The 139,375-nt window shown below is 52.5% G+C and overlaps 6 protein-coding genes across 19 annotated transcripts; 3 read left to right on the top strand and 3 right to left on the bottom strand.

Moving 5' to 3' along the window:
• The first annotated feature begins 29,375 nt into the window (after positions 1–29,375).
• On the top strand, positions 29,376–31,468 carry NPPB (natriuretic peptide B). The gene is made up of 4 exons (XM_007169961.3): positions 29,376–29,537; positions 29,755–30,222; positions 30,485–30,740; positions 31,284–31,468. The coding sequence occupies exons 2-4, from the start codon at positions 30,097–30,099 to the stop codon at positions 31,298–31,300; spliced, it is 399 nt and encodes a 132-aa protein (XP_007170023.2). The 5' UTR covers positions 29,376–29,537; positions 29,755–30,096; the 3' UTR covers positions 31,301–31,468.
• A 7,857-nt stretch (positions 31,469–39,325) lies between these two features.
• Positions 39,326–41,098, top strand: NPPA (natriuretic peptide A). Its single transcript, XM_007169962.2, has 3 exons — positions 39,326–39,865; positions 39,964–40,290; positions 40,814–41,098. The coding sequence occupies exons 1-3, from the start codon at positions 39,746–39,748 to the stop codon at positions 40,823–40,825; spliced, it is 459 nt and encodes a 152-aa protein (XP_007170024.1). The 5' UTR covers positions 39,326–39,745; the 3' UTR covers positions 40,826–41,098.
• Positions 41,099–43,970: 2,872 nt separating this feature from the next.
• On the bottom strand, positions 43,971–73,351 carry CLCN6 (chloride voltage-gated channel 6). Of its 9 annotated transcripts, XR_009006268.1 has the most exons (24): positions 73,181–73,351; positions 72,331–72,390; positions 66,454–66,519; positions 66,033–66,098; positions 65,093–65,159; positions 63,185–63,291; positions 62,431–62,557; positions 61,716–61,783; positions 60,621–60,679; positions 59,625–59,757; positions 58,694–58,807; positions 58,255–58,421; positions 57,585–57,711; positions 54,746–54,872; positions 54,331–54,484; positions 54,024–54,183; positions 53,827–53,933; positions 52,626–52,812; positions 51,678–51,835; positions 51,377–51,533; positions 49,677–49,784; positions 49,407–49,532; positions 44,582–46,976; positions 43,971–44,328 (listed from the first exon to the last, which is right to left on the bottom strand). XR_009006268.1 is itself a non-coding variant. In XM_007169963.2 (23 exons), exons 1-23 carry the CDS (start codon positions 73,265–73,267, stop codon positions 46,896–46,898), a joined length of 2,613 nt encoding a protein of 870 aa, XP_007170025.2. In that variant the 5' UTR covers positions 73,268–73,351; the 3' UTR covers positions 43,971–46,895. The 9 variants fall into 9 exon arrangements, 5 of the variants coding, with proteins under 5 accessions (XP_007170025.2, XP_057391668.1, XP_057391659.1 ...); XM_007169963.2 differs by having other exon boundaries at positions 43,971–46,976; XM_057535685.1 differs by lacking the exon at positions 73,181–73,351 and adding an exon at positions 72,658–72,935 and having other exon boundaries at positions 43,971–46,976.
• Positions 73,352–73,463: 112 nt separating this feature from the next.
• MTHFR (methylenetetrahydrofolate reductase) lies at positions 73,464–89,287 on the top strand. Of its 6 annotated transcripts, XM_057535705.1 has the most exons (14): positions 73,745–74,110; positions 74,546–74,659; positions 75,246–75,754; positions 76,033–76,278; positions 77,440–77,678; positions 78,535–78,645; positions 81,403–81,596; positions 82,317–82,567; positions 82,856–82,990; positions 83,165–83,345; positions 83,589–83,771; positions 84,604–84,705; positions 85,543–85,662; positions 86,040–89,287. In XM_057535705.1, exons 3-14 carry the CDS (start codon positions 75,645–75,647, stop codon positions 86,256–86,258), a joined length of 2,091 nt encoding a protein of 696 aa, XP_057391688.1. In that variant the 5' UTR covers positions 73,745–74,110; positions 74,546–74,659; positions 75,246–75,644; the 3' UTR covers positions 86,259–89,287. The 6 variants fall into 6 exon arrangements, with proteins under 6 accessions (XP_007170036.2, XP_057391688.1, XP_057391700.1 ...); XM_057535717.1 differs by lacking the exon at positions 74,546–74,659; XM_007169969.3 differs by lacking the exon at positions 75,246–75,754 and having other exon boundaries at positions 73,746–74,110.
• C1H1orf167 (chromosome 1 C1orf167 homolog) lies at positions 87,454–108,205 on the bottom strand. The gene is given in 23 exon segments (XM_057530188.1): positions 87,454–87,571; positions 87,861–87,973; positions 88,074–88,175; positions 88,465–88,581; positions 88,583–88,676; positions 88,872–89,014; positions 91,057–91,330; positions 91,952–92,341; positions 93,372–93,516; positions 94,432–94,482; positions 94,485–94,636; positions 95,300–95,430; positions 95,735–95,909; positions 97,541–97,721; positions 98,227–98,402; positions 100,857–100,954; positions 100,957–101,042; positions 101,491–101,606; positions 103,974–104,110; positions 104,944–105,151; positions 105,375–105,494; positions 105,827–107,054; positions 108,136–108,205. Coding segments are annotated over 23 exon segments (4,425 nt in total).
• A 10,338-nt stretch (positions 108,206–118,543) lies between these two features.
• AGTRAP (angiotensin II receptor associated protein) lies at positions 118,544–133,046 on the bottom strand. The gene is made up of 4 exons (XM_057534021.1): positions 132,910–133,046; positions 122,820–122,925; positions 121,715–121,961; positions 118,544–120,276 (listed from the first exon to the last, which is right to left on the bottom strand). The coding sequence occupies exons 1-3, from the start codon at positions 132,934–132,936 to the stop codon at positions 121,783–121,785; spliced, it is 312 nt and encodes a 103-aa protein (XP_057390004.1). The 5' UTR covers positions 132,937–133,046; the 3' UTR covers positions 118,544–120,276; positions 121,715–121,782.
• Between the last annotated feature and the right edge of the window lie 6,329 nt (positions 133,047–139,375).

Raw genomic sequence — 139,375 nt, 5'->3', positions numbered from 1 at the left:
ACTAATCTCCTGAGAGGCAGCCTGGCCCTGCTCCCTGCCTTCCTTCATATCTCACCCTCAATTCCTTCAAGTGGCCAGGGATGATGACATGCTCTGGGGATGCAGGGTCCGCTGGAGATGCTGCTACAGTATCTCCAGCAGGTGGCGCTGAAAGGCCTCGCTTCACCTGGGTGACAGAGGTGCCCGTTTCGCCCTTGCTTCGGGAAGCAGCAGGCCAGCCAGATGTGGGAACACAGGGCAGTGGCTCAGCCCCAGGCCAGCAGACCAGGCAAGGAAACTCTCATATGAAATTTTAGTCCTTGCGTGGGCATTCCTGGAAAGTGCAGGAGGGCTTGTCTCCCTTCTGGTCTGGGATCGGCTGCATAGCACTCAGAGCCAAACTCCCCCTGTCTCCCCTGAGAGTCATGCCTGGTACCTTGAAAAGGCATAGACCTTGCAGTTACACAGACCTCAGTTCAAATCCCAGCTCTGATGTTAAGGGCTGTGTGACTGTGGGCAACTTGCTTCAACTCTCTGAGCCTCAGTTTAGTCACCAGTAAAATGGGGTAATAATGCTCAGGTTAGCATCAGGATTAAATGGGTCAGCATGTAAAAGCACCAAATCGTTATAGGTCGTCGGCGAGTGCTGGTTCTCTCTCCGTCTGCAGGCCTCGTGTGGGTGACCCTGTCAGCAGTCAGAGCCCAGCATGGGCCTGTATTTCTTACTACTCTATGCTGTCCCCTGAGCCAGTATAGAACTGGGCTCCTGCTAAGATAGAATTGAGGGGCCAGGCAAGGAAAGTCCCAGAAACTGCTTCCTCAAGCCCACTAATGGCCACACTAGCGTCTGTCCCCACTTTGGGAGACCAGGGTGCATCACCTTGATTTTCCAGTAACTCTTGTTTCTTTCACAACAGGCTGGAGGGAAAATGCTACTTCAAAAATCATTGCTTTCTAGAAAAAGCCTGGCAAAGCAAACATCATAATGTTAACATGTGAAGTTAAAATATATAAAAGATCAGGGATTTCTTTAAAAAACAACAAAACCCAGTCCTAGAGGTGGGGATTCAGTTTAGTTCCCTTGGAAAGGCTGGGTCGGCCCCAATGGTAAACCCGTGGCTCTTGGGGCATGTTTCTTAGCAGGGACAGCAGAATGTCAGGGGCCGGCCAGAGCCCCCAGCGAGGAGAGCAGGAGAGTGACAGGACTCGTGACAGACCCTCGCCCGGGGAGCGGCAGTGAGTGATTACCCTGGGGAGGAGTGGGCAGAGAGCCACGAGTCCAGAGGCAGGGAAACAGGTGTTTCCGAAGTGTCTGTGTCTTGGGCGTTCAGAGGCTGGAGCCTCTCGTCTTGGTGGGTCGAGCTGGTGGGATCCCAAGTAGCTTCTCTGGGGGTCTCCTTTAGGGCACCAGAAATGCCATCTGGTCTCAAAGACAGGATTCACAGCAAACGTGTTTGCTCCTGTCTTATGGAACGGATGAGTCCAATTGAAGGCACCTGGGATCTCAGGGCTGTGGGATCCCAAGAGGCAGGCAATACCCAGTGATGTAGGACCCTTTGGAGGGCGAGGAGCCAGGGCTGGTCAGACCCAGGAAACCCATGGATGGGGAGGTGGCCTTGGAAGTGAGGCAGGTCTCAGCATGGAGCCCCTGGGATTGACACTGGAATCTGCCCATCACGGACACCCTATCACCTGACCTTCTCTTCTGCATTCCTCCAGCCAGACGGGGAGGGTGGGAGCCATCTTTGAAGCTGCAAAAATCTTCGTGTCACATGCCCCATCAGCACCTCGGCAACCTTATCTCCGCCTTTAGCTCTTCTCAGGGTGCTGAGAGCAGGGAACTGGGGGTTCAGGTAACAAGGTGGGGTCAGCTGTGCAAAAGTGCAGACAGTCGCCCCCATTCCCACAGGCAGCTGCACCCCTTCCCTCCCCGCACAGCCTGCACCCCTTGGGAATCAGAGAGACCTGAGTTTGAGTCTTTCTGCCACTGCTGTGTGACACTTGCCAAGTGCTTCAATCGTGTGGGCCTCAGTTTCCCTAATCTGTCAGATAGACACAGCAGACCTGCCCAGTCTGCTCACAGGGTCGGGGTGACAATTACACAAGACAATGCACTTTGTAAACAAGAAAAGCGTAATCTCACAACAAATGCTGCCTCCCCAGCCCGCTCCATAGCTGGATATGGCCTGCAGACATGTTTTGTTAGAAGCTCTCAGCAGTAAAAAAAAAAAATAATAATAATAATAATTTTTGGCCAAGATTTAAAAATCAGGTTTTTACAGCAGATTTTGAATTTACTTCCACATCTGACAGTAGAGGTGCCCCTCTCAAGACAGCGCTCAGGCAGACAAGTTTCTCTGGGTCCCCACAGCCCTGTGACATCCTCAACACCTAGGTCAAAGGTCAGGTCCTGTTTGTCACCTGGCTTGCTTCCCTCCTTACGCTACCCAGCTGGCTCCTATAGGTGTTTGATCATTAGTCCCTCTGATCATTTCAAAGCTTGGCCCCTGAGTGTGGGACCCCTGGCCTAGTGGGCGCTGAGCTGCCCTGCTTGAGAAGAGCCCTCTGGGTCAGGTCACCGGGAACAGGCCACCGGGACATGAGTCCCTCCACCGAGACCCATACAAGGCTGTGGGCCTGCACTCACCAGCCCCGATCACGGGGACGCAGGGGGTTCACCTTCTCCAAGGAAGGCGCAGGGACAAGAGGGAAAACAGGGAGCTATTTCGGGAAGGTGTCGAAGGCTGGGACACTAAAATTAGACCCTTGGTTCCTAAAAAGACATTGGCGCCAACCAAGACCTTGGAGAGGGGCTCTTCAGCGCGGAATGTGACCCCAGGAAGGGCTCCGCGGGCCTGGGCAGTGAGGTCAGCCTGCAGGACCAATGGCTCCGCCCGATGGCCAGTGGTCAGGGCACCTCTCCCCCAGCGGCACTGCCTGCAGAATTCTGGAGCTGGTTCCAACCGCTTCCTGTCTGCGCCCGGTGCGCGGGAAGGGAGGGGGCAGAGCTCCCCAGTCCCGGCGCTGTCTGGCCCTCCAGGCTGCATTTTTCCTTTTGTGACGGTCCCTTTGCCTTCTGTACTTCTTTCTGCTCCATTCCAGGGGTGTGTGTGTGTGGGAGGGGGATTGGGGGTTGCTCAGAAGAAGCGACCGTCTTGGAGCTGGAGCTCCCAGGCCTGGGCTGAGAGTGTGAGCCAGTGCGGGGCCTGGGCCTCCAGGTCAGAGAAGCCCACTGCACTGGGCTTTCTTCCCTTGTCTCCTTCTTTGGTCCCTGGGCTTCACCTCAATCTTCAGGGATGTGTCTGCCGAGGAAGCAGGGGGTGAGGCTTCGTGGGCCTCAGGCTCTGAGATGCCTCCTCTCGCTCCCTCCCCAGCGCCCAGGCCTGGGGTCCAGGACTTCGTCATTTGCCTTTGCTCTTGTCCCAAGTTGTTTTCTAGGGCAGGGAAGGTGGCAAATTAGATCCTGTCACCGCACCTGTCTGGATTCCTTTAACAATTGCTCGCGGCCCTTGGGTCTAAAAGGCCCACGAGGTCCAGCCCTGCCTACCTCTCACCCCACACCTGGCCGCATGGCGTCTCTCCCGTTCCCTAGCTCGCCAGATTCCTTTGATGAGGCCTGCCCACCTCTCCTTGCCCCGCTGAGCCTCGTACACTCAATTGCAATGTCACTTCCTCAGAAAGGCCTGCCCAGACCTGACACTAGGTCAGAGCTCCTTTCTCTCTGTGACCCTCTCCCCTTTGCTAGCACTCATCAGGCCCGTTGCTTGTGGTCCCCACTGGGGTGGGAGCCCCGTGTAAACTGAGCCACAGTGCTGCTTACTGTTGTGACTCCGGTGCCTGGCACAGAGTAAGTGCTCGAAAACGCCTGTGGTCGAGCTGACGTGGAACCCGAGAGGGCAGTGCCCTGGTCACTCTTGGACAACAGGGGTCTAGGAGTCAGGGAAGTGGCTGTGTCCTTCTGCAGGCCGGCTGCTTGGGTGAAGGAGGATGGGTGCCCCGAGGGAGGCCCAAAGGGGACGTGGGGGGAGGGCGCAGCTGGAACGGGGCCTGCGACAGTGTCCACAGGGCCCACCCACGGCGGAGACTTGTCACTTACCGGCCAGCCCAGGTCCCCTCTGAACCCGCACCGTCTCCCCCAGGAGCCTCTCAGATGTGAGGGCTGGTGGCTCAGAGACTGGGGGGACCCAGAGCCTGGCCTGAGGTGTGTCCCACCCCCAGGCCTCCTGTCGCCTGCTTGGAAATACGTGAAACACTCAGAAACGATGTGTTCATTCACTGATCTACGTTCAACTTGATTTTAGCTGGATCCTGCTCACGACTCCTTCTACAACATGGTTGTCCAGGCTGTCCGGTTGACGTCCATCACCTGGCTTAATTCCACCTGTTTCATGCTCAAAAGCATCCTGGTTTGGACCTTATGTTACATGACTATGCCATTAGGTCTATATATGATCATATAGAATCATCTCTAAGATAATTTGATAATTAGTAATTGTGTAGCTTAATAATTTAAGTAAAAAAGCAGAAAAATGCAAAATGCTAGAGCACAATTAGACACAGACATGTGCGCTTGTGTGTGGATGAGATATCCATGGCAGGAGATGGAAGAAATTGATGAGGGCATGTCTGGGAGGGGAGTAGAAATGAGGCATGAAATCGGGAGAGATGCATCCTTTTCAAAAGTTTGATTTCCTTTTTAAAAAAATATTTATTTGTTTATTTATTTATTTTAGCTACACTGGGTCTTAGCGGTGGCACTTGCGATCTTTAGTTGCGGCATGTGGGCTTCTTAGTTGCGGCATACGTGTGGGATCTAGTTCCCCAACCAGGGATCGAACCCAGCCCCCCTGCATTGGGAGCATGGAGTCGTTCGTACCCACTGGACCACCAGGGAAGTCCCTGATTTCCTTTTTATTACTGTGAACATGTGTTACTTTCACTCAAACAGTAAAATTAAAGAAAACAAAAGGCTGGTCATCTGCTATGACCTCCTCATCCCCACTCTGTCCCCTACCCCAGCCTGTGTTCCCAGTTTTTATTCTGTGGTGTGGGGACTTCTCCTTGTTTTTCTTTCTATCACTTATTTCTGGGTTTTGGCCAGAAACTTTGTGAGATCTGGCCTTTGCATTTAATACTGTAGCAAAGTAAAATACAACAAAAAATGTATTGGTCTTTCCCTCTTTCTTGACTACAAATTCCTTGAAATTGGGGACATTTTGGGGGTCCCTTTTGCTCAGCAGAGTGTCAGGATCATGGTCAGTGTTAATAGATGTTTGCTGAGTCCCGGGGTTGGGAGAGGACCCAGCCTGTCTCCCGGAAGCAGGAGGCCCAGGAGGATCTCTTAAGGGCACCAATCATTGACTGTCCTCCCTACCAGGACGGCAAATACGGTCCCTCTGGTAACAGGTTCTGGTGGGAGCAGCCCTGGGCCTGGCTGGGACTCCTGCTGGGACGCGGGATGGGAGAACGATGTACCACATGGCGGCAGGTTATTCTGTGTGAGGGGCAAAGCCATCCTGTGTGATGGCAGCCCAGGCTCGCATCAGACTGCACACTCCCCTGGGTCCCACACGGGCTAAAGAATTCCTGGAACGTGGCAGAGCTGCTGACAGCACTTCATGCTCTGTGTGTGATCACCATGTGACTTCCTCTGGGAACCGTGTGAAGAAAAGTGTGCTGGGCGGGCCCCAGCACCTCGATCCTGAATCTCCAAGGTCTTCTTAGGCCCAGCTCTGAGAAACATGGCAGAGCACTGGAAAACAGGGCAGGGGGACCCAGAGATGAAATTCAGTCATCGTCCATAGCCACATCTCTCGGTCTTCCTGGGACCATACGATAGAGTCATACTAATAGTAATAATCACAATAACAGCTAGTTACTGAGGGAGTACAATGTGTCAAGAATTGTGCTGAGCAGTTCACAAGCATGATGTCACTTAATCATCATGAAAACCCCATAGGGCAGACACTATTTTTACACCCATTTTACAGACTGGGAAAACCGAGGCTGGAAGATCCTGAGAGATTTGCCTAAGAGCACACTATTGGTGGGTGGTAAAACTGGGATTTGGACCTGCGTGTGTCATTCAGACCTCCAGAGTCCAAGTTCTACTCCCAATGACTCACCTACTAGTGTTCCTACTAATCACATGGTCCTGATGAATTATTCATTACAGTAGAAACCATCCTGCCGCAAGCAGCCTGGGGTGATGCTTACTTACAGTGATTGTATGTTATTTAGCAGCATTATGTTAAAAATGTTAATGAGGGACTTCGCTGGAGGCGCAGTGGTTAAGAATTCGCCTGCCAATGCAGGGACACGGGTTCAATTCCTGGTCCGGGAAGATCCCACATGCCACGGAGCAACTAGGCCCGTGCGCCACAACTACTGAACCTGCGCTCTAGAGCCCGCGAGCCACAACTACTGAAGCCCGCGTGCCTAGAGCCCATGCTCCGCAGCAAGAGAAGCCACTGTGATGAAAAGCCCGCGCACCTCAACGAAGAGTAGTCCCCGCTCGCCGCAACTAGAGAAAGCCTGTGCGCAGCAACAAAGACCCAATAAAGCCAAAAAATAAAAATAAAAATAAATAAATTAATTTTAAAAAACACAAGAACTTATTATTAAAAAAAAGTTAATGAGCAGCAGCCCAATGAAACTTCTGGAAACGGAAGCCTTGCTTCAAGGGACCTGCTGAATGCTAGGGCACCTGCCCCAGAAGAAATAATGGAAACATGGTCAGAGGCTGCCTGCAGTTGGACAGGTCTGAGCTCCACGGTGGGCCCACCCCTAGGAGCTGTGTGACTGTTAGTCTGCTAAGGGCTGTTGTACAAAGCACCACAAACTGGGTGGCTGAAACAACAGTAGTTTCTTGTCTCACAGTTCTGGAGGCTAGAAGTTCAAGATCACGGTGTCAGCAGGGTTAATGCCTTCTGAGGGCTGCGAGGGAGGGTCTGTCCTGTCTCCCCTGGTTTTTGGTGGTTTCCTGGCAATCTCTGGCATTCCTAGGCTTGTAGACGCATCACCCTGATCTCTGCCTTTAGGTTTGAATGTGTGCATGTCTCTGCACAAATTTTCCCTTTTTATGAGGACGGCAATCCTATTGGACTAGGACCCACCCTAAAGACCTCATTTACATTTGATTACCTCTGTAAAGACTCTACCTCCAAATAAGGTGATTCTGAGGTACTGGGGTTTGGGACTTCAACATGACCATAACAGTGACCTTGGGTAAATCAGATAACAGCTCTGAACCTCAGTTTCCTTATGTGTAATATGGGGTTGGTAATAATCCCTCCATCCCATAGTTGCTGTTTAGAAACACAGCGCCCAGATCATAGTTGGTGCTCAGGAAAACAGCCACTATTATTTCCTACGTCCTTCCTAGGATGAGATCAGCCAAGGGGCTGCTAGTCAGGATGTACCTGAATTTGATGCCTGAGGGAAGGGCAGGGCCTGGCAGGGCCCATGGGGAGCCAGCCCTGGGGAGATGTTGCAGTAGTTTGTTGGCCTTTTCCCCGAGCCATTTGGTACCTGAGGGTAGGATCCCTGCCCTGCTCTGGTCCAGGCTCCCAGGCAGTGCATGGACTTGGCTTTAGCATCTCGGGGTGAGGCATTTGGAGGTCCAACTCCCAGGCTTGCCCCTGTGTTGTCCAGCTCAGGGTTTCTCAATCTCGACACTGTTGGTATTTGTGGCCAGATAATTCTTTCTTGTGGGGCTGCCCTATACACTGTAGGGTGCCCAGCAGTATCCCTGGCCTTTACCCACTAGAAGCAGGTAGTACCCCCTCCCTAGTTATGACAACCAGTAATGTCTTGGACATTGCCAAGTCTTTCCGGGGCCAAGACCACAGCCCTGGTCTAGCCGGCTGCCTTAGGAAGGGCCAGGATGCTTCTGTACCTCCCTGTACAATCAGAATCCCACACAGACCAGTCTGCAAGTAGGGGCCTGAACAGCCCTGGGGACAGAATATCTCCAGCACTGAGGACCCAGTCCATGTCCTGAGCAGACTGTCCTTCCTAATCCTGCAGCTGCAAGCCTGGCTCCCTGGGGTCATCTCAAGGTGACTGGGGCCTGGCCTAGGCACGGTGGCCAGGGCTTGGCTGTAAACAGGCAGCAGGAAGCCCAGAGCAGGGGTGGGCTCGCAGAGGCCGGGCCAGGAGTAGGTGTGGACGCAGTGCTGACAGGCCCAACTTATCAGGACTATAAGCCCAGGCTGCAGACGAGCGGGTCGTGGGGCTTTATCAGCCGTTAGAGTGACGGAGTTTGCAACAATCCTGCTGGCCGCAGGTGCTGACAGCCAGGAGCCCGGCCCAGCAGGGCGCAGCTTCTGCTCAGAGCCTCGGGTTCCCACTACAGGGCGGAAGGTGCACATTGCAGGGACAGGAGAGGAGAGGAGAGGATGGCAAGGATAAAGAGAGATGAGTAGAGGGACTTGCTATGTTTCCCGCTTTTCTTGCCTTCAAAGACTTAAACTTGTGTGTACAGTTTCAAAGCTGATGCCTGCTTACTAAAACAAGTTAAATTATTTTAAAAGGGGTGGGACGTGTTGGGGCGCATTAGAGAGAGGCGGGAGGAGATGAGTGAGAGAAGGGTGGGGAAGGTGCCCCAGGACAAAATCCGAACCTCTTCCCCCTCCCCGGCCGCCTCCCTGATCTGTCCCACAAAGCCGGGCTCTGCTCACTTCCTCCTCCGGCAAGTGAGATGCTTCCCTTTGGCGTGTAGAACTGGTCAGAGCCTGTGGGACGTGCTCAGTAAATGTTAACTAGTTCTTGGTGATTTCGGACGCATGCAGCAGTAAGCGTCAGCGAGCAGTAGCTGGAAGTAAGACCGTAGTTCCCTGACCAGGAGTCCTAACCGCTGGACCACAGAGGCCAGCAGCTAGGGCCTAAATCCCCAGTTCTTGCCTGCCTTGTCAAGGAAGAATTCAGGCAAGGAGGCAGAAGGTAAAGAGAAAGGTAAGAAGTTTATTGGGAAAAGCAAAGTACATGCAGAAAGATGCACGGGTGAACTCAGAGAGAGAGTTTGCGCCTTTGGGAAGTTTAAATCCGTTATAAGGGGGTTGTTTTCTGGGCTAAGCCAGGGCATTTCTCTCTCCTCATGTGGCCTCAGGGCTTTTCCAGGTGGGCTTGAGACAGGCTGGGACCTGGGACCGTTCCTTGCAGTGCTTGCACCTGGACAAACATCTCCTTGAGCAACAAAATACAAAGAAGCTATAAGGGACTAAAAATAACTGTGTGCATGTGCAGTTGGGGCAAATTATGGACAACAAGATACAAAAAGACCAAAAACCCAACTGCCACTTCTGAAGAGCCCAAAAACAGAGCATGGGGAGCAAAAGCAGGGTACTGCGCATGCCCCCTGCACACACCACCACCAAAGGGGTGGGCAGACTACCTAAGCCACCCTTCCTGCCTGGCCCCTGGACACACCCCTACCCTCGCGCCATATAAGGAAGCAGCTGGCCCCCACCTCAGGGAGTGAGCAAGGGAAACTGTTACTCGTTTTTTCTCCCCACTGCTGCAGCAGGGGCCTCAATAAAGCCTTGCCTGAGTTTCTTGTCTGGCCTCTGATCAATTTCTATTGATTGGGAAAGGCCAAGAACTCTGATTGGTATCAGGCTAGTTTGGGCTTCCTCACAGCATGGCAGGCAGTCTCGGGGCTGTTGGACTCCTTACACGGCCGCTCAGGACTCCAGTGCAAGCGTTCTGCTGGGCAAGAAAAGCAGAAACTCCTTCACCTTTTATGATCCAGCCTGAGAAGTCACAGAGCTTTACTTCTGCCATAGTCACAAGCCTGTCCAGGTTCAAGAGGAGGGAACATGGACCCACTTTTCAATGGGAGGAGAGTCAAAGCCCCATTGTAGGAAGAGCATGGAGGGTGGAGGATCACGTGGCCCTCTTTTGAGATTCAATCTAGTAAGAGGGGGCACTGAAATCTGAATGCTGGCAGGCTGACTCCTGGACCCCAAACTCTGCCTTGCTGTACTGTGTTGTCCCATTAAAGGCTAAGCCCCCCAGAGACCTAAGGCATAAACCTAAGGACGCAGGAGCCCAGACCAAAGACGCTTTGCAAATACAAGATGCCCGTGTCCTTTCTTGGGGCTGCTGCAACAAAGCGTCACAAACTGGGTGGCTTAAAACCACAGAAATTCATGCTATCACAGTTCTAGAAACTGGAAGTCAGAGATCAAGGTGTTGGCAGGGCCATGCTCTCTCCAAAGGCTCGAGGCTCTTCCAGCTTCTGGTGTTCGCAGGAAATCGTTGGTGTTCCTTGGCTTGTAGACACATGGCTCCAATCTCTGCCTCTGATTTTACATGACTTTCTCCCTGCATGTCTGTCTGTATCTGTGTCTCTCCTCTTCTTATGTGGACATCAGTCACGTTGGATTTAGGGCCCATTCTAGTCCAGTATGATCTCATCTTAACTAATTACATCTGCAAAGATCCTATTTCCAAATAAGGTTACATTCTGAGGTTCTGGGTGGACATGAATTTTAGGGGTCACTGTTCAGCCCAGTACAATGGCCCTTTCTGATTTTCCTGTCATACCCTGGCTACTTTCCTGGTCTCTCTCATTGCTCTACGCAGCCTTTTAAATGGGGGAGCATGGCTCCAGGTCCCGGCCACGTCCAGGAGGATGCAGCTAGCCCGCATGGGGATGGCCACCTTCCCTGCGGAGTAGCATTGGGAGAAGAGCCAGCCAGGGCGACATCAGTGCCCTGCCAGCGCCTCCCCTACTTCCCACAGTGGGGCTGTCACAGGGCCTGCTTCCCGCACACCCAGCCCTGCTCCTGCGTCTGACCCTGCCCAGCACAGGGTGTCCTCTCCCGGAACAGCTCTATTAATATCCCTCATGTGGACGTTCCGGGACGGCCATTCATGAGCTCGTCCTCACGTGTGCCCCGCCACGACGCCATTCATGAGTGTGACCCTCCAGGCTGGGCTGGTTCCCTCCCCCTCTCCTGTGCCCTCTCTCCGTTCTCTGCTCCTTCCCTCCCTCCCCTGATCTGTTTCCAGAGCGTCTGCAGGATCTAAGCCACCGTGTGCTTATTCTTGACAGTGAGGCCACCGAGTTAGAGGCGCTGTGTTTACATCTTACGCTGAATGAACAGTGTCTGCCTGGATACGTGCCCTGCGCAGCCCTTCCCAGGGGCTTCAGTGTGAAAGGCGCCCCCTGCAGGTGTGCGAGCAGCAGTGGGAAGCCACTCTTGGCCCCGTGTGTAAGGTCTGCTCTTTCACAGGTGTCCGTGAGGATCCCTGATCCCATTCTCCTGACCCTCGTGAAGAAGCTGCGAACTGCTGGAGGGCCGGCCACTGGCTGGCATCGAGATCCATGAACAGGCTCTTAGCCTCTAATTCAGTGAATCTCATTCTTGGGCGTTTATCTTGAGTAAAATATCTAAGACCGTGGCTCTCAGTAAGGTGCAGTTTTGCCCCCAGAGGACATCTGGCAACGTCTGGAGACATTTTTGGTTGTCACAGTTTGGGTAAGGGCGTAGAGACCGGGTATGCTTCTAAGTACCCTACAACACATGGACAGCCCCCCGACCCCAACAAAGGATTATCTGGCTCCAAATGTCTATAGAACTGAGGTTGAGGAACCCTAATCTAAAAGGACAAAAAACCTACATAGTTAAAGACTTTCATAGCAGCATTATTAAAACTAACAAAAAAAAATCTACACGCTATCAAATTAGAAAATAGTTAATTTTATTCAGAATATTAAACTCAGAGAACTATAAAACAGGCATTTAAAAAGATAAATATGACAGCTCTTTGGCAACATAGAGAAGTATATTAAAATTATACATGAATATTATATATAATTATATATATGAATTCCTCAAACAATTGAATGAACATTACTGTATGACTCACCAATTCCACTCCTAGGTATATAACTGAGAGAGGCGAAAACGTATGTTCACATAAAAACGTGTACATGGAGGTTCATGGCAGTATTATTCATAATAACCTAAGGGGGAGGCAACTCAAATGTTCATCTGTGGACGAATGAATAAACAAAATAAACAAAACGTGATATTTCCACACGATGGAATATTATTTGACTATAAAAAGGAGTGAAGTACTGATATATAATGCTACAACATGGATGAACTTTGAAAACATTACGCTAAGTGAAAGAAACCTACCACAAGGGGTCACATAGGTTATGATTCCATTTGTATGAAATATCTAGAATAGGCAAATCTATGGAGACAGAAAGAAGATTAGTGGTTGCTTAGAGCTAGAGGTGGTGACGGGGTGTAGAGGATAATAGCTAAAGGGCATGGGGTTTCTCTGAGGTGATGAAAAAGTTCTAAAATGGTCTATAATGGTGGTTGCATATATCTGCGAATATACTTAAAGCTATTGAATGATACACTTTAAATGGATGAATTGTATGACATGTGAATTATATTCAAATAAAGTTGTTTAAAAAATACAGACACACATGGATTAAAAGATGTAAATGCAAAAAGAAAAGTAAACATATATATGCATCATTCAGTCATCACATGTCTGGCGAGGCCCCTTCCATGTGTCCAGCCCTGCACCAGCCATCCCTTGTGCATCTGACTCATATCCTGTGCAGCTCCCACCCCAGCGGGGGAATCAGACAAGCCATGGGTAATTAATTATGCTACAGTGTGAGGAGCCTGGCGATAGAGGTCCATACTGGTCTCCGGGTGGAACAGGGAGGGAGGAAGCAGAGCTAAAGAAAGGTGAGGGGTGGGGTGTGAATGGTAGGGTCAAAGCCAGGGTCATGGTGAACATGACACCAAGCTGAGCAGAGCTCTCCAAGTTGTTGTGAAGGGCCTGGGGACTCAGGGCCTGTCTGTCAGTCAGTTCAAGGGAGCAGCTTGTGCTGCAGAGAAGAAAAATGGAAAGTGAGGTGGGCCAAACTGTGGAGGGACTCAGGAGACTGGGCAGGAAGTCCGAGTGAATCTGAGCAGAGAGCTGGGGGCAATAAGACCAATAGTGGGCAGTGGGTCATGGAGGGCTGTAAAGGGTTGAATGGTGGCCTCCAGAAAGATATGTCCATGTCCCAACCCCTGGAACCTGCAAATGTGACCTTACTTGGGAAAAGGGTCTTGAGATGAGATCATTCTGGATATGGGGTAGGCTCTCAAGCCAATGACAGTTGTCCTTATAAAAGAAAAAGAGAAGGTGATTTGAGACTCAGAGACCCAGAGGGGAGAAGGTGACGTGAAGGCAGAGGCAGAGATTGCAGGGATGCTGCCATGAGCCAAGGGATGAACACCTGGAGCCACCAGAAGCTGGAAGAGACCAGGAAGGATCCTCCCCTAGAAACTTCAGAGGGAGCGAGACCCAGCCAACACCTTGATTTTGGACTTCTGGTTTCTAAGAATGGTGAGGGAATCAATTTCTGTTGTTTCAAGCTGAGGAATTTGTGGTAATTTATTCTGGCAGCCCTGGGAAACTCATGCTGCAGTGAATATGAGGGAAGGCGTTTTCTCTCTCATCACCTTCAAGTCATCCTCAAAGCTAGAGACTGGGTCTTGTTCACAGTGGAAGGTCCACCATCGAGGGTACAGCTAGGGGCCAGCTGAAACAGTTGCCACTCCAGTTATTTTAACAGAGGGAATTTAACATATAAAAATGTTAATTAGGCATGAAAACCTGAAAAATTAAGAGAACACTGGGTGTCAAGGAGGGAGACAGTGCAAGAAGAAGCTGTGCCCCCGGACCGGAGTAACGAAGGGTTGAAATGATTAAAACTAGAAGTTTGGAGGAGGGGGCCCCATGGGGCTGGGACCCAGACCTCTGAGGAGGATGGAAAAGAAGCAGAAGAGGTACTTGGGGCTGGCTCTTTGGAACAGGCGGGGTCACACTGAGTGTGAAGTCATGAGTCAGAGCGCATCCCTCTTTGGCCTTAAACACCCCATTGGCCCCATCTTACTCGGAATAAATTTAGCCGAAGTCCTAACCAGAAGGCTCTGCTCTGTCCAGCCCTCACCACCTCTCTGAGCTCATTTCCCCTCTCTCTTTTCTCACCCACTCCACTCCCTAATGCAGGCCTCTTTGTCATTCGTGGACATTCCAACACACTGTAAGGCTGCCTGGCCCACTCTTCCTGTAAATATCACTGAGACACCCTCCTCACCTCCTTCAAGTCTTTGCTCCAATATCACCTCCCTGATGAGTTCTTCCTGAGCTTCCTGCTAACAACTCAACAACCCCTAACACAGCCGTCCCTCTTCTCTGCTTTATTTTCCTCCTTAGAATTATCACCTTCTAATACACTAAATATTTCAGTTATTTGGGGTTTTTAAAATTTATTTATTTTAATTTTGGCTGCACGCAGGCTTTCTCTAGTTGCGGCCAGCGGGAGCTACTCTTCATTGCGGTGCGCGGGCTTCTTATTGCAGTGGCTTCTCTTGTTGCGGAGCACGGGCTCTAGGCACGCAAGCTTCAGTAGTTGTGGCATGTGGGCTTAATAGTTGTGGCTCGCGGGCTCTAGAACACAGGCTCAGTAGCTGTGGCGCACGGGCTTAGTTGCTCTGTGGCATGCGGGATCTTCCCGGACCAGGGCTCGAACCTGTGTCCCCTGCATTGGCAGTCGGATTCTTAACCACTGCGCCACCAGGGAAGCCCATAGTTATTTGGTTGTTTTGGTCTATCTCCCTCTATTAGAACATAAGCTTCCAGGACTTCTCTGGTGGTCCAGTTGTTAAGACTCCGTGCTTCCAGCGCAGGGGGCATGGGTTCAATCCCTGGTGGGGAATTAAGATCCTACATGCTGCGTGGAGCAGCCAAAACAAAACAAACAAATAAAAATTCCCCCAAACCCCATCATCTTCCCAAAGACAAGGCTTTTTTGCCTCTTTTGTCCACTGCTGTATCCTCAGCACCCAGAAGAAAGCAGGCATTCCATGAATGTTTGTTGAGTGAATGAATGAGTAAGAACGGTGCCCAGTTTAAACGCAGCTGCTATAAAAAGAGAGCGAGTGGTCCCTCACCTCTGAATGGCCCGGCCGCCCGGCCTGCCCTTCCCGCCCCTGTCAGGAAGCCGTCTGCTGGGGTTGCTCTGTCCTGGACAGAACTTGAGACTGGCCCGTCACTCCTGACCTGCGACCATCTAGTACCTCCAAGGCCCCACCACCCCCGTCCAGCAGGAAGAGAGTGTGGTTTCCTGGGGGGTGTTGGCCAGAGCCTGCCAGGCCAGGGAGGAGAGCTTGGTACAGAGTGTGTGTGTCACCCGTCACCCTCCGAGCCTTCAGGTCCTAGAAACCTTGCGGGAGATGGTGACTGAGGTCGGGTGACAGGCCAAAGGGCTGCCTTAAAATAAGTTCCTCACAGGGCCTTGTGACTGTCCTGGCTTCTTCTGCCCCATTTTCGGGCCTGGGGTGCCTTCCTCCCCCTCACACCGAGGGCTCAGCTGAGCCAGCCCTGACCTGGACAGGCTGTGAGACTTGTCTGAAGAGCAGGTACAGCAGCCGTAACCAGGAGGAATAAGCACCTAAGGTCAAAAACATTATGTGATGATGATGGCGATGAAGATAAAGGGTATCCGTGAGGGTGGTAGCAGAAAGCAGCAGACTTAGAATAATTCAAGGAGGTTTAATAAAGGGGGCTCTTGGGACTTCCCTGGCAGTCCAGTGGTTAAGACTCCACACTTCCAATGCAGGGGGCGTGGGTTCCATCCCTGGTCGGGAAACTAAGATCCCACATGCCATGTGCCGCGGCCAAAAAAAAAAAAAAGGAGGGGGCAGTTTATGAAGGTGTGGACACAGAGTATAAAGGCCTGCACACAAGCACTATTTACAGTAGCCAAGACATGGAAGCAAACTAAGTGTCCATCCACAGAGGAATGGATAAAGAAGATGTGATACATGTGTACAATGGAATATTAGCCATACAAAAGAACGAAATAGTGCCATGTGCAGCAACATGGATGGACCTAGAGATGATCATGCTAAGTGAAGTAAGTCAGAAACAAAAGACAAATACCATTTGCTATCCCTTATATGTGGAATCTAAAATATCATACAAATGAATTTATTTACAAAACAGAAATAGACTCACAGACATAGAAAACAAACTCATGGTTAGCAAAGGGGAGGGGGAGAGGGATAAATTAGGAGTTTGGGATTAAAATATACACACTACTATATATAAAATATATAACCAACAAGGACCTACTGTATAGCACAGGGAACTCTACTCAATATCTTGTAATAAACTATAATGGCAAAGAATCTATATATATAAAACTGAATCACTTTGCTATACACCTGAAACTAACACAACATTGTAAATCAACTATATTTCAAAAAAAAATTTTTTTTTTAAATAGTAAATTAAAAAAAAAAAAGGCCTGCACACAGAGAAACCACAGAGACTAGTGTCCAGGGGAAGTAGCAGTGTCTGGATGACCCCACCTAAGCTGGAAGCAGCCCAAGACAGAGAGGGGGGAGGGGGGGGTGCCTCCCCCAAGAGACGGGGCAGTTGCAGCTGGCAGAAAACATACCATGGCCTCCCTCTCTAATCTTACTCCCTCGGATATTTTGCTGCCTCCACCACCCGGTGGATCCAACACGAAGCCAGAGGGCACGTAAGCCAGTCCATATAAGCCATAAAAGTCGGCCTCCTGGGACACTGAGCAGAGTTAAGGATGTAGGGAAGCTCCACAGGGGCACAGTGAAGATTTCCCGCACAAAAGGCAGCTATTGTTTATCAAGAAAACGTAGCCATCAAATGGATTAACTCAATTAATACCTCTAAAGTATACTGGCAAGCTTAACAGTGACCACCTGCATTCAAATCCCTACACACATCCTCTCCTACGTACATAAGGTCTACAAAGAACGCAAATACAACCACACATGACCCACTTCTTCAACATTATTAGGAGACAGAGAACTCAACAAACTGAAAATTACCTGTAAGCCCCAAACACCAAATTCCAGCAGAGCTACTCTGCCCTTGTAAATCTGTGGTTGGGGACAGCAGAGGAGGGAGGCTTAAAAGATTCAGTAAAAAGAGGAGGAGGAGGAGGAGGGAGAGGGAGAGGACAGCAGAGCTCATAGACAAAGCGTAGACAGAATTGTTCCTAGAAAGAGTAAGTCCAGCTGTGTGTCCAAATACTGATCCTGGGTCTGGGACTTGGTGGCTCAAGGCACCAACTACAGGGAAGGGGCTTGAAAGTGAGTAGGTCAAAGGTGGCAGCTTCGATAAGGCAGTGCTTTTGGGAGAGAATCCCATTAACAGATGCGGTGGCTTATCTCCAAGATGCTCACCATCAATTTCTGCCCTTCCTATAGATGCATGCCTCTCTCCCGTTGTATTAGTTTGCTGGGGCTGCTGTAACAAAGTGTCACGGATCAGGGGGCTTAACCAACAGAAGTTCATTGTTTCACAGTTCTGGAGGCTTGAAGTCCAAAATCAAAGTGTTGGCAGGGTTGGTTCCCTCTGAGGTCTGTGAGGAAAGGGTCTGCTCCAGGACTCTTCTTGGCTTGTATGTAGATGGCTGTGACTCTTCTTCCTGCGACTCTTCACATCTTCTTCCCTCTACACATATCTCTGTGTCCAAATTTCCCCTTTTTATAAGGACACCGGTCATATTGGATTAGGGCACCCTTGAATGACTTCATTTTAACTTGATTTTCTCTGTAAAGACCCTATTCCCAAATAAGATCACATTCTGAAGTACTGGGGATTAAATTTTGAGGCGACACAGTTCAATTCATAACCCTCACTGGGAGGTGGAAACCATTTCTCCTTATATCTGAGGAGGTCTGTGACTGTTTTAACCAATAGAAAATGATGGAGGACACACCATCCAGGCCTAGCTTCTCAGAGGACTGGCAACTTCCACTTTGGGACCACTTGCTGTAGGGGAAACCACTACTGCTGGGGAAGCTCAAGCTGGCCACATGGGGAGGGAGATGGACTTGGCTGGCCTCCTTATTCCAGCCGCTCCAGCTCAGGTAATGGCAGTGAATGAAGTCTTCAGACCACTCATCTCAGCCATCATCTTTTTTTTTTTTTTTTCTGGCTCCGCTGCACAGCAGGAGGAATTTTAGTTCCCTGACTAGGGACTGGGGATCGAACCTGCGCCCCCTGCAGTGGAAGCACAGAGTCTTAACCACTGGACCGCCAGGGGATTCCTGTCGCCTCAGCCATCATCTGAGGATAACCCTTTGAGGCACCTCAAGTGAGAGCAAGGAAGCTGAGCCTCATCAACCCCTAGGACCAGGAGACACAATAAAATGATGGTTATTTTAAGCCCCTATATTCTGGGGTGGTTTGTTATGCAGCAAAAGGTAACAAAACAATAGAGAAATGGTCCTTGGAGACGCGGCAGTGACTAGAGGGAAGTAAGGGGGTGTTAGGGTTGAACTGTGTCCCCTCAAAATTCGTATTTTGAAGTCCTAACCCCAAGTACCTCAGAATGTGACTGTGTTTGGAGACAGGGTCTTTAAAGGGGTGATTAATCTAAAATGAGGTCATTCAGGTGGGACTAATCCAATAGGACTGGTATCCCTATAAGAAGAGGAAATTAGGACACAGACATGCACAGGCAAAGACCAAGTGAAGATGGAGGGAGAAGATGGCTACCTACAAGCCAAAGAGAGAGGACTTCAAAAGTAACCCACCCTGAATGTAAATTGATACAGCCACTATGGAGAACAGTATGGGGGTTCCTTAAAAAACTAAAAATAGAATTACCATATGACCCAGCAATCCCACTACTGGGCATATACCCTGAGAAAACCATAATTCAAAAAGAGTCATGTACCACAATGTTCATTGCAGCTCTATTTACAATAGCCAGGACATGGAAGCAACCTAAGTGTCCATCGACAGATGAATGGATAAAGAAGATGTGGCACATATATGCAGTGGAATATTAGCCATAAAAAGAAACGAAATTGAGTTATTTGTAGTGAGGTGGATGGACCTAGAGTCTGTCATACAGAGCGAAGTAAGTCAGAAAGAGAAAAACAAATATCGTATGCTAATACATGTATATGGAATCTTAAAAAAACCCGAAATGGTTCTGAAGAACCTAGGGGCAGGACAGGAATAAAGACGCAGACGTAGAGAATGGACTTGAGGACACAGGGAAGGGGAAGGGTAAGCTGAGACGAAGCGGGAGAGTGGCACTGACATATATACATCACCAAATGTAAAATAGATAGCTAGTGGGAAGCAGCCACATAGCACAGGGAGATCAGCTTGGTGCTTTGTGACCACCTAGAGGGGTGGGATAGGGAGGGTGGGAGGGAGACGCAAGAGGGAGGAGATACAGGAATATATGTGTATGTATAGCTGATTCACTTTGTTATAAAGCAGAAACTAACACACCATTGTAAAGCAACTATACTCCAATAAAGATGTTAAAAAAATTTTTTTTCGGGCTTCCCTGGTGGGGCAGTGGTTGAGAGTCTGCCTGCCAATGCAGGGGACAGGGGTTCGAGCCCTGGTCTGGGAAGATCCCACATGCCGCGGAGCAACTGGGCCCGTGAGCCACAACTACTGAGCCTGTGCGTCTGGAGCCTGTGCTCTGCAGCAAGAGAGGCCGCGATAGTGAGAGGCCCGTGCACTGCGATGAAGAGTGGCCCCCGCTTGCCGCAACTGGAGAAAGCCCTCACACAGAAACGAAGACCCAACATAGCCAAAAATAAAAAAAAATAAAATAAATAAAGAATTATTCTGCCTAAAAAAAAAGAACCCATTCACTAAGTTATAATTATTCACAGGGTCAGAGGAGATACACAAAAAGGGCCTCTCTCATCCTTGCCCTTTGATTGTACTAGGTGTCCAGTTATGTTTCTCATTATCATCCTGACTCCAGCTGATACGCTAGGGTGGGCTTAAGGGAGGGATGAACTTAGACTGCATCCTATTCTTTTTTTTTTTTTTTTCAAATTCAGATTTTTTATTCTGGAAAGCACATATGCACATATTTCAAACACAGAAAATTAATCTGGGGGTGAATGCCGTAACAGATCAGCTACTGACCATCATGCAGCAAGGTAAGTGAAATGGATCCGCTGGCCCTCGAAACCCCACAGTGCCTGCAGGAGGGTTGAAAAACTAGGACGCTGAATCCCTACGTACTGCCAAAGAAAACACCACCGAAGTGGCAGGTTCCTAATGACGAGAAAAACTTACAGACAGAATCAAAACTGATTCAAGTCATACAGTGAAAGGACAAAAGGAAAAAGGAAAGAGATCAATATGATCTGAAACAACCATTTTAATAGTAAGTTGCTGACCTTTCATTGGACTCTGGTCCAAGATGCCTGAGGATGAGCCAGTGTCCCTGCACGGGGTCACCCTGAACGGCAGGCAGGCCCTGTCTGTGACACTGAGGCCCCCCAGCAAGAGACAGCAGAGGACGAGGCCTTGTCTGCTAGTGCCCAGATAGCAACAGGTCCTCTGGACTTGCTGAGGGTCAGTGGACCCAGGCCCCACGGGCTCCCTTCCTCCCTTTGTACACCTGGCTGACGCTGGGTTTCCGGAAGATCTCTGAGAATCACCTGCGAGGGAGAATGCTGGATTTTTAAAGTGAGTGACCTGGCCTCATGACAAGTCATACCATCCAGGCATTTTTGGCACTTCCTTTCCTCATGCCTAACAGTGTCCCTGCTCCCCTGGCTACAGATGCCAGCCGGTCCCTGTGACTAAAACAAGGGCCATTAATGTTAGCAACAAGCTGGACTGAACAAACCAGTGAAACTGACTTTTTTCACCTGTCTTCCTTTTATATTACTCTGCCAGTTCTAAATCTCTTCCTGTAACTCTACTTTATTGGGATTTTATTAATTCAGTAGCAGCTTCCTCTAAAATCTGTTGGTCTTAGTGATACTGATGTTTCTAAAGGCCAAGCCAAATGGCTCTTTCTCAATCTTGTCTCAAAGTTTCTAAAGAGAAAACTAAATTAACCGGTTAGCCATGCATCATGTATGCATCCTATTCTTTATTCCGCTCCTACCCAAGACATTTCCTTTGCCCAGTGGGAGTGGAACCCTGTCCCAGGCAAGAAGGTGCTGGTGAACTAAGTGTGTGGGAAAAGCAAACTCCACCCTGATCTGATGCTGAGCAGAAAGTTCTGAGAAGACATGAAGCTGTTTGACTACAGAAGTTTTAGAGAATGCTCGCCTGCAAAAGGAGCCCCTCAGGACCAAGGGCCAAACGTATGCCACATGAGTTTGTTTAATAAATGTTTGATGGTGAAGATGTCAAGTCCTAATGTGAAAGATCTCTAGGGAAAGATTCCACAGGCTTTCTGGCAAGGACACGATGGAGGCTCCAAGTGCCCTTATCTAAGATCGAGCTGCGGGAAGCGCAAGGTGCAGAGATTAGAAAACAACCAGCGGGACTTCCCTGGTGGCACAGTGGTTAAGAATCCACCTACCAATGCAGGGATCACAGGTTTGATCCCTGATCTGGGAAGATCCCACATGCTGCGGAGCAACTAAGCCCGTGCACCACAACTACTGAGCCTGCGCTCTAGAGCCCGTGAGCCACGACTACCGAAACCCGCGTGCCTAGAGCCCGTGCTCTGCGACAAGAGAAGCCACCACAATGAGAAGCCTGCGTACGCAACGAAGAATAGCCCCCGCCCTCCACAACTAGAGAAAGGCCACGTGCAGTAACGAAGACCCAATGCAGCCAAAAATAAATAAATAAATAAATTTATGTTAAAAAAAAAAGAAAGGAAACAACCAGCAGAGCAGACAAAGTTTCTTAGAGCTGGTACCTGCTGGGTGCTCTCCCAAGCGCTGTATGCGGGTTAATCCCTTTGATCCTCACACAGGACCATACTGTTCCCATTTTACAGAAGGGGAAACAGAGGCACAGAGAGGTTCGTGACTTGCTCGAGGTGGCACAGAGGTATCTCTTAGAGCCGAGGGTGGGTTGGTGCTAAAGTCTCACCCATTCCTCAGCCCCACCTCCGCAGGCTGGATGAGGACAATGGGGCCCCCGTGGGATGTGGCTTCCACAGAGCCGGAAGCTCAGTGACCAGGCAGGGCTCGCATCAGGGGTTGGGGTCATGAGCCTGTGCTCTTTCCTCTGATACAGGTCGCCACTGGGCACGACCCTCTCGACCCTCTGAGCCAAGGGTCGCGCTGTCCCCGCCCCGGGGGGCCGCGAGGTGGTCAAACGTGGGATGTCAGAGCCTTTGAGGGCGAGGTGCGGGGGACCCTCGCAGTGAAGGCAGGCGCCGGGTACCCAAGGGCCGCGAGGTGGAACGGGGTGCGGGTGCTAATGAAATTTGGGGAATGCCCCCCTCACTCTGATTCCCACCTCCAGTACCTGCGGACAGAAGAACCCCGTGCAAGGGAGAAGCGTGGCAAGCCCCACCCTCCTCTTCCCATCTAGTGCTGCCAGGCTGAGCACGTAAAAATACAGGACGCCCAGTTAAACCTGAGTTTCAGACAACTAGGGACAAACCTCTCAGTGTAAGTAAGCCCCAGTCTACTGGGCTGAGCTGTGGCAGCAGGGACTCCCCTTGCAGGAGAGCCCCGGACTTAGCACCTGGCCTCAGGTGGATACTCATTAACGCTCTCTCTCCTGGCCAGTCTAGATAGGAGACGTTTAACTAGGGAGTCCCAGGCGTGGGAACAAACTCTCCCAGCTGGGGGCAGGGCACAAGCCTGTCCATGGTCAGCTCCTCCCCGTGAGGTCGGCTGCTTTCCCCCAGCCAGCCAGTGTGGGCATCCCTCCAGGGGCTCCCCGACATGGCCGTTTCCACTGGAGCCCAAACCAGTCCTTTAGCTGGTGACCCTGAGCCACTCAAACCAGACAGGCTGAGTGAAGCCAATGCCCCCACCCCCGCCCTTTGAGGTTAAGAGCGGCATCCCTGGAGGACACTGAATGCAGACCCCGTGTCTCTACTGGATTAGCAGGGTCAGAGAGCAATCTCACACCCATTTCCAGGCTCCTGGCTCTGAGCTGAGATAGTCCTTTGTCTCTTCTGCAGCAAGGAGGCGAGATTCCTGGATCGGGAGGACCTTGGGAGGGAACCGCCTCGGGAGGCAGAGGGACCACTTTCCCATGGTGTCTCTGGCTCAGCATCACAGGCTGCACAGATGTCTGCTGGTGGGTGGGAGGTCAACATATGTGTCCTTAGCCTTGCTTCCTAAGGAGCCCTCTTCAGCCTGCTGAAGGGGGAGGTCTGTCTGCCCATTTAGACTGTAAGCCACTTGAAGGCAGGCTTTGGACCTTCTAATTCCTCCATCTATCCCCACTGTGCCAGGACAGAGCTCCTGTGGGATGTGGATTCTGAGGTGTACCTCTCATCCTTCCTCCTGCATCTCTCCCACCAGCTGATGCAGCTCCGACTTTCCAGCCTTTTGGAAAGTTATTGAACATGTTTTCTGTTTTCTGTCTGACTATGGGGATAAACTCACATTACAAGAGGAGAGAGTTAAATTAGACAATGCTCAGCAGTTTTGTCTGCAAGGCTCTAGACCTTGGGCTGTTACCAAGGGCTGAGATATTTTGTTCTCAAGATACATTTCTAAGAGAAAGGCATGCCGTTTCTTTTGGGGACTGTATCGGTTAGGAATCTTTGAGACAGAAGTGATAGAAATCTAACTTAAATTGGTCTAGGTAAAAAAGGGGGGCATATTTATAGGTTCACATAACCAAAGAGGCCGAAGTAGATTGACTTCAAGCATTGCTGAGTCCAGGGGCCCCAATGATGTCACTAGGACGTCAGCTATGGGGACAAATAATGAGTACAATCCTTTTTGGAGGTGGTGGGAGGGATAAGGTGACCCTTTCAGAATTCTTTTTTCCTTATGAGGTTGTAGCAATGAGAAGGAGAGAGGAAAGAAAGGAAAGAGAGAGAGGGAGAGACTATTACCCAGCAACACATAGGCAACCCCTCCACTCTAGTCATATGCTTTGAATATTGCTGGCGAGGCTGGACATGGGATGGGAAGAGTTAATAGCTCTTTTCTTCCAGGCTGCCAAACTCAGACCTTCCTCTGTTAACCATCAGTCTAGAGATTCACTTCAAGAGCAGAGAAGATCTACACACTCAGACTGGTTTCTAAAGAACCCCGAGCACACACACACCACACACACTACACACACACACACCCACACACACCTATCACAGCTGTGAAGGATCTGATGTCCCTCTGCAGGTGGTTTCTGGCTTTTGGAGAAGGTCTAAGGGTCACAGAAGACGGAGGTATTACTGGGGGCTGGGAGCTGGCAAGCAGACCTAACCATGAACTAGGGGCAGTTGACTATAACAACACTTTTGTGGCTGGGAGAATTCCTTGTCTAATTCCTTCTTTCTACACAGGGGAAACAGTGCCAGGGCAGAGAAAGGACTTGCATAAAGCCACTCAGTGAGACAGCAGTGGACAGAGGTTCGCCACCAGCTGACTCCCGGGGTAGTGCTCCTTGCTCCCTCTTTCCCCTTTTCCTAGGTGCCCAGTGCTCTTATGTTGCCCCATAGCTGCCCAGGGCTGGGCTAGAGACAGGGTGAGAAGGGGAGCTGCAGAGAAGTAGCTCAGTACAATTGCAGCTGAGCCATGCTACCTGACGGGTCCAATTTCCCCAGGGTTAGGGTTAGGGTTAGGTTAAAGACATTTCCTTACCTGCATCTTTCTTCTGCCAAGAGCCTAGGTACTATAGACTGAATGTTTGTGTCCCCCACATGTTGAAACCTAACCCCCAGTGTAATGGTGGAGCCCTCATGAATAGGATTAGTGCCCTTATAAATGAGACCCCAGGGAGCTCTCTCACCCCCTTCTACCATGTGAGGTTTCAGTGAAAAGAAAGCTTATGAACGAGGAAGGGGGCTCTCACCAGACACTGAATCTGCCAGCACCTTGATCTTATATTTCCCAGTTTCCAGAACTAAAAGAAATAAAATTTTGCTGTTTCATCCATCCAATCTATGGTATTTATTCTATTACAGCAACCTGAATGGACTAAGACACTGGGGGTGGTAGTTGAGCAGTTAACCAGTCCCCCAGCTCTGCCCAGAACACTCCTCATCTTCCCTCTCATGGCTGATTCATTCTTATCCCTCAAAGCATTAGCCCAGAACCACCTTCTCCAGGAAGCTTTCTCCTCAACTGAGTGTTCCTGCCATGTTCCTAGAGCACCCAGGTCTCCGTGCTGGATCAGTCACCACGTCACCCTAGGGGCCTGTGACTGTGTCTGTTTCTCTCCCTACACTGTATGCTCCTCAAAGGTGGGATTTGTCTTGTCCACTCCGCATCCCCACCTCCCAGCAGAAAGCTTAGTTTTACCTGCACAGTCCCATTTCATCTTCACAGCAACCCTATGAGGTGGACATGAAAAAAACATGAGAGATGAAGCAACTTGCCTGAGTAGCAAAAGACTGAGGTGGGACTGAATCCAGGCAATCTGATTCCAGGGACTGGACTCCAGACCATTGTGAGCCCAGACCTTCAATGAAGACTTGTTGAGTGAAGTAAGGGTCTTCCTTCTTCCTTTGTAGCCAGCACAGCCAGCACCTAGCACCCCCTACCTAGGGTCTGATACTGGAGAGAGCCAACACTGCCACCACAACCACCTTTACGGGGGGGGGGGGTCACTAAGTGCCAGGCACAGTGCTCAGTTAGTTTCCTATTGCTACTGAAACAAACTACCCTGAACATAGTGGCTTCAAATAACACAAATTTATTTTCTTACAGTTCTGGAGATCTAAAGTCTGATATGTATTTCACTGGGTTAAAATCAAGGTGCTGGCAGGCAGCCCTGTGCTCCTTCTGGAGGCTGTAAGAAGAATCCATTTCTTTGCCTTTTCCAGGTGCTAGAGGCCACCTGCATTCCTTGGCTCATGGCCTCTTCCTCCATCCTCAAAGCCATCCATACAGATGCCGGCCGTGTAACACCTCTCCCTTCTGACCCCTGTTTCCACCCTTCCATGTCCTCTCTCTAGCCCTGATCCTCTTACCTCCCTCTAGTAAGGACCCTTGTGATTATACTTGGTCCTCCTGGATAATCCAAAATAAGCTACCCACCTCCACATCCTTAACTTAATCACATCCACAAAGCCCTTTATACCACATGAAATAACATATGCACAGGTTCTGGGGATTTGGACATGGACATATTTGGGGGGTATTATTCAGCCTACCACATATACCATCTCATTTAATCCTTGAGTGGTAATACTGTGACATGGATGGTGTGATTATCTCCATTAAATAGAAGTAGAAAGTGTATGGCATGTCATAGGCACTCAATAAATATTTGTGGAGATGATCTGGTGTAAGAGGGGTCCTTCCCTGGACAGAAGTCTCTGGAGTATGTATTCAGTCTTGTGTCTGCCCTAAAGTCTTCTTCCACAATCCCCTCCACTGGGGGAAGATAGAGGCGCTGTTAAGAGTGCTGAGCACTTAATCGTTTTCCCCCAGAGTGGCTCTGTCTCCCCAGCGAGACACAATCTCCGCTGATGCAAGGATGAACTCTCACATGTATTCCAAATTCTTTGGCTCTTTTCACACTGCTATGGACTTTCAAAGACACCATTTTCTCCCTTTTAGTCCTTGCAAGGAGGGAGCATATGTCCATTTTGTGGAAGAGTAAAGAGAGGCTCAGGCTAGATGCAGAGTCAGTTCTTGATAGAACTGTTGGTTGATGTACTATGCCTTGCTCCCAACCCTTCATATCATGACACCCAGCTCTAGGGATTCTCTATACCCTCAGCAGCCCCAGACTTCTGACTCAGCTCTGCTCTTGGCAGGCTTTCGTTGTCTCTCTCTCTGCTGTTTAATCTTTGGATATTCTTCCTGTAGTGTGCATGCACACACACACACACACACACACACACACACACACACTGCTCCAGCCCCCAGAATCTTCCCAGGATAGCCCTTACCTCTCCCCCATCTTCACCTGCAAAATTCTCATCTTTCCCACACTTTACATCCTTCCCCTTTTGTCAGCCACCAGACTCACATCCCTTATTGCACAGATCTCTGTAGCTTTAGAGATGGCAATAGATTATCCTAATTTTTTTTTGAGTAGAAGAACTTTGCAATCACCCTGGCAGTGATTAAGAGCTTCAGGTCTGGAATCAGACTGCCTGGGTTGGAATCCAGGTTTACCACTTGTTAATTGTGTGACCTTAAGAAAATAGATTAAGGCAACCTATTGAATGGGAGAAAATATTTACAAATGATGTGTCTGATAAGGGGTTCATATCCAAAATCTCTAAACAGCTCATACAAGTCAATATTTTAAAAACCCAATTAAAAATGGGCAGAAGAGGGGCTTCCCTGGTGGCACAGTGGTTAAGAATCTGCCTGCCAATGCAAGGGACACGGGTTCGAGCCCTGGCCCAGGAAGATCCCACATGTCGCCGAGCAACTAAGCCCGTGCACCACAACTACTGAGCCTGAGCTCTAGAGCCCGCAAGCCACAACTACTGAGCCCACGTGCCACATGCCACTGAAGCCTGCGTGCCTAGAGCCCGTGCTCGCAACAAGAGAAGCCACGACAATGAGAAGCCCGCGCACCTCAACGAAGAGTAGCCCCCGCTCACCGCAACTAGAGAAGGCCCACACGCAGCAACGAAGACCCAACACAGCCCCCCACCAAAAATAAATAAATAAATAATTTTTAAAAAGGGCAGAAGATCTGAAAAGACATTTTTCCAAAGAAGACATACAGATGGCCAACAGGGACATGAAAAGATGCTCAACATCATTAATCTTTGGAGAAATTGAAATCAAAACCACAATGAGATATCACCTCACACCTGTCAGAATGGCTATCATCAAAATGTTTAATGGGGACAGAGTTTCAGTTTAGGAGGGTGAAAAATTCAGGAGATGGATGATGGTGAGAGTTGCACAACAATGTGAATGTATAGTTCAGTGCCACTGAACTGTACAGCTAAATATGGTTAAAATAGTATGTTTTATATTATGTGACTTTTACCACAACTAAAAAAACATTTAAAAAAAGACCACAAATTACAAATGTTGGCGAGAATGTGGAGAAAAGGGAACCCTGATGCACAGTCAGGGGGAATATAAACTGGTACAGCCACTATGGAAAACAGTATGGAGGTTCCTCAGAGAACTAAAAATAGACCTACCATATGATCCAGTAATTCCACTCCTGGGTGTATATCCAAAGAAAATGGAAACACTAATTCAAAAAAACATATGCACCCCAATGTTCATAGCAGCTTTATTTATAATTGCCAAGTTATGGAAGCAACCTAAGCGCTTATCAACAGATGAATGGATAAAAAAGATGTTGTATATATAGACAATGAAATGATACTCAGCCATAAAGAAGAATGAAATTTTGCCATTTGCAACAGCGTGGATGGACCCAGAGGGTATTATGCTTACTGAAATAAGTCAGACAGAGAAAGACAAATACTGTATGTTTTCACTTATATGTAGAACTTAGAAAATAAAACGAATGATATAACAAAATAGAAATAGACTCAGAGATACAGAGAACAAAGTAGTGGTTGCCAGTGGGGAGAGGGATGGGGGAGGTGCAAGATAGGGGTAGGGGATTAAGAGGTATACCACAAGGTATAAAATAATAAGGTACAAGGATGCAATATATGGCATAGGGAATACAGCTAATATTTTATAGTAACCTTAAATTGAATCACTACATTGTACACCCGAAACTAAAATAATATTGTAAATCAATTATACTTCAATTAAAAATTAAAAATCAATTTAGGGTAAAAAAGAAAAGAAAGTAGATTAATTTCACTGAGCTCAGTTTCCTTATCTGAAAAGTGAAGAACTACAATAACAATTTTCTCACTCAATACCTGGAAGATGCTATTTTTCAGGCAAGATTTGCTTAGAGGTCTCAGCTTCTGCTCCTTGCTGCCCCTTTCTCCACTTCTGTCATAACACATTTCCTTTCCTAAACAATGCTACTCCCTCATCCTGCTGCTTGTCAACACAAGTTATCTGGTAAGGGTGGTGACATCAGTCATGCACACTTTAGGGGGGATTTAATCTTCTGTGTCTCTTCCCAGGGCCATTTTTCTATGGAGTCCCTTTTGTAATCACAGACAGGAGGCGCAGACCATCTGCGAATGGGAATGAGATCATGGACGACCAGGTGAAGGAGGCATTGTGGAAGGCACTCCTTCACACCCTTAGTGTCCCACCAAATAGATAACCATCTCCAGTCATCCTTGCTTTTTCCGTTATGTTGGCTTGGTGGGAGAGGGAGGTGTTGGCACCTGGAGGAGATGTGATAGAAGGCATTCCTGAATGACTTCATCTCTGGGCCTTGCCTCTCAAAATTCCTGTCAAATCAGCTCTACCCTTTAAGGGATGGAAGAAGGGTCAGCATTCCAGAAGTTCCTTGTCATACCCAGACTTTTAATCAGGTGACACTGGAGAATTAGCATCCTAGTGCAGGAGGTTGTGAGAGGGCGGAGAGGGGTCTCAGACGTCTCTTGCTCCTGCCCTACGCTTGTCTTTCTGGCAAGACCCAAGTTGAGGAGAGCGAGTCCTCTTGCGTTGTTGGCTCAGAGCGATCAGAACCACGGACAGCGGTCAGAGCGCCCGGAAGACCCGCCGCCGAGCCAGGTGCGGAGAGTTCCAGGCGGGTGCCGAGTTGCAGGCGGGGAGGCAAGACGCGCTGCGGCGGTGGGGTGTCGGCTGGGCCTGTTCTTTCTCTGAGTCACCCCGTGCGCCCGGCATTTGCGTCAGGCCTCTGATCGCTGGGGTACCCTCTGCCCTCTCCAGGAATGCGGGGGGGGAGGAAAGAGAAAAGAGCCACTCTAAAGCCCCGGGGGTTTTGCAGGAAAGGGGGAAGCGAGAGACAAAGGACCTAGCGGTGTCTACCCAACCCCGCCAACTCCCCCCGCCGCGCGCTCCCGTTCCCGGCCAGGCCCATTTCTATACAAGGCCTGCTCTCCCCGGCCTCCACCCCTCCGCGCGGAGAGGTGCATTCCCCCGCCCTGAGCTCAGCGGGCCGGGCCGGAATGCGCCGATAAATCAGAGATAACCCAGAGGGGCAGGGCCGGCCCGGCTCTCAGGACGGGGGATAAAAGGCCGCGGTTGCCCGAGGACCCAGTAGGTGAGACGTGAACCGGGACCCAGCGCAGCGGCAGCGGCGGCAACCTCTCTCCGCCCCTCCAGCGACATGGACCCGCAGACGACGCTGCCCCGGGCGCCCCTGCTCCTCCTGTGCTTGCACCTGTCGCTGCTAAGCTGTCATTCCCACCCGCTAGGTGGCCCCGGCCCGGCCTCGGAACTGCGCGGGATACAGGTGAGCGCTGCCGAACTGCGTAAACCCGGCTCGCCGGGAGGGCACCGACGACAGCAGCAGCTAACGGGTACCCCCCTACCCCCACCCACAGTCCCAAGAGGTCCCCACCCTCCCTTGGGTATTAGTGATAAGAGAATGAGAAAGCGGCGAGACTGGGTGCGGGGACCCCCGGCCCCAAGGCGGTCGGTTTGCTTCGGCGCCATGGAGGGCGGCTGGGCCCAGGTGCGGCTTCCTGAGGCTCCGCCTCCCCCACCCATCGCAGGAGCTGCTGGGCCGTCTACGAGGCAGGGTGTTGGAGCTGCAGGCCGAGCAGAAGGGCCTGGAGCCCCTCCAGCAGGGCCACGGCCTCGCAGAAGCCTGGGAGACCCGGGCGGCCGCCCCCGCGGGGCTCCTCGGGCCCGGCAGCAGCGTCCTTCAGGCCCTGCGGGGAATGCGGAGCCCCAGGATGATGCGCGACTCCGGCTGCTTTGGGCGGAGGCTGGACCGGATCGGCTCCCTCAGCGGCCTGGGCTGCAATGGTGAGCACCCACCCCCATTCCCACCGCGTGCCGCCTTTCTGGGTTTGATGTCTCTGGGGACCAAACTTTGAGCAAAGGACACCTGGATATCACTCTTTCTTGCTGACAGTCCTCAGGGTCAAGGAGCGCCTTTCTGGAAATATTAAATTTTGACAACATTCATTACCATGCCTGTTGAGTTCCCACCCACCTTCTAACCACCTCCTGCCTCTCTTATTAAAAGGGGCAGAATCACCTTAGGATGTAATTCGGTCATTGCCTGGCAGCCCCTTCTTGGCGCAGAAAGAGTATTAAACATTTTCCTCCTGGTTTCCCCTGAACTGTCTAGAGCTGCAAAGGCAGAGGGCAGGATCACCAGGGTGATGGTAATCCCCAGTTTACAACAGGGAAAGCAAGGTCCAGGGAGATAGATTACTCCAAAGCCTCAAACATCCAGGTGAACTGAAGAGGGGGGAGGCACAGATGGCACGTGGTGAGGGGAAGCTCAGGTCCTGCCTGTCTCCCACCCAAATGTAATCAGCACTTTCTCTCTTCCCCACACAGTGCTGAGGAGGTATTAAGAGAAGTTCCTGGCTGCATCTGATTCTCCCTCAACCCCCTGCTCCCCTTTGAAGCAACTCCTATTTATTTTTACTTATTTATTTATTTATTTGGTTGTTTTATATAAGATGGTTCTTATCTTTGAGCACAAATTTTCCATGATGAAATAAAGTCAATGTTATAGCTTTTTCTTTTGAAGTTGATTTGTCTCCGTGTTCTAAAAAATAATCCATCATTGAAAAACAGTCAAACCCTGTGTTTTCTTGAAGATCCCCAAGATGTCCTAATGGTGGGGCAGGGACACGGCTTCAAGGGCTGGTCAAACAGTTGAGGGAGGGCGGGGGGTGGTGGCTGCTTTTCTTTAAGGGCTTTTCATGCTCTGAAATGTCTCTAAATATCTCAAGCACTTGAGACGCTTCCCAGAAACTACTTTTCAAAGGCTGGCAGTTTCTCCCTGGGAGTTGAATGGGCTCTGATGTATTCCTGTGACATGAGGGTGTGTGTGTCAAGGTATCTGCCCCTTGACAATAGCTTTCCCTCTGCCTGGAATTCTGCCATTAGAGGCACTCTCCCTGTATTTGTTGTTTCCAGAAGCTCTCAGAGATTGGGAGCGCTTTGTGTGTGTGTGTGTGTGTGTGTGTGTGTGTGTGTGTGAGAGAGAGAGAGAGAGAGAGAGAGAGAGAGAGAGAGAGAGAGAAAGAGAGAGAGAGAAAGGGATATGCCAGCTTATTTGCATTCCTGATGGGGGTGAGCACTCCATCTGCCCCAAACCTCAGGTTCAAGTCTTCAATTCCTGATGTCATCCTGGAAAGGAGGCTTCTAAACCCTGAGTTTAATAGCATTTTCATTTCCTGAGCCCATAAGTTTAGAAGTGCCTGAAAGAGGCCCAGCATTTCAGGGTGCCCTTCCTTTGCAGCCCCACGTCTTCACTTCCTCTCTGCCCTAGAGAGAGAAGACCTTTGTTCCAAGGCAGAAAAGGAGACAAGCACTAGAATCCTACTGTGTTGCCTTAATCAGCAGGGAGTCCTGGTAGAGGTCACTGCCCTCTCCTCTCAGGGTCCTCCTTCCCCTGCATCTTGGGTTCCAGGCATCCCAGGTCATGCTGCAGAACTCTCTCCTGCTTTCAGGCTCCCAGGCTTCAGCTCATGCAGTTTCCTTTGCCTAGAATGCCTTTTATGATCCCAGCTCTGCAGAAGGACAGGACTATTATTATCCCCTCTTTTTTTTTTTTTTTTTAAAGAATTTTATTTATTTATGGCTGTGTTGGGTCTTCGTTTCTGTGCGAGGGCTTTCTCTAATTGCGGCAAGTGGGGGCCACTCTTCATCGCGGTGCGTGGGCCTCTCACTATCGCGGCCTCTTTTGTTGTGGAGCACAGGCTCCAGACGCGCAGGCTCAGTAATTGTGGCTCACAGGCCCAGCCGCTCCGCAGCATGTGGGATCCTCCCAAACCAGGGCTCGAACCCGTGTCCCCTGCATTGGCAGGCAGATTCTCAACCACTGCGCCACCAGGGAAGCCCCTATCCCCTCTTTATGGATGAGAAAACTGAGACCCAGAAAAGGGAAGCATCTTACCTGAAAGCATTCAGCTGCTAAGTGCCAACACTGAGATTTGAGCAGATATCCACGTGACTTTCTTATGGCTTTTCTGCTGTTCTCGTCTGATGTTTCTTTGAGTCAGAGGGAAAGAGAAGTGGTGGGTCTTGGTGTTATTTCTCATTTTAACCCAGTGTGCATTAGACATATCTAATGAGATTAAGATTTTGAAAATAAGGTTTTAGGACCAACTTATTTTCCAATAAAACTGTGAGCCATCTTTGCCTAATGTTTTTGACCCAGGGCGGTAATGAGTAATTAGCACAGTTAACATTTATAAAGGCCTCACTATGTACCAGGCCCAGTTCCATGAACTCATATTAGTCCTCGCGACAACTATGCAGGAAGAACTCTTATTATCCTTCATTTTACAGATGGGGAAATCGAGGCACAGAGAGGTCATGTGACTTTCTCAGGGTCCCGCAGTTAGTACGTGGCAGAGCCAGGATTCAAGCCCACGCATGCTGGTCCAGCACCCAGGCCCCTAACCACTGCACAACCCAACAGTTCCCAAGCCAGTGAATTAGGCTTGCTGGTGGGTTGGAAGGCCCCCCTCTTAATGGCATCACTCAGTTCACCATTTGGGACTGCTGCGTATTGGCAAATTTCTCCCCCTGCTCAGGGGATGAAGACAGACCCCCTCCCAGAACGCCCACTCTACAAACCCAGCCAGCACTTCAGAATTCTTCCAGGTAAGTCCAGCTCTTCCATAAATAGGGCTCAGGCAGTGGAGTCTGCATGTATGATACAGATATATAATGTTACTTGAGCCTTTTCCTCAAGCAAAAGTCCAGGAAAGAGGACTCCAAAACAAACTGTGAAGGAAGCAAATATGACTTCTGGAGGATGGGGAGTGGGTGGCCTGATGTACCCAATGAAGTGACATCTCATTGAGCTCCCCCTGTGTTTGGTGTTTGCGGGCAGTGCTGTGGCACATGCCTCATCTATGGATGCCCTTTAGAACCAGCCCTCCCTAACCTGTGACCCTGGCCGCTTCAGACACATCCCCATGTAGCTATAGCCATGGTCTTAACCTCCCTGACTTTCCTATTATCAACCTCATCCTCCAAAGAAGCTGCCAGATTATGTATCTCTGTGGATGCTTGTCAGTGTAATCTACCCAGAAAGACATATTGGTGGACACAGGCCCAAGGATGCCTAGCCCATGGCTTCACAGCTGGAAGGAGCTTCAGTAGAGGGTAGACTGGCTTTGCCGGGTCTCCAGTTTTGAGGTTACTGAAGTCAGGACAGTGTTGGGCCTGAACGCTACATCTCATGTCACTGATTCTGCATTCCCCTCTCCATCCCTCTTGTGGCAGCTTTGACTTCTTTTTTTTTTTTTTTTTTTTTTGGCCACGACGCGCGCCTTTGGGACCTGGGACCTTAGTTCCCCAACCAAGGATCGAACCCAGGCCCTCAGCAGTGAGAGCACAGAGTCCTAACCACTGGACTGCCAAGGAATTCCCAGCTTTGACCCTTCTGAGAATGATTTGTGGCAAGAAAAAAAAATGCATTCTTTCCTCATGCAGAACCAGGTCTAAATAAAGTCATGAACCTGGCCACTTGTCTTTGTTCGTGTTGCAGTTCTCAACCTTTTATCCCTGTCTCTGTAGGATTTTTCATGCAATCAGTGCTTTTCCACTAAGTGGCCCGTTTCTCCCATGGGGTCAGGAGCCAGGCTCTGTACAGCTGCCTGGGCATCCTGGAACATTTCAGCCCTGGGACATTGGCTCCCACTCTTGTGCCCCCAGTATCTTGTCTCTGGCACTGCCAAGTACAGCCCCTGCCCTTGCTGCTTCAGTGCACCCCAGCCCTAATTTCATCCAGCAGCACGGCACTTTCCTGCCCGAGAACTTTCTCTGGCAGCCAGAGTCCACTTCCTGTGGGCAGGCAGGAAGTGCTGGGGAACTGACATGGACCAAAGCAACACTCAACCAACACCGAGGAACGCCCTCGGTTCACAGGTGGCGTGTATCTTTCACCGGTTACTGGATTTCTCTGCGGGGAGTTGGGATTAAGCTGCAACTGCCCACGGTGATCACTAAACTCCTTCTCTCCCTGGTCACTTCCCCACTCTCCTGCCAGTATTTCCTGGGATTATCTCCAAAATAAACTACTTTGCTTGAATACTTGTCTCAGATTCAGGAGAACCCAAACTATGACACTCCCGAATGAGTAAACCTTCTCCCGGGGCTCCACCCTCAATGACTTCAGCCCTTGGAATCTTCCTTGACTCCGTTCTTTGGCTGGACCACCCAGGCAGGTACCATGTCCACTCCTCCTTCCTTCCCTCACCACTCATATTGGCGCACCAGCTTCCTAACTGGCCTCCCTACCCTGGGCTCCCCGACCTAGTTCTTCCTGCATCGGGGGAGAGAGCAGAACCTTCATGCCTTAGCCAGTGGGTGACTCTCCCTCCCTGTGAGGCCCCTAGGGAGGGCAAGGTGCAGGGGTGGGCCCTCATGTATGTCCTTGGGTGGTATGCTGGAGGGGGTGTTGGTGAATCACAGTCATTGTGGATGTAGTTAGTTAAGATGAGGTCATACTCGAGTAGGGTGGGCTCCTATTCCAATATGATTAGTGTCTTTATAAGAAGAAAAGAGAGAAACACAGAGAGGGAAGACGGTCATATGATGACAGAGACAGAGATTGGAGGGATGCATCTACAAGTCAAGGAATGCCAAAGATTGCCGGCAGGTCCCAGAAGCTGCAAGAGACAAGGAAGGATCCTTCCTTACAAGTTGTGGAGGGAGCCTGGCCCTGCTGACACCTTGATTTCAGACTCTAGCTTTCAGAACTGTGAGACAATACACTTCTGTTGTTTTAAGATACCCAGTTTACGGTACTTTGTTACATCAGCCCTAGGGATCTAATGCAGTGCCCTCATCCTTTTCTCTCCTCATAGACTGTTCGAAGGTGCTGGGTTCCACGAAGCTCTCTGGAGATGTGCAGCATGACCAACCAACTGACCAACCAACCACTAAGCTGTTTTTGCAAAGCTGTGACCAGCTTGGTAACATATCACTTTATATTTGCTCTTTCTCTTTCCTTACCTGTGGTGGGCAGCCTCTGAGATGGCCACCAGTGAAGCTCATCTCCTGGTATTCATCCCTTGGTAATCCCCTCCCTCTGAGTATGGGCTGGACCTTATGACTCCCTTCTAATGAACACAGTACAACAGAAGTGATGGGGTACCACATCCAAGATTAGGTTACAAAGAGACGGTGGCTTACATAATGTTTCCCTCTCTACCTAAAGGAAGTCAGCGGCATCTCTATGGAGAAGCCCACGCGGTAAGGAATTGACATCTCCAGCCAACAGTCAGTGTGGACCCGAAGACCTGCCAACAGACACACGAGTGAGCTTGAAAGCAGATCCCCAGCCAAGCCTTGAGATGACTGCAGCTCCGGCCAACATCTTAATTGTAGCCTGTGTGAGCTCCGAACAAGGGGCACCCAGCTAAAGCAGAGCCAGATTCCTGGTCCACAGGAACTATTAGATAATAGATGTATAGTTGCTAAGGTTTGGGGTAATTTGTCACGCAGCAGTTGTTGACTAATGCACTATCTCACTTCCCTTTGCTCCTCACTCTTACTTCCCTTGAACTACAACCCCCATAAAGTTTTAGCAAATCAACTTGTCTTGGGCCTTTTTTTCCTGGGGAACCTGTCCCCAAATTCCAGTCTCAGTGACCTCCATGTTGCACCAGAGAAACAGAACATCATTTTCAAAGTCCAAAGCAATCATTCCTAAATACGCACCAATGTCCTACAAATTTCTCCCTACTGGGGCTTCTGCTTTAGACTATTTAGGTCTAACAGACTTGTCCCATGAATGTGAGGGGTTTTTCACACCAGTTCTGCCCACATGTGGCATTGCTGGGCCCTCATGGCTCCCCAGGGCAGCCCACAGCATCCCCATGGAGAGTCATGAAACCAAACTTGGCTAGAAACTCGAGATACCCCATTCTGGATCCTCCCACCCATCTGCAACCTTTATTCCATCATATGACTAAGACGACTTCTTTCCAGGGATAAGGAAATAAAGCCTTTTGATTTTTCAGCTAGTGGGAGAGGTGGAGGTGGAGGGTGGACCTGGTCTTCTGTGCCTTTTGCTTTTCTTCTCTCTCACTCCCACAGGCTGGCTTCTAAATACCCCATTTAAATATTAACTCCTCTACACATACCCCCCGAAGTGGAGCAGGGGCACGAAAATGAAGAGAAACTGTACGTCAAGGCATTTTCCATTTCAGGGACAAATCAAAGGCTTTAAGAGGGTTGGGCGGTAAGTGTATTTGGGGATTGTCTGTTTTCCCTGGGCCCTGTTAGTGGAGGGGGTGGTGCTGGTCCTATACAAAGTCAGGGCAATAAACCTAAGTATTCTTTTTTTTTTGCCAACCACCTTCCACAAAAAACCAAAAACAATAGAAGCAACTCAACAAATGACACTCGTGCCCCACTCCAGTTTCACGCTGGAAGACGAAACGTAACTTTAATAAAAGGAGCTGGGAAAATTCTGAAATTCTCCTTCTGGAACCTTGGACGGGATCTCCGCTTTTCCTTGGGCCACCAACAGACTTCAGAAGTGGCTCAGGACGCAGGAATGGCATCAGCCTCCAGAGGCCAAGCCGTGGCAGGGGCCACCTGCCATGATGCCCTCCCGGAAGTCTTGCCTGCATCAAAGGTCCGTCTCTAAGGGTATCTGCTCACTGAATCCTCTTTGCTAATAATAACCCTGCCACCCGAGCTACTAAGCTGTGAGCACATTCCAGAGACTCGTCAGGATAGAGCGCTTCTTTGCCCCCAGAGCTCCTACTCAGAATTGCACTCATTTCGGATTTCAAGTTGAGTTTGGCCGACCCAAATCTTTTCTCCTTTAGAATAAAAACCACCCCGAACACCTCTCATGACCCCTGGCCACGTAATGCCCGGATTTCCTGCTCTTTCACTGCGTAACAGCCTCTCTCTCTGATCAGCCAAGGAGTGAGCACAGTTGGGGGAGGGTCCGGCCAGGACAGAGCTGTCATTCCACCCACATTTCCTGAGCTTCTACGGGGTAGATTGAAACATGTTAGGTGTGTAAATAGGTCATGGGACTTGGATGTGGTGCTTTCCTGAGATAGTCCACACACTCGCAGACTTGCCAAGCACGCAAAGCTACAGTCCCAGGGCAGGGGGAAGGCGAGGAGGTGCTCAGAGGCAACCTGAGAGGCTGGGATTAGGGTGGTGTTTAATCAGGAACTGAGACTAAAGGGCTTGTTAAGGAACCTTCGTGCAAAGAAGCAGCAGGATCTGGGAAGTGGGTGGAGAGTACAGGCGTCGGCGTCAGACCTGGGGTCCGAGTCCTGGTTCTGCCGAGTGACTTTGGGCAAGTGACAGATGCTCTCAGTCTCAGTTCTGTCCCTCTGTGAATGGGGACAATACTACCCACCTTCTGGGGCTGGTGATGAAAAGGAAAGAACCCATATAAAGCTCTCAGCACGGTGCCTGGCACATTCCAACCAACCAGTAAGGACAACCGTTGTGAGCATCGTGCAATTATATAGCAATTCACACTTCAAAATACGTTCACATATTAATAGCTCTTATGAGCCTCACAGATGAGAAGAATAAGGCCCCAAAGATGTACGCAATTTGGCTTGTTTGGGGCTGCAATGCAGGGCTCTCATCCCTTCAAGTGTAGTGTTTCCCCCGGATACGTCACATTGAAGAGTGTGGAGCATTGAGTCCAGTGCTTAGTAAGTGGAGGCCACTCATTACATGTGGACAGGCTCGCTGCCTGGTACTTCTCTTTTGGGGGCCAGGAAAATGGCGGCTTCTGTGGCTCATCGCTTGCCTGGCCTTGGAGAAGGACATGGGAGGCATTAAGGGAAATTCCACGGGCCACAGCTGCATCCCACCTCGCTCCATCAGCCAACTTCACCACGGGAGCTTTCCCGGCGAGGTGTGAGGCATTACAAGCTTCAAACCCAGAGTCGGAGAAGCAGCGAGCTTCTGTAAATGAAAATGCTGGCATCCTCTTAGCGCCAGTCTTCCCCAACACCTTGGGGGGAGCCGTGCAGTGAAGGAGGGGGAGCTTTGCAGAGGAATGATTGTGTTCCCAAAGCTTTTCTTGCGTTTCTATTTGGGAGCGGAGTTCTCAGGACATCTGTCACATTTGGTTCTGGCTGACTTAGTACTCTAAAAAATAACTCCCTCTTCACCTGACACTGAGGGTGACAGCCAGGGGTCAGGACAGCCCTGTGGAGGGAGAGGTCTGCCCTCGCCGCCGCCGATGAGTCAGGTATGAGGCCAGCTTGAGCATCCGGACTAATTTGTCCTGAGCTGAGCTGCCGGCTGCCTGCCATTTCCTCCCCTCCCGCCCTTATCTGGAGCCCCTGACAGCTGAGCCGCAAACCAACAGGGGAGCTGGGCGCCGGCCAACCGTCACCCTCTGCTTCCCCACACGGGTCCGGTGGCTGATGAGAAAGAAGCCTGAGGCATCGCTGTGAGATAACCAAGGACACTTTTTTGCTCTTCTCACACCTTTGAAGTGGGAACCTCTTGAGGCCAATCAACAAGAATGTGGTTCCTGCAGCTGAGGGTCCCGGGCTTGTCGGAGCTGCTCAAGGCGGAGGGGCTGTGACGAGCTGGCTGGACTGATAACTTTAAAAGGGCATCTTCTGCTGGCTCCTCACTCAGCTGCTTTATCGCTGCAAGTGACAGAATGGGGAGGGTTCCGTCCCTCCTGTGCTCTCAGAGAGCCAAGGGGCTATAAAAAGAGGAGGCGCAGGGCAGCTGGGAGACGGAGACGGAGGGAGGCCGAGGGTGGGAAAGCAGAGAGGAGAGAGAAGAGGCAGCAAGCACCAGACCGCCCCTTGACCGACGCCAGCATGGGCTCCGCCACCATCGCCGCGAGCTTCCTCCTCTTTCTGGCGTTTCAGCTCCCAGGGCAAACCGGAGCGAACCCCGTGTATGGCTCTGTGTCCAACGCAGACCTGATGGATTTCAAGGTAGGGCCAGGAAAGGGGCACGGTCTGGGATGAGGGGGCTTTGTAACACTGTGCCAGGCAGTGAGACTTCTCCCTTTCCCTGTTTTCCTTTTGTAAAGAACTTGCTGGACCATTTGGAGGACAAGATGCCTTTAGAAGAAGAGGTTGTGCCCCAACAAGTACTAAGTGAGCAGCGTGAGGAAGCTGGGGTCCCTCTCAGCCCCCTTTCTGAGGTGCCTCCCTGGACCGGGGAGGTCAACCCGGCCCAGAGAGATGGGGGTGCCCTTGGGCGGGGCCCCTGGGAATCCTCCGATAGATCTGCCCTCCTGAAGAGCAAGCTGAGGGCACTGCTCGCTGCCCCTCGGAGCCTGCGGAGGTCCAGCTGCTTCGGGGGAAGGATGGACAGGATTGGAGCCCAGAGCGGGCTGGGCTGCAACAGCTTCCGGGTAAGAGGAACTGGGGATGGAAATGGGGTGGGCGGGAAGGAAATGGTGGTTTTGTTGAGGTTCAAACCTTGTGAAAGAATACCACCAGGGGACACCTTCAACAGGAAAGGGAACAGCATAGAAGCTTACTCCCTTTGAAATTTCTGTCCCAACTGGGTAGGTGCCCCACGAGTCTCAGAACCATGATACCATCCTCAGCTACAGTTTGCTGAGAAAATGCTAAGAAGAAAAGAAGTTACTGCCAGGAGCACTGGGAACTTAACACGTTCATGGGGCCAAGTCACCTGCGTACTGCTGATTGGCAGTTCACGTCCCTCGAGGAATTGTCAGATCCCAAAGGATCGAAATTTACCAGGATTGACTTTACTAGCTTCTAATGGGCAATTTGTTTACCAGTTCATGGAACTCAGAGGGTCGTCAAGCTGGAGCAGGGGCTGGGGGGAAGGGAGCACGGTCCTATGAAGCTGACTTTTTCCAGTGGAGGCAGGTCACCAAGCCAAACATGTCTCTGCTCTCTTTGTAGTACCGAAGATAACGGCCAGGGAGGAAAAGGCGGGCCAGACCCCGGGCAGACTTCGAGAGACCCTCATCCCCTGGGATCTCTCACTCAACTTTGTCCTGTCTCGTTGCCATCAAGTTGAGCTGTGACGAGTGTCCTATTCAAGCATCAGCCTCCTGTCAACCTTTCTCACATTTTATGCTAAATGTAGATAAAGTGGTTTAGTTGTGGCTTCTCCACCTCTCCCACCCGTGCGTTAAATTTTAATCACCTGTTACTGACATCGGTTTGAAAATGAATAAACTTCAGCACCACGGACAGAAGCTGAAGGCTTGGTGTGATTTCTTTCATTTCCTGGGGAAGGGAGTTCAGCCTGATAGTCCTTGGCATTTTACCTTTTGTCAAAGAGAATAATGCTCAGTTCTTTTCTTCTTCCTTTTTTTTAAAAAAATTAATTAATTAATTAATTTATTTATTTATTTTTGGCTGTGTTGGGTCTTCGTTTCTGTGCGAGGGCTTTCTCTAGTTGCGGCAAGCGGGGGCCACTCTTCATCGCGGTGCGCGGGCCTCTCACTGTCGCGGCCTCTCTTGTTGCGGAGCACAGGCTCCAGACGCACAGGCTCAGTAGTTGTGGCTCACGGGCCTAGTCACTCCGCGGCATGTGGGGTCTTCCCAGACCAGGGCTCGAACCCGTGTCCCCTGCATTGGCAGGCAGATTCTCAACCACTGCGCCACGAGGGAAGCCCACCTCCTTTTTTAAAAAAATAATAAACTAATAATTAAAAAATAATAAATATTTTGGGGAGCAGTTACAGGTTCACAGCAAAATTGAACAGGAAGTAGAGATTTCCCACATATCCCTGTCCGTCCCACATGCACATCCTCCTCCATTATCAACATCCCTGCCAGAGTGGGACATTTGTTACCATGGATGAACCTACAATGACACATCATGATCACTTAACATCCATAGTTCACATCCAGTTCACTCTTGGTGGTGTCCATTCTATGGGTTTGGACAACTTCGGCTTCCTTTCAGTTCTCCCTCCGTGAGCACGTGTGTGTGTGTGTGTAGGGAGTAGGGTCTCAAACCACAGCTCTCAACATGCTCTCACTCACACTGCAGGCTCACCATGGATCCTGAAAAAGCCCCTGGAGACCAGAAGGGCATTTATCTTTATATTCAGATTTGCTCACATTCAGGGCACTTATTTATTGAAAAGAAAACTTACAAACATCTGGGCTTTTTTTCTGGTTACATCGAACGTAGCTTGTACTCAATATGACACTTTTTGTACACTTAGTGTTTTTTGGTTACTGTTATTATTATTATTTTTTAGAAGCACATATGTAAAATGAGGGCACTAACTTCTCTGACACCTTTTGAGAGGTAGTGCGGCAGCTGAGTGAATTGCACTTTTAATCTGAAGAAGAGTGGGCAGGATCTTTGGGTTTAAAAGCTGAGGAAAGTGAAGAAAGAAATATTTGCTGTGCTGACAAACTTCAAGTTTATGTGCCTTTTGGGCACTAAATTTAAAAATTAGCCATTGGCTTTCCCAAATTCAGGTCCAAGGTGTTTGGACTTGTAGGTTTTACTGAGGGGGGAGCCACTGGAGAAGTTTCTTTGTATCTTTGTATCTGCTTCTGAAAAGGGTGCTGCCCAAAGCAGAAAATACCAGGCCCTGAGTTCACCTACAACATGAAGCAGTGCTCTGACCAATTTTCCCAGCCATTACCCCCTGACACCATGCTCTCCGAATCAGATTCTACGACACTCCTCCGACAACCCTCCACCTTTGCTTCCCCACGCCCTTATTCACGCTGTTCCTTCCACCTAGAATGCCCTTCATCCAGAGCCCTTGAGACCGTTTTGCTCATTTCTCAAGGCTCGTTGAGAATGCCACTTCTTCCCTGAAGCCTTCCCTGATACCACATGCCCAGGACAAATCAAGCTCTTCACTGGCAGCATGTTATAACTATCGTATAGCTATTATCATAGACCACAATTTGTCTTGGTATGCAACTGTGTCTGTGTCCCTGAACTGCAAGCTCCTGGAGGGTCAATGCCCCTTCAGCAGCCCCTGCAGCACGTGGCACATTGGGTGCTCTATAAATGTCGGTCAAATTGTCTTGGTCTGGTACAGAAATTGAGAAAAGAGGAAATAAATTAGCAACTTGCTCCTTGTAGAGGGAAGGGGAGGCCAGGAGTGAACTGATGGTTAGAGAGGGAGGTGGGGAAAGAACACTGAGGTAACCACTTCTCATAAAGATGTTCCTTATGTGGACTCTGAACGCAGAGGGCGGAAAGCCAAGAACAGAGGACTCACAAGGACCAGGAGGGTGGAGAGCAAGGTAGAAGCATATGTCCAAAGCCGGCTCCTGAGGTCCGGCACTGGGGGAGCGGGAGCTGCTGAGAGGAATGGGGACCTGGGCTCACAGCCAAGGTGTCGCAGTGACACAGCGGATGCTCGCCAATGGAATTCACTGAACGTGCCAAATACCCAAATGCACAAGAGACGCCCCTGGAACTTAGAGGACCCTCGGGGATGGGGATGGGTGGAAGGGGGGATGGGTGGAGGGACCTGAGTCGACTGAGACCGTTTCTGCCACTGTGGGGTGGCAACTCGAGGCAGGACAACTGGAGACCAAGAAAATCACGTTTCCGGCAAAACAAAATGTGAGCAAAGAGTCGTGGCAGGTGGCAGTGACGGAAGCTGGCTGCAAGGGCTAAACGTCCTCAGGCCCAGCACCAGGTCCATTTGTTCTGGTTGGACATCGGGGAAATCTGCCTGTGGGGCAACTTCCTAAACGCAACACCAACAGGAACAGAATGGCTTCTCCACCGACTGCTGCAGGAAGGAATTGCTGGAAGGACAGGTGGCTTTATAGGAGGAAAGGGCCTGTAAACAAGGCCCAACAGCGTCGATGTGAAGGGGGAACAGGAGAGGGGTAACACTGGTGGTTTTTGCTAAGATCCTCAGGACTAAACTTGTTCTTATATTAAGGTGGTAAGTAGCCCCCTGCGGATGAAGAGTCCTGCTGGGAGAGCTATAGAAAAAGACCTGAGACTATAAACCCCCTCCCCAGCTGTGCAATTTTGACGTATTAGAAAGAGAGAGGGAGTGAAATGAAAACCAAGTATGTACCACTCTAAAGAAAGTGCACGGTGGAGACAAGAGGATGATGGAGATGAAGACATTTTATTCTGACATGTTACAGTTACAGTGAGAACTTCCAAGTTCCAAGAGTTCAAATAAAAATAGAATTTTACAAATTAAAATAAAAAAACAATTTATATACAGTAGAATTAACTAACATTACCGTATAAACAAACAGTGCAAACAGAAAGAAGGAAGCTGCTACTGTTGAAATGACCAAGGTCCACGAGCCGTGGGGCAATACTGCAGGCCTGGGAGGGCGCTGCTGGCCTTGCCGGAGGCTTTCTTGTCCCCCGAGGGCCGTGTCAGTGTGTGATTTTGCATCAGAAATGTCATATGGTCAGCTGGGTCAAGTACGCAAGTGTCCATTCCAGTCTGGAACTGTTAAACAAGGTCACAAGCAAATCGTCCCCCAGAGCACAAAGGTCCCCCAGTCGGGTGGGGACTCTTGGCCCCCTCCCCCATCACCTCGGCTGGGGAAACAGGAAACCATCTCTAGCCAACCCCGGCCCCAGCCCCCGAGGGTTTCTGTTTATCCAGGTGCCACATTCACTGGGAGGTGATCAGGCTGGTAACAGGCGGGATGTTGAAATGCAGATTTCTAACTAACAGAAATCAAAGGAGTGAGGCTTACAGTTATTTTGTTACAAGTGGAGCCGTGCTTGTCTTTGGGCTTGTCTGGAAAGAGCAAGACGCCAGGAGAGGACAGGAAATAACGTGCCTTTCCAGAGGGGCTGGGTTTGGGTCCTCCTTGGCGGCCGTCCAGTCATTTCTGGGGGAGGGAGGCTTTTGCACTCTGCTGTCTATCTCTGGGCTACACTGAGGGGAACAAAATATCTGGTGACTTAAACACAACGTGATGTGCAGGAGGCATAAATTCCAACACCACTCACCCAGGGTGTCCTGGAGGCCAGCAGCCTGTGACCCCACCCTCTGGAGGCGGGAGATCCTCATGCAGGACCTCAGTCCTACCAGTTTCAGGCGAGGGAAGGAGAGGGAAGAGGAAAGCAGGTTCCTGGTATGGGCGGTCATGCCACTCGCCTGACTTGGGCATTGGTTTCCTTCTTAATAAAAGGAAGAAATAATGCGGTCAAGTTCCGAATGCTGCCTTAAAATAGTGGCAGCTGGTTGAACGCAATCACATTTAGAAGGGCTTGCCCTTTTGGTCCTTGTGATTTCCCAAACTACTTACTGGGAGTTTCATCTGTGTTTCATAAGTCAAGTGCACCCAAGGAAGTTGAAAATTTTATAGGTTGAAGTAATCTTGGTCAAAGAAATTAAGAAAATAGGAGGAATGGAGGGGCCAGAGTCATTGGCAATGGTGCTGACGCAGCCCCCCGGCGTAGATGGAGTTGTTCCCTAGAGTGTGTGGAGCACAAGACCTGAGCCAGCAAAGCCGGGCGGACACCCCCCCCCCACCCCCAGGCTTAAAGGCGGCAACAGAAGTCGGGAGGCTGAGGGGAGAGAACGGCGTTGCTGAGGCCTGGCACTGACGTCCTCAGGCAAATTCCATGATTAAAAAAAACAAAAAACAACTAACGTAATGCAAATGAATGCCACCTTGACTCTCAGAGCACATCTGCCACATGGTTGCACGACGGGCTAAGATGTTGCTAAACACGTAGAGAGAGCGCAAGAGGAAAGTAAGCGCAAATGCCTTTGGGTGCCTGTTCAGAGAGGACCAACCAGCCCAGAGGGAAACTAAGTCACTGAAGGAGAGAGGGAGGCTTCCTCCGCTTGATGTTAAACCCCGGGTCACGTGCTGGCAGGGGGCACCTCCCTCTCCCCACTGTGAACCTCTCCTGAAGTTTCCACTGCTGAGCCGCTCGGTAGGCTGGGGATGGCCAGCAGGAAGCCAGTGAGAGGTGCTCGTGAAGGGCAGACACCCTCTTCCTCGAATAAACACCTGCTGTACTGTCACCCTCTGGCTTTTTAAGCTGCATCGTGTACCTGTGAGCGGACCTGGCTCAGGATTCACTCCTTTCCATCTTCTGAATAACTGCACCATTGCCCAGAGGCAAGTGAAGCAGTTTTATCTAGGGGTGCCCTGCTTTTAGGGGTGATGCCAAGATCCTCTGGGCTGGGGTTGCTTCACCAGGGAGATGCAGGTAAAGCTTAAGGAAAGTTTAGTAACTCCATGGAGAAGAAAAGGATCAGGGTGAAAACGTGGCACTCGGAGACCATGGGTAATCTGGAAAATGGAGAGGAAGCCGAAATGCTCAAAACTAGGGCAGATGTAAATCTAACCCTACTGTCAAGAGTTATCGTTCAGGAACTATTAGTGGGATTTGAATGCCTTGTGCTTCTCGGGTTCTAGGGAGATTCACAGCACAGGGGCAAGACCAGAGCACCAGCTCACACCCAGAAGCAGAACTTCCCTCAAAATGAACTGCTGAAGATGTCAACTTAAGAGTCCCAGTGAAGGCGGGCCTCCCTGAAACATGCGTAGTTTTCTCAGGGCCCAATTCCTCAATTTAGTAATTGACTGAATTCTGCAACTGGCATTCCACCCAGTGTTTGCCTCGATCAAGGTCCCTCCCATGATGGTTTAAGGCAACAGCTGGGTTCCCTAGGAAAGGAGCAAAGCGGTGGTGGGGAACCTGCTCCGAGTGCCCCCGCCAGTGGGTGAGGCCTGACTTCCCCTCCGGTCCTGGTGCGAGCGGGGAGGAGGGGCTGGGGCCTGTGCCAGCACTGGACGGGGAGCGCGGGGGGCAGGAAACGGGAAGACACTGGCGGAGAGCTCACACAAGTCCAGACTCTGATGGCTTGACACTACCCCCGGGAGCTCTGACGGCAAAGCGTTCGATGATTGTAGGCTTTCCAAGCGCGCGGGCAACTGGGCATCTTCCGTGCCCGGGAACAGCCCTGGCCAGCCATGGCGGCGGAGCCCGAGCTGCAGCTCCCGGAGCGGACGGGCTGGCACGTGGCGGCGAGGCCGAGCCGGGCCGTCATAGGCTCTGGTAGTGCTGCCGCAGCCGTGCCTGCAGAAACTCGTGTGTCAGGTTGTGCCGTGTGATGACCCCAACGATCTAGGACGAAGCAAAAAAAGACCCAAGTCACCTGCAGAGTGAACCCCACTGGGACGAGAACATGAGGGACAGGAGTGGACAGAGCTTGCCCGGCCCATCTCAATAAACGGCAGGGCCAGAATCAGGTCCTGGAAGGATCCGGACACTCATTTCAAAGGCCACCTAATTTCTAGATGGGAAGGAGATAAAGAGACAACTCGCGATCACAAGCTGGAGGCCAATGGCACAAATTTAGCTCCAAAAGGTTTTAGTTGGGCCAGCTAGAATCTGCATGTGAATGTCTTTTTAAACAGGGCCCACGCTCTCTAGCCTCTCAGCCACCACACCCAGCCTGCTTCGTGTGCGCGTGCAAGACACAGAGCCCAGGGAAGGCTTCTGAGAGGCGGTGACCCCTGCTCCAGGCCAGAAATACCATCTTTCAGAACTACCTGAGTCACTGTGATATTGGGATTTATAATAACACATATTTGGACTTTGTCCTAGTTCCTGGCACAAAGCTCTTAAAACTCTTGGCATTTCCTAAGTGATGAGTAATAAGGGTGTCTTACTATTCATAACAAGCTCCTTTCAACCACCCCAGAGTTTATGTTCATGAAGTAACTTTTAGAAAGCCCTTAAGGATGGAGGCTGGTTTCCCAGGGAACCATGTGTGTGACCAGAAGATTGGAACTTTCATTCCCATCCCCCCCCAGCTGTGGGAGGGGAGGGCTGGAGGTTGAATCGCTCACCAACGGCCAATGATGTAATCAATCATGCCTGTGTCATGAGGCCTCTATTAAAATCCCTGAACTCCAGGGTTTGGAGAGCGTCCAGTCTGGTGAACACGTAAGGTGCTAGGTGTCGCCAGAGAGGACGCAGAGCTCGGCACCCCTTCCCCATCCCACATGCCTTGCCCGGTGTACCTCCTCCATCCGGCCGTTCCGGGGTTACTAAATTACTGTTTACTATAAAAGGATGTAAGTAACTGTCTTCCGGAGTTCTGTGAGCAGGGGGTCATGGGAACCTCCTATTTACAGCCAGTGAGTCAGGAGTGCAGGTGACAACCTGGACCTTCTGTTGAAAACTGAAGTGGGGGAAGGCGGGTGTGATGAACAGTCTTGTGGGGCTGAGCCCTCAACCCGAGGGACCCGACGCCGCCCCCGGCAGACAGCGCCAGGGCCGAGTTGAGTTTAGGACGCCCAGCTGGCACCCGGAGAACCAGAGAACTGCTTTGTGTGGGGAACACCCGGCCTCCGCCGCCAAGCCAGGGACAGACGCACAGCAGAGCCTGAGAGTCCAGAGAACCAGAGTCCTCCCTAAACGGGTAGTTCCCCCAGTCACCGCGGTGACTCACAGCTGCCACTGAGGCGGGTGTCCCACACCATCAACTGCGTTAGAACTGTCAGCGCGGCTGTGTTTCAAGGAACACAATTTGACTCCCTGCCACTAAACCTGCGTCAGGACACGCCGTGCTGCTGGAGGTCCTGCTGTGACCCTCACTCTGGAGAGGAGTCACTTCCTGGAGGACAACGAGGTGACACCCACCGAAAGCCTCAAACAGGTGACCGTTATGGTGAAATTTAACTAGATATTGCACAACAGCGGACAACAGAGTAAGTGACCGGACTGCCACGCAACGGAAAGCTCTTGAGCTGTCAGAGTATCCCGAGTGAACACTTTCTGCTGTGGAAAGTCATTTCCTATAGGTTAATTGAAACATTAAGGTATTAAACAGGATAAGTAGTGTTAACATCTTCACTAAACCTTGACATATAAAACCTCTATGTCTAGACACAGAGGAAAAAAACAAGATATACTTTGAATTAACGTGCCTGCCTCTACAGAGATAAGGGTTTGGCATTTCTTTTTCCTGCCTACCTATATTTTCATAGTTTTCTACAAACACCAATGTTTGTGGAATAAGAAAAACAATGGAGTTCTAAGAAAAAGAAAACAATGGAAAAATCTGTAGCAATAATTACTAGGTATTTTACCTTTCAAAACTCTCCAAGTATTTTGTCTGAAACTCCCTCATTTACTGCTACAAATGCCCATAACAGGTGGGGAACTGACCCCCTCCTCAAGGAGGTGCCGTCAGGTCAAGGGTGAAGAGGAAGGTTTCAGGACAGAGACAAGGCCCTAAGCGCTTCTGGGCCTCAGAAGGGAAGACCAGTGAGACGCTGGCGACATCTGCCGGCCACACAGGAGACGGCGTAGAAGAAACACCCCGGAGGCAAAGGGGAAGGTCCCCGAAGCTACCCCAGCCTCCCCCTCCACCCCTGGGCCCCTCACTCCCGGTGGGGAGCTGCAGAGCAGGTCGGGTCTGAGAAGCCTCCCTGCGGGATTCTGCTGCTCCTTCCTGGGTGAGAGGCCCCGCCGCCCTGGCAGTGCTGCCCTTAGAGGGTCCCTTCCAGAAGGTGCGGCCGCAGGCACACGCGCCCTCACGCTCACCTCTCCCACCGCGTTCACCACGGGCAAGTGCCGCAGGCCCATCGTTCTGAACAGGTTGAAAACTTGGGAGACGTGGGTGTTGGGGGAAACAGTGAAGGGCGCGGGGTTCATGTACGGGGTGACGTCCTGCAGAGGAGACAACACAGGGGACCTGTGGCCTGTCCTGCCCGCCCAGGATCAGATGCCAACCGTGCAGACGAGCAGCGGTCCACGTAGGACAGGCCCTCGGCCTCCGTGCCTGGCCCCGTCCCCAAGGGAAGCCCTTCTCACCACGATCATGCGCGGGTTCAGCAGGGTCAGGTCCAGGTCGTGGATGTCAGGGTACCGCGGGTAATCCTCGGCCATCTCAGCGTAGGAGAGGCGCGGCTGGCTGGCGCTCTGCAATCCCAACCAAGACAGTCCTCACACCGAACGCGGCAACTGGCAGGGTCACCTTTAGAGACCCCCCCCTCTGCGTCTGAGAGCGGGGCGGGGCAGAGCAGGGGCCAGGACAGGTGCTCCACAGCCAGTTCTCTGCCAATTCCTAGCTGTATCTCCCTGGGCCAGTCTCCTAATTTCTCTGAACTTCATCTGTAAAACAGACCTGAGCTATTCTAGAGTTTCAACGAGAAAGGTGCTAACTAATAGTAGCTGTGTGGGGTGACTTGTGTCACCCCAAAACATACGTCAGAGTCCTAACGCCTGGTACCTGTGAACGTGGCCTCATCGGAAACAAGGCCTTTGTGGATGGAATCAAGTTAAGATGAGGTCATACTGGATTAGGGTGGGCCCTAAACCCAATGACTGCTGTCCTTATAAGAGAGGAGAGAACACACAGGGAGAGAGTGGGTGACGAGGAGGCAGACGTGAGGGAGGAGCCTCCAGTCGAGGCAGGCCGGGGACTGCTGGCGCCCGCCACAAACGAGGAAGGCGCCTCCGGAGGAAGCACGGCTCTGCCGACACCGGCACCTCGTCCTGTGGCCTGAGAGCTCGCAAAGAATACCCTGCTGTTGTTTCAAGTCACCCAGTTTGCGGCGACTGGAAATGGCGGCCACAGGAGACTCACACGGGAGCTTTGTTACTCCTCCTGCGTTCTGAGTCTTCTGGACTTTCCCTCAGCTCTCACTGCTGCTGACCGTCACTGGGCAGCGGGGCCGCCACTACCAGCTCTTGAGCGGGGCACAGGAAGCACGGGTGCTGGTCACTGCTCCGCCCCGCTCTCCTCCCCTCTGCACACAGCCCGCCCCATCCACCGCTGACTCGGGCCAGCTCTGGCGGCTCCTGTGTGCAGGCAAGGCCCTGTGCAGTCTGGCCCACTTCATGTCTCCAAATTCCCTGTCCCCTGTGCTCCGCACGTGACCTTTCCCCCATTCCAGCAGGGCTAGGCCTCCCCACAGGCCACACCCCCAAGCCTGAGCCTCTCCACCCATGGCCTTTTCTGTCCCGCCCATGCGAGCTGCTCTTCTGCAGGCCAGTGAGACCACGAGTGACCTCAGCTGGCTGCCCACAGGCAAGACACAAAGCAGGAGAGTCAGTTTGGAAACCAGTCCTCTGGGTGACTTTTTCAGGCTCCATGTGAAGGGGTGAAGTGTGTCCCAGGTCGCTATAGGGACCACTTTGAACACAGCCCACCCGTGCCTGCTATCTCGACAAAAACCAAAGAGAAAAAAGGAAAAAAACTACAGGGGAATGGATGAGAAGAAGGGTATTTCTCTGGATGAACATGTAACAAAGTTCATTCATGGCAGAGATTAAAGGCGGAAACTATATTAAGAGCCCACCGGCCAGAAGGACACTTAGCAATGGGTGAGGAGACTACGCGAAGAGGCCCTGGAGGGCGACTCACAGCCCTGCTCGGTCTCAGCGCAGGGACCCTGCCTGCAGCGGGGGCCACGGGGCCACACACACCGCTGGACGGCAGGTGCAGGGAATGTGCTCCTGCCACCCTCGTGCCTCCCAGAATCCTGGTGGGGACAAGATAGGCGACTCACCGACTGGCTTTCAGAATAACAAACTCCTCGGACGAGCAGGGTGACGAGCTGTGAGCGCAGGATCAGGCCGTGGAAGGTCAGTGGGCGGAAGCGCTCCTCCATGGTCCAGTCTTCGCTCGGGGACTGGTCAGGGTATAGGTTGGGGTAGGGAGTGTATCTGTTACACAAAAACCAGACGCTGCCTAGGACACCCTCAGCAGGACCACTTCCCGTCCACGTCCCCGAGCCCCTCCCCCAGTTCCCCCGGACAGCCCCGGCGGGCGGGGGGCTGACGGCCCCGCAGGCGGCCACGCTCCCTCACCTCCGCTCGAGCATCTGCTGCAGGAGGTCCTCCTTCTCGCCCGGGTCCTCGGAGGTCACGTGCTCGTCGCACACGTTCCGCAGCTCGCTGGATGGGTAGGACTTCATGGACTGGCTCCGTCTGCGCTGCTCACCGGCGCGGGTGAGGATGCTGCACTTCTGCGGGCGGGAGGGGCGGCGGCGACGGCCAGCTAGCGCGGGCGCACCGGCACCCACGCGGGTGAGGGTGTGGGGGACAGTGCGGGTCAAAAGCACAGGCCTCCACCGCAACTGCAAGAAACCTTCACAGCGGCTCAGGGGCTTGTGATTCAAAGGAGCCTCTCGGAGCCCAAGGTTTTTGCCAGCCCAACCCCCCTACTCCTTTAATTTGGGGACAGCATCTCAATGCTCCTACGTCATGTCTTGGCAGTCCTGTCAACGGACGTGCCCCCCAGCCTCCAAAGCCAAGGGTGGGCACGTGACCCAAGCAAGGCAGCGGGACTCTCCCTCAGCGCAGGTGCCTCCCGGTACCTGCAGAGGGGCCCCCAGCCACCTGCTCGCCCAGAGCGCACGGCTCCTGGTCTTCAGCTTTCCTGTCCGCCCTGCAGTTTCCAATGGACTTTTTTCTTTCTTAAGTAGGTCAAAGTCCATTGTTGGCAACTCAGAACCCTCCCGGATACAACCTGCACTGAATACTCAAGACTGCTGGGTAAAACAACAATCTATCCACGTGCTTGCTGGAGTGGGAATGAACACACGTCCTGACGGCCTAACGCAGTCCTTACTCACTGGGTAGTCTGTACTCGCCGTCCAGTCCACACTCTCTGTCGCGTGCAATGAAGAGCGCCGACTTTCACACGAGCCAACCAGGGCCACCCCGTCTCCGGGGTGTGACAAGCACGGGATCACCGCGAGCAGCAGGGAACCGCTTGCCCGTCGCCCACCTCTCCTCTGGGGCCGTTTCCTTTACCTTGTATTTGATGTTGTTGCTGATGAGCTGATTGCCCTTCATGAACTCCTTCTCGTTGCCCCGGTTCTCCGTGACCACGGGGAAGGCGTGGTGGACGGTGGTGCGCAGGATGCTGACCAGAGACTGGATGCGGGTGTGCGGGTACACGTAGGTCAGGTTGGGCTCCATGATGTCGCTGGCTCGCAGTCTGGGGGAGGGAGGGAAGCGGTCCAGCCTCACGACAGAGTCCACGGCACCGGGAGCGAGCCGTGACGGAGCTGCGCTGCCTCTCCTGCACCGCCTGGACCACCTGGGCCCCTTTTCTGAACCATCTCTAGCAGTTCCTGGAACAAACCCGCTCCTTGGTACTTCCATCCCCTTCGCTCATGCTGTTCCCCATGCCTGGAATGCCCTTCCTTGCTCTGTCAGACACGTGGGCCAAGACCCTCAGCTCAATATGAATGTCCCCCCTCCACAAACCTCATCCACTTGCTCAGGGGTTTGGCCATCGCTCCTCAGCACCCCATGGCACATGCCAGTATCACCACTGAAGTGCTAATTATACTGGAATTAAAATAAAAATGTTTGGGCATCCCTTTAGACCAGGGATGGCAACTGTCACCCACAGGTCCAATCTGGTCACGCTCGCTCGTTTACATGTTGTCTGTGGCTGCTTCTACACTAAAACGGCAGGACAGAGAGCACATGGCCTGCAAAGCTGAAAATATTTACTGTCTGGCCCTTTCCAGAAGTTGGCTGACCCCTACGTTAGACTTTAAGCGCCTTGCACGATCCCAGACATGGGAGGCCTGAACTATCTGTCGGCTGATGGATAAGCTGGTGATTATGCCCAGAGGAATCGCTGCTGATAGGACGACACCTCGCTGGGCACACGCGAGGCAGCTAGTTCTCACTCACAGGGCTTGGACCCTGAATTTAAACATTCAATCATAACACTTCCTATTTAACGAGAATGCCACAGCGGCCGAACCATCCACGAAGCGGCCCTGCCCACCCCAGTCCCCAGCTGCACGGGGCCGCTCCACTGTCCCGAACACACTTGGGCACAGACGTGCTTGCTGTTGGAAGGACCTTGCTGTTGTTACTTACCTTCTTCCAACCCAAGAATCTGAATTACCGTTTCCTACCTAATACAAACATTCCTGGGCCCTAGAGTTTGTAAATTCTGGAACTAGGACATGAAGAGAAATCCTGGCCTTACTTGTCCATTTCCACCTTTGTCTCCCATTCTAGAAGCGGCACGCCTCGCAGGCCCACGTGTATGTCATAAATGCCCTTATTGAAAAAGTCCCCTGTCCATTTGGCCACCTGAAACACAAAGCAAAGACTTGAAAAGAGGCTGCTGTGGGGGAACTTGACCCTGAACCTGAAGGAGGCCTAGAAGGGGGGTGTGCTCACCATCAGGGTGATCATAATGGGGAGGCCATAACTGATCTCGTTGGTAGACTCAATCAGGATGACCGTGAGACTGATGGTCATACGGACGATCCCACCCAAGAAAGCCGCAGCACCAATCAGGGCAAAGGTTCCCGAATAGATATGGCCCAATCCAATGTAGCTGGTGAAGAAAGAAACCAAGAACGTGCCTTAGAATCATATCGGGGGTGCGGGAGGGAGCTATGATTTGCACACCTGTGCATACGTACTCAAGTACACATTCAGGTGCATGCACGCGCGCGCACACACACACACACACACACAGTACCTTTTGAGAACGTTGGCAACTAAACGTCCAAAAGCAGCTCCACATAGCAGGGAAGGCACAAAAAGGCCACTTGGAACAGAAATGCCGTAAGTCCAACATGCAAGCATGAAATAGAGGACGAAGAACAACGCCAAAGTGATGGGGCTAAAAGCACCTGCAAAGCCAGAACAGACCGACCTGAGTCCCACTAAGATGCCTGCCAAGGCCCATAAGACTGCGTTGGCTCCCACCAGGTCCTTCTGCGCCCTGACCGGTTCACCTCCAGCACCGGAGGCAGACACCCCAATCTTGTCTGGGTTGGCATTACCAATGAAAAGCCCGGTTCTCGCTCAGAATGAAGGGCAAGCCTGGCTGTGTCTGACAGAGGAGTAACCATTTGTTTCCTGCCCCAAACCCCACCCTCCCAGATACTCACTATCCTGGTGGAAAAGCTGAAGGATGCCAGACTCCTGCGGGTTGAAAAAGAGTGTGGCCATGTCATTGTAGGTCTCATTGGGACAAAAAAAGGTCTTGATGCTGGAATTCACTTCTTCTGACGTGACCTAAGAAGCAGGAATCAAAAAGTCAAATAAGGACCCCTGAGTAGGGCATTTGAGACTTCAAGTGGGATGTCTCCAGCGAGGTCGAAAAGTCTGGTTTGCAAGCTTTACCCATAAATTAAACAGGCAGCAGAAAAAAGATCGATCCCCAAGAGCAGCCAACCGTGATACGGTATATTCCTTGCGTTCTGAGAAAGAAAGAGTCAGGAGGAGGGCCCTGTTCATGCACATTCGTAACAAAAATGTAACTACACTTCGCGTTCACCATGGTCTGGCTCTGCCTCCTCTCCCAGGGCTAATTTTGTCAGTGGTACTGCGGGAAGTCTGGCCCCAGAGCACCATGGATGGTGGAGGACGTGGCAAGGGACCGACAAGTGGCCGGGAGGGGACAGGCGTCTGCGGAGGAGAGTCCAGGGCATGGCCTGACCTAACGCCCCAACTTTGTCCCAAATGGAAAAAGCCTCCACCCGAGTTTGCTGCAGAAGAAAACCCACGTACACGAGGCCCGATGCAGACGCCGTGCTCCCAGCTGCCTCACCCACCTGGCTGAACAAAATCCAAGCTGGGAGAAGAGATTATTTCTCCACATCCCAGCCCTCTCATTCTCTTCATCGTTTTGTGTGAGCAGATGAGATCCGGGCACTGCTGGACTCATTATAGGGCGAGGGTATCTGTTTTCTGGTTGGCAATGTACAAGTAGCACAGGGGGCAGACCTCACATCTATCACTGGGCAAACAATTAGAGAGTGTTTCTTGCAAAGTTAACTAAGCAGACAGACTTTTCCTGGATTCCATTCTATCGGTATTAATGACACTGTAAAGATGCCCTTATGTGGACCCTGTAACAATACTAGGTGATGGGTTTGTATAACCCTACCAGGTGGACCTGGCTGGGCAACACGGCCGGATGAAGGCTGCTGTAGGAGACAGGAGAGCGCCCCCTATTGGCAGAAGCTGGCAGGGAGGAGCTGGCAAAGGAGACGCGTGTGCAGAACAGTGAAGGGGGGACAAGCTGAGGCGACAGCTTAATCACCAGCACATGCAGTTTCCCAAACTATGTCTAGAGGAACCTAGTCCCGAAGGTGCTCTGGAAAGAGTCCTGTGGTCAAACGCATACAGAAGTATCACAGCACTTGCTAGAAATCGGTGTATCTGTGAAAAGCAGAGAACAGGCTCCACGGTCAGGCGGATTTGACTCTCACGCTGCCACCCTCTGGTGACCTTGGGAAAGGCCTTTCATTTTGTGAAGCTTCCGTTTCCTCATCTATGAAATGGGAATAATACCCACCTCATGCTATATATTACTAGCTGGGTAATCTCAGGCAAGACCTCAGTTTGCCTCAGTTTTCTCATCTGTAAGATGGGAACAATACCAGCCAACGTGGCAGTGGTAAGGACTAAGTGAGGTCACGTAGGTACAGTGCTTACTTAGTAGAACACCTGGCACACAACAAACACTCCAAACATTCCTAACACTTACTGGAACTTTAAAGGCCCTGAGAAGTCCTGTATTAAAGAAACCTACTCAGCTCTGGTTAACCCATCTGACCACAGAATCCTTTTCCATTTGTTTGCTCTTGAATCACGTGTATCAATGTTCCTTAGAACACACATTGGAAAATATTGGTCTGGTAACGAGGCGGCCTTGGGGAATAGCCAGTAACAGGGATCAACAAACTTTTCCTGTGAAGAGCCAGACAGTTAATATTTTAGGCTGTGCAGGTCACAGTCTCTGTCACATGTTCTTCTGTTTTGTTTTTGTTTTTTTTCCCCCAATGCTTTAAAAATGTAAAAACCATTCTTCGCTTGGGGGCTACACAAAAACAAGCAGTTGCCAAGGGCCAGATTTGGCCCATGGACCGCAGTTTGCTGACCTCTGACCTAGTACATTCTAGCCGTTCACTGACTGTTCCTGGGGACACGGAAAAGGCAGCCACTCAAGACAAAAGCCCAAAGGGGCTCAGAGGGACTCGAGTGGCTCCCCGGGGGCAACAAGACACGTACTTAGAAAACCTCCAGCCTCCACCCTAGAGGCCAGCACTCAGACCCACCGGACTGGACCGAAAAACACAGGGTGCAGTAAGCTCTAATGCCTACCTCACTCAACTGGCTCTTTCGGGCAAAGGTGCTAGAAAACATCACATACTCCTAGGAAAGGAAAAGGAGAAATGCAAAGAGGAGGTATGCCAGTAAATGACCTAAACCCAGAAAAACTAGAAGATGCAGGAAGAGCCAGGACCACTGTGTGCCCTGAGGCAGGCATTCCTTTCTCCCATCTGAGGGGTGCCTCTCACATCCCGAGGGTGAGGCTGGCGGGCACCTTTCAGGGGTGGGGGGTAGAAGAGTAAACAGGCTCGGAGGAGAAGCAGACAGTCAGCATCCTGAACGTCTGTTTCCAATTAGTTTTGTTCAACAAAGAGAGAGAGGGAGGGAAGGAAGAAGGGAGGGGGACGGGGGGGGGGGGAGAGGGAGGGAGAGGAGTCCCCTCTATGAGAGCCAGGACTGTCCACAAAAGTGAGAAAGAGAAAGTTTGGTGCACATCCTCTCTTAGGTAAAAAGACTGCTACAACGCCCGCCCCACCCCGGGCAATCTGAATCAGGTGTGGAACAATGAACCCAACACATCTATTAGCTCTAAACCGAGGCAAGCCGTACATTTCTGGATTCTTCTGCTTCGCGGGTGTAGGACAAAGGTAGCAGGTGCACCAGGGTTACCTGGAGTGGGAAGGAGTCATTGCCGACTTGACTTGCGGAAGACATCTGTCGGCATTCTCCTAACACCATGGAGGCCACAAACACCACCACGGTGGTCACCACAGATACCAAGAGGCTCTCCAAGACTCTAGGAGGCAAAGCGCAGCTGTTAACTGTGGATAAAAAGTCACCTGGTCCTGGGAACTCAGAAACTGCCTACCCACAACCCTCCTTTCCCCCAAGAGCACGCACAGCAGCCCCTGCTCAGTTAGCGCACGTGCAGAATTTATCAGGGGCTTGCTGCATTCCGGCAATTTGCATGTAAAAAGCGGGCAGCCAGTAACGTGGGCTGCTGCGGTCATACCATCTCTCTCCGAGGGATGAAAGGCCTTCCACTTTAAGTCCGGAGGCGAGAGTCTCGTGAGAGTGCGCCCCTCGGCGGGGCCAATACTGACTCTGTCATGTGTCCTGGTGGCCAAGTCCAGAGAGGCTGGGAGTGAGCCAGCGGCTCTGATATAAATTAAGCTCAGCCTCAGTCTCTTGGCCCATCTGACAAACAGATTTCCATTCTCAGTCTTAGACATGCCATGAAAGCTGGTGTGGCAAGTGGGGTCCATTCCCCGGGAGAGATGGCCCGGTCCACACGGGGCCTGGGGGACCACGGCAGGAGGGGAGGTGACTGCGTGGGTACCTGACGAGCTTAGGTTTCGGGTGCACGTTTCGCATACGGTACTTTGCAAGCCTCTTGTTCAGACAGTTGAATGTGGCTCCCAGGAGGCCCCCAACGACCCCCATCACGACGAAGAAACCCAAGTCCATAGCTGTCCAGAGATGACATTTTTTATCAGAGTCAGAGCACTGAGAGAAGGGGCAAGGGAGGGAGAGAGAAAAACCAGAGTGCCCATGAGAACAGGAAGGGACAGGAGCAGAAAAAGACAGAGACGAGAAGCGATCCTGCCTTCTCCCTACGAGAGCCAAAGCAGTGCTGGAATCCTGCCCACACTGAGCACAGGGCATGCGGAGATGACAGGGGCCGAGACGCACCTACCCTTCTGACAGCTTCTCTCTGGTACTTACGAGCAATTTTCACGGGTCAAGAAAGAAATTTTGGGGGCAAGGACAAAACGTACCTTAAACTCGCCAAAGTTCAGCAATCCAGGGAGCTGGAAGGAACCCCAACTTCCAAACTGAATCCCAGAACGGAAGAAGTTGAGGGTGAAGGTGGCAGACATGGAGCAAAAGAGCTAGGGGACAGGTGAAAAAACAAGAACGCTCAATAGCGACAGGTCCTGCTTCCTCCCAGACATGTCCCCATAAGCCTTCTGCTCTGCAAGAGACCTGCCAACTCCAGGTCTGGACACAGGGCTCTGGTAACCACGGCAGTAGATACACCACAAGTGTGAAAAGTTGGAAATCAGGCTATTAGGAGTTTTCACTCAGCCTTTTGTGAAGGACTATTTATTTACAGCCTATTATGCACCAGACCCTCTGCCAAAAAAGGAACAGTAAACACCAGAGGAAGAACGTGCTCCCCTGAGGGAGGAGATGGGGGTTCACATCAGGACCACAGCCGGTCTCACCTACTGGGTCGGATGGTTCCTCAGGAGAGAATAACAGCAGCTTGACTAAGGATGGGAAGGGTGTTAATATGGGAAGTACAGAAAAGTCCACAGTTTGGAGGTTATGGGTGTCTAGAGCAAAGGAGGTTCCAGTAACGTCAACTCTCCTGGTCTCATCAGAAGCACAGGTTAACTAAAACTATCGATTAAATCGAGCCTTTTATCACCATGAAACATCCCTCATTCACTTCGGTAATTCCCCTTGTCTCAAAGTCTCCTTTAACATTAAGAAACTACTACACCAGCCTTATTTTGGTTAGTGTTTGCATGGTATACCTTTTCTGCTCCCGTTATTTCCAGATATTTGTAACTCTATTTAAAGTATGACTCTGGTAAACAGTAAAAGAGGAAAACAAAAAAACTACTGGTAAATGTAAGGAGTAAGAGATGTCCAGTTTAAACTTGGGGGGTGTGGTTAAGTTCAGGGGAAGGTCTTCCTCACCACTTTCCACGTGAGCCCTTGGTTCCAGAAGGACGAGCCCTCCTCCAGACTGAACAAGGTACCCCCAATGGGGGCCCCGAAAGCTGCAGCGACTCCGGCGGCCGCCCCTGCTGATACAAAATCCCGCTTGTCTCTGAGGAGAGAAGAGAGAGACGGTTTATCTGAGAAACAGCCCTCAGGCTGCAAAAGGCAATTTTTCACTTCCTTATGCACTGGCATTTTAACATCTCGAGACCCACGAACAGTCAGGGCTCATGAAGGGCAGGTCTCTGGGGAGGCAACTCGGCAGCCATCGCAGTTCACCTACGAGCCAAAAGCTCTCCCCAGGAGGAGCTCCGCCAGCTGGGGCGGCTCCCTGATGTCAGTCGACTCTGAACATGGATTCTCAGGAGGCAGCCTGGAGGGTTCTGGTGTCACCGCTGAGCCACTGGCTCATCAGACCTTCCTTCCAGAAAGCCCAGCACCAGAGAAAACGTACCAAGTGTGGCTGTGAGCAGAGGGGGCAGGTGACTGAGCGGCAGGAACGCCGAGGCGAGAAGGCGACCGCAGCCCGGACCCTGGGCCCCTGACCACAAGGGCCTGGCCAGGTGTGCAGGTCAGTAACACACGCAAACCCCACGGGCTGAAGAGTGCCCGGAAGAAGCCTTCCAACCCCAAGACACGGCTGACCAAGCAAATAAACTCCATTCTTGGTGATATGCCTGTGGACTTCCCTGGTCGTATGTTTGATCTTGGACCACATTCTTCGTTGTCTGAGATGCTTCTAGGCCCTACGTTATGACAAAATAGAAGCCATGATGCCTGCTTGGCCCTTGTGCTCCTCATCTTCAGAAGAATAATTCAAAGCCCACCTCCTTCTGGATGGTTGGGTTTTGCACGCAGCCCGCCCAGCAGGGGAGGCTGTGAGCCGGACTAGAGCAAGTGTAGGGTCTCAGTGGCAGTAAATGAACGGCTTGTTTTTTCCAAAAAAACCCCCAATTTCCAACCTTTCCATACCTGTCACTTCGAAAATAGGGGAAGTTAAACTGGATCTTCCGTAAAGAGATGCTCTGAAACTAAAACAAGAGAAAACAAAGTCAGAGAGGGGCCCGAAGCTGCAGGAATCCACAGCGCCGGGGGGTCCCTGTAGCCTGAGCGCACCTGCACAGGGACCGTGAGAAGGAGAGTCCAGGGCAGCAGATGGGAAAAGAGAGGTGACTTTGGGGAGGAACTTCTTTTCCTGCCCCCAAATTTCTAGGCTCTTCAGAAACTGCATTTTGTACATAGTGAGCGAGTCCGGAAGGAAAAGGGGAAAGAGCTGAGCGAAGGGTTGGGCGGAACTGAAAGCTGCTGCAGATGTAACGGGGCGGTCACCGAGGAACAGGCAAGGAAGGGGGCCAACTCTTAACCTGCTCAACAAAACCTCAGGCCGCCACACAGCAACTCCCTCCCCTTAGAACATGAGATGTAAACGTCTGTAAGTGACAGTTCACAAGGAACTGAGACTTCTCCATGTGGACCAGCCCGCGAGAATGGGAGCCGGGGAGTCCTGAGCGAGCTCCTTGGCCTCCCTAAGCCTCAGCTCCTCATCTGAGAAGGAAGATGAGGACAGCTAAACCCTTGAGGTGGCTTTAAAGAAAGGAGTCAGTATATGAGAGTCTGGCCCAGACAGCACCTAACGCTAATGAACAGCAGCTGTTACTCCTGCGTTGCTTCCAAAGGAATCTATTCCAAAGGAATAGACCTGCGCCTGAAACCATCTCCGCCGAGGCTTCCAGCCTCTCCTGAGACGCTCCACAAAGCCAGCCTGTGTGGACGTGCTCGGCAAAGGCTGCGGGAGCACCGGGTGACTTTCATTTGAACAGACTTTCTCTCTGTTCCATTCCTGCTCCTAGGACTCAGCAGGGCTTCGTTAAAGCCTCAAGGTACCGACTACCTGCTCTCCTGGGAGACAGATCACATCGTTTTCTCGTCAACCCAAAGTGACAGCAGATTCCGAAGCCGTGTTGGGATGCTCCAGACGGATTTTTTCCAAATTCAGCCACAGACACGCCCCTGCGCAGGAGGCCCACTCGGAGGGGTAACCCGCCCCCGCAGACCATCAACCCTTACCTGCGGGAGGCCAGCCCCTACCACTGCTCCACTGTGGATCATGGGGCCTTCCTTCCCCACAAAGAGCCCTGGAACAGGTGGAAAAGGGGGAGGCCGTCAGTGAGCACAGAACGGTCTGGGTCAGGAGACCTTTGTTACATAGACCTTTCTCTTGACAACTATAAAACAAAGATGATCCCATGGCTTTGTAAGAGAAAGAGTGAGTCAAATTCCCATCAAACAGGAGAAAATAGTCTTGAAATTCTACATCGGGGGTCAGCAAACCATAGCCTGTGGGCCAAGACAGCCTTGCTGCCTGTTTTTGTACAGCCTGAGAGAGCTCAGAATGGTTTTTACATTCTCACATGGATACATTTTAAGCGGTTATGTAAGTTTAAGCACCTACCTAATAGCTTCTTTTCTTGCCTCTTGGCCCACAGAGTCTAAAATATTTACTATCTGGCACAAAAACTTGCTGACTTTGCTAAAAGCCAACTCCACAAACCAACAGACAGTCGTTCTACTTCAAGACTCAGTGGTGTGCTGGTCAGATATCTCTGAATGGTAACTAATTCACAGCGTCTGCATTTAAAAAATAACCCATCAACAAACTGCAGAAACCTGTTTGAGGCTGGGGCCTTCAAATCCGAACCTACTCAGTGTACACACATGATGCTTCTTGTCATCTTTGCCCCTTGAACGCTTGAAGGATAAAGGTCAGAAAGACCCTCCTTACCTCCAGCCACACTGAACAGCACTCCAAAGACTTTGCAGAGCAGGGTCCGGAGACGCACGATTCCGGGCACCTTCACACCATTCAGATAGCATTTGATCTCGGGTATCCCAGAACCCGCTGCCACTGGCTGATGGGGAGAGCAGGTACACCCAGAAACTCAGACTCCACTGGGTCTACGGTTCACCCTGGACAGCCTCACTAAAGAGGGCAAACTGACCCTCCTCACCAGAGCAGCACCCACCCTCCTGCCCCCCGTGGGCCTGTGAAACCAGAGGCTGCCCCTGCCCCCCCGGCTTCTGACTCAGTAGGTCTGATGCATTTCTAGCAAGTTCCTGGTGATTCAGCATCACCTGCGGGGGCCTTTCAACAATCGATGCCAGCCTTCACTTACGGAGAGTCTTACCTCATTCGTCTAAGCTGGGTATCAGTCACTTTTAAAGTTATTTTAACGTCTCTTAAAGTATTTAAGTTTGAAGTATTTTAAAGTTATTTAAAGTCATTTTTACCGTTCCCCAGGTATTTCTAATGTGCTACCAAGGTTGAGAACCAACCTCTTCGTCTAGATTGTTCCTCTTTAATCTCACCAGAGGCGGAAACCACTTTCAGAAAACATCTCTAAGTGAACGAGAGACCACTTTTTCTACAGGAATCTATATTCGAAGTCTAAAATCAGTTTCTTGACATTTCGAAAATGGAGATGGAGAAAATGAGCGCAAAACCTCATGAGCAAAAAGGCAACACCCCACCACCTCACCTCAATTAGGACAAGAAGGCTCGCGAAGAAGACAAAAGTCAAGTTGAAACCCAAGAGTTCAAGGAGGGACAGGGCGAGGCAGCCTTTCTGGCTGCACTCCTCCACCGCTACAGACGTGGGGTTAAGGAAACCGTGCCCGCTGGCTGGGGCGGCCCTACCGTCACTTGAAGTGAGGCAGCTTCTCCTCCTCTGAAGCACGGTGACTGCTTCCTGCACACCTTCCTGCTCTCCGTATATAAACTTAAAAAAAACACAACTGCCTGAGATGTCTCCTACATTAGGAACCATTTTTAAACTATGAAATACTTCAAACATTATGAGAGGTAACGTACAGACACCTGTACTCCCACAGCCCGTGCCTTGACAAATCTCAGTGTAACGCCACATTTGCTCCAGGTATGTTTTGAAAACGAAAACATTAGATACCATTAAAAACGACGACGACAACAACAAAACCCTTCCAGTGTCCCTCCCTCTGTCCTGGAAGAAACCACTAAGCTGAAACTCTTGCACATCCTCCCCTGCAAGTTTCCACGTGCATCCACATTGTTCTAGGTGCTTCTAAAATTAAAACAATGGCATTGCACTTGACGCACATTCTACAGCTGCCTTTTTTCTCTCCCTCAACGCTTTCTGAGAATTAGTCATGTTGATATAAAAGCTCTGGTTCATTTATTTTAACTTCTACATAAAACTATCATATGAACATCAATTTTCCCACTCTCCCATTTGGTGCGATTTCAATCCTTTGCAATCACAGAGCTGCAATGAACATCTCTGTGCATGTCTGAGGGCCACATTTAGAACAGAAACTCAGGAGTCAGGAAGGTGCACCTTCCTATGTATTTAATTTTCATTTCCCTGCTGGTGGTGAGGTGAGCCCTTTTCCGCAGGTTTATTTATCAGCTAATTTTCCTCTTCTGAGAATTGCCTATTCACATCCTTTGCTTGTTTTTCTATTGGGCTGTTTGGGCTTTCTTCTTACTGAGTGGCCGTTCTCCCTCTATTCTGGATACTAATTATTTGTTTCTTAAATGCACGGGAACAACCTCTCCTAGGCTGTAAACTTGTTTTTCAGTTTAGTTATGGTGTTTTATTGTTGTTTGGGGTTTTTTTGTGTGTGTATAAATAGAATATTTACTTTGACGTGGTCAAGTTTATTGATCTTTTCCCCTTCACTCTGTGCCTCCTGGAGTCCTTAGAAATTATTCTGTACTCTCAACATTACATAGTCTCTTCAAGTTTTGTTTCGCCTATTGACATCTGCAGTCCATCTGGAATTAATTTATAGTACAAAGAATCTAATTTTGTATTTTTCCAGGTGGATAACTGATGTCCCAGCATCTTTTATTAACTAATCCATCCTTCCTCACTAATTTATAACACTAACTCTGTCAGTCACCACATCTCTATATGTGTGTGGGCCAGTTTCTGCTTCTCCATTATTTCCCACTGGTCTAATGGGGTATTCCTGCACCAATATGATACTGTTTCAATGACTGTATCTTAAATTATATGTCTTGACATCTAGTATGGCTAGTTCCCTGTCTGTTGTTCAAAACTGTCTCAGCTACTCTGGGCTCTTTACTATTCCACACAAATTTAGGAAGAGACTTTTTGAGTTCCAGCAACAAATCTATTGGAATTTCCATTGGGACCACCATGAATTCATAGATTGATCAGGGAAAATAGGCATCTGTGCTTCATGTCTTACTAACCATGAACATGAGCATCTCTCTATTAAAGTCTTCCTCTCGTGTCCTTTGATGATAATGAAAAACCTCAAACCCAAGTGGCTAATACGTAGCTCTTCAAAGATCACATCTGCTGTTAAACTCACTTCTAGACAGGAAAGCAGCGTCAGCAACTGCTGACGTCCGGAAACACCAAGACCCGTGAAAAGGATACACGCCTGCACCACTCCGAACTTGAGCTGGGTGAAGAGCCGCACAAAGAAGTCCACGAAGAGACCCACCTGTGAAGAGCACGTGAGCGGTCACCCAGGTCTCCCCGCTGTCACAGGCGCTCCCCTTGAGGCACTGCCCCTTCCCCCCACTGCCTGTTCTCGCTGGTCACCTGCACCGATGTTACCAACAGGCCACGCGTCCTTAGTCACTGTGGCTATAGGAGGGCCCCACCTGAGCCTGGCGCCACGGCCCCTCCAAGCACAAAAGAAAGGGGTGCAGTTAAGTTGTCAGAAGGAGAGTTAAAACACAGAGGGAAAAGGATGGTAAAAAAGATCTGAGACCGGTCTTCCCTGGTGGCGCAGTCATTGAGAATCTGCCTGCCAATGCAGAGGACACAGGTTTGAGCCCCGGTCTGGGAGGATCCCACATGCCGCAGAGCAACTGGGCCCGTGAGCCACAACTACTGAGCCTGCGCGTCTGGAGCCTGTGCTCCGCAACAAGGGAGGCCGCAGCAGTGAGAGGCCCGCGCACCGCGATGAAGAGTGGCTGCCGCTCGCCGCAACTAGAGAAAGCCCTCGCACAGAAACAAAGACCCAACACAGCCAAAAATAAATTAAAAAAAAAAAAAAAAAAAAAAAAAAAAAAGATCTGAGACCAAGGAAGACCACTAGTGCTTGGAGAGGAATAGTACAGAGATGTGTGAGGGCCTGCTCCGCTCTTTCCAAATGCTGTTTCAAAAAGCCTTTGCGTGCTTTAAAGGGCATCAGAGTTGCGTGGCAAGAGAAGTATGAAAAAGTGTCAGGATTATGATTTTTAAAAAAGGAGTGGTGGGGGGAGGCAGCCTCTGTTATAAAGACAAACAACTTATTCGCCGGCTGGAGCTTGCCCTCTGACCCCCTCCGCCCCTTGGCCCATCATCTCCCCACGCCCCGCCTGCTCACCAGCCCTGTGCAGACTCCAATGGCAAACACCATCATCCACTTCACCGCCTCATACCTGCGACCTTTCTGTTCACAAAGGAAAAAAATGACTGCATCACTGCAGGCTTATGATGACAGCAGGGAGGGAATACATTTCAGCCAACCAGTTTTAGACTAAATTCCATACGGACAGCAAGCACGGTGATGATGTCTGGGGTGGCAGGTGCTTTACAATGTAAGAATGAAGAACACTAAGGGCCGGGCCAGGAGCACTGACAGTGGGCACTCTGGTTGGCAGGTTGAAGGACTAAGTAATAAATGCAGATATCTCATATAAAGGGTTAAGAGGCCAAGGGGTAAAGAAATTTACTTGAGTATTTAGAACAGAAAAAGAAGCTGTCCTAAGACCTACTTGGTCCCAAGATATCAACAAGGGACTCACCTTATTATCCATGGTCTCCAAAACTTCCAGGTAAGGGTCATTGATACAGCGATCATAATCCAAACTCTGAAAGAGGGACGTGTGAGTTAAAAAAAAAAAAAAAAAAAGTCACAAGCCGATCGGAAGAATTACCAAAACCTGGAAAGGGATAAAACTCCCGGTTCCCGCCACTCAAAGAACAGACGGGCACAGCAGCACCCAGGAAGAGCTTGTCAGAAACGCACACCCTCAGCCCCCTCAGACCTACAGTATCGCAATCTGTGCTTTATACGGACATTTCAGCAGCACTGCTTTAGGTGTATACGTCACGCTTTAGGAAGTATTTTGTTTTATTTTTAATTAAATTAAATTAATTAATCAATTAATTTTTGGCTCTGTTGGGTCTTTGTTGCTGCGCACGGGCTTTCTCTAGTTGCGTCGAGTAGGGGCTACTCTTCGTTGCGATGCGCAGGCCTCTCATTGCAGTGGCTTCTCTTGTTGCGCAGCATGGGCTCTAGGTGCGTGGGCGTCAGTAGTTGTGGCACACGGGCTCAGTAGTTGTGGCTCGCAGGCTCTAGAGCTCAGCCTCAGTAGCCATGGCGCACGGGCTTAGCTGCTCCGCGGCATGTGGGATCTTCCCGGACCAGGGCTCAAACCCGTGTCTCCTGCGTTGGCAGGCAGATTCTTAACCACTGAGCCACCAGGAAGTCCCAAGAAGTTTTAAACTACGTATTTTTAAGTGTCCTGTTTCTGCCAAACATTAAAAGACCTTCAGCTGTCACTAGTGTTACCCAAATTACTCTATTAGATGAACAAATACCTCAATTAACCTGAACCAAATTAATTTAGAAAGTCTAATTTTAAGTATCTTCTGCAGTTCGTGTCTGTGAAAAGAGGTCACGAGACATACGTGGAGACTGTTTTCCTTAAACTTCACAGAGCACAGCTGTTCTGCAAACGCTTTGCAGGTGGGCCAGAGTCATTTCAAGAAACAATTCAAAGGAAATAATTTTATTTCTACGTCTTGCATGAGAAGCAGCAGTTTGGCACCAAAGGAAAACAGTCTTCTGTGTGCTCTCTCCCCATAACCTGTTGCTACCTACACGTCAGCTAGTGAACAAACTGGACACTGGCCCGGCGGCCACACTCCCAGGCAGGAGTTCAGAGTCAGCCAAACAAACACAGGTGTGACACGTGACAGTTTTTTCCATTTATATGACTACCCAAAGTCCAAATTCCTTTTTTTAAAGGGTCCTGGAGTAACAACAGGCGACTGACTAAATCAGCTATCATCCAGCCAAATACGGAAGACTACATAGCCATAAAATAATTCTGACAGGTCTACAAAGACAAATGGGGAAAATGTGCAAAAATTAAGTAAAAAAGGCAAGATGCAAAATAAATAAATAAAGGCAGATGCAGAATAAAATGTATAATACAATCTTATTTTGATTAAATAAAATTAAGATTTGTATGTCAGCATACAATGCAAAACATTTGGGAAAACTGTTAACAGTGGTTATCCCTGGTGTTTTAGGAGGCATTCACATCTGGATATGATTTAAAATTCTCCCAGCAAACATGGTGTACTTTTTATATTAGAAACAAAATTGTTTTCCTGATTACAAAACAAAAAAAACCCAATCTGTAAACTATACTTCTGCTGGGAAACCAGACCCATCCGTGAATGACTAAATATATATATGTATTTAATGATTATATATATATACACATACATATTCTACACATATACGTACATATAGTAGGCCCTTGAACAACGTAGGGGTTAGGGGAAGTGACTTCCCCCACAGTCGAAAATCCGAATTTTGCTATTTCTGCCTCAAAAATGAAGAAACTGATAAATGACTCACCCAAGGGCAAGAAGCTGAAACAGTCTGGATACTAGCTCTTTTGATTCCACATATTGTGATCTCTAATGGAACACAAAGTTTTCCCCACACTTAGTTAATTTAAATATCTGTAAAATGAAAATACAGGCACTGCATATAACCTGCATATAAGTGGACCTGAGCAGTTTAAACCTGTGTTGTTGAGGGTCAGCTGTATGTATACACACACATGTTTGTGTATATGTGTGTGTGCATACATACACACATGTATATATTTTTTAATCAATTAAGTGACAGCACATTCTAGGAACAAACAGAAGAAAATTAACATGTTGGAAAATATGACTATCCTTCATACCATATGTGTATAAAAATCACTGGCAATTAATTATTTGCCTGATGGCTCTGTCTAATAACACTACGGCTCCATAAACACTGAAAACGCCTGCAGATGTCCAGAATAGGCACAGGTATAAAGGCAGGAAGTAGATTAGTGGTTGCCTACGGTCAGGGGCAAGAAGAATGGGCAGTGACTGCTAACAGGTGCATGGTTTCTTTCCAGGTGATGAAAATGTTCTGAAATTGATTCGATGATTGCACAACTCTGTGAATATACTAAAAAAACACTGCATTGTACATTTTAAATGGGAAAGTTGTATAGCATGTGAATTATGGCTCAGTAAAGTGGTTAAAAGGGACATTTAGAAACAACTGCAACACCAGAACACCAATCTTTTTTTTTTTTTTTTAAATAAATTACCTGAAAGTTGGACACTTGGTAAACAGGTACCAATGAACTATATGATCTGTTATTAAAACCTGATATTGTTACTTCTCCTTTGCCATGACTAACTTCCTTTTTATTTCTGCTGTATATGTTGCTCTTTGGTTTGGGGGACTAAGAACTTTCTTAAAAATAAAATTTGTATAGGTGGCCTGCAGGGCTGCTGCCCATGGTTATGAGCAAAAATGCCATCTGGCCATGAGGGCATATGGGGACTGAGATGTAGGCCAAATTCACTCAGGAAGGGCACCTTAGGGCTCACACAAAAAGCGCCTTCAATGGGCCTTTAGCTGGGGCGTTGCAATGGCTCAGAGGGGGAGGCCTTTTATTCTAAGTCCTCCCAGCTCTGAGGGGTGCCTTTTTCTAACTCAATAAGGCACTACAGGCCCTGCATGAAAACAATACTGTTTGGTAATGGCCCCATCCCATAAATAGGGAGTTATTATTCAAACCACCTATAATGAAAATAGATGTCAAAACAGGGACTCTACGGACTTCCCTGGTGGCGCAGTGGTTAAGAATCCGCCTGCCAATGCAAGGGACACGGGTTCAAGCCCTAGTCCGGGAAGATTCCCACATGCTGTGGAGCAACTAAGCCCATGTGCCACAGCTACTGAGCTTGCGCTCTAGAGCCCGTGCGCCACAACTACTGAGCCTGTGCTCTAGAGCCCACGAGCCACAACTACTGAGTCCGCATGCCACAGCTACTGAAGCCCACACGCCTAGGCCCTGTGTTCCACAACAAGAGAAGCCACTGCAATGAGAAGCTCGCGCACCACAGCAAAGAGTAGACCCCGCTCACTGTAAGTGGAGAAAGCCTTGGTGCGGCAGCAAAGACCCAACACAGTCAAAAATAAATAAATAAATTTATTAAAAAAAAAAAAAAAACCTCAATTTAAAAAAAAAAACAGGGACTCTAACATCTTGTAAGACCCCCAACTTATCAAAGAGTCAAGTATGTGCAATGAACTCTTTCTAAGGCAAGAAAGAACACATCTTAGAAAGAGCTTCAAAAGAAAGGTTTTCTAGTTGATCCCTCATAAATAAAATCTGGGCAGACTTTTCTGATTACGTGCCTAGCTAAATTTGCTCTTACACATACCAAATGCTCTCAAGAAGCTCATATGCAGAGATGGTTAATTGAGAAATATTAACGACTCACACAAAAGAACATTAGCCCATAAAATTTACATAAATATGCATATCAGCTGAAAGTAAATGCATTACAAATATGAGTGCAATACAGTGAAAGCAGTGAAGGAGCCGGGGGAACAGTAGCTCAATGGAGCACAGATGCCGTACTGAGCTCCCAGGAGTAGGATGAAGGCTGAGACAGTGTCAGTCGTAGTAACAATCAGGATGATATCACCAGGCTCAGGCTCAATGAGGGAATGCAAGGTGACAGCACAATATGGACTGTCTCGTACTAATTCCTGCAAGTCTCTCAACTATGTACAAGCAAACAAATATTTAAGAAATACGAGACAATACATCAGTGGATACAGTGCTTTTGGATTGATTAAATGCACTCACATCAGAGCAGCACATTACACTATACCACTGTGGTACAGTTGGCAAGTTCTAGACTCCTAAAATTATTTTGTTAAGTCAATTGCAAGGGGGAAAAAAAAGATGAAGGTGGAATCTACTTCATCTTAAACCTACTTGACTTAAAAGATATATCACACAAATGCAAGGTGAGGACCTCATTTGGAACCTGATTCAAACAAACTATTAAAAAGTACATATGACATTTATAAGACAACTGGAAAATCTGAACACTGGTTATTTGATATCAAGGAATTATCATGAACTTCTTAGGTATGAAAATGGTATTGGGTTATGCTAAAAAAAAGACATCATATACTAGAGCTATGCACTGAATTACTTGTGGGTGAAATGATGTGATGTATAGAATTCCCTTCAAAATAATACGGGAAGGGGGAAGTGGATGGGAGCATACATGAAACAAGGTTAGGCATGAGCTGAATGACTGTTGAAGCTGTGTGATGAGTACAGGGGGTTTCAATGTACTATTCTGCCTATTTTTGTCTGTTTGAAATTCTCTATAATAAAAGTTTTTTAAAAATTCCATGCGAAGCTATAAATCATAATAGTTACACTAAATTCTACAGCCAGAGTAAGATAAAATATTAGAAAGAAAATTAGTCTGGGAATGTTATCGCTCTAGGATATTGATTTTTTTAAGTCTACCTGACATTTTCTTTAAAGCATTAAACATAGACATGACTAAGCCCACTTCTTGGAATTGATCCTAAGGAAGCAATTAAGGATGAACAAGAAAGGATGGTCACAACGATGCAGTTCATAATATAGAGAAGTCAGATTAAAGAAACTGTGGCACAATGAAATGTTATTCCCCTATTTAGAAAGATATTATAGGAAAGTATCTATTGCTACAAAAATTCTTATCAACTGGGAGGGGAAAACATGTTAAAATAATGTATTTAGTAGAGTCTCACTTTACTACTTAAGAAAAAAACATGGAAAAGGACGTTTAGTAAAGTGAATAATCATCTTTTAACGAGCAGTGTTACGGGTTTTTCCCTAGCTTCTTTTTGTAAATCATTTACGAATCCTCTATCACAACTATGGCTTGTTTTTGCCATTTCAAAAATCATAGAAATGTCATCATAAACTAATTAAATGATAAAAGGCACTCCAGCAGCACTGGCCTTACTACACACACACACACACACACACACACACACACACACACACACACACACACACACACACACACACACACACCCCCCCCCCCCCCACACACACACAGACTTTCAGAGTCCCATGCTTGAAATCCAGAACTAAAACCAAGAACTGACAATTCTGAGAGAAGCTGCTTGGGCAGGAAACAATCATCTGAAAACTCAGTTCTCTTAGAAGAGAAGCAAGGTCTCCTGGCCCACACCTGTTACGAGCAAACACTGTCAGTGGCTTTGACTCTGGGTCTCTACAAGTTGTAAAAAAGCAAACAGTCTAATGGCAAACACATGCTCTATCCAGGTTAAGGTGCCACAGATCTATGAAAGCCTGGAGACACACCCAGACCCTGCTTTGGGGCTGAGGTGAGAAAAGGGCTTCTTGAACAGGCCCCTTCCCACAAAGAAGTTACATCTTACCCACTCACTCCCTGGGAGAGAAGGTCAAAGAGCATCTCTAGTTGGAATCCTAATGCTTCGCTCTGAAGTGAGCAGGTCACTCACTACTTATGTTACCCAAGACAGCATCTAAGAATCTTACCTCATAATCTTTCCTTGGAAGGATCTCATCCTCCTCCTCTTGTGTTTCTCCAAGGATGGTCTAGAAAAACAGATGCAGAGAAGGAAGACCTTTTTAATGGTTTTAAAAGTGGAAAGAGGCAGAAGTATTTACTGAAACCAGCTACTAGTTTCTAAATCATCTGGAGCCATTATCATCAAATGGGAACAAGACCTAAAAAAAAAAAAAACCTTTTGGGATGGGGGTGATGTGGTGGGGATCTACAGTCATCAGCTGAGCGCTTCATTCCTACTTATACATTCTCCAAATAACCTCTCATCTTCAGGACACTTCAAAGATGTCACTTGCCAGTTTAAGGAGGAAAGAGTTCAGGTTCCGTCTGATAGCATGCCGAGTCTGAAATCAGGAGGGACTTGTCAACTCTGGGGACACAACAACTCAAGTTTTCCCAGGGTGCTTTGCAGAGGGAAGCTGGATTATCAGTGACCCAGAAAGGGTGAGGGATAGAGTGAGAAAGGGCTGGAAAAACTAAGCCAGCTGCATGATATGCACAAAGTCCAGCGAGGGGGCTCACTCCGAAAACGCTCGTTTCATTCAAAACTCCTTTCAGATGGAAATAAAAAAAATAAGGATGGGATTAACTGTAGCTGGCCTGGGTTCTCCCTCAGATTCCAGGGAGAGGGTTCTGAGAAATGACCCCAGACTTGGGCACGTGAAGCCTGGCAAATGCTTCGAGAGCCCAGGCTGCGGTCCCCAGGCCCCACCCGCTGCCACCTGCGGGCCCAGCTCGGCCCGGCCCCACCCCCGGCAACGCCTCTCGCCGTCCCTTAGCAACCGCCCCTTCCCCAGCCCGGCTCCACCCGCTTCTTACCAGCTCCTCGGGGGTGCGGGTCTCACGCTCACCACAGCAGCAGCACCACCTGCAGCAGCAGCACAGGGACCCCCTGCACCCCGCCATCTTCCTCCTTTACTGCCACTCTGGACCCCCTCCGCCAACCCCCTCCCGCCCGGGATCCGCGCCTCACGTGACTGGCCTCGGGAGTGTCACGTGGCCCTCTCGAGCTTGGGAAGAAGACGGGGAGTGGCTGCGGACGGGTGAGGCGAGGGCTCGCGTCACATGACGGTAGAGGGACGCCTTCCAACGAGACTTCTGGGCGCCGCCATGTTGGGGGCGGGGTTTCCGGGCGCCCGCAAGGGTGGTTTCCGCCCTCTGGCCCCGCCTTCCTAAGCAACCTGACACCGGCGCCACGCCCCCACCGGAGCCGCGCCCCCTCTGCTCGCGCCTCCTTATGGGCCACGCAGCTGCGACGGGCGCGCGCTTTGAGTCATCAGCGACCAGAGGGTGAGTGGCAGCGAGGCTTGTGGTCGCCGGGGAGGGAGACCAGGGCCTTGGGGGCCTTGGGGGCCTTGGGGGCCACCCACCCGGGGGCGGGCTCTGGACGGAGGGCGGGGAGCGGTGGCGGTCTGTCGGCCCGCCCCCTCTGCGCACATGCCGTCGGTGGGACTAGAGTAGCCCCCCCTGGCTGCCACCCCCGCGATCCTCAACCCTGAAGCGGAGACTCACTTTCGGCCCCCGGCCTGGACTGAAGGACCGCAGGGCTGAGGCGGTCCTGAGCTGGAGGTGGACTTGGGCCTTCGCTTCCGCCCCCGCCCGTGACCTAGTGACCCGGTGACTAGATTCGCGGCCCTCGAGCCCCCCGCGCCAGAGGCATCTCTCCGGCTCCCTGCCGAGCACCTGGAGAAGAGCCGTGGGCCGCTGGCACTGCTGTCCCCGACGCCCACTGCATCGGGCGGCTAACAGGTGCCCACCGGGACCCCTCTGGGAGTGGTGGGCTCCGTATTCCCCCACTGCTCGGTGCCTGGCACCGATTAAGTGCTCATCAAATGGCAGAGGGTTGCTTTGAGGACGGGGTGACAGCGCCTGGCCCGTCGGCGCTCAGTGAGTGCTGGCTGTTACCGGGTGCCAGCACGGGGATACCATAGGCAGAATACCCGGCCCTGGTCTCAGGGAGCTGGGAAGAGGGAGGGGAGACAAATATGTGAACCCACAGTTGCAACCCAGGGTGCTATGGGATTCTAGCTTAAAATGGGTTAAGTGGTAGCACGTGAAAAATGTTGGAAGAAGGCTAGTGCCTGGCACATACTAGGAATGCAGTAAGTCTTAATGAACAAATGAAAGAGCAGATAGTTTGTGGGTGGTTCAGTCTCCTCTCCCCTCTTGGTTTTGTTCCAGCAGACAATTAATGAGGCACTCTCTGAAATTCGGAAGAAAGACCAGACTAGGCTGATCTTGACACTCTCCCCTTTCTTACTCCTGACGTTCATCCCCACAGAGAAACTGGAATTTTAGGTCAGAATCAAAATGGGCATCCCTGGGGGTGGTCTGGTCTCAACTGCTTGACGTTGGGTGTACCAGGGTGTGTTACGTGCACTTGTGTGTGTTTTAGGGGAGAGGAGCATTGGATCTCATCAGTTTCTCAAGAGTCTAGGACCCCCAAAATGGTTAAGAACACGGGCTTAGCCGTGGACATTCCCTGAAAGACGTGAACTTGGCCTGGTTGCTCCTCTAATGCTCCAGGTCACCACACCCTGGATTTTCACGACTGTGTGTTTGCATCTTGCTGTGCAAGAGTAGTGTTTTGTTTTAGTTTTTGTCTTATTTTCCCCACCAAACTGCCCAACGGCGCTGTGCCCTCTTGTCGGCCAGCCTGTGGTTGCCATGGTTCAGGGCTTCAACCGTGGTGGCTTTGCAGTTGCCGTAATCACTTGAACTGACTTCACTGGTGTGTGTAAGGAGAACAGCCTGGAAGGCAGGCACAGACTATTCAACCTTTGTTCTGAGTTGGACATAAATTCATGCCCATATTGAATTTGGGTCTGGCTATCTTTGGAACCCAGCCAATGTCAAGTTCTAACCCATGACATGGTCTTTTCAGAGAAGCACAAACTCGGGAGAAATCAGGCTGCTTTGTCAAGCCCTCACCCCTTCCAGCCTGCATGCATACAAACTGTTCCAAGTAACAGGAGATGTTTCCATGGCTGAGCCGTGCTTTCCTTGGCATGTGATCCAGTCACCCTGAACATCTGTTGGCCTCATCACACCCGAACCCTGCAGTCTGCAGTCCCACGTCGCCCTCCTTCCATCCGCCTTCGGCCGCTAGAGCCTCAGCCCTCCCTCTCGCCCGGGAAGCCTTGCCCCCGCCCCTTCGCGCCGGCCCCAGCTACTGCTCTCAGCTCTTCCTTTGTCACAGCTCCGCCCAGTCGGACACACCCGCTGGGGAAGTTTCCTCCATTTCTTCCCCAGTGGTCTGGGGTCTGAGTTTACACTGGCAGAGATGGACCGTCCAAAACCCAAGGTCCTCCCGGCGGGGCACTGCTGCCCCTCCCTGGGAATGCGGGCCTGGGAGGCCGGCAGCGCGAGGCTCTCAGTGCCACCCTCCATCAGGTAGCGGTCACGGAGGATCCACGGGCTGCAGGAGCGTGTTTCTGTGCTGGGTGGGGGCTGTCATATGCGGATTCAGGCAGCAGCGGAGGGCAAAGCTTGGAGCGAGGCAGCGCAGACAGTCGTAACTGGCGTGTGGAGCCGCCGGGTGGGCGCGTTGTCACCCGTACCCTCACCGGCCTTCCTCCTGCGTGGAAATGCAGCATCTCTCGCTTGACCCTGCCTTGCTGGGGCTCGGCTGCCTGCCTGCCGTCTCACGCCCCCTGCCTCACCCCGTGCAGCAGGAGCTCGGCCATGGTGAACGAACCCAGAGGGCATGGCGGCCCCAGCCCCCGCTGGGAGGGCAGCAGCAGTGGCAGCGAGAGCTCCAAGGATAGTTCAAGGTGTTCCACACCGGTGCTGGACCCGGAACGACACGAGAGGCTCAGGGAGAAGATGAAGCGGAGGATGGAATCTGGTGACAAGTGGTTCTCCCTAGAATTCTTCCCTCCTCGAACTGCTGAGGGAGCTGTCAATCTCATCTCAAGGTGAGTCAACGCAAGATGAGGAGTAGGGCCAGACTGGGGGATGGGGGCAGGGGGAAAACATGAGCTGTCCGCCCTGAGGCTGGGCTGCACTTTGACCCAGCAGGAAAAGGCAGCCACAGGGGCTGGAAAAAAGCAAAGCCAGGGTAGATCCTTTGATACGCAGCTTCTGTTGTCTGTAAAAGCCCCTCCAAGCACCTGGAATGTTTAGACACACTCTTCCATGTGCTAAAAATGTTGATTCTCTCAGACGAAATTCTTTGGCGGAACTTGGGGCTGGATCGTGAGGAGAGTTTAGGAAGTTACAAAACGGCGGCTTGGCTGAAAAACATTTTCAGCAAGTTAGGAATTTGGATTATGCATCTTGAAATCTAGAAATGCCAACTGGATCATGTTAGCACTTGATGAATCGCAGTTCCTTTTTTAAAGTTTATGCTTTTTATCACTTGCACTTCTTATGTGTCACTCCCAAGGTTGTGACGTTTGAAGGCACAAAGATGTTTCAATGCACCACGTTATAGCTTGTAACACAGCGCACGTGCGAACGTATAGCTCTTGATTCTAGTTATGGAAATGTGGCCGTGCTCTGCAGGACTCTTGGCTGCTGCGCCGGAACTCGGGGGCGGCAGGAAAGAAACTTGTGTCTGCTGACCCTCTTTGTCCCTAGAATGAGGCCCTGCTTGCCACTCTGAGGGTTCCCCGAACCCTTGACCATTGAAATGTCTTAACTCACCGGAGACAATTAATGTGCAAAGCACTTCGAAAAGTCCAAAGGGCTGCTCTCACACAGACTGGTTTCATCGTCATTATATATTATCTCCACAGTAAGAGTAATCGTAACGATAGCACATTGAGTGCGTGTTTGCCGTGTACCCAGCGCTGTTTTAAGAGCTGTGGAGCCATCTGTCATGATATCCTCAGAGTATTATTATGAAGTAGGCACTGTCCTCTGCCACATTATAGAAATCAGGAAACTGAGGCTCAGAGAGATCAAGTCATTCTCCCAAGATCACACAGCTAGTGAGTAGCAAAGCCAGGATATGAATGCAGGTCGGTCTGATTCCAGCCTGCACGTGATGCTTCTCGAACTCCCAGACCCCATGGGAAGGTGATGAAGGGCGGTGTACCCCCAGGAGCCCGTCTTCAGAGAGAACTTCCCTACAGGTTTGACCGGATGGGGGCAGGTGGTCCCCTCTTCATAGATGTGACCTGGCATCCAGCAGGGGACCCTGGCTCAGACAAGGAGACTTCGTCCATGGTGATCGCCAGCACCGCCGTGAACTACTGTGGCCTGGAGACCATCCTGCACATGACCTGCTGCCATCAGAGCCGGGAAGAGATCACAGGCCACCTGCACAAGGCCAAGCGTCTGGGCCTGAAGAACATCCTGGCGCTGAGGGGAGGTGTGGAGCCGGCACTCTGCTCTCTGGGGTCTTGCTTTCCTGAAGACTTCTGTCCCTGGGACGGTCCTTTCCTTTTCTCCAGGTCCCGCACTGAGTACGCTCAGGGTACCGTCTCTGCAGTAGCATCAATAGGCAGTGTGGGTCGGGAGGACCATGGGCAACACACAGATGGAGTCACTTCTTGACCTCTTGACCTCGCAGCAGGAGTTCATTTGGGCCTGTGGCCGGTGCCTGAACACCCTCTGTCCCGATGTACGCAATCAATTAATCAATTAATCAATCCCTGGCTGCACCTGGCTTTTGGCCCAGTCGAAGAGTTCAGCTCTGGCCTGTGTCCTAGGAGTGAGAATAGCTGGTTATGCCTCTGGCACGCACTGTCACTGGGCCACACAAGTGTGGGAAGTGGGAGTCTGATGGGTGGGCACTTGTGGCCTCATGCTCCCCACCCCAGAGACCGCCTCTCACTTGAGATGAGTGGGCCATTCTCCCGGGAGGCGAGGGTTCCAAGGGGGTGGGCGAACGAGCAGTGGGCTTGGGTGAGGGTGCGTGGACACACCCAGGTGTGAGTAGGGAAGGGGTCGCCGATGCTCCAGGCTGAACGCAGAGCTGCAGCTGCTCCCTGTCTGCTGCTGCCAGCACAGGGCCCTCGGAGTCGGTGCTCAGTGACTGATGGGTTGGCTGCTGTCTTCCCTCCCGCTGTTTACCAAGTGCTACACTAGAAAGCGGAGACCCCAACTTGAGTAATATGAAGGCTCTGCCTTCGAGGTGCTCATGGTCCTGGGTGTGGGGGGAGAAGGAACAGAGAGGCTACCTGGAGGTTGGGTGAGACCCAGCTCTGTGACCTCCAACCCTGCAGACCCCGTAGGTGACCAGTGGGAAGAGGAGGAAGGAGGCTTCAGCTATGCCGTAGACTTGGTGAAGCACATCCGAAGCGAGTTTGGTGACTACTTCGATGTCTGTGTGGCAGGTGAGAGGCTGGGGTATCCCAGTGGGTGGGGCCGGAGAGGGGAAGGAAGGAGAGGCACAGAGAGCCTCCTCGGCGTTCAGGTCAGGACCCGCTAGCTCAGCGCACCGCCGGCCTGCCCGTGCCGGGTGACGGAGGTGCAGGGGTGAATCAAACAGCATCTGCCCTCTCATCATTCTGTCATCCGCTGTCCACGCAGGCATGCCACCACCCCTTAAGTTTTCGTTCCTCTGCCTTTTCTTTTTATTATTTATTTATTTTTCTTTTCTTTCTTATTTTAGGCTGCGTCCGGTCTTCGTTGCGGCACGCGGGCTCTTCATTGTGGTGTGCGGGCTTCTCTCTAGCAGTGGCTTGCGGGTTTTCTCTCTGTAGTTGTGGCGCACAGGCTCCAGGGCGCGTGGGCTCTGTAGTTTGCGGCACGCGGGCTCTAGTTGAGGCGTGCGAGCTCAGTAGTTGTGGCGCGCGGGCTTAGTTGCCCCGCGGCATGTGGGATCTTAGGCATTGCAAGGCACCCGGATTCTTTACCACTGGACCACCAGGGAAGTCCCTTCCTCTGCCTTTTCTTGCTCTTAGCCTGCTTCCCAGCCCTATTCTTTAAACAAAAGAGGTATATTTATTAAGGTTCCGGGGGCAGGGAATCTCAGAACAAGGTCAGGAAATGGCATCAGACCTCATTAAGCGCTGGAACCAGGAGGCAGGCAGAATCCGAGGCCCTCCCTCATTCTCTCTGCCCCCTCGCTGCTTCATGCTTCATCCAGTAGACCTGATATGTACGCTTTTTCTGTCTCTGATATGTACGGTACACACGTGACCTGCCGCCTGCTCCTGACTTGCCCAGACTGATTGACAGGTCTCAGCATCAGTTCCAAATCCTCAAGAGAGAGAACTGCATCGGCTCAACTCTAGTTTCTTTAGCTACAGCCGGGAGGCAAGGTTCACCTGCTAGAAACAGATGGCGTGGCCTTCCCTCTTGCCCCGACTCATGGGGTCTGGGCCTTCAGCTTCTCAAACGGGGGCTTGGGTGTGGTGAGGCAGTGTGTGCCAGGGACACAGGAGGTCCGGGGATTAATTTGACACATCACCTTGGAATGACAATTTTTCTCAAATATTTTGGGGAAAATCATATCATTCTTATTAAAATAAACATGGCTACATTATGGAGTAGCAAATCAAAGTGATCTGAATTTAAAAATACAAGCCACGTGGCCTCAAGGAAATTACTTGTTGTGGGGACTTTGGCTGCGTCCCCAGGCCCCCACGTACATGTCTGCTTTTCTTTGTGTTGAGAAGAGGGCGTTGAGGTGGATGAGTCTAGGAGGCCCCGATGAGGAGGTAGGAATTCAAGTGTCATTGGTCGTGTGGCCACGAGACAGCCGGTTGATTGGGGAATGTGCCCACGTGTGGTGGGCATTGGACGGTCACAAGGGGAAACCAGCAGAGCTGTGAGCGCACAGTTGCTGAACGGTTTGGTGCTTTGCTTATGGTAAAGTGGATGAAAAAGAGGACCGGTGGATTACAAGGCACCCAGCTGGCCACGACAGAACAAGAATATAGTAAAACTGAGCAAAATCCAGATGTAAGCAATTGCTGGATTTGTTGGGTGCTGTTGAGGTTTTATAGAGTTTCAGCTATTAAAACCTCTGTTTCTGAAATTTCTGCTGGAAAAATAGCCTTGTTATTGAAAGTATAAAGTGCTAGTGTTTAATCCTCCCACGCCCATCCCCGAAACAGTAGTTTTTATATCCATCTTTGATGACTCAGGGTTTCTTAAGAACGAAACTGCCTTATCACAGCAAAGCAGCCTGGCTACCCAACAGGGTGGGTTCAGGTTTGCCCCTTCCTGGCTCGGGGTCCTGCCCTGGCCTCGGGCCGAGGAAGCCGGCACTCTGCTTGTAGTTCATTAAGGCCTGTGGTCTTTCCTGTGCAGGCCGAGCCACTAGTAAGTTCAGTCGTTTAGGGAAGGGAGCGCGCCGTTCCCGGAGCTAGTCAGGAACCTAGGGGACGTCTGGCCCCACCTCCCAGGCATCCGCGGAATCCCATCTTCGGCATCCCCGGCACAGGGTCGTCGCCCTGCCGCAGCATCGTTCTCACACTGGGAGTTCATTCCTTTGTGGGGTTGCTCGTTCCATTGTTGGGCAGCTCTCTGAAACTGATCCTAGTTCTGCCATCAGAAGCAGCACAGAATATGATGAATGAGGAACTCGACTAAGGTGACTCCTTTTTCCCAGTGACAGACTTGTGGGCGTCTAGAAATAGTTACCATATTCTCTGCATTCTTTTCTTCAAGCACAACATCTCTACCCTCTTCACTTATTCCTTGTGTAACGTGGTTTCTGACTTTGCACTGTCTGGGACCCCGGAGTTATTTTAATGTGAAATTACAAGCACTGTTTTAATCCAGTACCTAGAGTCAAGCCCATTACCCCAAGGCTGCCCGGCCAGTGTGAATGTAGCATTTCCTCTCTTCTGTGGCCACAAAGTGCAGGCCAGACTGGCCTGGCTGATTGCAGGACAGTGCGGGTGTTTGGGGGCAGTCCGCCCCCACTCTTGGGAGGGTGGCTCTAAGGCAGCGTTCACCGAGGGTCACCTCCAGGGTGAGGGGCGTATCAGATGAGCCCAGCCGTCACCGCTTCGGCCTGTCCGTGCTGTGGGGTTGGAAGGTACGGATCCGGAGCTCTCCGTTCCCAGCTCTCTGGTTGCTTCGTCACTCACCTCGAGCAGGCGGAGCCAGTCTCTCCCTTCTGTCATCCCTATTGGCAGGTTACCCCAAAGGCCACCCCGACTCAGAGAGCTTTGAGGCTGACCTGAAGCACCTGAAGGAGAAGGTGGCAGCGGGAGCCGACTTCATCATCACCCAGCTTTTCTTTGAGGCTGACACTTTCTTCCGCTTTGTTAAGGCTTGCTCCGAGATAGGCATTACTTGCCCCATCCTCCCCGGAATCTTCCCTATTCAGGTGAGGGTCCCCAGAGGGCTCATGGAGACTCCCGCCACCCCCGGCCTAGCACAGGCCAGGGCCTTGGTTCAGGCCAAAGTGAACCTGAAGTGCTGAGTTCAGGCCAAAGTTCTTCTTTGATGCTCATTAGGTTTTCGTCAGACAGGTGCTCAGTCCTTGCAAAATGTTGTCTTGCCACCCTCTTTTGACTACCTCTTATGTCTCCCCAAAATAGCAACAGTAACTGTTGGAGGGGCTTATTGATAAGTGTCACTAAAAGGGATTATTACTCTCATTATAAATTTGGGTTAAATCAGTGTTTCCCAAACTGGGCTGTCACCAGAATCATTTAATAAGCTCTTTTAAAACATGGATTTCCAGATCCCATGCCTAGAAGTTCTGATTTAATAGATCTGAGGTGGGACCTGGGAATTTGTACATTTCTGAAGTTTGGCAGGCGATTCTGGTGATTGGTCAGGCTTGGGAACCACTGGCTTAGATGACCACCCTTTATCAATAGATACATCAAGGGGCCAAAGGGCCGGCTCAGACCAATGGCAACAATGCTGTGGGCAGCTGCTGTACCCTGCAGAGGACAAAAAGTGCTGGTACAATACGGTCTGACTTTCCTGGGTCAGTCTGTGCCACACTGCAGAGCCAGGAGGCCTGGTGGGGGGATACGTATTTGGGGTGAGAGACGGGCAGGGAGATGGGACCCGCAGCCGCCTGTGTCTCGGGCAGGGCTACCACTCCCTCCGGCAGCTTGTAAAGCTGTCCAAGCTGGAAGTGCCCCAGCAGATCAAGGACGTGATCGAGCCAATCAAAGACAACGACGCTGCCATCCGCAACTACGGCATCGAGCAGGCGCTGAGCCTGTGCCAGGAGCTTCTGGCAAGCGGCTTGGTGCCGGGCCTGCACTTCTACACCCTCAACCGCGAGATGGCCACCACAGAGGTGCTGAAGCGCCTGGGCATGTGGATCGAGGACCCCAGGTGAGGCCAGTGGCCCCGAATTCAGGCCCTGGAGCCACAGAGGAGAGTCGGGTGGGCAGGGAGGTCAGAGAGAAGTCACAGAATGCATGCGCCCTAGCTGGCAGTGCTGGCTGCCACGGGGGCACAGAGGGATGTCTGTGCCGTGGCTAGTGGCACCCTTAGGGCTCCAGTCTCAGCGGGAATGCCATCCGGCTTGACGTTTACGAGTCAAGATGGAAGAACCCAGGTTCAGTGGTGCCCCCTCCCTCTGGCCAAGCCCCGACCCTTTCTGTCTCCGTTCTCACCCAGACGTCCCCTGCCCTGGGCCATCAGTGCCCACCCCAAGCGCCGGGAGGAAGATGTCCGTCCCATCTTCTGGGCCTCCAGACCAAAGAGTTACATTTATCGCACCCAGGAGTGGGATGAGTTCCCCAACGGCCGCTGGTGAGCCATTGCAAATGAACTGTTTCTTGGGAGGAGGGAGACCCATCGCGGTGGAGCCCTCGGGACAGGACTCACAGGAATGCCCCCCACACCCCACCCCCGGGCAGGTGGATGCTCCTGTCTGGAGCCCAAGGTCAGGGGTGTGCCTTGACCTCCGGGCACCTCCTCCGCCAGGGGCAACTCCTCCTCTCCGGCCTTTGGGGAGCTGAAGGACTACTACCTCTTCTACCTGAAGAGCAAGTCCCCAAAGGAAGAGCTGCTGAAGATGTGGGGGGAGGAGCTGACCAGTGAAGAAAGTGTCTTTGAAGTCTTTGCCCACTACCTCTCGGGAGAGCCCAACCAGAACGGCTATAAGGTGAGTGCTGCTGGGATGGGATCCCTGGGTCCCTCCCCTCGCCCCATGGGCCAGACGCGGGCGTGACTGCCCCACCCTGAGCCTCATCGCTATGCCTGGAGGTGGCACCTCAGCAAAGGGAGAAGGTGAGTTGGGGGGGTCCCCACGTGCGGTGCCTGGAAGGGGCTTATGGAAGCAGAGACAGGCTGGGCCTCTGATGGGGACCGTGACCGGGAGGGACCCAGCCCGGCTTACCCTCCCCAGGTGACTTGCCTGCCCTGGAACGATGAGCCCCTGGCGGCCGAGACCAGCCTGATGAAGGAGGAGCTGCTGCGAGTGAACCGGCGGGGCATCCTCACCATCAACTCCCAGCCCAGCATCAACGGGAAGCCGTCCTCCGACCCCGTCGTGGGCTGGGGCCCCGGCGGGGGCTATGTCTTCCAGAAGGTGTGGCAGGGACGCACGGGGCTACCCCCGCTTGACCTGCCTGCAGGGGTTCCCCGGGGGCTGGGGACAGAGGCCTTCGTCTCGGGGGCTGTTTGTTCTGAGCGGCCGGGGATCAGAGTGGATGCGAGCTCAGGCTCGGAGTCGGACAGACCTGGGTAGGCTGGTCACTTGACCACTCTGGGCCTCAGCTTTCCCGTCTGTAAAATGGGGATATGTCACGTCGTGTTCTGGGGATGAAACATGGCAAAGCACATAAAGTGCTTAGCATGTGGGAAGCATCTCCTAACTGGGAGCTATTATTACTGTTCCTTGTGGACCCCTTTCTCCTGGGGCTGCTGGAGTTAAAATTACATTCTAAGCTAAAGCCTGAGGGCTCTGGGAAGTGAATTTAAATAAGCACAGCTTAATCCCTGGTGGCCAGGTGGTGCTGGAGAAGCCCTCCACCCAGCAGATAGGGGGATGGGGTGTGTCAGGCTTCTCTTGCCTTACTTGCCAAACTGGGCCCCCTGTACAGCTTCTGGAGCGACTTCTCCATGGAACCTTCCCCAACTGGACGAAGGGTTGGCAGACGTCCCTCAGACCTGTCCAGACCGAGAAACCTCACGTACCTGCTCCCCTCCATTTGCTTATGGGTTCAACTCCCAACTAGTGGCCACCGCTAGTCCCGACGCCTTAAGTGTTCTGCTACAAGTGTCCTCGTGGATGCCTCCCTGGGACGGTCAGGAGGGCAGGCGTCTGGTGTTTCAGAGCACATGGCCCACTCAGCAGCGCCCAGCGAAGGCATCCAGCAAGGACTGGGGGTTACGTGATGGCACCTGTCTCCCTCCCGCAGGCCTACTTAGAGTTCTTCACTTCCCGAGAGACAGTGGAGGCGCTTTTGCAGGTGCTGAAGAAGTACGAGCTCCGGGTGAATTACCACATCGTGGATGTGAAGGTGGGCCGGCCCTGGGTCAACGGGCGCTCAGCAGGGCCGGGGTGAGGGCACCACGTTTACTCCACCATTCAGCAGTCATGGAGCGCCCCAGCGGGGCCACGCATCATGCCAGATGGATACGCAGACAGAGCCAGGTCCCTGCCCTCCGAGAGCTCCCAGCCTAGCGAGGGAGGCCATCAGTGAATAATTATGAATGGGTGTAAGCAGTTGCACTTTATAACAGTAAAGCTCAGCATGGGAAGAAGCTGGGGATCCAAGGGAGGGATGTCCAGCTTGAGAGATCAGGGGAGGTGTTTGCAGAGTTCCTGTGTGGCCTGAATCTTTAAGGATGAGGAGTAAAAGGGCATCCCAGGGAAAGGGCAGAGGGCGTGCAAAGGCATCGCTGCCAAATGGGGTCAGAGTGAGGCTGAAGCGTTAAGCCGGGGCCTGGTCCTCAGCGGTCTCAATTGTCCTGCTTGGAATTTGGGTTTTCCCGTATAGGCAAGAGGGAGCCTTGGCGCCATGTTTTATTTTCGGCAGGCCCCAGGGGACAGCTAACAGGGCCAGGGGAGACTAGAGTCAGCAGCCCTGGTGGTCTGCGTAGCAAAGAGAGGCCTGGCCAGGCTAGACACGAGGCTAGACACGAGAGGAAGTGAGAGCACCACTGGGTGTGTAGGAGGAAGGAGAAGCCCAGGATGACGTCTGGGTTTCAGGCTTGTGGCCCATCACAGAGCTGCAGAGCCGGGGCAGGGGTGGGGCGGTGACGGTGGGAGGAGGGGCAGAGCACACCCCCGGGGAGAGGGCTGGAGCTGTCTGCACCCCAAGTCTGCCCCTACCCACCGCGCCCCCCCCCCGCAGGGTGACAACATCACCAACGCCCCCGAGCTGCAGCCCAACGCCGTCACGTGGGGCATCTTCCCTGGGCGAGAGATCATCCAGCCCACAGTGGTGGACCCGGTCAGCTTCATGTTCTGGAAGGTAAGGGGGGGCCCAGGAGCAGGCCTGCCCTGCCACCTCCAGAGCCTTGGGCGGGCGGACGGGGTGGCTGGAGGCTGCACCGCCAGGGCTGGCAGCGCCCTGACTCTGACGCATGGTGTTTACTTCTGGGCTGGGGAGCGGGGGTGGCACTGGCAGTGGGCCAGGTTCTGTTCTGGGAAACGTCTTGTTGGGCAGCAGCAGAGGCCCGTGGGGTGCTGAGTGTGGAGCCCTGGCCCTAGGGCAGCCCTGTTAACCTGGCCGGCGTGTCTGAGTGTGTGTCTGTATGTGGGACCGCGTATGGACCTGTGTCTTTCTGTCTGTGTGTGTGCCGGTGTCTCCGTGTGTGTCTGCGCGTGCGCGCCTGTGCGTGCGTGCAGGACGAGGCCTTCGCCCTGTGGATCGAGCAGTGGGGCAAGCTGTATGAGGAGGAGTCCCCGTCCCGCATGATCATCCAGTACATCCATGACAACTACTTCCTGGTCAACCTGGTGGACAACGAGTTCCCGCTGGACAGCTGCCTGTGGCAGGTGGTGGAAGACACGTTTGAGCTTCTCAACAGGCCCCCCCAGAACAAGAGCGAGACGGAGGCGCCGTGAGCCTGAGCCCTGACACCCTTAGCTTGAGGCCACTGTGTCCCGCCTTCCTCCTCTCCGTCCTGGTTCTCTGGGAGACCCCCGTTCTCCTTCACGTCCCCCCACCCCCTAACACGACAATGGCAGCTAGACTGGTGTGCGGGTTCCAGGCTCTGGCTGGACCGGAGTCCGCCCCACACGGGAGCCAGGTGTTCCCTGCTCGGCTGAGAGTCTGTGCTCCGGTGGGAAGCAGCCCCACCCCCCAGAGGAGCACGTGGGCAGAACGCAACCTCCCTGAGAAGGGTTTAGGAGCCAGCCTGGGACTGCCAGTGACCTTGCTCTTGGGGCCTATGGAGGACAAGCAAAGCGAACGTGGCCGTGGGCTCTGTGGGATTGCAGAGGAGACATGGCAAGGTCAAGGCGCTGCAGGCTTCCACCTCCAAGGCGCTGGCAGCCAGGCAAGACCCGCTCGGGAATGAAGGGGCGGACCACTGCCCTGCCAGGCACTGGCCCCTGGACGGACCTAGGACTGAAACCTAATAGTTTTCACCTCCTAGCCGAGAGCTCAGCTGTTTCTCCCTTTTCTACGGCGCTGCTTTTTGAAACAGTTGTCTCTGTTCCCGTGGCTCGAGAGAGAAAGTGCCTCTGAAGGGTTAAAGGTGTCAACCTTTGTGCGTGGTGGAGCCCTTGGCCTTACCTTTTCTCCCCTGGCTCTGAGGGGTGAAGGGATACCCTGCCTGTTGCCATCGAGGGTGAAGATGAGGTTGGCCCGAGCAGGACTGACTTCCTCCTGGCTTATTTTCTGGGCAGGACCTCCTCCTGCCCGCTGCTCCCTCCCCTCTGTGCACCCTGTCCTGGAAGCTGTCTGTCTGGCAGTGCTCCCCAGGCCTCAGCCCTCAAGCCGCACTACCCAGGGGCTGTGACTGACACGTGCACGTAGGCTGGTCCCCGTGCCAGTCCCTGCTTGCGGGTCTTCACCGCTCAGGGCAAGGAGAGGGGGCCGGTCGTCCACAGGGCAGCCTGACGGCAGAGGAAGCAGGTCAGAGGGGCTGGCTGGGTGGGACGGGGGGCAGCCTTTAGGAGAGACTGAGAGAAGCAGCTGGGGCTAAGGAGGGCGTTTCATTGTCCTTCAGAGCTCTTGGCCTGAGCGCCTTGTGCCTGAGCCTGTACTCCTCAGGTGGGTGGGGCTCCGATCTGTTTTCCTTTCCAGGGGAACGGGTCACAGCTGCTGCTGGGCCCCCTGCTTCACCCCAAGTCCATCAAGCACAGGGGCTCTGGCAGCTTCCCGCCCGCTCCCCGGCCTCGCACTGCTGCTGGGTCTGCTCCTCAGGCCCCTGCTGCCAGGCGCCGGTGCCGTGTTTCAGAGGCCTGGAATCAGGCAGCGGGAAGCTCTTTGGCTCCCTCCTGGGCACGTGCAGTCAGTGCTGGAAGAACTCCGGGGCCCAGCTCCTTCTGCCCCCAGGGAAGAGGAGGCCCTTCCCTCTGCCCCAGGCCAAACGCACAGGCTCGGAAGTGATGGGACCTGTGATCAGGGAAGCTGGGCTCTGAGCGCGTACCAGGGAGGGGCGCCCAGCACAGGCGCGTGTGAGCAGCAGCTGTGCCACAGGCCGAGCCCTGTCCCCAGACCAGTGACAGGGCAGGACCGTGCTCAGCACGTGGTCACCAGCTGAACGAAGGGCTCTGGAATCCAGGCTGTTTTCTCTAACTGAACTGACCTCTCCCCTGAAAAAGAAGGGGTTCTGGAGGCAGCAAGCAGGGAGGGCTGCAGCTCAGGAATGGGCAGGCGTGGCACTGCTAGGAAGGGCCTGCTGGGGGCGGGGCCGCCCCCCCCCCCAGTACCTGGGAATGGACCCAGCTGTCGTCTTGTTGCTGTAATCGCTGAGACACCTGCAGCCGCAGGGCCCGCCGTCGCCAGGCCCGCCTCAGGTGCCACTGCCTGAGCTATGGGGACAGTCGCGAGAGGCCCCGAGCTGGGCCCACCACTGTCCCCGGCCCGGCAGCCCCCAGCCCCTCTGCTGCCTCTCCCTGCCTGCAGCTCTGCGGCACTGGGAGGAAGGGGATGTGACGAGGAGGTGTCATCTGAGCTGTGTTAACAGTGCAGGTTCCTGCAGCTGTTCCCGAGCTTTCAGGCTTGGTAGGTCCAAAGGCCTGAACTTCCTTTCAGAGACTGCGTTTCCAGGGATTAGGGCTGGGAACGGGACGTGACGGGAGATCAGTGTGAGGGTGGGGAGGGGCCGCCCCACTCACCAGTGTCGGCGCCAGCTTGTCCGTCCCCCGAGCATCTACCCAGCACTGCCGTGCAGCTGCCCGGGCCTCGCCTGCGGGGGAACCCCGGAGCCCGGAGCCGGCGAAGCAGTGCCTCAGGGCGCCAGCGCTGCAGGTACTTCCTCCTGAGGGGAGAGGCCCTGGTGTGTGTCCTGACAGCCAAGGGCATCACGACCCCTTCATGGCCAGGAAAGAGGGCAGAGCCACGGGCCTGGAACCTGGGCCGCAGAATCCTGCGGGACGAGCACCGGCCAGGGAGGGCCCAGGTCAGGCAAGCCCCTCAGCCCAGCCCACGCCCTCAGCCCTCCCTCTCCACCCCTACTCTCAGCCCTTCCTCTCCACATACATGCGCTCTGCTCCCACCCCAGACACCTTTTCTTAGCCTCGCCTTTGCCCTTGAGGTCTTTGGTCTCAGAGCTGTGGTCCCCTTCTGGCCCCACAGGGCGCTGGCCCTGCGCCCAGCAGGCGCATCTGGGCCCCGGCAGCTGGAGCTGGGAGGGGAGGCTCTCTGTCACCTGGCAAAGGGGCGTCGGAAGAGGTTAACACATCATTCAGGGGAGTAAGCTCTCCCCCCGGTACTTCTGGAAGCTGAGCCCTAGGAAGAGAGTTAACAAGAAATGGTGTTGAGCCTGTGTCCCTGCTTCCACCACCTCTGCCCACACCTCCTGCAAAGGCTTGGGCTGTGGCCCCGAAGGGTGGGGCCGGAGAAATTGTAATTGTTTTCTCAAAATTGTGAAATATTCCAGAAGAGGAGATGGGTGGGGAAAACAGTAAATACGTAAGACAGATTCGCCAAGAGTTTGAAGCTGATTTCCGGGCCCGTGAGAGCTGGTGACGGTCTCATCCCTGCACTTCAGACATTGTTCATTCCCCGAGGGAGGGTGTCCTTACTCTGAGTCCGGGACGTTTCCCTCTGCTTCCTCTGTCCACTGGGGCTGTGGTGCTTGGTTGGGCTGGGCAGGCCAGGCTCTGTGGCCTGTGGCCTGCAGCTGCGGGCCTGAGGGAACAAAGAGGAAACCCTGAACCAATGGGCTTGGACATCTAGGGGCCCAAGTGACCTGGCAGGATTCCTTTCCCGACCAGTAACAGGGCCTCTTATTTGTGTGCACACAAGTGGGACGGATTCTCTCACAAGCCCCGAGGCTCCCAGAGGAGACAGGAAAGGCCCGAGAGTAGTATGGCCATCAGTACACGCCACTGCCGCTTTCCCCATACTCCCACATGGCTCGAGACCCAGGAAGGTGAGTGGACCAAAAATGGCTACCAATCAGAGCTTACCTGTGCCAGGTACACACTGTGAGGTGAGCATTACTCTCCCCACTCAGCCTCATAAAGTCAAATTACTTGTCTGAGGCCTCACCTCTCGGGAGCGGTCTGACTCCAGGGCCCGAGCCCCAGCGACTGCGCTATACGGACACCAGGGGCTCTCTAAGGAAGTCTGTGCCACCATGAGATGGCATAAAACCCGCCCCCGTCGTTAGGTGAGGGCTGCCTGGGCGCTCGTGTGCGTGCGGTAGAAAGAGGCGGGCCTGGAATTCAACCCCCTAGTTACCATTTACCATTCCTGACATTTACTTTGTTTCTACAAGTCTCAGTTTTTCCATCAGTAAACGGGATCCCTGCCTGCCTTTGCTGACAGGAATGGAATGGAAGTGTTTATAAACATACTCTGAAAATAAAATTCTCTTGAAACACAGATCTAGAAATAAAATACCCTGAGACCCCAGAATCTGCTGTCACCATAGCCCCACATAGGTAAATATGTGGATTCTGCAAACAACCAAAGCCAGTCCGTTTCAATTCCATTTAAAACAAACCACTTTAATCTTTTTTCTTAGAAACTTTGTAGAGTCTATGACATATTTTGTGGCATCCTGAAACAGGGTTCTTGATGATGCCAGTTCAGCTTGAGGAACACTCTGTGGCCTGCCAGTGACTCTGGAGCTATGTGTCCCGCAATGACATGTCCCTAGACTGCCATGCAGTGTCACTCTTTGTGCCCGGGTTTCCTTGTGGCCTCTTCCCTCGTGCTAGGCCACCCAGTTCTTTGTCACCATTTGCTGGTATCAGAACTAATGCTTCTGGTCTGGAGACGGACTGGCAGTTATCTTTGGGTAGAGAGAGTCATGAAGGAATATTTTTTCATTTATATTTTCTGGGTTTTCTGTAATGAGCATGTTTCATTTCCTAATTAAAAAAAAAAAAAAGACAAAAAATTGCTACTGACCCCAATTACCTCTCTTGATCCTAGACTGTACCATGACTTATAATGAGTTTAGGTGTCTGTCTCCCTAACAGATGCGACCCAGGGTGCTTCTTTGTAGCAGATCAGCACTGGGCTGGCACTCGGTGCTCAGTAAGTGCTGATGGACCTGTAATTGGCTGGCTGCCCGGCCAGGAGGCTCTTGAGAACCCATAGGGGTGGTGTCCACAAGGCCGCTGGGGTCCTGGAGAAGCATGCAACCACCCTCACCATCGGGGCTGAATCAAGCTGACTCTGAGGCCAGTGGCCCTGAGGTCCGTTTGGACCTCCCACCCGACGTGGCCCGGGCCTCACCTGCCTCCCCAGGGCTGGAGCGCTCATCAACACCAGGAGGTGCCCTCTGGTGGCCAGCCTAGGCCAGTGCCTGAGGCTGGCTCTGGGCCTGGGGTGGGCGGTGCTGGCCTCCTGGGCCTCGGCCTGTGGTTCCAGCCACACTCTGAGCAGCGTTGTCCGCCACTGGGCCCCGTGGGTTCGCAGGAGGCGCCTGGGCCCAGCCTGCTGGAACTGGGTGATGGCAGTTCGCTGGACACGGCCCCCGGTCGCTGAGTGGGCGCAGGCCTCTAGGACCCTGGCGGGGAGGGAGGAGCCCACACCGAGGCCGTCAGGGCCGGGACTCTAGGGCGGGCTGTAGGGAGGCCTCCTCCGCCCCCGCCGGTGCACTGCAGGAGGCGGCCCTCCAGGCAAAGCCCGTGCCTGTGCTCCTCCTCCCCCATCCCTCTTCTGGAGAAATCACCTTCAGATGGGCACAGAGAGCAGCAGAATATCACATGACGGGGACAGGCATCCTGTACTGGGGACACAGAGAAAGCAGTCCTGCCAACTGCTCCTTCCCTCCCATCCCCCCACGAGCACTGCTTTATATCATCCAGGACCTGGTATGTGTCTGGCCCGAGCTGAGCTGAGAACTTGCACATGTTATTTCTTATCCTGATCCCCGGGGCCACCCTGCAAGGCAGGCCTGTAATCTTTCTTGGACCTTCAAAGTTAGACTTGCCCAAAGAGGGGTGGCATAGCTGGAAAGTGCAGAGCTGGAATTTGACCCCAGGGACCAGGACCTCCTCTCCTCATCACCCATAGCCCCCTGAGACCTGCCACCAGCCATCAAATACCCTCTACCCTGGCCCCGAACAAGCTCAAGGCCTAAACTGGAAGCACAGTGCGGGGCTGCCCTCAGGCCATGGGCACCCACCTGGCGCTCAGCTTCGGGACAGCATGGTCTCGGCTGACCCACTGCAGGCAGGACTTACGTGCCCACAGCATCCAGCACAGGGCCTGGGCCTGGGTTCTCTCTCCTGCCTGCTGGCGGGCCTCAGAGCACTGGCTGGGGGCCACTTGCCTTGCCTGCTGGGCCCGGGCCCTCCTCAGCTTGATGTCCACCTGGTGTCCCTGTTCTTGGCTTCTCCAGCAGGAGAAGGAGGCCCGGGCCACGCGCTGCTCCCGAGGCCGGGCTGCAGCTTCTGGGGCTTCACTGGCAAATGTGGACCCTGGTGCCCATCTCCTCAGGCCATCCTGGAAGGCTGGACCCTTGGCCCGGGCCATCCCTGTGTCTCTCACTACTCCACACCAGGCCTGGAAGTGGCTACAGAACAGGTGCAGAGAAGGGGCCCAGCCGCCTTCCCAGTCAAAAGTCACATTAATTCAAAATTACACCCGAAAATTCCCCACAAACCATCACTGGTTCTTCACAGTTTTGCATACACAGCCCTGTGCCTTAAGAACGTATGGATGGATGTATAACACGTGAAAGCTCTGGCTTTCTTTTAGGGGCCTTGGCACGCACTCACCCCCGCTCCGGGGGCAGGTGCTGCCCGGGAGGGTGTAGGAACCCGGCAGCCGTGGCTTCAGGTCCCCCTCCACCAAGAGAACATGAACGCCCTGCTTGCCCTCACAAGGCCGCTCTGGGGCAGGAGGTCAGTGAGGAGAATGTGGTCCCCGCTCCCAGATGGACCAAGAAAACATCAGCCACTCTGCAGTGAATGGTTCAGTGCCCCCGTGGGGACACTGTGAACGCGTGTGAGTTTGTACAGAACCAACCCTGGGAGAAGGTGTCATCTGTCCCCTCTGCTTTTAAACATGCACCCATGAACGGTACATGTGTGTCACTAGAACATCTCTATTTCAGATTTCTCTCTCTTTGTGGTGGCTGTTTGAGCAGTTGATTTCCCCATCTTTTTTTTTTTTTTGGCCTCAAGGCATGCGGGATCTTAGTTCCCTGACCAGGGATCGAACCCATGCCCCCCTGCAGTGGAAGCGCAGAGTCTTAACCACTGGACCGCCAGGGAAGTCCCTGATTTCCCCATCTTAACTGTGAGCTCTGAAACCAAAGGGCTGACCTGGCCAGGAGGTGGAGACCTGGGGCTTGTCAGGGCATTGGGTGGGGTTAGGGGCTTGCCATCCCCCATCTCCCAAACAATTCATATAATGGAAGCTTGGTGGTTTTGACTCCAGGCTGGGGTCTCCCTTCACGCCCATGATGCCCGGGTCCCAGGCCTCCAGCCTGGCCTGCCCCTAGAGCTGCAGAGGCCACCCAGCTTCCCATCCCTAGGCTCTCTCCCTGCTTTTCCTGGGGTGGGGGTGACCCTCGCTCTCCCACCCCCAGGCCCGGCCACCTCTGCAGTAGGAGCTGCTCTGGACCGGCCGCCGTGGGTCTCTGACGAGCTGCTGCCTCCTGCCAGCCCCGGAACACGGCCCTGCGCAGGCCCTGGAGGCAGGCCCACACACACCGCTGGTACTTTTCACGCCAGAGCTGCTGTCCTGTGGCCAGAGAGACGCTGAAGTGCCCCTAGGCGCTCATTCCAGCCTCAGCCTGGGCCCCAAGGAACCGCGGGCCCCTGCTCTGCCAGCCTCCGCCCTCTACCCAAGTGGGAACCAAGGAGGCCACCTAACTGTCTGGGTTAAAATGCTCCCATTACAGGTGTCCTACTGGTGACCAGGCCAACCAACTCAGAGTTTTGTTTTGTTTTGTTTTTTTAATTTCTTGACGATGTTTAGGAATCAGGAGAATTCACATAAAAATACAGATTTCCAGGTTTTCTGTAAAAACAGAGGTCTGGCAACACTGGGCCAACATTCCTGGGCAATGATTAGGCTGGGGAAGCAGCTGTCCCCAGTGGACAGGACATGAACTTTCCAGCACAACCAAATCCCCACCTGCCAGCCCACTGATATGATAGCGGTGGAGTGAGAAGCCTCTAAAATTGCCCCCAGTGATCCCCGCCTTCTGTGCTGGGCTCTGAGGACACTGTGACTCCTGAAGGCCGGGTGAGGATGACAAGGATGAAGATGAAGATGGTGATGATGATGGTAGCACCCACGAGGAGCTAGGTTCTGAGCCAAGCACTTTGTGTGGATTGTCTCACAGAATTCCCGCAATCACTCTAGCACGGGTGGGTACCACTGTTATCCCCATTTTACGGATGAGTAAGCTGAGGTTAAGTAGCACGCTTAAAGTCCACACAGCCAGGGAGTGGAAGAGCGGGGAACGTGAACCCAAGCCTACAGCATCCACGGCCCCCGGTCCTGCTCTGCCACCCAGTCTTTGCGGGGGCGGGGGGGGCCTGTGGGAGCGTCCCATCACTGGACTCTGTGCTAGAGGACCAGAATCTTGGGTGTCCCTGACGGACCTTGGCCCCCCTCAGCCCTGGTGCACCGTCCCAGTCCCCAACTCACTCTGCCAGCAGTGCCAGTGGCCCAGTGCACGTCGCTGCTGTACCCACCCCACTCCCGGGCCCACTGTTCCGTCTCCTGCTGCTGCACCAGCCGCTGCCGCCACAGGCCCAGCGTGGCCCTGCAGCTCTGATCCCAGGCCTGGCAGGCAGCCAGCTCTCTCCTGGCCCCCTGGGCTGTTGCCCAGTGGCTCCAGCCAAGGAGGATGCTGGGAAGGGGAGTGTCCACCCTCAGGTGGTCACTGCCACCCTGGGCCAGCCCAGCCCTCCCCTCCCCTCCCCTCAGAAGCAGGGAGGGCTTGGGGTGACTCTTCTCCCTCCATCCATCATGGGGGAGAGTGGGTTGCTGGGGGCTGGAGGGCTTAAATGCTGCTCCGAGGGTCACAATGACAGGTGGTCGGGATACAGTGGGACCCCAGACCCCCGATGCCAAGTGCTGTGCTCAGCTCCTAGTGAGGAACATTGCTACGGGCTGAGTGTTTACTAACGCCAGGCACTGTGCTAGGGGATGTGCGTGCCCCTCCCTCGCTGATTCCCATTGGAGTGAGTCCTATTATTACCCCCATACGAACGGGGAGATAGAGGCAGAGAGAGGTTAAGCAACTTGCCCAAGATCACACAGCCAGTGAGGGACAAAGCTGGGATTACCACAGCCGTGAAATTTCTGGGAGAAACGAATACCTCACACCTCTCAGCAGGGCAGGGTAGGAGGGCAGGAGGCTCTGAGAGGATCTGAGTCTGGGGTGTGAGGGGAGCCCTCTGGGATGCAGACCCCAAGGGGGTACGGTGGGAAGGGGCAAGGATTGATGGGAAACAGTAAATCCAAGGGTGGTGGGCAGCATGGCTCACCCGTCCTGGGGAGGGGTCCCTACCGCCTCTGAAGGGTGCGCTGGTGCCACCTTGCCACGCCCCGGGACTGCTGGGCCCGCGCCTGCTGCCGCTGCCCAGCTGCCCACAGAAAGCTCACCCGGAACGCCTCCAGGAGGGCGGGGGCCTGGGAAGCCTGGGGAAGGAGGTGTGGAGTCCTGGGTGCCCCGGGCACTGCCACCCCGCCTCCCCCGTCCCTCCATTCCCCTCCCCCTCCCCTGCCCTCCCCTCCCCCTCCCCTCCCCTCCCCCTCCCCTCCCCCTCCCCTCCCCTCCCCTCCCCCTCCCCTCCCCTCCCCTCCCCCTCCCCTCCCCTCCCCTCCCCACCCCTCCCCTCCCCTCCCCCTCCCCTCCCCACCCCTCCCCTCCCCTCCCCCTCCCCTCCCCCTCCCCTCCCCCTTCTCCTCCCCTCCCCAGCCCTCCCCACCCTCTGCCTCTCGCCTTCTCCAGGGAGCTGCGGGGTGTCCTGTGGCCTGGCAGGGCCTCCCAACCCAGAACACCACTCAGAACCGCTGGGGCCAAGGTGGTCCTGGCGCTGCCTGGATCCCGCACCCTCAGGGGCCAACCCCTCAGGCTGTGCCACAGCGCCGGCTGCTGCACGCCCTTGAAGAAGGAGCTACCGGAGGGGGCAGGTGAGTGCCGGGGCCCCCCCTCACCCCTGGCTGGGGGTGCTGGAAGGGTGCCACCGTGAGCCAAACGCTGGGCCAGAGCTGGGCAACCCCACCTCCCACATGGGCCGCCCACTAGGACCACCGGGGGCTCTAAGAAATACCGATGCTCACTGGGGTCCCAGCCCCGGAGATTCTGATGTAATGGTCTGGGTGCGGCTTGGGCTTCCCAACTTTTTCCAAAGCCCCCAGGGTGACCCCCCGTGAGCAGCTGAGGCCGAGACCACAGCTCTACTTGCCCTGATCACCTGGTTGATCCTCGCCACACTCCCTGGGTGCGTGGGGACCACACAGTTGATGGGGGGTGGAGCCGAGCCCAGGCCCAGGGACCCAAGACTCAAGAGCCCACACCAGTATTTCTGCCTCCGCTGGGTTATAAAGATAGGAAAACTGAGGCCTGGGGGAAGGTCATTTCCCCAAACTCCAAACAGCAGCAGACCTGGGATCCAAGCACTCATCTCAGGCTACAGGGCAGCCTCAGATATGTTGCAGGGAGATATGAACTGTGACCCAGTTCCCAAAGGCCAGAGGATAGACTGGGGGAGGGAGGGCTGCGTTCTGAAGGATCATGGTGAACTGAGTTTCCCTAGAGTTCCAGGGACGCATTAAAAGAGACTGAGGGTCCAAGTGGACCAAGTGGGTGTGGGGCTGATGGATGCCACGTGTATAGCTTTTTTTGGTTTGTTTTTATTTTTTTCTTGTTTTGTTCTTTTTTGTTTGTTATTTTGGGTTTTTTGTTTGTTTGTTTCTTTACAACCCCTTGTGTCGAGGGCTGACTTTCAATAGATCGCAGCGAGGGATCTGCTAGGTGTATAGCTTTTAAGGACAGAATTCTTAACCCTGCAGCTGCTGGCTTACATTCCTGCTGACATTCCGTCAGTGAAGCTGGTCCCTCCTGACCTCCACCGGCCCTCTCACCCATAACCATCAGCCTGGGCTCTGAATCCCAGCATCCCATCTTGTATAAAAAGCATCACAAGAAGGTCTCACTATAGGCACCTTCTTGCTCCTGATTCAGTGTGATTTTGAGCAAGCTGCTTGACCCCTCTGAGCCTCAGTTTCTCCAGCTGTGTAATAAGGCAAATGGGGGCAGGGGAAAAAGTGGCTCCTTCACTGATTCATTTACGGTATTTGTTCTGTGCCTTCGGCAGCCTGGGCATCTGCAAGACGCTGGGAGACAGTGGTGAGGAGACAGACATGGTTCCCGCCACCAGGGGGCTCCCACTTAGCCAGGAGATGGGTGAGAGGTGGGTCCAGATTCTGGGGAGGGAGACGAGCATTAAACCAGCCTCCCCATCAGGTTCCAGCCACCTTGGCAGGACTCCGTGTCTGTACCCCTGACCACTCCCTGTCCCCCACAGCTCTCTGCTCAATCACTGTCTCAGTGTCCCTAGGCTACCTCCCCCGGCCCCATGCCTGCTGGGCACCACAGGGTGCCAGGCCCCGTGCTGGGGCCACAGAGAGGAGCAGGATGTGGCCCATTCCCTATGGGACACTCCATCCGGTGCCAAGGACTGCTCACATTCCCACCCCATGCCCTCCAGGCCCAACCCCAGGTCACAAACTCATGGACACCTACTCCGCCCGCTGGCGCTGGGAGAGCCGCGTCCTCCAGAGCAGCAGCGCCCGGCGGAGGGCCAGCCTCCGGCCGGCTTCCTGCAGGGAGCCCTGGCCTTGCTCCTGGGGCAGCGCCTGGGCCACCACCCCCAGGCCGTGGGCTGTGGCCCCCCCAGGGGCCGAGCTGAGGAGGGCCATGTTCCCTGAGAAGCAGAACAGAGATGAATCAGTGACCTCCCTCTGCTCAAAGCCATTGGTGGTCGCTGCCTCAGGCCCCTTAGGACCTCTCCCCTCGTGGCTACTGCCCCCTCCCACCACCCCCAAACCCTCCCCACCGGGACACCTGGAAGACCCCATCTTCCTCTGTCAGGTTTTGGTCGGTCGGGGGCAGGGGTTGTACATCCCCCTAAGACCAGGAGCTTCCCAGAAGCAGGGGCTGCATCTCTTGCAGGTGGAAGATTGAACAGGTCTCTCGCCTAGAGGAGCTCACGATGGAGGTCAGGATGGGGCCCACAAAAGCCTGCTGCTCCAGAGACCCCTCCAGACCCTCCCAGCCCTGCCAGGCTGCATCCCCGAGAAAGCTCCCGATCCCATCACCTCCCACCACGAGAATCCATGAATCAACTGGGCGACTGCAGAAGGAGCTTAAGTGATGCTGTTTGCTGGGGTGGGAGGGAGAGGGAGGCCCTCGGCCCGCCACGCGCTCACCTGCCTTCTGCCAACAAAGGGACAGCTGGGTCACCTGCGCCCCATCTGAGGCCTGGAGCTGCTTCATCTGCACCCACTGCTGCAGGCACATCCTCAGGGTCCCTGCGCAGCGGTTGGCCATGTGGTCCCGGTACCGGGTCCCTCTTTGCACGAACCGCTGCCAGGCCCCAAAGCACCTGGAGAGCCAAGAGAAGGTGCTGGTGCTCATCGTAATGACTGCAGCTGCAGCCTCCTGCCATGTGCCAGACACACCACGGAGGCCTTGGGCAAGCCACTCACCTCTGTGAGCCTCAGCTTTCCTGTCTGTAAAATGGGGCTGCTGTAAGGATGGTGCGGCATGCCATCTGCTCAGGCCACACCGTCACTTCTGGGTGCCCAGATGGCCTCAGCAGCCTCCTACCTGCCCTCCTGCACCCACTGTTGCCCCCGCCCCTCCAGTCAGTGCCTACACGGTAACCAGAGTGATATTTTTCAAATCTCAAATCAACTTACCTTACTCTCTTGCTAAAATCCTCCAGCAGCAGTCCCCTTGCTCTGATGATAAAATTTCGACTCCTCCCCACTGCCAACAAGGCACTCTCTGCATGGTCTGTCCCCCACCCACCATTACACACCTTTCCAACTTCATCTCAAACCACCCCAGCCCCCAACCCCATACTAACAGGGTTCCGACTGGACTGCCGTTCTTTGAATTTTCCATGTTCCTCTCCCTGTCAGAGGTCTTTGCACATGCTGTTCCGTTCCCTCTGCCTGGCACTCCTGTCTGCTGTCCCTCCACCAGTCAGCCATGCACCCTTCCCATCTCTGCTGAACCCTGGTCGAGGTCAGCTCCCTTTGTCAAAAGTTCTCATAGAAAACTCTATCGAGGACTTCCCTGGTGCTGCAGTAGTTAAGAATCCGCCTGCCAATGCAGGGAACACGGGTTCGATCCCTGGTCCGGGAAGATACCACATGCCGCGGAGCAACTAAGCCTGCGAGCTGCAACTACTGAGCCCTTGTGCCACAACTACTGAAGCCCGCGCGCCTAGAGCCTGCGCTCCGCAACAAAGAGAAGCCACTGCAACGAGAAGCCCACGCACCACAACAAAGAGTAGCCCCTGCTCGCCACAACTAGGGAAAGCCTGCGCGCAGCAACGAAGACCCAACGCAGACAATAAATAAATAAATAAATTTATAAAAAAGATAAAGAAAAAGAAAAAGAAAACTCTATCGGGGGATGCAATCAGCAAAATGCAGACAGTAGGAAACTCTACCTGACAAACAGCCCGGTTTCTTCAACAGATAACTTGCAAGGAAACAAACAAACAAACTAAAACAACAGAGGAGAGCCCCTAGATTAAAAAGAGCTTAAGGACTCCTCAACCAATGACAGCATGTGGGCCTTATTTAGATCCCAATACAAACAAACTATAACAACAGGGACTTCCCTGGTGGTCCAGTGGGTAATACTCCGTGTTCCCAGTGCAGGGGCCTGGGTTTGATCCCTGATTGGGGAACTAGATCCCGCGTGCATGCCACAACTAAGAGTCTGCATGCCACAACAAAGATCCTGCGTGCCGCAACTAAGACCCAGCGCAGCCAAAATAAATAAATAAATAAATACCAAAAAAAAAAAAAAAACTATAACAACATATTTGCTTGTAAAACAATTGGAAATTTGAATGCTGACCAGATATTTGTTGGTATTAAGGAATTATTCATTTTTTAGGTGTGATCCTGGCATGGTGGTTCTGTTGTTTAAAAGACACTTTATGTTTTAGAGATGCTACAGAAATATTTACAGATGAAATGGTAGGATGCATGGGATTTGCCTCAAAATTATGTAGTGGGGGAAGTAGCCAGGGTACAGATTAAACAAATTTTCTCAGGAGGTGATTTTCGTGAAACTGGATGATGGGTACGCTGAGGTTGATTATCCTATTTTCCCTACTTTTATGTAAGATAAAAATGTCCAGGGCTTCCCTGGTGGCGCAGTGGTTGAGAGTCTGTCTGCCAATGCAGGGGACGCGGGTTCGAGCCCTGGTCTGGGAGGATCCCACATGCCGTGGGGCGACTGGGCCCGTGAGCCACAACTGCTGAGCCTGCGCGTCTGGAGCCTGTGCTCCGCAACAAGAGAGGCCGCGATAGTGAGAGGCCCGCGCACCGCGATGAAGAGTGGTCCCCGCTTGCCACAACTAGAGAAAGCCCTCGCACAGAAACGAAGACCCAACACAGCCATAAATAAATAAATTAATTAATTAAAAAAAAAAAAAGGTCCCATAATAAAATAGTTAACAAGGAAAAAAACCACTTCATGTAGATCTGTGTTTCTTCCCTTCACAACACTTAACTTTGGTGGTATTCACACACACACACACCCTTTGTGATTGTTAACTTCCTGCCTGTCCCTGCACTGGGCCATGGGTTCCATGAGGGCCAGTGACAGCGGGCATTAAGCTTTGCTTATGACTAAATCCCAGCCCCTGGGTGGTGTCTGGCAGGTCTTAGCATCTCAGTAAATGGCACATGTATTCATTTCTTATTTTCATCATTTCAACACTAGGAGTCAAGAATTGACTTAAAGGGCATCTCCCAGCTGCATCCCACCCTCTGCCTCAGGGGAGGCGGTCCCCATTCCCACTTCCCCCTACCTGCAGAGCCAGGCCCTCTGGCACTGGGTGTCCAGTGGGGACAGCCAGGCTGCAGCTGCAGCAGGAGAGCACCAGGCCTGGGGGGCCTCTCCATCCTCTGCGTCCTCAGCGTGGCCCCGGAGGCCTCTCCCTGGACCCCCTTCTCCCGCCTGGCCCATTCCTTCTGATGGCTCCACAGGAGGAAGGCTGCAGGGAGGGAAGAGGGAGTGAACGGAGGGGAGCATCAGGGCCAGGAGGGACCACTGACTCCTGGGACCCCAGGCCGTGTGGCCTCCGGCCAGTCCCTCTCCGTCTCTGGGCCTCAGTTTCCCCACGAGTGAGTCATGTCTAAGGACTTGCCGATTCTAACACTCAAGCTTCTGTCCGGCCTGTACCAGTGTCCATGGCACACAAATGCAGGATGTGCGCATCTCATACTGTGTGTCTTTGAGCTGGTCACTTCGTGTCTCTGTGCCTCAGTTCCCCATCAGTAAAATGGGCACACTGCCTTGCTGAGGTCACCACGAGAGAATCAAATGAGGTCTTGTCTGGGAAGTTGCCAGAGTAGATACTCGATAAACACTCATTCACTCACTGAGGACCCCCTGCCCTGCCTGACTCCGTCTCCCCCGTTTCCCAGCGTCCCACATCTTACCAGCCAGCTGTTGCAGAGCCTGCAGGATCTGGACTCCCCTGTCTCCTCCATCTGGCCTCGGCCCAGAACACAACGGAATCGGCTGGGCTCCCACCTTCTCCCTCCGACTACTTGGACTGAGAGTAAAATTGCCCAGAGAGAAACTGATGCCCAGGCAGAGGGAGGGCACCTGGTCCCAACCCATCCACCCCAGTCCTGCAGTGCCGTCTGCCTGCAGGAGCAAAGGCGTGCTGAGCCACCCCCTGTTCTGTTACAGACAGTACGTTCTACTCCTGATTATGTAAGTGATTTGGGGGGAGGGTTCTGCTTTTGCTGAATTCTCGTCAATACTATTAGGGTTTTTTACAACACACATGCATTAAAATAAATATTACTTAAATAATTATTTTAAACACATTTGTTTCATTTAAAAATAGGAACAAAAACAATACATCACTGGAATGGAAAATTGAGGAAAAGAAAATAACCACCTTTAATCTCACCACTCCAGAGATGACCATCATTTTAGCATTTTTTGGGGGGGGGGATGGGGGATGACATTTATTTACTTGTATTTTTAATAGTGGTAAAATACACATAATATAAAATTTACCATTTAACCATTTTTTTAAAGGAATACTGATGTGATTATCGTGACTTTCTTTTTTTACTTTTTGAATTTTTTTATACATCTTTATTGGGTATAATTGCTTTACGATGTTGTGTTAGTTTCTGTTGTACAACAAAGTGAATCAGTTATATGTATACATATATCCCCATATCCCCTCCCTCTTGAGTCTTCCTCCCACCCCTCCAGGTCATCACAAAGCATCAAGCTGATCTCCCTATGCTATGCAGCAGCTTCCCACTAGCTATCTATTTAACACTTGGTAGCGTATATATGTCAATGCCACTCTCTCACTACATCTCAGCCTCCCCTTCCCCCACTGTGTCAAGTCCGTTCTCTACATCTATGTCTTTATTTCTGCCCTGCCACTAGGTCCATCAGTACCATTTTTTCTAGATTCCATATATATGCATTAGCATACGGTATTTGTTTTTCTCTTTCTGACTTACTTCACTCTGTATGACAGACTCTAAATCCATCCACCTCACTACGAATAACTCAATTTTGTTCCTTTTTGTGGCTGAGTAATATTCCATTGTGTATATGTGCCACATCTTCTTTATCCATTCATCTGTCAATGGACATTTAGGTTACTTCCATGACCTGGCTATTGTAAATAGTGCTGCAATGAACATTGTGGTACATGACTCTTTTTGAATTACGGTTTTCTCTGGGTATATGCCCAGTAGTGGGATTGCTGGGTCATATGGTAGTTGTATTTTTAGTTTTTGAAGGAACCTCCATACTGTTCTCCATAGTGGCTATATCAATTTACATTCCCACCAACAGTGCAAGAGGGTTCCCTTTTCTCCACACCCTCTCCAGCATTTGTTGTTTGTAGATTTTCTGATGATGCCCATTCTAACCCATTTTAAAATTAATTAATTTATTAATTTATTTATTTGGGGCTGCGTTGGGTCTTCGTTGCTGCGCACAGGCTTTCTCTAGTTGTGGTGAGCAGGGGCTACTCTTCACTGAGGTGCGCAGGCTTCTCGTTGTGGTGGCTTCTCTTGCTGCGGGGCACCGGCTCTAGGCATGCGGGCTTCAGCAGTTGTGGCACTCGGGCTCAGTAGTTGTGGCACACGGGCTTAGTTGCTCCGCAGCATGTGGGATCCTCTCAGACCAGGGCTTGAACCCGTGTCCCCTGCACTGGCAGGCAGACTCGCAGCCACTGCACCACCAGGGAAGTCCCCATCTTAACCATTTTTAAGTGAGCAGTTCAGTGGTATTAAGTAATTCACATTGTTATGCAACATTTTAGTATTTTTGCTTCTGGTTTTTTTTTCTATGCACCGTCTTACGTTCATAGAAAAAAATATGTTAGGTACTATTTTTTTATCCTCTTTTTTTTTCATTGAACATTGCCATAACCCTTTTTCTTCTCATTAAAAATTTTATGCAAATACCCATAAACCTACTTCCAGGAAGGGGAATAATATATGTAAGGAGGGAGGTGAAACTTTCAAATTAATTGAAATACTTCCATCTATCTCGAATGTTTTTGCAAATCAAACATGCATTACTGTTATGATTAGAAAGAACACCAGTAAAGCTACCGAAACAAAAAATAAAGAAAAAAAGAGTGGGGAGGGAATTTCAAAAATCTCGATAAGCATCATATTGAACTGTTGCCAAATGTTTATCACATGGTTAAACTACAATTTTCTCTCTTGCTGTTGGGTATTTAGGCTGTTTCGAAGTTTTCACGAAGTGTAAATAACGCCATGATGGACATCCTTTTGCACAAATCTTTGTCCACATTTGCTGGTTTTATCCTCATTCTCTTGTGGGGGAGGGGAAACGGGGGACAAGGAGGGAGGGAAGGCCACCAGCACTGCCCAGGTCACACTGACCGACCTGGGGTGTCCCAGACTACCTGCTTCTCCAGGCAGTGTCCACCACCGGCTTCCTTCCTGAGGGGCCTCGGTCCTGGCCTCCCCCGGAGGATGGGGGTCCTGGCCCAGCCTGGATGTGAAGCTGCCCTTGTTTCTGCTGCTGAATCAAGTTTCTCCACTGGGACAAGAGAGAAGGGGAAGAGGAACGTTGGCTGTAGCCTCAAATGTACCCTGAGCAGTGGCGGGGGGGGGGGGGCACCAGGAAGGGCGGGGACACGAGTCAGACGTTGTGGTTTTAACCATTAGACTCCCCTGCCTCTTTGGGAATGAATGAATGAATGAATGAATGGAGAGATAGAGCCCAAGAGGCAGGGTTTTCCTTGGGAGACAAAACCTGGAGCTGGGCCCTCCTAAAGCACTTTTCCCAAGGAGGGAAGAACATAGAAGTTCCCTCTTAGTCCTGGCTGGCAAACCGCTAGTGAAAAATAACAACCGGGACTTCCCTGGTGGTCCAGTGGTTAAGACTCTGCGCTTCCACTGCAGGGGGCATGGGTTCGATCCCTGGTTGGGCAACTAGGATCCCGCATGACACACGGTGCAGCCAAACAGAAACAAAAAGCAAAACAAACAACAAAAAATAGCAACCACTGAAACAGTAGCGTGCTTGCTATGTGCTAGGCAGGGTTCTGAGTTCCTTATATTTGTTAATTTAACCTCACAACAACCCTGAGAGGTATGTACTATTATGATCCCATTTTAAAGCTAAAGAAACTAAGGCACAGAGAGGTTAAGTAACTTGCCCAAGCTCACACAGTGAGAAAATGTGGGGAAAAGGAAAGTGGCGGAGACAGGATTTGAATTCAGGCAGAGCTCGGTCACGTCTGGGCTGACACCGCCTCCCCCCCTACCGCCAATCACTCAGGAGGAACAACCTGCGCCCCAGGAGAGCCTCCTCCCCAGACACACGGGCACTTCACCACCTCCCCATGGTCCAGCCTGGAGGCCCCTAACCTTTTGGAAGGTCCGCGCCAGCAGGGCCTGCGTGTGTCGTCCCCACGCCGCCTCCAGCTGGGCCTCCCAGAGCCACAGTGTCCACCGTGGTGCCCGTGGGCCCCCGCGCAACAGCTGCCGGCGGCCCAGCGCCATGGCCGCTGCCACTGCCCGCCGCCTCTGCACCCAGTGCCGCCACGCTCTGAAACATCTGGACGGCCACTGCCGGCTGGGGACAGACCAGGCTGACCAGGGGATGGGCCTGGTCCCCAGTCCCGGGGAGAGCGGGGGGCTCAGCAGCACCCACGTCGCCTTTCCAGCAGGGAGGCTCCACGCTGCGGCAGGAGAGCTGGCTGGACCCCGGGAGAACTTCCCTCTGTGGGGGGCTAGCCTTGGAAATCCCAGACAAGAGAGCTCCTGGGGGCAGGAGAATGAACGCAGGACAGCCTCACAGGTTTAGGATTCCCGGGGGCAGCATTCCCGTGTTCCCGTCCTTGGGGCCCGGGAGGTTCCCTCCCCCTGAAATTCTGCAAGGATCTGCCATCCGGGCCTGATCTCCGTCAGGCCCGAGTCTGCAGGCAAATGCGAGAGGAGGCGTCCCAGGAGCATGGCCCCGGCTCCCACCCCGCAGCCCATGACCTCACCGACCTATCTCAGACTCCAGGCTCACCGTGTTTCCGGCTTCGTTCTTGGAAAACAAAGGGATACGACACAGCACTCAGGCCAAGAAGCAAGCAGGACTGGACACCCCCTGCTAAGCCTGCCTGCCCACGGCCTCCCTTTCTGAGGGAGGGTGACAGAGGAGTGACAGCCAGCTTGGAGCGAGAATTCCTGGGAGGCAGCCCTCCTCCCCCAACCCAGAGTCCCCCAGTTCCCACTCCCAGACCCCTCTGGCCTCACCTACAGGGCACTCCTCGCGGGGGCCGTGTATGGCGGACGGGAAGCCGGCCTCTCTTCTTCCCTGCCGACCTGCTCCCGTGGGGTCCTGTCCCCTCCTTCCCGCCCAGCAAGGATGCCCTGGGCTGAACTGGACGAGGCTGAAGAGCAGAGTCTGGCCTCCCTGCTGCCCGCCCCTTGAGGGAGCAGGGGGTCCTCCCTCTGTCCCCTGCCATATGTAGTCCCTGGGGAGCACTTCTCTCCTCGCCTTACAGGGTGGGCAGGAAGGACCCCCTGCCCAGGGTCAAGGGCAACCCCGGGCAGCATCTCCAAAGTAGTCTCCAGTAATGCAGGCTTGCTGCTTGCCTGAGAGTCTGAGAGACCATCCTGGACCCCTGGTGCTTCTGGGAAACCTGCAGTTTCCCTGAAACCTTGGGAATGTTTCCTCCTCTCATCCCAGGATGCAAGAACAGGCTGGCTGGGCGGGGGGTGAGCAGGGAGTATCTGGCCAGCTCTGGTCCAGGGCTCCTGCTGCACAGGGCCTGGGGGTTCCCGGGATGCCTGGCACCTGAGACGGACTGCCTCACGCTCTAGGCGTTGCACGGAGGCCAGCAGCTGGTGAAGGGCAGCTTGGGACGGAGCCCGAGCCCGGCTCTGGGCAGGGACAGCCAGATCCTCCAGGGTGAGGGGTTCCCCCACGAGCCTGGAGGTCCAGCTCCCCAGGCCACACTGGGATCTGGGGTCCGGCCGTGTGTGCCCTTCGAGCGGGCCCAGGCCTGCAGCGGGCCCAATGTCTGGGCAGGGGGTATTGGTGCACAGCAGCCGGGACCACCTTGGGCGGGAGGCTGGGGAAGCCAGTGGCCCTCGGGGTAGGGGGCTTCCCCCGGGCATCCTGTGCGGCCAGAAGCTTTCCTGAGCCCCCGACCAGGAGCGACGTCCCCACTCAGCCACGCTGGTCTCCCTGACGCTCAGGTTGCTCTGCTGGATGGCAAACGCCTGGGCTCTCCCTTGGGGCCTCCCGGCCAGGGGCTGCAAGTTGCTCTGCTGCCGGAAGCTTGAGTTGGTCAGCTGGCCAGTCGTGTCCCTCAGGGCGAGGCCCAGGCTGGGGCTGGTCAGGTTGCTCTGGACTCGGCAGGGCTCCTGGCACAGCGCTGCCCCCAGGGATGGTGTGGTGGCAGGCCCCCTGCTCTTGGCCTGGCCCACGGGCACCCACCGGCCATGTCTACTGGCCAGGCTCTTCCGGAGTCTCCATTGCTCTAAAAAGAGGACAGACAGTTATGCCCTGGGGGAGAACTTGGTGGTCAGTGCTGGGGAGGGACAGGGCGCCACACGGGAGGGAGCCCAGGCTCCAGAGGTCTGCGTCAGCTCTGTCATCCCAGGTGGACCAATGGATGCACCCGGGGGTCTTGAGCCAGAGCAGCGACCTGGTGGCAGTGCAGGGACTCAGAGCAGGGACAGGGGAGGGGCAGGGAGGAGGGTAGAGGGAAGCAGGGAGATAGTTGGGAGGTTGCTGAGGGGTCCCAGGCGAGAGATGATGGGGCTGGGATGGGGGCGGCAGGAGGGTGGAGAGAAGGAGACAGATCAGGTCTGCTGAGAAGGCCTAGAAGAGGGTGAAGGAAAGAGAAGTGTCACTGACGGCTCCCTGGTGTCCAGCTTGAGCAAAGAGGTGCTGGGGCGTCCGCAGCTGGGCTGAAAGCAAGACTCAACATATCAAACAGCTAAACGTGGGCTGCTCTGGCCCTGAGGGGGTGGCGCTCCCTCCCTGCCGGTCTCCCCAGCCCCCAGGCCATTCTGAAGCTGGGAGACAAGGCCTCTTGGGGGCGGGTGAGATGCCCTGGGAGGGCCTGGCAGGTAGAGTGGGCCATGTAAGTTTGTAGATAGGAACTAAAGGTCAGAGAAGTTAAGCACCTTGCCCCACGGTCACACAGCTAGAACACAGAGAAACTGGCAAGTAAATAGGAATCTGAATCTGTTCTCGGGCTGCTCCCACTCTTGGCTGCACCAGCTCTGTGGCCTTCTGGAAGCCCCAGGAACCTGAGCAGGGAGGTTCCCAGCCCACCAGCGCTGCCACAAGACCGACCTGTGAGGGCCCCTTCTCTGCCAGGGGCCCCAGACAGGCCTACTCCTGCGCCCCCCTCCTCACCTCATGTCCTGACTTCCTGACCCTCCCTCGCGCCCCAGGCTGGAAGACTTTGTCCCGGCCCAGCTGGCCCTGAACAGCTAATCTCTGGAATTAGCAAGGCCCTGGGCTGGCCTGTCTGGGAAAGGGGCGCTGGGCTGCTACCCGAGGGGACCTCGCTCCTGCCACCTCTGACCCAGACCCACTGAGCCTCTTGCCTGGCCTCAGGGGGGTGGCCGGCCTGGGGGGCACATTCTCCTTGTGGCTGGTGTCAGGTCTCAGCTCCATGGGCTCCAGGGCAAAGCCAGGGTGGCAGTGACCTTGGTCCACACCACAGCCGGTCCTGTTTGATTAGAGGGACTCTGAGGGGGGAGGATAGGGTGCCCGGCTCCTACCCAGCCACTCCCAGCCCTGGTCCCCACTCCCACGCTTCACCAGCATCCCTGGTTGCCCTGAGGTCCAGCCCCGGCTGTCCTGTTCAGGGCCCCTTGGGGTCTCCTCTCCCCAACCCCTGTACCACCCCTTTCCCTTGTAATTTTCTCGTGTCTTCCGGCACCCACTCCTAACACTGATGACAGATCCCTGTGGACCCTGCTTCCCAAGCAGCCCTGTCAGGTGAGGGCTCTTTCTCTCAGACCTCTAGGCAGGAGGGGGGGCCCTCTTTGCTTCCTGTCGCCCCCCTCCCGACCATTCTCCCTCTCTCCTCTCTAAAATGCTCTGGTTCTAAGTTCCAGGCAGGCCAGGAAGGAAGTCCTCGTCATTTATTCCTTGACGATTTCAGCTCCCAGCTCACTGTCACTTTCTGCAGCACACACCTAACTTCTGGGTGGTTTCACCCTGCACATGGACAATCCCTCCAACTCCTGGTCTGCGAGTCCTTGACCTTCTAACCTCCCAACATCCTGTCCTTCACCCAACCTCAGTCACCTGCTCCCAGGGTCCCCCCAGACTTTGTCATCCTCAAAAACTGCACCACCCCATAATTTCAGTTTCAGAGCCCACACCCATCTTTCCAGCTCCCTCCCTCTGGTGCCCCATCCTTCCTTCCATGAGACCCAACCCTCTGCCCCTACTACCCTTCGTCCTCCGACCCACCGTGATGTCTCTCTCCCGCCTCCTGCAGTTTAACCATCCAGCGTTATAACCATCCCCTTTGCACACCCCCGGCTCCCTCTCTCTGCCACTCACGCAGCAAAATCACAACATAGGTTAACGTGACTAAAGGAAACCCTACAACTGCACTGGTGGCCTCGCTCCGAAATTACCACCTTCAATCTCAAGCGGGCCTCCAAGGCTGCTGGAGAATCAGACTCTAGTCCCCTCCTCCCCACCCTCTTAGAAGCTATTTCACACTTTCTCTGCTGTCCTCAAGCCTCTGTCGCCTCTTCTCCTCTCACCCCCTGCAGCAGACCTTTTTCCTGTTTCACCCACCAAAGAGGGCCATCAGAAAAGAATAGCCACAAGTGTCCCCGCTCACCAGCTTCGTGCCCATAGCCTCTCCCACCCCCTCCCCCATCCTGTGTGGTCCCACCCCCAGCCTGACCCTCCTCTGTGCTCTGGGGGGCCATCCCGTCTCCCCTGCCCAAGGCCAGCACCCAGGGCCACCACTGGCCTCCGAGGTCCCATTCTGTGAATCAGCAAAAGCACCCTCGACCTCCACAGCTGACTCAGCCCCCCACGCCCACCGGGGCACAGAGCTGGGGGGCGGGACACAGGCTATGATGTGTCCGTGCCCTGTTCCTGCTCCCAAAGTCACTTCCCCCATCATCAACACTTCCCCTTGCCTGACGGATTCATTCCCATCAGCACTTCAACAAGTGGTTATTTTTTTCCATCTTTAAAAACAAAAAGCAAGGGCTTCCCTGGTGGCGCAGTGGATGGGAACCCGCCTGCCAATGCAGGGGACACAGGTTCCCTGTGGAGCAACTAAGCCCGTGCACCACAACTACTGAGCCTGCGCTCTGGAGCCCATGAGCCAAGGCTACTGAGCCCGTGTGCCACGACTACTGAAGCCCATGCACCTAGAGCCCGTGTTCCGCAACAAGAGAGGCCACCGCATTGAGAAGACCGCACACCGTGGCGAAGAGTGGCCCCCGCTCGCCGCAACTAGTGAAAGCACAGCAACGAAGACCCAATGCAACCAAAAATAAATAATAAATAAATTAAAAAAAAAAAAAGCAAAACACCAAAAAAACCCCACTCCTCTCTTGAGCCTCCAGGAAGGACTCAGGCCATTCCTCCCCTTCTCATCACCCCCAAATCCCAATTCCTCCCCCGCCTCCATCTCTGCTGATCTCAGTGCAATTGGGCTCCCTTCACCCCAAAGCGCCTTTCCTCCAGGTGACCTCCGCAGTGCCAAGCCCCTGGCACAAGCCTTCGGCTTGTTGCAGGATCTTAGTTCCCCGACCAGGGATCGAACCCGGGCCCTCAGCAGTGAAAGCGCAGAGTCCTGACCACTGGACCGCTGGGGAAGTCCCAGCCCTCAGTATTCTTGATGCAGCAAAGGCGGCAGGGCAGTGATCACTCAGCCTCCTCGGAGCCCCTGCCTCCCTGACTCCAGGCTGCCACCTCTCAGTATCCCTCCCTCCCCCCTGCCTGCACGCTCTTTCCAGCCTCTTCTGCTGGTTCCTGTTCTCCGCGCTCATCCCTGGGACCCCCACTTCCCTGATGCTCGCACCCCAGGTGACCTCAGCTTCGGATGGTTCTCACGCAGACTCCCATCCCGCTCTTCTCCCAGAAGGGCGGCTCCTTCTGGACATCCTGACTCCTCGCTCCCTCCCATCACGTGCAGTCCATCAGCTAATCCCGTCTGTTCCACCTTCCAAAGACAGCCAGCATTTGCCCTGGCTCACCACCTCATCCTCACCTCCCTGGGTCAAGCCATCCCCTCCTCTTGCCTCCTAACTGGTCTCCCCTCTTCTGCCCTGTGCCCACATCCGACAGCCTCCTCCCAACAGAGGGTAGAGTGGCCCTGTGAACACTGAGATCAGGCTGTGTCCTGACTCACCTCAAACACCCCCAAAGACTCCCCAACCCACTCAATCCTCAACCAAGTCTTCAAAGCCCTCTCTCAGCGACCTTATTAATATGTACAAAGTGACGTCAGAGCACAGCCTTATCTCTTTGGTTATGCTTGCCTATGGCTGCACACATGTACCCTCTGGCCTTTAAGAAAGTTGGCTGACCCCTGCTCTATGCTATCTGCTCCCCACCCTTACCTTACCCACCCTCCCCCTCTACTCCCTCCCCTCGCTCTCTCTGCTCTGAACACACTAGCCTCCTCACTGTGCTTCCCAAATGCTGTGCACGTTCCCACCTCAGGGCCTTTGCACTTGCTGTCCCCTCCGCCCAGAACCCTCTCTCCCTCTCTCCCTCATTCCTTCCAATCCTGCTCAAACTTCACAGGGAGCCCTTCCCTGACCACTCTGCCCACACCCACCCTCACCACGCTCGCCTCTTTTTACCCTGCATGATTTTTCTCCATGACTTATCACCACCTGACAGACCGCAGAAATTAGTGTTTGCTGTTCTCTCTGCAGTGGACTACGTATGAGCCACTGTCTCTTTTCTTCCCTGCTGTATTCACAGCACACAGAATAAAGAGTATGTGGCACACAGTAGGGGCTTATACATTGTGTTAAAGGAGTGACTGGATCGGGCTAAGCATCATGCAGCCTTTAGGAGGCGTCCTGTCATTTAACCTGCACCGCAGCCCTAAGAAGTAGGCTCCTTGTTTTAGAGATGAGTTTAAAGAGACTACCTGCCCAGCCCAAGACCTTATAGCCGGTTAGCAGTGGCAGAGGGCTACCCCGGGAGCTATCTCCGCAGCGCATGCTCCTAACCAGGACCGCCCCAAACCCCACCTCTTTCCAAAGGAGATTTGAGACAGCTCAATCCGCAGTGTTCCTTCCTACCCCTAATTCCCTTCATCCCATGCCTGGGCTCATCGGTCCATCTATCTGCTCCTCAACTCCCACCCCGTCTGCCCCCCGCCACTCCACCCTCATCCTTGTCCAGTTAAGGGGATGAGTCTCTCTTCTCTTCCCACCAGGACTCAGTTTTCTGCCCTCCTGGACCTGCCCTCCCGCGCCTCTGTCTTCCTCTGGTCCACCTTCACCCAGTCGAATTTGAACCTGGAGGGGATCTCAGGCGGGACGGCTAACGATCCAGGCAGGTGGAGGCGGGGGAGGGGGGGGCGGGGACATCAAAGATCGCGCCTGCCCAGTGCGGGGCTGCCGCATGGAGGGTGCCCCCTGCGCCTCCACGCGAGCTGAGAACTTGGCGGCGGGGGCGGGGGGGTGGGGTGCTGTGCGCATGCGCGCTTGGGGATGCGGGGTGGGGGGCGGGGGGCCGGGGGTGAGGCTCGCGGTCCTCGGGTTCTGACCCCACGCGGTTTGCCCGGAGGCAAGGCAGGTGGCCTCGTGCAAACTTCTCCACGTGCAAGACAGAACTCTGCCCGCCTTCGGCTCCCTCCGAAACGGGCTGGACTCCACCCTCCCCACTCCCCTCCGCGCTGTGTCCTTGGCGCAATCATACTTTTCTCCGGGCATTTTCTACCTGCCAAACCTCTTTGCCCATGCTGTTCCCCACCCAGACCTGCCCTGCTCTTTCCTTTACGTTTTCTCTTTTCTAAACAGGGAGAGCACTGGGCCTGGAGTCAGAAGACCTGTGATCAACATCAGTTCCCTTGCCGTGTGGCCTCAGGCAAGTCCCTAAATTCTCTGAACCACAGGCTCCGCCTCTGTAAAAGGGGAGTGGTGACACCTACTGTACTGTCTCATGGGTTTGATGGGAGAATCAGACGTTTAATAAATAAATGCCAAAGAGCCTTTAAACTCTAAAGCAATTCTTGAAGGAGGGGATGATTATTACTTCCTCTTAAGTCCTCTTTTATGTCTAGTAGTACTTTCTGCCTTAGAGTCAAGTCGATCTGGTATTAATTTAGCTCTACCAGCTCTATTTCCGTCATTTGACTGGCTTAACTTTTTCATTGATTTACTTTCAGCCTTCCTGTGTCTGTATATTTTAGGTGTGTCTCTTAAAACACACAGTGGCTGGAATTTTTTAAAAAGTCATTTACAAATGTATGATTATGATATATTTATATAACCATCTTATTTTTATGCTTGCTAATGGTCAAACTTCATGTTTTTTTTCTCCTTTCTTGCCTTTTTTTAGAATTGACCAAGGTTTTCTTTTTCATTTTTTTCCCCACCATTGTTTTGGAAATTACACATTTTATTTCTCTTCTTTCAGTAGGCATCCAAGACATTTTAATATGTATATTTAATTTAACAAAGTGTAAAGTTAATCCGGTATTTACCTTCCTTCCAGACAAAAATGGACTTTGTAACACTGTGTCTGGTCAGCTCCTCCTGACATAGATTATTATTGTCTTGAACACTAAACCACATGTTTACTATTTCCTTCATGCGTGTCAGATCGTCCTTAAGGAAAAATTTCCTTCTTCCAAAAAAAGGTTCTTATACGTTTCGGTAGGGAAGGTCTGTTGGTGATCATCCCCATTGGCGTTCCTCTGAACATGTATTTCATCCTGAAAGATAACTCATTAGTACACAATTTAGATTGACAGTAATTTTTTTCACCACTTAAAGATACCATTCCTCTGTCTTCTGACTCCTATTGTTTTGTTGAGACATCAGCTGCCAGTATAATTGAGTGAAGGAAGCCCCCAAAGGTGCGCCCTGAGGAGGCTCAGGATGAGAAAGCACATGATATTGGCCCCAGATAGCTGAGGTGCCTATCAAAGGAATGATTTCAAGGAGCCCAGACTTTTGCATCTTCCCATACATAGAAAAGCGCTAAATTCATTAACCTGAGATGTCTGCTTTTCTTTAATTTTTGGTAATCTTTTTATGTTCCCAGTACCTGGTCTTTTGTTGCAAAAACTCCTTTATATCCTGGTTCCCCCCTCACCTCGTCGGAGCAGTCCCTCAGAGCTATCTGAGAGGCTGTGTCCTGAGTTTTAGTTCTCAGTTTTGTCTGTCAAATAAAACATAATTCTCAACTTTTAGGTTGTGCTTTTTTTTTTCAGTCGACAATTGTCATTCCGTTTAGGACAATAACTTTTCTAACTGATTTTGGGATCTTAGTGTTTATCTTTGGTGTTCTGCTGTTTTCATTCATCTATTCATTCCATGACTTTTATAAAGCACTTACTGGGTGCCAGCACTGTTCTAGGTGCTGAAGATACATCAGTGAGTGAACAAAGTTCCATTATGATGACTGTAAATGTGGGTTTCCTCTTATGTATTCTGTCTGGAGATTGTTTGACTCCCTGGATCTGGGGCTTGGTGTCTTTCCGTTTTGGAAATTCTCCACCGTTATTTCTTTGGATGTTGCCTCTCTTCCACTCTCTCCCTCAGAAACTCTGACTATATTTATATAGGACCTTCTGACTCTATCCTTTGTTTCTTCTCTTATTTTCTGTCTGTTTTTGCTGAATTCTGAGTAATTCCTTCACATCTATCTTCAAGGCTACCGATTCTCTCCTCTGGTGGATCTCTTCTATGAATTAACCTATCCATTGACTTTCTAACTTCAGTCACTGTGTTTTTCATTTGTAGAAGTTCTATTTATTTCCTTTGAAACTCTACCTGGCGTCCCAGCCTCCACACTGTCACACTCTGCCTCTAAAATCAAGAAGTTTCCATGTGCCCTGTCCAGGTCTCCTCTTCAGGGCTGTGTCCCCAGCTGCGGAATAAGGAGGATCTAGGGGACCAGTTTTCATATTGTGCTCCAGGGACCCTACCTTAGAGTGGCGGTGGTGATGGGGTGAGGGTGGTGTGCTCTGTCAGACTAGCTCTGTTTCGTATACTGGGTAAGATGTCTTTTGAACAAAGTGTTTGAAATAAAACAGACTTTTCAAATCGCTGGGCTGGGGAGCTCTAAGCTCCCTTCAAGTTCAAATCTGTGATTCTGAGTTTAGATCTCTGATATAATGTTTTATAATAATCTGTTGACCTCTGTCTCCTGACAATTTTTGCAATCTTTTGAAAACTCGTAGGACGCATTCAATAAATGTTTATAGAATTAATAATAAACGAATAGATAAATGGATGGTCAGACATGCTACCCCCAAATGGGGTACCCACCTTGGCATATTGAATATTTTAAGCTGAAGGAGTTTCTTAAAAATTATTAATTACTTTTGCCTGCCGTGGGTCTTCACTGCTGCACACGCACTTTCTCTAGTTGTGGCGAGCGGGGGCTACTCTTCATTGCGGTGTGCGGGCTTCTCACTGCGGTGGCTTCTCTTGTTGCGGAGCACGGGCTCTGGGTGTGCGGGCTTCAGTAGTTGTGGCACACGGGCTTAGTTGCTCCATGGCATGTGGGATCTTCCCGGACCAGGGCTCGAACCCGTGTCCCCTGCATTGGCAGGCGGATTCTTAACCACTGCGCCACCAGGGAAGTCCCTGAAGGAGTTTTTGAGAAAACAGCAGAAGCAGGAATGTCCCTCTGACCTTCCCCCACCGCCCTGCCCTTCTTCCCTGAAACAGGTCATAAAACTCCCATGTGCAAGGAACTCTCCCTGTATCGAGGAAAGAAGACATTCTTATCACCAGAGACAGGGAATTTCTGGCCAGAAAGTCTGTAAAAACAGACCTTGTTAAACCCTTATCTTCCTAGTTACTTCTTTACCATTTACAACCCCAAGCCCAAACACTTTTGTCTTGTCAACTCTTCACAAATTTCTTGTTTTTCTTTGTCTAAAAGCTTCCTGCTCTGGTCACTTCTTTGGGTCTCCATTCTCTTGTATACATAAAAATTCAAAAACTTTGTATGCTTTTCTCCTGTTAATCTCTGTCAGTTTAGGGACTTCCCTGGCGGTCCAGTAGTTAGGACTCTGCACTTTCACTGCCAAGAGCGTGGGTTCGATCCCCCGTCAGGGAACTAAGATCCCGAAAGCGCAGCCAAAATAAAAAATAATCTGTCCGTTTAATTTTCAGACCCAGCCAGGGACCCTAGGAGGGTTGAGAAAAACTTTTTCCTCCCTACGTTGGTCATCCCTCCCTCTGAGTAATTAACACAGGCAATGAGATGTATCATTTATCTAACTGAGGCTCAGTGAAGTTAAGAGACCATCCAGTCTCTCACACCGCCAGTCAGAGGCTGCATTTAGGATTAAAACCAAGACTCGCTGGCTCCAGAGCTGGTTTGGAAAGTTGGAATTTCCAGGCTGATTTGGAGACTTTGAGGACGTGTCTGGCGGGCCGCTGGTCTGGTCCAGTTTTGGCCAACGGGAAAAGACACTGACCTTCCCGGGGCAATTCCTCTGGCTCCTCCATCTGGAAGGCTCAGTTTTGTGAAGACAAGGGATACAAGATTTGCAGACAAGATAAGTGACTTTAGCCCTGGCCAGCAGGAGACCAGAGACAAGAGGAATCTGCTTCCTGTGGTTGACAGTTTCTAGAATGTGAGAAAACCCTATAGACTAAATTATGGACTCTTTCCAAATCCCTTTAGAAACTGGCCTTTTAAAGAGAACGTGGGGGAATTCCTTGGCGGTCCAGTGGTTACGACTCGGGGCTTTCACTGCTGTGGGCCCTGGTTTGATCCCTGTGGGGAACTAAGATCCCGCAAGCCACACGGTGCGGCCAAAAAAATAATAAAAAGAACACGGTAATGAGAATGTCTGGCTGGAAAGCCCCGTTACCTCAAGTGCGGCCCACTGGAGACTTGAGTTCCTGGCCTTGCTCATGCTGAAAACTCAGCTTCTGTGCACCGGGGCCAAGTCAAATCTCGGAGACAGTTTTGGGTGAAGTAGAAAAGAATAGCTTTATTGCTCTGCCAGGCAAAGGGGGCCACACGCATCATTGCCCCAAACCTGACCTCCCTGTCTCCTCTTGGCGAGTGGCCTCCAGTTGCTTGAGCCCCAAACCTTGCAATCTTGATCTCCTCTTTTTCTCCTACATCCAGTCCATGAGTGAAGCTTGCTGCTCTGCCTTCAAAACAGATCCAAGAGCTGCCATGTTGGGAGAGGTAATCTCCGTCACGTGGCCTTTCCACCCGGCTTGGCCTGGGACGCTTCCTCACCAAGAGACAAAGAGCCCACACAGCCTTGCCGAGCTTGGCGCCCGGTGTGGGAGCATCTTTCCCGGTTTCAGGCCCGGTGTGTGCTCCTTTGTTCTGCTTAAGCCTGTGTGTCATATGGCACTCGGCCAACCCCACTGCTCTATCGGTCCTCTTCGGGGAGGGGATGGGGTCCTTCCACTGCGCCACGAGAGGGCCGAGCACAGGCAAACTGCCCGTCAGCTGCCGGGAGAGGCCCGCTGGCCCCCGGAAGGCCGACGCCACTACTGAAGCCGATCTTGCTGTCTCTTCTCAGCCTGAGTCCAGCGCCGTCCATCAGTGCTTGAGCGTCTGTTTTCCTTGGCGCCTCCAATACCAAGCTGCCGTGGGCAGAAGTGCCTGGAGGACTCCCCTGGATTGATAACCAGTGCCACCTCCACCTCTCCGTCTAACACTGTCCTTTTAGAATGTAAGTCAGACCACGTCTGACTCTGCCCAAAGCCCTCCAGCGGCTCCCATCTCACACTCAACCAAAGTCCTTGAAATGACCTTCTGACCCCTCTGGCCCCTGCTGCCTCCCTGACCTCATTCCTTCTTCCCATCCTCGGCTGCAGCCACTCTGGCCTCCTGACCGTGCCCCCAAACAGACTGGACAGGCACATGCCTGCTCAGGCGCCTCTCGTTGCGGAGCACAGGCTCCAGATGCGCAGGCTCAGTAGTTGTGGCTCACGGGCCTAGTCGCTCCGCGGCATGTGGGATCTTCCCAGACCAGGGCTCGAACCCGTGTCCCCTGCATTGGCAGGCAGATTCTCAACCACTGCGCCACCAGGGAAGTCCCCCCATTGACTCTTGACTGCTTGTTGAATGAATGTTAGACACTCTCCCTTCTGAGACCTGCTGTGTGGAAAGCGGCAACCACCCTGGTGGCCCTCACTGTTCCCATGTGCCTCTGATGGCCTCTCCTCGCAGGACGGCCCTTGGCTTCCTGGGGCCACCTTGCCCGCACGGTCAGGGAGCCAGAGCAGCCTGAAAGTTTAAGTCACTGTCCCCCAACCCCGGAGCAGCTTTGGCAGATGACCAAGAAAGCCCAGCTCCCCTGTTTTGCACCACATCACACACTTCCTTTCAGGGTCTGCTCTTGGGGAGCTCCACCTCAGACAGGGGCCTTCCTCTGCCCTCTCCCCAAAGATCCGCTCAACTTGGGGGTCTGGGACTATAAGGAACTGGGGTCTCTGAATATACTCCCCCTCTGCTTGACACAGCCTCTCCTATCTGTACCCCGCACCCCGCCTCTTCCTTCCTTGAGAAATCTGACACGCTCAGGATCCAGATGCAGGAGCGTATACGCTGCAAGCCTCCCACGTGCCAGGAACTGGTATAAGCAAGAGAACTGGAACTTGAGTGTCAGCCTCCTCTCCCCTACCGAAGGCCACAACCATGCGCTTGACATGGGTCCTTCTAGTTGATGCTTTTACATCTTACCGCATATACGCCACGAACAACACAGGGTATTGCTGAGAGGTTTTAAAATTCACACTAACGCTCTCATATCACGTGTGCCATTCTGCAACCAACGTTCGGGGGGAACCAACATTGATAGAAATAGGCCTGGTTTATTCATTTGAACTGCTGAACAGTATTCCTTAGAATGAACGGACCACGGCTTATCTGTCCGCCCCCGTCTGACTATGAGGCTGTTCCCGGTTTTCCACAGCTGCAGCCACCCAGCATCCCTTGGCCCCAGGCACAAGTCCCTTCCCTGGAGGCCCCATGTTCCTTCTTTCAGGGCTCTCGCCTCCTGACAGAGGGCTCCTAATGCCTGTTCCCCCCGAGAGCAGGACCTGAGTTCACCCCTGTAGCCCCAGGCCCCTGCAGAGCATGTGGCAGGCACTCAGCTTCTTTGGATGGACGGATACAGAAGAATGGGGGGAGGGGGCTGTGCACCAGGCCTTGACCTCTTTGTGCCGGGGACGAGCCAGGATGGCCTGAAAGAGCCCAGGTACCTGGGGTCCAGTGGTCAATGCCATCCCAGTGGGAGTGGGGTAGGGCCCTGGCCATGGGATCCTTGGAGCTTCTGGACAGGTGTCCCCGTCTGCTCTGAGGCCAAGACACAGGGTCTGCCAGGAGCAGACCGCCCCTGGCCCACTGACCCAACATCATCATGGGCTCCAGGAACAGCCCCGCCGCCGACCTCGCTGTCACGCAGGGAGCCCTCCCGAGGGCCAGGCACCGCACATTTCAGCTGCGTCATCACTCTCTGGGCAGGCATTAGCCCTCCTCCAGCAGACACGGGGGCCTGAGGGCCACACAGTCAGGGGCAGGGCGGGATTCAAACCAATACCTGAGGCATCTGAATTCGGAGAAACGGACACCCATTTGCCGCACTGAACAGTGCCGTCCTCTGCTGGGGCCTCGGCTGGGCCGGAGCCGAGCACAGAGCAGGCCCAGCTGGTCGTGAGCCCCTGCTTCCTCCTGCCACAAGAGAATGGGCACCTAAGGCCTGGTGCCCTGGGGATTCGCCGGAATCTTCCCAGGAATGGCAAGTCCAGGCTCCAGCCCTGATGGGAGATTAAACGTGGCTCAAAACACACTCAGCTACAGGATTCCCTGAACTTTAATGCCATGGCTCTGAGAAGGGCAGCTGGAGGCGGTGGTGCATCTCTGAGGCTGCAGACACCACCAGCCTCCAGTGCCGGGGTCCTGGGCCCCAAGTGACTAGGCAGTGAGAAGCCGGGGGTCCTCACCCCTGCACTCCTGGGGCTGAGCGTGACCAGAAGCGCTCAGAGCTCCCGCGGGAGGGCTTGGCCAACTTCGGGAGAGGCGTGCGGTAGAGGCATCACTGGCTCTTAGCGGCCTGACCCCGCCAGGCTCAGGCACGGCTCGGCCCGGGGCCTGCATGGAGCAGCTAAGGGTGGAGGTGACAAAAGCGACCACAGTTCCCAGCCTGGCACCAGTGGGACACCTGGAAGGGAGGAGAGGCCTCGAGGAGTTTGGGACAGGTGTGCACAGGGGCTCCTGGCCTCTCAGGGCACTTGATTCAGGGAACCCCTGAGATGGGGAACCGGAGGACACATCCCACATTAGTTCTGAGAAAGGCGGGGGGATGGGAGCGCCCCTGGGATGACATCCAAGGCACCAAGAAGGTGATGCAGCCTCCTCCCACCCCTCCCCGCCGTTCCTCAAACTGGCCCCTAGGCTGGGCCAGCTGCAGCAGGGCTGGCTTCAGTATCTTTGGGGGACGTGAGCCCTGCTCTCCAGGTCGGCAGGCACTTCTGGAGAGTCAATCGTCTGGTAGGCACTGTGCTCCTGTGAAGGTCCAAGGAAAGCTAGGGGGCGGGGGAGATGGAGGGAAAGAAAAAATGAAGGGTGAACACTTAGGACATTCCACAAGGCCAAACCAACATCCCCCTATCCCTCGACCAGAAAGGCCAGAGCTGGGCATCCCAACACGCAGGACAGTGACAGTGGCAGCAGCCCCAGGCACCAAGCCTTTAGCATATATTATTCAATCCTCCTGTAACCCTACAGAGCAGGTTTTTTATTGTCCCCACTTTACAGATGAGGAAACTGAGGGTCAAAGAGATAAACTGACTCGCCTGAGATTATAAAGCTTGAAGCAGAGGACACCAGGATTCAAACCTAAGCAGCACGACCCCAAAGACAGGGATCTTAGCCATTAGGCCTCAGTGGTTCTCTGAGCAGCACATGCTCAGGAATCTGGCCAAGGGACGCCCAGCCCTGGGCTCACAGGCTCCCCTCCGGCTCCTCTCCCAGACAGAGCGGATACAGTGTGACTGTGTCCAGAAGGCCCCAGAGCTGGCACAGTGGCAGAGCCCAGAGGGTGCAAGGCAGGCTGTAGGGCTCTCAGTGCCACACCCCTCACTCCCCTCTGCACTCTGCACACCTGTCCTGTGCTCCTGAACAGGCCCCAAGGGCCCTGGGCCTCAGTTTCTTCATCTGTCTAATGCAGAAACGCCACTGGCTCCGCCCCGCCCCCGAGCAGGCCTGGGCAGTGCTGAGGTTGCCCAGGGTGGGCGGCCCCTGGCCATTCCTGCCCTTAGCCCAGCTGCTCTCCCAGCTGGTCAAGGGCCACTCTGGGCCTCACTTCTCAGAAGTGAAAGGCGGAGGACCACACCTCTCCCCACTTCTCTCAGAGAGAGAGAAAGGAGGTGAGAATGTGCATCAGAGAGGGCAGGGGAAGGGCCACCACGAGAAGGGGTACAGCTCAGAGAGGCCGTGGGAGCGGGCAGTGGGTCTGGGCTGAGGGAAAGCACCTGCAGTTCAGGGCTGGCTTTGGCCAGGGCCCCCACGGCCTAGGCCAGCACCACCCGTCCCTTGGCCACCCAGACCCCGTATGTGGCAGGAGAGGGGGGTTCCAGCGATGGGGCTGGAGGGAGCTGAGAGGGGAAGCTGGCCCTGCAGGTGCCTACAAGCCTCGGGCCACAGACTGCCCAGAGCTGCCTGGGGCACTGGATCACGCCCCAAGCTGCACCCACGTCTGAGCTGAGAGGGGGACCTGGCACCGCAGCCTGGTGCGAGGGAAAGGTCGTACCAGGTGGGGACGGCCGGGAGAACCCCTGGGCCCCTGCAGCAGAGACCAGAAACTTGCACACGGTCCAGCCTGGCTCCCAGAGCCCACGCCAAGCCCCGCCCTGCACCTCGAGCCCTTCTCTCAGGGGGCAAGGTTGGCTCCCTGGGGCCGGGGCTGGGGGGCGGGCAAGGCGGAGACCGGGGAGAGGTGGAGAGATGGCAGCGTGCCAGCACCTGGGCCAGCGAGAGGGGAGTCGGGGAGCCGGCCGGAGGCGCTGGCCTCGCCAACGCGGAGCAGGAGCTCACCCCTGCGCTCCCGGTACATCTGGTAGACGAAGAAGCAAGAGGCCGGCTTGAGGAGTGCGCTGACGATGGCCATGCCAGCGCTGAAGCGCTCTGTGTCCGAGAGGCTGGCCCTTGGGTAGAAGATGCTGATGTGGATGATGTCCAGGAGGATGGTGACCACCAAGCCACCCAGAAACTGCAAGACAGGCCGGGCGCAGGGCCCAGGGGTGACCGCGTGTCCTCCGGGTTTACGAGCCCGCTGCCCCCCTGTCCCACCCCCTCACTCTCCCACCATATACACCAGACCGGAAGCTCCATTCGTGCCCTACTCTGTCCTTGGGGTTTGCTGGAGAACAGATCGAGCCAGCAGGCAGGACTCTGTGGATGAGATGCCCGACTGGGGGCTGTGAGGCCGCGAGCAGGGGTGCAGGGCCACAGCACCTTCCCCCACCTCCTCTCATCCTGAGGCCACGACGAGGTACAAGACTTGGGTCCAGAGCCTCTGAGATGGAAGGTCCCTCAGAATTCACTTGCTCCATCTTCACCACCAAAGAAATCCCTTCTCAGCCATCCCAAGAGGCCGGTGCTGGTGCTCACAGCCATCTGGGTCTGAGCGGGTGTCGGGAAGCTCCCCTGTGGGGCAGTTCCGCCAGACCGTGTCCACTCCGACCTCACAAGGTGGTGGAGTTCCCTCTTCACAGGCCTCCCAGCCACATCTCTCCCTATTAGGAGGGCCCTAGAGGTGGGTTACTGGCACGTGCCCCGCTGCCCTCGGGGAAGGGCCAGTCTGGGACACTGGTGGGAGCCCACCCCACGCCCCTCCTGGGGAGAAAATGAGCAGACTCCGGGCTCTCGGACCCAGGCGGGCAGAGAAGCAGGCCAGACTAGTGAAGGTGCACATGGGCTGCTAGCCTGGGTGGGCTTACTTAGCAGGCTCTAGAAAGTGGGAAATGGGGAAAAAAGAAGGGAGAGGAGATTGGACGAGCGAAGGGGAAGACGGAGCCGGGCCCACGACCACCCTTAAGCCAGTTCTCCCACCGCTCCCCCAGCTCACCATACTTATGGCGTCGATGGAGTCCCGCTGCGCGACGGCCCACACGCCCAAGGCCAGGATGGTGAAGTTGGACCACGCATAGGCGCCCGGGAACACGATGCAGCCCCTGCGGGAGAAGGAGGCATCTGAGTCAAGTCAGGAGGTGGCCGCCCCACAGGTGCCCATCCCTCCCGCAGGTCACCTCCTAAGGCTCTCAGGTCTCAGGGCCCCTACGAGCAGAGGCCACAGTCTCTGGCCTTGTTCCTTCCCACCCCCCGTGCTCCAGAAACATCAGCACATCCCATCGCTCTGCCTCCCAAACGGATCCAGAATCTGGCCATGTCCCTCCAGGTCCAAACCACCATCCTCTCCTACTAGCCTCTCCCCACTGGTCTCCGTACTTCCACTCCTGCCCCCTCCTGGCCATTCATAAATAGCAACCAGTTAGGTAAATCAGGGGACGTCACTCCTCTGCTAAAAGTTCTCCAACAGTTCTCTTGGAATAAAATTCAGACTCTTGACCATGGCCTATGGGGCCCTGTGGGATCTGGTGACACAGCCCAGCCTATACCTCCCATTCATTGCCTTGCTGTCCCCTCTACCCTGAACACTTGGTCCCTTTTTGTCATTTTAGCCTCACCTCAACTGTTAAATCCGAGACTCCTTCTCTGACTGCCCCATTTCAAGTACCACCTCACCACTTTCTAACACAATGCCCACCCTCTTTTATTTTGTAGGGTATTGCTACTAACTGAACTGTTTACTTGTTTGTCAACTCAAAGAAAATAATAGTTAACCCAGAGCCCTTACTAGTATCTGGCACAGTTTTAAGTGCTTTAAATTCGCTCATTTATGTGCATTTGTCTTAACAACCCCAGTAAGGAGGCACTATTGCTATCCTCATTTTACAGATGAGGAGACAGAGGCACAGAGAAGTCAAGTAACTTGCTGAAGGTCACACAGCTGCTAAGTGGCAGAGCTGGGATTTAAACCCAGGCAGTCTGGCTCAAGAGGCTGTGCTCTTATCCACCGTATTCACTCAGCTTGGATGGCCCCAGCACGCAGTGGAGTGCTTCATAAATTTAAATGGCATTCCCTGACGTGTACCATACAGAAAACATGTGCAAAGCACTTAAGTGTAGGGCACAACGAGGCTTACTCAGAATACGTAATCTCATTTTTTGGTTTTGAGAAAGCAGGCCTCACCAACTCAAAATCTTGGGGAGTGTGACTGAGAAATCTGGATTTTGACTCTGCTCCTCGAGGTCATTAACCATGATTATCACTGTTCCCATCATTCACACCCGTTAACGTGCGCACTGCACTTCCACAACTGCAAAACGCACATGTGAGCTCAATGGTCTCCAGTCTTGGTTTGGCAGAGAAATCTCCCCAGAAACTCAACAGCTAAAGCAGACGGTAATGACGAAAATCAATCCTGAGGTCCTCAGGCCTCCCTTGTGCAGGCCTGGGCAGTGTCTGGTGAGCAGAGCATTGCCATGCTTCTCCCTCACAGCTCCTAAGTGGCGTGCTTCCTTGTACCCACTTTACAGATGGAAACCAAGGTTCCGAGAAGTGGAGTCAGTTGGTCAAGGTGACCAGCCTGGAATATAGCAGAGCCAGGACCTGAACAGGGTCAGTCTGAATCCTGAGTCTGCCGTCTCTGGGCAGGGGGTGTGAAGTGAGAGTGAAGGTCCACCCCTAAGCAAGTGACCTCACCCCTGTGTCATGCGTCTACTTGCTGAGCCGCTGAGCTAACCCCCAGAAGGCGCCCAGCCTGGCAGCTGGCCTCTGGACACCCTCAATAAAGGTTAGCAGTTTTACAGTTTCAGAAGTTACGCTTTCACCTTCCGATGACCTTACAGGACAAGTGGGAGGGTCAGTAATGCTTTCACTTTATAGGTGAGAAAATGACTTAGGGGGTTTAAGTGACTCACCCAAGGTCACAGACACACAGAGCTCTACCTGACATCCACCCCAGCACAGTAGAAGAGACTGGCCCCCAGGCTTCAGCACCTCAGACACCCCAGATGCAAAGGCCTCGGGGAAGAACCAGAGGGGTGACAAGCCCAAAGGGCTCGGGCAGTGTCTGGAGGAAGGTTGAGCGGTTGGTACTGCCCTGGGCTGTTGCCTCCCTGAGGATGAGGGCTCGAAGCTCCTAGGGCAGTGATGGCAAAGGCCTCTGGGTACTGCCTGCCCCTCTGACATCCTTGGAACGTGGGGAGCTTGCTGATGATGCTCTTGGCAAAGGTGCTATTTAGTCTCGGAACGGGCTGGGAGATGTGGACAAGGTCCATGAGACGCATGGCTGCAGACCCAGGACACACGTGGACAAGACCCCAAGGAGACGCGCGGACCCAGATCCTGGGAGACAGGTGGACACAGAACAGGACACGGAGAGAGTCACTCACCAGATTGTCAGCAGCCAGTGAAGCAGGAGGATCGCCTGTGGCACACAAAAAACAGGGAGTGGGTGGAGAAGAGATCTGTGAATGTGACCACCGTGGTGGCAGGGGGCTGGGCAAGAAAGCTTTTGGAGCCAGAAAACACCGGAAGCCCCCGCCTAGCACCTAGGAGGGCTTCAGCAATGTCTGTTGAAATGAAATACCACCAACAGTGATAGAAGAGAAGGTAGAGAAGGAGGAAGGGCACAAGCCAGGCGATGCTGCCACGTCACCCCTACCCACTCCCTTGGGGCAGCTGACACCTACAGCCCTTCCTGCTTCCAAAGGCTGGAGGCTCCTTTGGGGAACCTGGGAATCTGCTCTGGAATCAGAGGAGCCTCAGGGGAAATGGGGGCTGGGGGGAGCTCAAATGAGGCTGATTTCTTAGGACACTGGAGCTGGGGTGCCGTGTGGGGACGGGGGGATGCCGGGTGCGTCCAGGGAATGGGAGAGCAGCCCGGTGGCAGAAGACCAGAGGGGAGAGGTGGGCCTTGAGGGCCTTGGCAAGGAGCATGGATTTCATCCCAAGTGTACTGAGGGATGTCACCAGAAGCTTTTCTGCAGGAAGGTAACACGCTATGATTTGTTAAGAAAAGAAACCCCCCTGGCTTTTTTTCTAGAGTTCTGCGCTATCCCACCCTTTTTATTGCCCCATATGTCCTTCAAAGACAGCCCTCTTCACTGGAACTGGTCTCTACTCCTGGTAATCAAAAGGGCCCTGATTGCAAAGCAAGTAAAGAAGGAAGGAACAGATGCTACGGGGAGGACAGGGCAGCTGCCAGCTAGAGCTTCCAAAGAAGCAGGGAACTCGGAGCTGGTGCTAAAGGGGACGCAGGGACCAGCCAGGCAAAGGAGAGGGAGAGCGGGGTGTTCCAGAGTGGACACCCGGACGCACAGGCAGGGACGCAGGACCCAGAGCCCCGAGGAGGGGGAGGGCTGGGCCAGGGGTGGCGCTGAGGCTGCGGGAGGCCAGGAGCCCCAAGTCGGGAGCCTCAGTGGGGCCTGGTGGTCGGCGGGGGCCCTTGAGGGGGTTTGCTCCCGGCACGGAGCGGTCAAGTTGGGAGGGGGAAGCCAAGAGCCTGGGGCAGGGACGGCATGCTGGGCCCAGAGAGCAAGGGCGGACGGAGGGATCGCAGTGGTTGCTGGTCCTGGTGCCAGGGGGTAAGGGGAGGGAGCCACCTGCAACAAGGAACTCTGGCTGCATTTCTAGCAGAGTTACTATTGATGGCGCACCTGCGATGTGTCAGGCCCTGGGCCCAGCGCCCCACGTGACCTTCTCCGGGCCTCACAACAGCCTCTGGAGCAGACACTAGAATCGCTCCCATTTTACAGTCAAGAAAACTAGGCTCAGAGGTAAATTAAGTTGATCACGATTGCACTGATGGCAAAACTCAAATTAAATTGTAAGTCTGACTCCAGAACCAGGGCTCCTCGCCTTCACGCTGGATGCACGGCCTTCAGCGGAGAGGAGCTATTTGGGCTTGAGACAGACGTAGACGTTTTCCACGTGGGGAGCAGGTGACATCCGGGGAAGACGCCCGGGATACCCCAACTTCACCCCCAGTGCTCAGTGAAGTGAACAAAGCCCAGAGTATGGTCCACAGCCCCCAAAGAATCGCTCCTCCGGCTACAGAGGACTAGAACAATTCTGTAAGGACGATTGCACCTGACTTTACACAGGTCTTGAGACTCCGAAAAAGTTGAGTCTACATGACAGAAGGCTAGCTCTGGAAGGAATCTTTGCCATCACCTTCCCTCGTTTATTACCGAGTGCCTCCCACACATCAGGCAGAATTCTGAGATTTTTGTGCATAGGAATGCATTTCATCCTTACAATCCTCTGAGGTACAATTTCCCCCATTTTACAGTTGAGAAAACTGAGGCTCAGAGGTAAGTAACTTGCCCCAGGTTGCATAGCAGAGCCACGTTTCAAACCTGACTTAGCCAGGTGTTGTCCGACCCAGGGCCTGGGCAGATGTGCCCTCCCGTTACAAAGATGGGGAAACTGAGGCAGAGGAGGCCTAGCCTTCTGAGGGTTTCTTTTCCCAGGGGCTGAAGAGGAGGGATCACACAGCGCTAAGTTTCTGAAACATGTACAGTTTAAGCCGGCATCGCTGGCACCTGCTTGGCCTCCACCCTGGGGATTCAAAGGCGAGCTAGGCAGGTGCAGCACTGGGCCGCCCTCCCAGACCTGACACCTGGGGTGGGCGGGACACTGTGCACCAGACAATCACCTTAGGAGTGTGGATTCCCAATGAGACAGCCTGCCGTGAAGGAAGTTACAGCAAAGGAAAAGGAACCTCATTCTGCAGCAAGGGAGAGGTGCTTAGGAGGCTTCTCTGAGGGATGAAGGGGGTGAGCCAGGGTTAACCAGGGGCAGAGGGGAAAGAAGAGCATTTCAAGCAGAAGGGACAGCACCTGCAAAGGCTGTGTGGCAGAAGGGAGCATGGAACATTCTGGAAACGGAAAAGAAGCCAATGTGGCTGGAGTGGAAGAGGAGAGTGGAGAGGAGGGACGGGATGCTGGGGGTGGGGCAGGGCCGGGCCTGGAGGGTGTGGGGCGAAATTCTGATCTTTATCTTAAGAGCAAAACACTGTCCCCCTCTGTCTAACAGGAAACCCTGCCCACAGAGGGGAAGGGACCTGCCAGAGGCCATGACACGTGGCCAGCCACGGTGGTCCTGGTGTCGGGTTTTTAACTAAGACAAGACACCAAGGAAGGAGCCACAGGGGAGGCAGCTCCCATCGCCACTCCCGAAAATCAACACCAAATCCATCCCTCCCTTGACTTCTATTTCAGAAACGGTCTTCATTTCCAAGTGCTCTGGTTCCCACCTCTAGACTGTGCACACTGCAGGTCTTTAATAAAGGGGTGCTCTTGGCCTGCAGAGCCCAGCTTTATCATGGTAAGAGGAAAGGCTGAGACCCAGGGAAGCCTGTGGGGAAACCATTCTGTTTAACCTGCGGGATAAAGTTTTTCCTGGAGCCAGAAAAGCTTGTAATATGGAGTGAGCACCTGCTAAGGTCCAAAACTAGGCCCTCTCTTTTGGGCAGAACAGAGTATAATCTGGAAAGCCTGCAGATCTTTAGCAGACACACATCCCCTCGGTGTGACATCACTTTTGTTTTCTAAAATATTTAGGAAACGTAGCATTAGTGGATCACTCCTCTTCAGCCCTGGGAAAAGAAACCCACAAAGACTAAGCCTCCTCTGCCTCAGTTTCCCCACCTTTGTAATGGGAGGGCACACCCACCCAGGCCCAGAGGGGTCTAACGTGCAGGAAAGCTCCAACAAGAAACCCAGCCAAGATTCTAAAAAAGAGTGGATATGTGTGTATGTATAACTGATTCACTTTGCTGTACACCTGAAACTAACACAACACTGTAAATCTACTATATGCCAATAAAAATAAAGAAAAGAAAAAGAAACCCAGCCAAACTGGCTCTGCCCTTCCTGACAGCCCTCATCTCAGCACAAAAGAACTGTCTGCTGGCTCTGGGGTAGGTTTTTGGTAACCAAGGGGATACTGGGGATTCCTAGGTACTGCCACAGAGAATGAGGGAGGGAGGGGCCTGAGAATGTGCCTGGGCAGCCTGACCGTTCCGACTGGGCAAGAGGAAACAAGAGACTTGAGCTCCTGGACTCCTCCTATAGACTCGGCCCGGGGTGGGGGGGGGGGGCTGCCCCGCCCTTTCCCTGCCAGTGTCCGATGTATCAGAAGACTGGGGGATGGGGAGGGCCAATGGGCCAAGGCAGCAGGGGGTCGTAGGATGCTGGACTGGGGGCAGGAGACCTGGGTTCTGGTCCAGGGGCCACGTCCCCCTGTGTCTGAGCCCCGGGTTCCTACCCTGTGAAATGGAGGCAGCACCCATCACCTACATGTCCCATGGGGGTGCCTCAACCGCAGAGACAGGCATCTGATGGTCACTGGATGTACCTGCTTACTAACCGGAAGCGCTGTGTGCAACAGGCATCCAGAAACAGCGTCAACAACATCAACCCCTGCTACTGATGAAGGTCTGCCTGTCACGTGTCTACACTACCCTGAACACTCGGCCCATGTCATCCTTGCAACGGTCTGGTGTAGAGTTTTAATCCTGTTTTACTTATGAAGAAACTGAGGCTGTGAGAGATTAAGTAAATTGGCCCAAATGGTAATGCTTATAAACAAGAGAGCCCAGATGCAAATCTCAGAACCGGTCTATCTGGTCTGAGTTTTCCTGCTAATAAAAATGTGATGCTACACCACCTCCTGGACCACTAGATCCTCCTCTTATCACCCTAGAAGGTAGGGCCTACTTTTATGCTCTTTTTCTGGTGAGGAAACTGATACTCAGAGAGGTTTAGAAATCTGCTCCAGGTCACACAGCTAGTAAGCAGCAAAGTCTGGCTTTGGACAGAAGTCTGTCTGGCCCCAAAGCCTGTGCTCTATCCACTGTGCTACAGGGTCAGGATCTGGAAGAGCAAGGGAAGGGTGGATGGAAATGAGGAGGTTTGACCTTAAGAAGGGAAGGCTAAGGGGGAAACCGAAGGGTCCTGCGGACCAGGAGTTAGACCCTTCGTTTGCCACTAGAGGGCCCACAGGGGTGGGGGTGGGACTTCCCAGATGGGTGGTAGACAGACCTGAGGTCACCATACACTTTTGGGTTTTTTCAGCTTGCAGGATTGAACCTGTGCCTTGGGCAGTGAAAGCGCTGAGTCCTAACCACTGGACCGCCAGGGAATTCCCAGGAAAAATATATTCTCTATATTAATCTGTATGGAGGGAATTCCCTGGCGGCCCAGTGGTTAGGACTCTGCACTTTCACTGCCGAGGGCGCAGGTTCAATCCCTGGTCAGGGAACTAAGATCCCACAAACCGCACGGCACGGCCAAAAAAACCCAAAAACAAACAAAAACAAAAACACCCAGAATATATTTTCCTGGTCCTGTGCAAACACTCGGTGGCCTGTTGCTTGAGGCAGCAAGATCCCTGAGGACCCCTGAGGGCTGAGGCTAGGGGACGGCACTCAGGGCTGCTGGAGAGCAGAGGCAGAGGTGGGCAGTGGTTAATGGTGTGGGTACTGCAGCCAAGTATGTGGATTGGACCCCAGCTCCGTGACTTAGAGCTGTGTGACCTTGGGCCAGTCACCTGAGCTCTCAGAACTGCTGCTTGCTCTTCTGTAAAGTGGGACAATAATGCTTCACGGGGGTGTTGCGTGGCTACCGAGAGGTGGAGGGATGTGCGAAACATTCAATGCAATGCCTGCCAGGTAGTCAGCCCCCGAGACGTGGCCATCCTCATTACTATTATACAGTCAGCTTCCAGAGTTCTTAACCCTCATGCTACACTACCCCCTGCACCCTCCTCCTCATGCTACACTACCCCCTGCACCTTGGGCCTTTCTCCCAAGACATCACGAACCCAAGCCCAGTGACTTCGAAGCTTGTCACAGTGACATTCCTCCAGCTCAGGACTTGCCTCATGGGTGGGGCTGGGTTAGCGACTGCCCAGAGGGCCTGGGCAGTTGCTTCTGCTCACCTGGCACCACTGCCCACTCCAGCTGGGCTGGGCACAAGCAGGCATTGAGCCAATGCCCAAGGAATGTGTGAAATGAGGGAGGGGGTAGTGCAGGGCCACAGGGGTGCATTTCCCCAGCTCCCAAGGGGCTCTGGTCTCAGAACACCCCACTCAGATGGCGGTGAACAAGGATCAACAGCTCTCTCCACAGGGTGGCCAGGTTTAACAACAAAAACACAGAGCACCCAGTTAGTTTTTAATTTCAGATAATGAATAATTTGCTAGAATGTCCCAAACATTGCCTGGGATATACTTATTCTAAAAAATTATTCATTGTTGATCTGAAATTCAAATTCAACTGGATGGCCTGTATGTTACCTAGCAACCCTAGCTGCTCAGGACCTCCCAGCACTTAGCTGTCTCTGACTGGTATCAGCTAAGACCCTTGGAGATATGATGTTTTATTTCCCAAGTCAAGGGAAGGACCAGACATTTCATTCCGGGCACCCAAAGCCAGCACAGCTCACATCTGGGGTCGTGTGTGGCCTGTCCCACCCATGAAGTTGCTCAAAAAAAAGCCCCAAACAGACTAAGCCCTCCCCGTGGACAGAAAATGTCAAGGCAGAAGTCAGTCCTAACTAATTGGTGGCCAGGAAAGGACACAGCTTTGAAGCCTGACCCTGATGGGTTCAAATCCTGCCTCTGCCACTAAATCTCTGTGGGACCTTGGCAAGTTACTTACCTGGTCTGAGCTGAAGTTTGCTCATCTGTAAAAATCTCAGAAGGTTGATGTGATTAAATAAATAACCTGGCACACCACAGATGGCCCCAAAATGCGGGCTCTCTCCCCTCTCAATTCCTGCGGCTCTGTCCCTCATTTCATTCCCTCTTAGCAATTATTTTAGGCAAATCTCTAATTAGAGAAAAGGCGGTCAACATTAACCCCACGCGGGCTGGAACAGAGTATTGACACCAACAAACCTCAGTTGCCCTCATGTAAATTTCTTCCCAGCTAAACCTTCAATCCAAGTCCATTCCCTTGTTCCAGCCATCTCTCCCCCTAGCCGTTGACTGAAAGCTTCGGGGAGGTTTGCTGAAGCAAGTATTAAGGAAAGTATCAAGGGACGTCTTCTCATGTGAAGTCACAGCACAGACGGTGTCTAATAATCCAAATATAGATAATGTTATGTAGTCATCTATCTCTGAGATTCCTTCAGTACCAGACACCACGGGTGCTAAATTCTTTGTCATGCGTGAGTAAAAGGGCATTCCTGGATACAGTCTCAAAAGAAACTGCACTGAGACCCAAAATGGCAGGTTTGGTCCAAGGTTCATACCTTCCTGACCAAAGCTAAAGGCTTCAGCCTCTCAGTGGCAAACAGAGCCAAGAAGCACTGGGCTGGTGGGGCGGGGAGGAAAAAAAAGAACAGCCGCTGGCATCCTGACAGCTGAGGCCACGGCTCAGGAAATGAAGACACCCCAGGAAGCTCCAGTGTTTCCCTAAATGCGCAAAGTTGGCGTTTTCTGCTTTTAAGTAACTTCTATTGGTGTCTGTGTTGCTTACGAAATAAAGACGTTGAATTTATAAACTTGGAAAAACCACTCGTCCGGGATCACAGCTTTATCTGCCAACAAAGGAGGCTACCAGGTTGGTGCTGGGGGTGCAGGTGAAAGGTTTAGCCCCTCTCTCGGTGGAGGGGAGGTGTGCCGCCTCTAAGCCCCGCCGTGGGCTCTCGGTGGGCCCCTCCCCTCCCCCCCCCCCCCCGCGCCTTCCTCTTTCTCCAGGGGAATTCTGCGCGCGCAGGCCAAGGCGAGCCTCTGGGGCCCGGCGCTCCCAGCTGGACCGGTCTGACTCTGGGAAGAAGGGGCCCCTTCCCTCCCTTTCCTCCTCCAGTTTCCTCTCGGTCTTTCCTGCTGGCCTTCTGTATCCCTCTCCTTGCTATGGTCTCTCCACCCACCTCCTTCTCACCTGGGCTCTGTACGTTCTCTTTCTCCCTACCACCCCTCTTTCCCCAAACTCTCGGTCCTCTCACCTCTAAATTCCTACTTTAAAAGCGCAAACGCCCAACACGCTCGGAGAGACCCGCCCCGCGCCCGCCCGCCAGCCCGCCAGCCCGCCAGCCCGCCAGCGGCTGGGCCACCCCCGCCCCGCCCCGCCTATCGCCACCTTCAGGTTCACGGCGGGCAGCTCCATCACGACCAAGCCGGAGGGAATCTGCGCGACAACCGCGGGGGCTCCTGGTCTACGAACTCGGGAAACAAACTTGCCCGGCTCCGCCCCGCCCGCGGCCCCAGCTCCAACCCCCGCACCCCGGGGAGGGGGGAGGGGCACGTGAGTTGGGTCACGTGACTGTTGCCCGGTTGCTAGGCGACGGCGTCCGGCTGCTCGCGCCTTAGTCCCGCCACTGCCCAGGTAGTTCCCGGCACGGCTGGAGAACATCCAGATTTGCGTCGCAAAGGGCACAATATCTCGCCGAGTTGAAGTCCCTGCAGGTGGGCTGATGGGACCACCTGCAGCCAGGAGAGCTTGGGGGAACGTCCAGGTACAAACTGCAGATGCGGCAACAGCTGGTGTCTCATCCCAGAGGGCACCCTCTCTCCTCCCTCCTTCTCCAGTGAAAGTGGAGACAGTTACGGACCTCAGACGATCCTTGTGAGGATAAATGAACTAATTCATGTTGAAAGAAAAATGATTCTGACACTTGCTAAAATGGTAAGGAAAACTTATTCAAGACTATTGGGGCAGGGGTAACACAATAGGGGAGGGAGAGATCAAGCCCAACTCGGAGTACCCCAAGGACAAGTAGGGGTTTATAGGCAAGCAGCAGAGTGAAGGGTCAGTGGATGGCAAAAGTATGACTAAGAGGAAACATCAAGGATAGGGTGATTCTTGCTAGCCTGACCTAACAGGATTCTTGCTATCAAGGGTCGGAGGGATTCTTGCTAAACTGACTTAGCAGGATTCTTGCTGAAACTGGCCTATGCAGGATGCAGAAGGCTGGGCTGAGGCCTAGTCAAGAAGAGGGCTCAGAGGAGCCTAACTACAGTTTGGTTAAAGATACAGTCTTTGTCCGGGCTTCCCTGGTGGTCCAGTAGGTAAGACTCTGTGCTCCCGGTGCAGGGGGCTGGGGTTTGATCCCATGTCAGGGAACTAGATCCCGCAGGCATGCCGCAACTAAGAAGTACTCATGCAACTAAGAAGTACTCATGCCGCATCTAAAAAAAGATCCCACGTGCCACAACTAAGACCCGGTGCAAACAGAATAATAAATAACTAAATAAATATTAAAAAAAAAAAAAAAAGGTAGAGTCTTTGTCAACATAAAGTGCCCAGAACAAATGCCTGGCACTTAGTAAATGGGCAATATACATAAAACATTGTTATTATCAATACACAAGGGGCCTATGGTTGGAGCCTTCTTGAGTTAACATACTTAAAGCTTCAGAAAAATCCACCTGGAAGACCAGCAGAAAACCTATAGTCACACTCGTCTCCAGAAGGAAGAAGACACGAGAAGATTCTATCAAGACACTGTCTGCCCCCCAGCTGTGAATGGAAGGGATCGAGGAAAGAAAGGGCTCTCCCACCTGGCATCTCTCTTAAAGATGGTTGCCCTCCAGAGAGCCCCTCCATCCTCCTCCCCAACCCATCCTCCACCCATAACCAGAGAACACTTTCATTTGGATAACTCCGGCTTTCATTTAGAGGGTCCCCTTGAGTCTGTCTGAGTGTTTATTCTCATTTCCAGGAGGGGAGAGACCACGTGGAAACTTGAAAAACTGCCTGGGTGGGTTCTGAGATCATATCAAGACACATACTCTCTTCAGATACAAAGAAGGACTTTTCTAGGTGGGTGTGGGAACTTTTGCAGGGCTGCAGGGTCCGCTGGCCTAATTTAATGCCCCTTTTGGAGACACAGCCATCCAGCCGGGGGGCAGAACATCACAATGTCTGCCAGAGTAACCGAGAGCTGGTAAGCTTTAGAGACCAGACAAATGGCTACACTGGGTAGGATTGTTTGGGATTCAGAGCCCAGGGGACGAGCTGGACCAGAGTAACAAGAGTTTGAGTCCTATCTTTGTCCACTTACTGGTTCAACTTGAGCAAGTCACTTTGCGTCTCTATGCTTCCGTTTTCTGATCTGTAAAATGAGGATAATAATAGTATCTTCCTCAACGGGTTGTTAGGATTTGTTAATACACAAAAAAATGTTTAGAACATTGCCTGGCAGACAGTAAGCACTCAATCAGGATTTGCTACTATTTTGTTATCCATTATTAGTTAATTATCATTAATTATTGTTACTGGCATAGTATCTAGAAAAGAGGAATTCCTCAATAACTGGTGGGTATTACAACATTATTATCATATTATTTCCTTCTAAGAGATGTTCCCCATCCACCCCAGATCCTAGAGGTGTTTAATCCAAGCCTGCAGGTATGTAATAAAACCGTGATCACCTTGTAAGGAGAAAATGCAAAACAACTCCTGGGATTAGAGCTGACATTTATTAAGTACTATTTTGTGGCAGACAGTGTGAAAAGTGCTCACAATAAATGTTCACAACAACTGCTGTGGTGTAGGTGCCATTCTCATCCTGATTTACAGTAAGATGACCGAGGCTAAGACGAGTTAAGACACTTGCCCAAAGGCACATCACTAGTTGGTATTAAACTGGGCTGGGGACCAAGGAGGTCTGGTTCCACGACTGTGACATTCAGCCACTCAGCTCCACAGCCCACGTCACAGGAAAATACAGCCCAGGCTGAGATGCAAAGGATGGAACAAGGCAAGGAGGGGAAGACAGATTGGAGCCAGATGAAGCACAAGGCTGGGCCTGTGGAATGTCCCTGCAGCTCACACAGTGACACTGCATTCACCCCAACCAGCTGGGGCCAGAGGCACTCGGGGATGGGGGTGGGGCAGGGTGGGGCGGGGCAGAGTGGGAGCAGACTCAGCAGGGGTGGGGAGGGAGCCCACAGGGACAAAGGAAAGTGAAACTGTTCTTTTTTTAACATCTTTGTTCCAGTATAATTGCTTTACAGTCGTGTGTTAGTTTCTGCTTTATAACAAAGTGAATCAGTTATACATATACATATGTTCCCATATCTCTTCCCTCTTGTGTCTCCCTCCCTCCCACCCTCCCTATCCCACCCCTCTAGGTGGTCACAAAGCACAGAGCTGATCTCCCTGTGCTCTGCGGCTGCTTCCCACTAGCTATCTATTTTACGTTTGGAAGTGTATATATGTCCATGCCACTCTCTCACTTTGTCCCAGCTTACCCTTCCCCCTCCCCATATCCTCAAGTCCATTCTCTAGTAGATCTGTGTCTTTATTCCCATCTTGCCACTAGGTTCTTCATGACCTTTTTTTTTTTTTTCCTTAGATTCCATATATATGTGTTAGCATATGGTATTTGTTTTCTCTTTCTGACTTACTTCACTCTGTATGACAGACTCTAGGTCCATCCACCTCACTACAAATAACTCAATTTCGTTTCTTTTTATGGCTGAGTAATATTCCATTGTATATATGTGCCACATCTTCTTTATCCATTCATCTGTTGATGGACACTTAGGTTGCTTCCATGTCCTGCCTATTGTAAATAGAGCTGCAATGAACATTTTGGTACATGACTCTTTTTGAATTATGGTTTTCTCAGGGTATATGCCCAGTAGTGGGATTGCTGGGTTGTATGGTAGTTCTATTTTTAGTGCAAAACTGTTCTTAAAGCCAGAGTTCCTGCCATGATCTATCCTGACTGTGGAAAGACAAGGGGACCCCCCCCACAAGGCACACTCCACAAGGCTTTGGGGTCATATTTTTAGGGAGTACACTTCTGGAAGTCAAGTTTAAATTTTTCGTGTCCCTCACCAATCCTGTCTGTCTCAGCTGAGTTTTATCTTCGTACCTTCAACAAAGAAAATGACGTCACACAACAATGTGAATGTACTTGACATTACTGAACTGTACACTTTAAAATGGTTAGGATGGTGATTTTTATGTTATGTATTTTTTTTTTACCGTAATTGCAAACAAAACAAAACCAAAAAACCAAAAAACTGACATGCAGAATAGATTCATTCATTTATTCATTCAGTCATTAAGGGAATAGTTATTGAACACCTACTTGGGTGAATATCTAGGAATGGAATGGCTGGACCACACGGCCCGTGTATACTTAAATTTTTAAGAAATCGCCAAACTGTTTTCCAAGACGGTGGTGCCGTCCTGTTTTTTCTTCGTAGCACTTATCAATACGTGAAGGTATTGCCCTATCAATTTATTTGTCACCTTGTTTATTGTCTGTCCCCCCATCTAGACTGCAAGCCCTAGGAGGGGCTTGCAACCTTGACACTTGCCTGGCGCATAGCAGGTGCTCAGGGAATACACCAGCTGAGCCAGTATGTGTGCACCACTTCCTCCCATCACGGGCACCAGGGAAGACCTGCCACCCAGCTCTCCGCTTGTCCTCAGGGTGCCACTAACAGTCCGGGTTCTGCCCTGGAAGCCACTCAGTCAATGTTGCTGGTTATGCAAATGGCCGATGAAGCAACCACTGCCGTTTCTTCCCCAGAGTTGCTTGTGTCCTTCCGATAAAGATATCATTTGGATCCCTGCCCTGCCTCGCCTCCTCCTAGCAGAGTGATCTTAAAGCTCAGGGTGATGGTGGGGATCGTGGGAGATGGTTTACGCAGCATGCCTGGCACGGCTCCTGGCAGTTTGTAAATGCTCAGTAAGCAAATAGCTGCCCTGCTGCAATGAAAAAACCACAGCATCTTTCAGCGTCTCTCAGGATCTCCTGGCCCCTGATAAATGCCTGCTGAATTGAAACAGCAGAGAAAGGCCCCTTGGATGGGGAGAAGACGCCCATAGCCCTTTCCTATGAGCAAAGCCTGGGAGATGGACCTCAGTGTTTCAGCATGCTGCCGCCTTCCCAACCTTGACCCCCCCCCCCAGCGCTGCCACTCTGTATCTACGTGACCTTGGGTTAGTTGCTTAATCTCTCTGAATTTTTTTCTGCATCTAGAAAATGGGGACAGTGCTAATCAGTCCCCAGGCAGTGTGAGGCACAAAGGAGGCACTGGATATGAAAAGGCTTTGAAATGATTTCCAACTGTCCTTTGGTCCGCAATGTACTAGACACCCAACAATTCTGATGTGATCCGGCCACTTCCTTCCCTGAGTGGGTACATCAAACTGGAAGAAACAGAGCAGAGAAAATAACCAAAACACCGTCTGAAAGTCACAGGCACCTGTGAGAGAGCAGGCCCTCCATAGGAAGCTCATCAGAGAAGGGCCTAGAAGGCAGAGCCGTGGACCCTGGGTGCCACCAGGATTCATGCTGGATCCGGATTCGATCTGGAGACCTTTCCCCCAGTGCTTCTTCTCGGCTTGACCCAAACACGCTGGCTCTGTGTTTCTTGGCCTAAGGTCTGGCAGGGTCGAGGAAAGCCTGGGTGTTGTTGGTCAGGGCTGTTCCTTGTATCTGAGGATGTGATCTTTTCTCTTTCTGAGCAAAGACAGCAGGAAAGGAGGAGCAGAAGTGAAGGAACCGAGCGGAACCCTGTAGGGTTAGAGTCGGGGCATCTCCCTTAGGCTCCCAGATCCGGCGGCCCATTCTCTGGTTGATGCCTAAATTCTGAAAGTATCGAAGATCATTATGACTTGTCAGTAAGATCGTCCGTGTCCACACATCATTCACTCAGAGCCGGGCAAGGGATGTGATCCTGGGGAAGCACATGCCCGGGGGCATTAGGGTGGGTGATTCTGCTCCTTCCCTCTTCCTGGGTTTTCTGGAGGAGCTTGGACATGGCTGGGAGGTGTGAGAGCCCCCTCTCCAGAGAGGCATTTGTTTGTGTGACTGGTCAGAAGGGGGGGGTTGCTGATTCTGAAATATTTGTCCCGATGGCACAGAATTGGATCTTACGACAGCATCCACCGCTAACTTTTATAGGCCACACTCAGGCTCCTTAAATGCTCCTCCTTGAGCCTTAAAACGCAGCCAATAATTCCTAATGTTCCTATTGCTTCGCCACCTCATCAGGGTCCTATGAAAATCACTGCTGGGTGAGCCCCATCCTGGGACGGCCTCACCGAACACTTAGTGATATTACCCAGTCCCTCCAGAGGCCGGTGTGCTCAAGTCAGGAATCAGAGAACCCATCGGAAGGCCCTGTGGACCCCTTGGTGAGTGTGGAAAAGGCAGAAAGGAAATTGCCTGTGCCCTGCCGTGTCCCAGGAGACAGTGGTCGTGTTAGACACCAGCCAGAAAGAAAGCAATATAAGTGGATGTTGCCCAGGACAAAGCCAGCCCCCCCGCTGCACTCTAATTCTCTGTCCTGTGGCATTTTCTTCATCCATACTCCAGCAATCCTCTTTATTTTTATTGAAGTATAGTTGATTTACAATGTGTTAATTTCTGCTGTATAGCAAAGTGATTCAATTATATGTTCAATTATAAATATATATACATTCTTTTTCATATTCTTTTCTATTATGGTTTATCGCAGAATATTGAGTATACTTCCCTGTGCTCTGCAGTAGGAGCTTGTTGTTCATCCATCCTGTACATAGTGATTTGCATCTGCGAATCCCAAACTCCCAATCCAGCAATCCTCTTTATGTCACC

Source organism: Balaenoptera acutorostrata, chromosome 1, assembly GCF_949987535.1.
Source record: "Balaenoptera acutorostrata chromosome 1, mBalAcu1.1, whole genome shotgun sequence".
Taxonomy (NCBI): Eukaryota; Metazoa; Chordata; class Mammalia; order Artiodactyla; family Balaenopteridae; genus Balaenoptera; species Balaenoptera acutorostrata.
Note: the sequence above shows the minus strand (reverse complement) of the source record. Positions and strands in the feature narration are given on the sequence as shown.

What these genes read in the sequence shown, in the direction of transcription:
- AGTRAP (XM_057534021.1), bottom strand. Translation starts at nt 132,936, where the DNA reads ATGGAGCTGCCCGCCGTGAACCTGAAG. An exon ending in TGCCCGCCGTGAACCTGAAG is followed by an intron (nt 122,926 to 132,909) that starts GTGGCGATAGGC and finishes CTTCTCCCGCAG; the next exon opens with GGGCTGCATCGTGTTCCCGG. An exon ending in CCATCGACGCCATAAGTATG is followed by an intron (nt 121,962 to 122,819) that starts GTGAGCTGGGGG and finishes CCTGTCTTGCAG; the next exon opens with TTTCTGGGTGGCTTGGTGGT.
- MTHFR (XM_057535717.1), top strand. Translation starts at nt 75,645, where the DNA reads ATGGACCGTCCAAAACCCAAGGTCCTCCCGGCGGGGCACTGCTGCCCC. An exon ending in ATGTGGATCGAGGACCCCAG is followed by an intron (nt 82,568 to 82,855) that starts GTGAGGCCAGTG and finishes GTTCTCACCCAG; the next exon opens with ACGTCCCCTGCCCTGGGCCA. An exon ending in TCAGCTTCATGTTCTGGAAG is followed by an intron (nt 85,663 to 86,039) that starts GTAAGGGGGGGC and finishes GCGTGCGTGCAG; the next exon opens with GACGAGGCCTTCGCCCTGTG.
- NPPA (XM_007169962.2), top strand. Translation starts at nt 39,746, where the DNA reads ATGGGCTCCGCCACCATCGCCGCGAGCTTCCTCCTCTTTCTGGCGTTT. An exon ending in CAGACCTGATGGATTTCAAG is followed by an intron (nt 39,866 to 39,963) that starts GTAGGGCCAGGA and finishes CCTTTTGTAAAG; the next exon opens with AACTTGCTGGACCATTTGGA.
- CLCN6 (XM_007169963.2), bottom strand. Translation starts at nt 73,267, where the DNA reads ATGGCGGGGTGCAGGGGGTCCCTGTGCTGCTGCTGCAGGTGGTGCTGC. An exon ending in CCCTATTTTCGAAGTGACAG is followed by an intron (nt 59,758 to 60,620) that starts GTATGGAAAGGT and finishes TTCTCTCCTCAG; the next exon opens with AGACAAGCGGGATTTTGTAT. An exon ending in ATGACTCCTTCCCACTCCAG is followed by an intron (nt 54,873 to 57,584) that starts GTAACCCTGGTG and finishes CCTGCTTCTTAG; the next exon opens with GTCACGTCAGAAGAAGTGAA.
- NPPB (XM_007169961.3), top strand. Translation starts at nt 30,097, where the DNA reads ATGGACCCGCAGACGACGCTGCCCCGGGCGCCCCTGCTCCTCCTGTGC. An exon ending in CGGAACTGCGCGGGATACAG is followed by an intron (nt 30,223 to 30,484) that starts GTGAGCGCTGCC and finishes CACCCATCGCAG; the next exon opens with GAGCTGCTGGGCCGTCTACG.